At 43.1% G+C, this 113230-nt stretch overlaps 5 protein-coding genes across 9 annotated transcripts; 3 read left to right on the top strand and 2 right to left on the bottom strand.

Moving 5' to 3' along the window:
* Positions 1 to 1255: 1255 nt before the first annotated feature.
* Positions 1256 to 15608, top strand: LOC149311586 (tubulin alpha-1A chain-like). The gene is made up of 4 exons (XM_089526650.1): positions 1256 to 1305; positions 11393 to 11636; positions 12999 to 13147; positions 14035 to 15608. The coding sequence occupies exons 1-4, from the start codon at positions 1303 to 1305 to the stop codon at positions 15013 to 15015; spliced, it is 1377 nt and encodes a 458-aa protein (XP_089382776.1). The 5' UTR covers positions 1256 to 1302; the 3' UTR covers positions 15016 to 15608.
* A 4976-nt stretch (positions 15609 to 20584) lies between these two features.
* On the top strand, positions 20585 to 55775 carry LOC149311585 (coatomer subunit gamma-2). 2 transcript variants are annotated; one of them, XM_089527432.1, is made up of 24 exons: positions 20585 to 20819; positions 25214 to 25266; positions 30637 to 30717; positions 33915 to 33986; positions 35331 to 35410; positions 35982 to 36057; positions 37254 to 37346; positions 37775 to 37861; positions 39056 to 39213; positions 40376 to 40509; positions 41591 to 41658; positions 43093 to 43281; positions 44739 to 44834; positions 46086 to 46329; positions 46509 to 46584; positions 47952 to 48055; positions 49234 to 49359; positions 50423 to 50485; positions 50643 to 50782; positions 51988 to 52159; positions 53201 to 53298; positions 53575 to 53713; positions 54646 to 54744; positions 55312 to 55775. In XM_089527432.1, the coding sequence occupies exons 1-24, from the start codon at positions 20783 to 20785 to the stop codon at positions 55440 to 55442; spliced, it is 2616 nt and encodes an 871-aa protein (XP_089383558.1). In that variant the 5' UTR covers positions 20585 to 20782; the 3' UTR covers positions 55443 to 55775. The 2 variants fall into 2 exon arrangements, with proteins under 2 accessions (XP_089383558.1, XP_089383559.1); XM_089527433.1 differs by lacking the exons at positions 20585 to 20819; positions 25214 to 25266; positions 30637 to 30717; ... (1 more) ...; positions 35331 to 35410; positions 35982 to 36057 and adding an exon at positions 36943 to 37044.
* On the bottom strand, positions 55754 to 79259 carry LOC149311584 (mesoderm-specific transcript homolog protein-like). 4 transcript variants are annotated; one of them, XM_089527435.1, is made up of 12 exons: positions 79213 to 79259; positions 76222 to 76376; positions 73991 to 74070; positions 73819 to 73896; positions 71865 to 72001; positions 67859 to 67917; positions 67107 to 67147; positions 66364 to 66434; positions 65636 to 65737; positions 61089 to 61165; positions 60846 to 60909; positions 55754 to 59542 (listed from the first exon to the last, which is right to left on the bottom strand). In XM_089527435.1, exons 2-12 carry the CDS (start codon positions 76373 to 76375, stop codon positions 59425 to 59427), a joined length of 981 nt encoding a protein of 326 aa, XP_089383561.1. In that variant the 5' UTR covers position 76376; positions 79213 to 79259; the 3' UTR covers positions 55754 to 59424. The 4 variants fall into 4 exon arrangements, 3 of the variants coding, with proteins under 3 accessions (XP_089383561.1, XP_089383560.1, XP_089383562.1); XM_089527434.1 differs by lacking the exon at positions 79213 to 79259 and adding an exon at positions 77961 to 78905; XR_016281467.1 differs by lacking the exon at positions 79213 to 79259 and adding an exon at positions 77961 to 78905 and having other exon boundaries at positions 59524 to 59542; positions 61007 to 61165.
* A 1562-nt stretch (positions 79260 to 80821) lies between these two features.
* Positions 80822 to 98543, top strand: CEP41 (centrosomal protein 41). Its single transcript, XM_089527430.1, has 11 exons — positions 80822 to 80917; positions 84823 to 84886; positions 86933 to 86980; positions 90323 to 90384; positions 90931 to 91000; positions 92698 to 92842; positions 94278 to 94429; positions 95422 to 95489; positions 95918 to 96032; positions 97086 to 97304; positions 98337 to 98543. The coding sequence occupies exons 1-11, from the start codon at positions 80885 to 80887 to the stop codon at positions 98480 to 98482; spliced, it is 1122 nt and encodes a 373-aa protein (XP_089383556.1). The 5' UTR covers positions 80822 to 80884; the 3' UTR covers positions 98483 to 98543.
* Positions 98544 to 102349: 3806 nt separating this feature from the next.
* On the bottom strand, positions 102350 to 112730 carry LOC149311582 (carboxypeptidase A1-like). Its single transcript, XM_089527431.1, has 11 exons — positions 112666 to 112730; positions 112126 to 112207; positions 111169 to 111303; positions 109699 to 109797; positions 108550 to 108651; positions 108149 to 108250; positions 106726 to 106836; positions 106502 to 106592; positions 105032 to 105231; positions 104145 to 104229; positions 102350 to 102537 (listed from the first exon to the last, which is right to left on the bottom strand). The coding sequence occupies exons 1-11, from the start codon at positions 112728 to 112730 to the stop codon at positions 102350 to 102352; spliced, it is 1260 nt and encodes a 419-aa protein (XP_089383557.1).
* Positions 112731 to 113230: the final 500 nt, after the last annotated feature.

Genomic DNA, 113230 nt, shown 5'->3' with positions numbered 1-113230 from the left:
AATGGAGACTCACAAGTATTCAAGCCCCATAGGTTTGAATGGTGTGCACCCTCCGAAGCACACTGGGGGGCACACCAAGGGGCACACCCCATTGACGATAATGGAGGTTGCCCCTCCGTGCATATTCAAGAACGTGGATCCCAAGTCTGTGAGAAAGGAGGGGTGACTGTAGTTGCGAAACCAATGAATCAAATCTTCAATCAATTAAAAAAAAGATAGAAGATTTGATTGATTGGTTTTGCAACTACTTGCCTCACTGATCGCAAGTAGTTGTAAAATCAATTAATAGAATTTTCTATCAATGTTATTTTAAAAACCATGTGCCCATAGGTCACATCACAAGTACAAAGGCAGCACTGGGGGGGGGGATGCTGGATCTACCAAAAACTGAGGAGGGATAGTAAACATCCTTCTGCCATTGGTCCATACCCTCCAGAATGACGCGATTCAGATCCATCATTCCCACTTGTTGAACATGCGTCAGAATTGGTTCTTTTCAAAAGAACTGCCAAAGAACTAGTATCAGAAAAGAATGGGGTTTTTGCACTTGCCTCACTTCATTGCGATTGAAACCAATCACAGTAGGATCGGAACCGGTTTCAAATGGGAACGATGGCCATATAACCCAATCAGCAATTCGCTTTAAATCATAGTGGGAATGCAGCCTCAGTGTGAAGTGCTCCGAAGATGTAAAATGCCCAGTGTCGCTCCTGGAGAGGTGATGGTTTCCCTATCGCCACATTGGAGGACTGGTTAATCTGTTCCAGTTGAATCTCTGCAAGACACAGAGGCCACCACCTTTATCTTGTTTTTCCAAGAGACATTTGGAAGGAACTAGGGCTGCATCCACACTGGGGAGATAACCCGGTTTGGCACTGCTTTAACTGCCTTAACTCAAGGCTATGGAATTCCAGGAGTTGGAGTTTGTTGTGGGCCCAGAGCGGAGCTCTGGGCCCACAACAAACTCCAACTCCCAGAATTCCATAGCCTTGAGTTAAGGCAATTAAAGTGATGCCAAACCAGGTTATTTCCAATGTGGATGCAACCTACGTATGATTTCTCTTTCAGCTTTCCTTTCACACCAAACCTCCAAATCAACGGAGCTTTTCCGCAGATAAAAGTTCTTGGGCAGAATTCCAAAGACTTTCCTAGCATTTTGGGGGGAGAAAAAGTGCTTCTGTTGCTTTAAATGAACCCAGGGCTTCATCTTCAGGTGGAGTCAGTTCTTGCTGGGTTATAAATTTGCTGGGAGGAGGGAAAGCAGCTGTTTTGCTGGAATCTTAACAAGCCCACAGGATCAGGATGGTAAGGCTGCAACATTGTACTTTCTCTGAGGCAAATTTTAATACTAACTTGTCAGTGTGTGGCATTGATTTCCTCTGGGTGTTGGGGGAGCAACTGGTTGGTAACTTTTTGGAGCTGATCAACTTTGTCTAGAAAAGTTATTGATGAGTGTGGCTGAGTTCTTTGGACTGGTGTTTGCTCCTTATAAGGTAAAAGCAAGGCTGCAGCGTGCAAAAGGACATTTTGGAGAGGGTCTTTCTCTCCCACCCTTTTATTAATCTATTTCCCTCCTCTCCAGTGGCTTTGGCTGATCTTGCAAAGTTACAGATCTGGTTTCTGACAGCTGAAGTCTTTTTTATTTTTCCTGCTTGGATTTTCAGGGGATAAATGTTTGATAAAATCCACTTCTTTTTTCTGTTTCCCCCCATACTTTCACTCTTGTTGCTCTCCTGCCCTTTACTCTACATTATTTCACACTTGAACAGGGTTAGGTAGGAATCGACTGTACTTGTGCATACTGCCCACCCCCACTTTTCCTTCCCTATATAGGAGGAAACTGCCATATTGCCTTTGTCTACTGTAATCCCATGGGCTGATATGCTAAAAGAATTAGAAAAGCATTTCTTTTGCACAATTCTTTTCAAAAAAAAATCCAGTGTTGCAGTTTCCAGCTAGAAAGTGCTTGGCTGAATCTTTCTGGGAAACTTTCCAGTTTCCTATGTTTGCATTTATGTTAATGAACTTAATGGGTTTAATTACTTAGTGGGGGTGAAGGGAGGAAAGTAGTACTTCTCTCTAGTGCAGAGTGCTTCTTTCTCTGGTTGAGATCCACTGTCATTTTGCTCCTGAGCAGGCCCAGGAAAATTGGTGGGTCACTTTCGTTTCCTTTGTTTTTGGGTCTGAATCCCTACAAAATTTGGGATGCAAAGATCTATTGTTCTCTGTTATCAGTTAACCCCATTTAACTGTTTTGCATTTAAAATAGGAAAGTCAGCCAACATTTTGTTTCAACTCTGGCAAACCATCTTTCATGGTAGCAGAGCAGAAAGTGACTATGGATTTTTGGAGAGGTGGCAAAGTGCATGGGTGAACCAGGCGAATGTCTCAAGCTGGGAATCTTTGGCTTTTCCAAATTGGCTCTCCTCTTCAGAGGCTCCACTGCAGAAATGCTAATCATGCCGCTGTTAAGGAGCAGGTGGCACTGCACTTGGCAAACTGTTGCGCCAGTTGGGCACTGAACGACATTCTCAGTTTGCCACAAGGAATGTCCACTTCTGACTGGCTCTGGCGAAGTGAGAAAGAAGATCCACAGTTCAAGCTCCTTTCCTTCAGAGATGGGTGGAGTGGGGAAGAGAGCAGGGAAGCATGGCAGCGTGCCACAGGGAGGCGTGGAACAGCCTCCAGGTCTGAGTGTCAGGAGGCTCTGGACAATAGCACAGGGGGGATTTTGAAGCACAGGCCCTTATCATGACAGCCTTTATAGCTGCGTCTGCCAAAGAGGGACCAAAAGTGCAGACGTCTGTGTTGCTCCATTTTATAAAATCATAGTTGGAAGAGACCTCAGGAGCCACCCAGTCCAACCACATTCTGCCATGCAGGAATACACAATCAATGCACCCCCAACACATGGCCACCCAGCCTCTGCTTAAAGACCTCCAAAGAAAGAAACTCCACCACACTTTGAAGGAATGTGTTCCACTGTCAAACAGCTTTTACTGTCAAGAAGTTCTTCCTAATGTTGAGGTGGAATCTCTTTTCCTGGAGCTTGAATCCATCGTTCCGTGTTCTAGCCAATACTCATACCACTGCGGTATGCTGGCTCTTCACTGCTGTAGACAAATGCAAAAGAGAACAGGGCTCCTATGCTTTTGTTAGTGCTCTAAGCTGGGATGGTTCACAGCAATATACTTTTGCTCAGGAAAATCTAGTGCTAGGAGTGACAAATGACAAATAATTATTCCTACTAATCAAAACATCACAGGTCTCCAGCCTTGGCATAAGTTAAGCAACAAGCAAACCACTGAGGTCTCTTTCTCACCCCACCATTGTAGCACACTGGTTCTACTTGAACTACCACGGGATTATAGGATTTGTAGTTTGTTGAACCAATGTTGTGTAGTGGTTGGAATATTAGACGATAACTCTGGAGACCAAGGTTTGGATATCCACTAACACATGGGAACCCACTCTCTTAGCCTTCATCTTACAGTCACCTTAAGTCAGATACAGCATGAAGACATACAGCAACGATGAGGCACTAAAGCAATCTCACAGATAGCTCTTAGGTATTGCATGAAACTACAGATCCTAAGATTCCATGGGAAGAAGCCATGAAGGGTTAAAATGAGACCCCAGTGCTATACAGAGGTGCCCTTGGTATCTGCTGGAGTTTGGTTCCAGGGCTCCCTGTGGATACCCAAATCTATGGGTGCTCAAGTCCCATTAAACCTATTAAATCCATAGGTGCTCAAGTCCCATTAAACCTATTAAATCTATAGGTGCTCAAGTCCCGTTAAATACATTAAATGCAATGGCATAGTAAAATGCTGACCCTTATTTAAAATGGAAAATTCAAGGTTTGCTTTTTGGAATTGGTGTATTTTTTAAACATTTTCAAGCCGTGGATGGTTGAATCTGCATATAAGGCGTCCGTGGATACAGAGGGCCAACAGTAATTGTGTAATGTAAAAGAGAGCTGTTTGTTTGTTTAAAGTTTTTATACTCTGCTGTTCAGCCACAAAGGCTCTCTGTTACTATTTTACTCTCCTCTTGAACTTTATGAACCAACTCATAGATTGGCAATTTTTACTATTTGGGACTACAGTGCCCAGAACCCACTCCCCAGTTGGTTTGGCTGCTGGCAAAGCAGATGAGGAGTGTTGGGAGTTGTAGTCCAAAAACCTGAAACTTTTCCAAACTTAGTATCTGGCTGCCTCTCATGGAAGGGGAGGGACAGAGGGACGGGGCCCCAAACTGGATGACCCCAGTAATGATGCTGCATAGGCTGCTGTTGCATTCCTACTTGTGAGTCAGGGCTTACTACGTCTGTTGAAGAAGCTAGTTGTGGTTTGACAAACATAAGAGAAATCTGTGGCCTGCTGCAGCCGTCTCTCCCTAGGATGCAAAAACGTCTTTTCAGCTGCACACTTGTGTCATGGTTGTGGTATCTCAAATATGTCGGGCAATTTAATGGGGTTTCCACCTGTTCCTGAGAGGGGTCTCATCTCTCGAAGTAATTCTGGGCTCTGAACCAAGGCCTTTCAATGGTGCACTCCACCTCTCCTTCAAAGAGGAGGTGAACTGGAGCTATTGTTGAATGTGACTGTGAGTAGCATTAACTTCAGGACAGGTGAACTGAGAAGGGGGCTTTTCATTCCACAGAATGCTTGTTTGCATGGATTGCTTTGAACGCTGTAGAGCTCAGCAGCGAAATATTATGCTGCTAAGAAAAATGACACAAATGACCTTTTAAAATGCAACTATCTGTTGGGGGAGCTTTGATTGTGTCTTCCTGCATGTCAGAATGGGGTTTGAATTGATGGCCCCTGAGGTCTCTTCCAACTCCATGATTCTACACAGTTAGTATGTCTTCTCTCCATTTTATGGACTGCGCTGGATTTCAACCATGTTATCCTTCCCCACACACCAGCATTCGAAAACATTATCCTGCCATTACACTGGGCCCTCCACTTTCCCTGGGATTAGGGCAGTGCTTCTCAATTATTTTCTGTCATGCCCCCACTAGGAAGAAGAAAACATTTCGCGCCCCCTGCGCGACTGTAAATAGTATCATTTGTCTATAAAATTGTTTTAAGTACACCTCTGCATAACACTGTATCCTGAGCCTCGTGCCCCCCTTTACGGAGCCTCGCGCCCCCCCTGGGGGGCCCGCCCCACTATTTGAGAAGTACTGGATTAGGGGCACTGGATGCCCGCGAAAGTGGAAAAACCATAAATAAAGAATCACTGATTTTTTTTATACCTTAGAGAACAACTCTATGAATCTCTAGGTCCTCCAGTACAATTCTGTGGCTATTCCCTGCCAAAAGTTGACCATAGAATCATGCAGGAGGACCTACAAATGCCTGCAAAAGTGTTTTCTATAGTAATTTCTAGGTCCTCCAGTGCAACTGTATGGTCAACTTCTGGCAGAGTTGCACTGGAGGGCCTAGAGATTCCTAGAGAGAACATACAGCAGGCGCTTGATATCTGTTGACTTGCCATCTGCAGATTTAATTATCTGTGGTTAGCAAGCCCCATTGCTTTCAATGGAGGTGCATGCATGCAATTGTCATAGAATCCTAGAAACCACAAGGGCCATCCAGTCTAACCCCCTTCTGCCATGCAGGACCTCACAATCAAAGCACCCCGACAGATAGCCATCCAACCTCTATTTAAAAACACCACACTTCAAGGGAGTGTGTCCCACTGTTGAACAGGTCTTACTGTCAGGAAGTTCTTCCTAATGTTGAGGTGGAATCTATTTTCCTGGAGCTTGCATCCATTGTTTCAGGTCCTAGTCTCCGGAGCAGCAGAAAACAAGCTTGCTCAATCCTCAATATGACATCTCTTCAAGTATTTAAAGAAGGCTATCATATCACCTCTTAACCTTCTCTTCTCCAGGCTAAACATCCCCAGCTCCCTAAGTTGTTTCTCATAGGATTTCATGGTTTCCAGACCTTTCACCATTTTGGTTGTCCTTCTTTGAACACGCTTCAGTTTCTCAACATCCTAACATCATATTGTGCCTGCCATTGAAATCAATGGGGCATTTTTCTTTATCCATAAGGGGTGATGGTAGTCCGGGCCAATTGCAGCTTCCGGATTCTGTTCCCTCTTCTTCTCAGCTGCTAGCTATGTCCCTCACCGTTGTGTAATGCAGCCAAATAGCAATTATTTCCTCCTGGCTGCAACATCTCTGACATCGCAGAGGCTCAGCCAATTGCAAAGTCCTCCGTCACATCACAGCGTAGGTCTTTTTTGCAATTTTGGAGCTTATCACATAAGGCCAGTGAAGGACACTAGTGCCAGGACAATGGTGCCTTTGGTTGGGGTCTCTTGCGTGACATCATCACTCTTCCATGTTGTCACAGAGGAGACTGTATTAAAGGTGACTCTTTTTAATAAAAGCAAATCCCCCTCCAACCAGGGACGTAGCCAAGGGGGGATTCTTGGGGTCCGGACCCCCCCTTCCATTAGAAAAATGAATGGTGCGTGCTGCTGCGCCACCGCACCCAAGCCCCATTATAATGGTGGCACTTAGTCTGGACCCCCCCTTCCTAAAATCCTGGCTACGTCCCTGCTCCAAACCCCCATAAATGACTCCTTTACCGCCTCTTTTGCATGTGATTTCTGGTGTAAAAGTTCAGTGGTGCTTCTCTGCTGGTTTTGGGAGGTCAGTGGGCATGGTTTGGGTGAGGAAATGGTAGTGGTCAAGAGAGATAAAAGAAAGATCAAGAGTCTCTGTTGCTGCAGTGCTTCTGTGATGTGTGTCTTCTCCTGCATGGCAGGGGGTTGGACTGGATGGCCCTTGCGGTCTCTTCCAACTCTATGATTCTATGATTCTCACACACACTGCTTAATGTCCCTTCTCCGACAATACAAAAGCAAAGAGGGGTCCTAGAGGATCGTCTAGGATTCCTAGTAGGCCATAAGTTGAATATGAGTCAATAGTGTGATACAGCAGCTAAAAAAGCTAATAAAGTTCTAGGCTGCATTGATAGAAGTATAGTGTCTTGATGGAGGGAAGTAATAGTACCACTCTATTCTGATTTGATCAGGTCTCACCTGGAATATTGTGTCTATTTCTGGGCACCACAGTTCAGAAAGCATGTTCAGAAATTAGAGCATGTCCAAAGGAGGGTGACTAATGGTGAAAGTTTTGGAAACCATGCCCTATGAAACCTGGGCATGTTTAGCCTGGAAAAGAGAAGGTTAAGCGGTGACATGATAGCCCTGTTTAAATATTTGAAGGGATGTCATGTTGAGGAGGGAGCAAGCTTGTTTTCAGCTGCTCCAGAGACCTGGACCTGGAATGATGAATTCAAACTAAACTGAGTGAGGATTCAAACTTAATTTCATGGACTACAGCTCCCAGAGAGAGAAGAACCAGCATTGGTTCAAAGTACAGTAAAACAGATTCTAAACATTAGGAAGATCTTCCTGACAGTAACTGAGCAATGCGTGCCTGAAAGCTGCTATACTGGACTTTGGCAATTGTACTCTTTTAGCAACACCCAGCGCAGGAATCCAGATCCCACCCCTCCATGAGACCCTTCCCAAATTGGAATTTGGCTGAAAAGGTTCTCTATCCCTGAATAGTGTGTTGCACTAATAAGAAGGCCATGTTTAAAACCTGCAGTTGATTATGAAGCTCGCCTGGTACCCCACCCTGGCTAATGTCCCAATATCAATTGTCCTGCAAACCAGTCTTGGAATAGGAAATGTATTAACTGCAAAGCTATGCCTTACTCAGAGTCTGCGGACGTTCTGGGGGCGGAGGGAGAGTGTGCAGCCATAAAATCCACCCGATAGTATGGCTACTGGGATTGTTAAAACGTCTGTCTCTGTAACACAGCAAGACTGTTGAATCCTCAAAGATGGAAGAGTGCAGTTTTGCCAGCTAAAGAAGAATGGTTTTTAAATGCGAATGAGTTTGCAGAAATGGACAAATGAACTTCAGTACTTTGATTAGCGAAACAATCTCTAATAATGTGAATTTGAAGGCTTTCACGGCCGGCATCCATAGTTTTTTGTGGGTTTTTTGGGGCTATGTGACTGTGTTCTAGAGGAGTTTATTCCTTACATTTCAGAGGCATCTGTGGCTGGCATCTTCAGAGAATCTTTAATAATATTCTTACAAAATTGAAAACACCTGACAGACTTTAAGGTGTGGAGGGGGAGAGATGGAAATGAGCTGATGGCAGCTGGTTTTGTAACTGAAGTCCAAAACGCACTGCAGAATTAATCCACTTTGAGACCGCTTTAACCGCCCTGGTTCAGTGCTAGGGAATCCTAGGAGTTGTAGCTTATTGTGGCACCAGATAGAAAAAACTAAATGTCTCACAAAATTAGTTTCCAGAATTCTTTAGCTTTGAGCCTGGACAGTTAAAGTGGTTTCACTCTGGATTATATCTACAGTGTGTGTTGGGCCTTTGTGGAGATTACAAATAACAGAAATGTGAAGTTGAAGGCTTTTTTGGCCGGCATCCATAGTTTCACTGAAGATGCCAGCCCCAGGTGCTGGCAAAGCATCAGGAATAAACTCTTCTAGAACATGGCCACAGAGCCCATAAAACCCACAAAACCCACAAGAAACTATAAAGTAGAAGAAAGTTAAAAGTCAGAGTGAGAGAAGCTTAAATATCTCTTATAAATTTATAAGAGATAGAAGTCATCCTTGTATTTTCTTATCTTTTCCTTTATAGTTCTTTAACCTTTCTACTTTTCTGTAGACTTCATCACACAGGCTATAAAAGTGGGATTTTAACAGGATAAAAGCCTCTTAGTCAGTACTTATCATGAAACATCAGGTCCGTCCTGGTGTTGCCTGCATTCCATTTGTTACTGTAATGCACCTTTTCATTGATGGGCAAAACCCCGTCAGTAGGTTCTCGATCTTGCAGCTATTCCATGACTACTGTCAGAAGCATGAATGCATAGTTTCTGTCAGGGTTCTGAATATGTGAAATAATGGAGGGAGGAACATTGATGTTCACATAATAAAATACGTGCTTGGTTGCTAGTGGGGCTGGTAGGTAGATTGACAGTTGCTGCGGAGTATGGGATATTGGGTAGCTAGTTGGCATAGAGAGGATGGATGGGTGCAGCTGGCAGGATAGCTTTGGGAATGATAGGACTGGAATGTGTGTGGGGAGTGGGATGTGTCAGTGTCTGGTACTGTAGGAAGGGGGCCAATGGTGGAAACGCTTGAGTCTGAAAGAGACAGTGGTGGCGAGAAATTTTAGAAGGGGATCGAAGGCTTTCACAACTGGCATCCATAGTTTTTTTGTGGGTTTTTGGGGCTATCTGTCCATGTTCTAGAAGAGTTTATTCTTGACATTTCACCAGCATCTGTGGCTGGCATCTTCAGATAATACTGAAGTATTCTTTGAAGAAGCCCCCCCACAGATGCTGGCAAAACCTCAGGAATAAACTCTTCTAGAACATGGCCACACAGCCCGAAAAGCGCACCGAAAACTTTAGGAGGGGTATTAGCTTGTAAGGGGGACTAAGCTGTGGGAAGTGGAGGTGGGTGTTTTACATTTCTGGCATTTTAATATACAGTACTGCTTGGCTGTTGGGGGGAGGATAGTTTTGGCTTAAACGCTGGCTGCTGAATTACAGACTATGTATATTCAATAAAGTTCTTTGGTGTTTTCAAAAACCTGGACTGATTGGTGCACATTGGTTCTGAATTTACTCAAGTCTGACCACCACCTTTGTGCAATAGGGCCTTCTGCTGCAGTTCCACTTCTCAGGCATTCCTGTGATGTGAGTGGACATGGCTTTGCTCCTCTCCCCTTTCTCCTTCCCTCCCTCGCAGCGATCACAGCCGCCAACGCTTTGCTCATGACAGCTGCTCTGGGCACATTCACACAGCAGCTGACTTTGGGAAGCGGTTGGCTCTGCCGTTTGATAGTGGACATTTTCACACGGGGGGGAAAGAGTTAAGGAATTGTATTAATACCATCATTCTTGCGCAATTGGGGAAAAGATTTCCACACCATCATCCTCCTATCTTTCTTGAAATGTCGTTGAAGCATTGTGCTAGTGGAATAAGCCACTCATGCTTTAAAAGCATGAATGGCTTGGTGAATGCGATTTGTTTGCGCATTTGCAGAATGTCTGAAAAGCAAGTATGATTTTATGATGATATAAAGACATTTCACTGCTCCGTCTGGGTATCCCCAAAACGCTTCCTGTGTCACACAGGAGGGTTAAGTAAGCGGCGAGCGATTAACCATTTTTTAAACTGCTCTCAACAAAATGTCTTTTGAAGGTAATTAATTCCAGAAAAAAATAAACGTAGATAAACATTTTGTTTTTTTCAAAATAGAGGCCATTATTATTATTTATTTAAGTAATTTTTTTAAGGACAAACCTGTTGTTTAGCAAACACTAAAGGCAGTCGAAATGTGGAAAGCAAATGCACTATTTTCTGTTCTTGAATTGTTAATGAAGCGTTATACTGCGTTCAGTGTGTGAAAACTATGTTTTTGAAATCGCTTTTATATCATTCTTGTCAATTCCAGTATACTAACGCTATAATAAAAAGATGAAAATCTTCAGTGGAAGACTCTCCCTCGGAGGGTGGTGGAGTCTCCCTCCTTGGAGGTCTTTAAACAGAGGCTGGATGGCCATCTCTCAGGGGTGCTTTGAGAGTTCCTGCATGGCAGAATAGGGTTGGACTGGATGGCCCTTGTGGTCTCTTCCATTGATTATCACATGGAGGCTTACCATGGCTAAAATGTTGCTAAATCATTCCCAAAGTGCATGAGTGTGATAGCCAATTGTGCTTGCCTCCTGTGATTTAATCATCAAAGCGTTCATGGAGCAGCCATTTTTCAACAATGGGAACTTCCGTTATTGCTACTCCACCAACACGTTGATGATGGGAGAGGAGTGGGTCGCCTCAATGACGATTAAATCATGGGAGGCAAGCACAGTTGGCTGTCACACCTGTGTGCTTTGTGAACGATTTAGCCACATTTTAGCCACGGTAAGCCTCCGTGTGATAATCGCCTATGATTCTATGGCAATCGCTTGTTGTCTCGTTTCCTCTTGGAAGGTGGCATTTGGCAGTGCAGAAAACAGATCATGCAACCATGGATCACCAAAGCAGCGCCAAAGCACTATTGTGGGGGAAAGTGTGATCATTCATGATGTCAAACCAGTATGTTTCCATTCTTAAATTGGCACGATTGTGGTGGGACAGCAAACTAGTGTGAAAAGTCCTTTGTCTCTTGGTTTTCTTTTTTCTAATCTTATATTCTTCTTTTTTGTTGCAGCTGCTGCTCTTTGCATTTTTATGTGTATGGATGTGTGCATAAAACCTTAACCTTTTAAAGAAATAAAACTTCTGCCTCCTCTGTGTGTTCCTCTCCAGAGGGAGTGTCTGTCAATCCACATCGGCCAAGCTGGAGTCCAGATTGGGAATGCCTGCTGGGAGTTGTACTGCCTAGAGCATGGCATCCAAGCAGATGGAACCATCCCAGGGAACCCGGCGGCACAGAAGATCCTGCCAGAAGCTGAGCAAGTGGATTCCTCTTTTGAAACCTTCTTCTGTGAGACAGCGTCTGGGAAGCATGTTCCAAGGGCTGTGTTCATCGATCTGGAACCAACTGTTATCGGTAATGTGGGCAACAGCAATCTGTTCCAAAGGCCAAGGTGGGGTAGTGATTTGAGTGTTGGACTAGGACTCTGGGAGGCCAGGGCTCAAATACCAACTCAGGGAAACTCTCTAGATGAACATGGCCAAGTTACTCTTTTGCTGCCTTAGAGGACGGCAATGGCAAACCTCCTTTGAATGAATCTTAACAGGCAAGCCTTAGCCAACTGTTGTTGGTAATGTGAGTAACAGCAATCTGTTGCAAAAACCAGTGTGGTGTAGTGGTTGTAGTCTTGGACCAGAGATCTGGGAGACCAGGGATTTAAATCTGGGAATATCCCGCAAAAGTCAGATTTTTTTCAGATGATGTCGGGCTAATTGAGCATTAACCTGACAGTAAACTGTGCAGAAAGTGGCCGGTTTTGTCCATTTTCTGAACGGGTTAATGTCAGGTTAATGCTCAATTAGCTCGATATCATCTGAAAACAATCCCACTTTTGCGGGATATTCCTGGATTGAAATCCCATTTACCTATAGGATTTGGGCATTTTGCCTCCCGTATGATAAGGTCCATAGTAAAATAGCATTGTTTTGCTATGTAGAAAGAAAAGAAAGAAGGGAATCAGTACCTGCATCCCTCCCCAGCACACGGGGAGACATGTAAAGCTTGTACAAATTTGAAGCCATTGAAAAAAATGATTTTTCCAGTTTTTTGAGGAGAACCCCCCCAAAATCTTTTTCCTTGTAATGTGAACCATTGGTTTGTGCTCTAGTCTCTAGAGCAGCAGAAAACAAGCTTGCACCATTCTCTACATGACATCCCTTCAGATATTTAAAGACTAGAAACCATTCCCCCTCTCAGTCTTCTCCTAACCTATTATTTCTTGGGCTTGGTTTCCCAAATTTATATGTTTCATTTGGAGTGGCTAGATCCATTGTATTAGCATTGGAAAAGATATTCTAAATTGTACGAAATTTAGTATGTGGAGAGATCTTGTAGCACCTTTGAGACAACTGAAAGAAAGAAATTGGTAGCATGGGCTTTCCTAGACTTCAGTCTACTTCCTCAGATGCATTTGTATGAAATTTAAATATTAATGTATTTTGATTCTAGTCAAGATTCTTCTTTATATCTGGTTGCATGTTTTTTTCCTTACTTTATTTTCTTGTCTTTTTTCTTACTTTATTCTTACTTTGTACTGTTACATTCTGTTTTATATTTTGTTCTTATTGTCTGCTTGGAAATCATGAAATTATGTTGATTAAGTATATCGATTTTGGTTTTTTGCTTAAACGTGGATGGGTTTATGCAGTAACATACGCTAAGATAAAAAGAGAGGCTATTTTTCCTTTTTGGTTCAACTGCTCTTCTCTGTCCTTCCAGATGAGATCCGCACGGGGCCATATCATTCCCTCTTCCATCCTGAGCAGCTCATCAGTGGTAAAGAAGATGCTGCCAACAATTATGCCCGCGGCCATTATACCATTGGGAAGGAAATAATCGATACAGTCCTGGGCAGGATCCGCAAAATGGCAAGTGCAGGGCCATAGCTTAGTGTGTGGAGGGGTCTAAGCATACATGCTCCCAAGGCATGTTGTATCTTCTTCTGTGTTCTGTGGGGTCAACTGTAATTGAATATTGCAAACACAGTCACGATTGAAGTCCCTGTATAGGTATTTAACAACAAATTGCATATTTGGACACATAGGCACTGTCCCAAAGGTTCTGTGCATTCAATAAAGTTCCAGAGCAGGACTTGATTGCAAGACTCTTCCGCCTGTACTTTTCAGTTTCTTGGAACATGCCTGTGTCTTCCATCCAAAAAAAGATAATTCTGTAAATTCATTTCTCAAAGATGCAATGGGAAGAGTCTGTACATATTGAGCTCTTCCATGATTCGTTTTCAGCAAGCAATACCAATCTGAAGATTTATTTATCTCTAAATCCTGATTATTATCCATCCTGTTTATCCAATCTCTTAGTTTGTTTTTAACTCCCACCGTAATAAAAAATATCTGGTAGGAGGGTTTTAGACTAGGTTGGCAACTCTTGGAAATTTTGCATTGTGGAACTCACTTCTTGGATTCTCCCAGCCATCAAACTGTAACTTTTCTAAATTCTGTGCAGAAATTTGTGCATGCATGTGTACATGATCAAAATACTGATGTTTACACAAACAGTCCCAAGGATAGTTTCGGAAAGACTAACACTAATTCAGGAATGGGAACCATGTTGACCTCCAGGTGATGATGGACTGCATTTCCCAGAATTCCTCACCATTGACTATGCTGGCATAAGGCTGCTGGTGGTTGTGGTCCAACAGCCTCTGGAGAGCCACACAATTTCCACCCCTGTAGTAACCCAATTGTTGGAATGACAGTAGTCAGTACCAATAACCCAACTTCTCTTCCCAACACAGGCTGACCAGTGCTGTGGCCTCCAAGGTTTCTTGGTCTTCCACAGCTTTGGTGGAGGTACAGGGTCAGGTTTCACCTCTCTTCTGATGGAGCGGCTCTCAGTAGAATACAGCAAGAAGTCAAAACTGGAGTTCTCGGTGTACCCAGCCCCACAGGTCTCCACTGCCGTGGTGGAGCCCTACAACTCCATCCTGACCACCCACACCACACTAGAGCATTCGGACTGCTCCTTCATGGTGGATAATGAGGCCATCTATGACATCTGCAACCGCAACCTTGACATTGAGCGTCCCACCTACACCAACCTCAACCGGTTGATTGGGCAAATAGTATCCTCTGTAACAGCTTCTCTGAGGTTTAAAGGTGCCTTGAATGTTGACCTGATAGAATTCCAGACCAACCTGGTGCCATATCCCCGCATCCATTTCCCCTTGACCACCTACGCTCCCATCATCTCCGCCGAGAAGGCCTACCACGAGCAGCTCTCCGTGCCGGAAATCACCAATGCTTGCTTTGAGTTTTCCAACCAGATGGTCAAATGCGACCCTCGCCGTGGGAAATACATGGCCTGCTGCCTCCTCTACCGGGGCGATGTGGTACCTAAGGACGTCAATGCGGCCATTGCTGCCATCAAGACCAGGAGGTCCATCCAGTTTGTGGACTGGTGCCCAACTGGGTTCAAGGTGGGCATCAACTACCAGCCCCCCACAGTGGTGCCTGGAGGAGATGTAGCAAAGGTACAGAGAGCTGTCTGCATGCTGAGCAACACCACGGCAATTGCTGAAGCCTGGGCACGTCTGGACCACAAATTTGACCTGATGTATGCCAAGCGGGCCTTTGTGCATTGGTACGTCGGGGAGGGCATGGAGGAAGGGGAATTCTCTGAAGCGCGGGAGGATCTGGCTGCCCTAGAGAAGGATTATGAAGAGGTTGGGAGAGATTCTGCCGATGGAGAGGAAGAAGATGCTGAGGAGGAATATTAGAACAAATGAGTGTCTGTGTGCCAGAGTCTGCATGTAACCAGGCTTAAGGTGGGGAGGTAAACCTTACCAGTCTATCAAAAAAGAAAGTATTACTTGTTTAGCATTAATCTGATTCCAGTTTTTTTAAAAAATCTTGTATTGTACTAGGCTTCTATAATGTATGGACTGTTAACACACTGTACTTTCATTAGAATGCACTCCCTGTAGCTTCCTTTTAATCTTTCTTACAATGAAGTATTATTGTTGCATAAGGAAATACAACTAAAAGAGTTGACTAATAAAAAACCATTGAAACAAGGCAAAAATATATGTTCAAAAAAGTGCGTATTCATCATGTCAATTGTGTCAACAGAGATGAAAACATTACTCATCAATAGCATCCCTCTCTAAGGAGAAATGGGCTCTGCAAGAAAGCATAGAGTTGATACTGTTAGTAATACCATTTATAAATGGGATCCAAAACATTGTGAAATCCAGATCCCTCATTTGTATGTCTTTGTTTGCTGACCCTGTGTGATATTTTTCCATTAAAAGAAGTATCCAAAGTCTCTTCCTTGAATTTTCTGTAGACAAATCAACTGTGTTTTTCCAGTTACTTGTAATTTCCATTCTGTCCGTAAGACGAAAAAACAGCAATCAGATATTTGTGTTTTAAACATTTATACTTACCTAAGAATAGGGAGTAAACCTATACTGTAGTTGGAGAGGTAATTATAATTTGATTGGTGATATAATTTATCTCATCACATATTTTGTTCCAGTATTTAAATCCACATCGGCAATCCCATGGAAAACATCCAGATTACCACATTTCCTCCAGTATCTATCATTGACTTGTTTTTAAACTAAGGCATTAAAATGTTGACTACTTCAAGGATTCCCTTATTTGTGGCGCAATAGGATTTAGTACCAATTATACGCCTCTATTTCTAACCATACGCACTTTATCTAAATTTGTCTTCCTCTTTCATACCCTGAGTAGAGTATTTTCACTATCAGAGTTTGAATTTTAGAAGCAAATCTCTTCATTTCTGTCAAGTAATGAGATATAAACTCTTCAGATTTTCTTAGAGGCTTGAATATGACAGATTTAATGTCAGAGTACAATATGAAATTAAAAATTTATTGGGTCTGGATCCAGCATGAATGAGTTTCTTCTTTAATTTGGAATTCATTTTTTGTCCTATAGCTACAAATAAGTCCCTGAATGTATATACTTCAGGATGAAGGAAGTGTCATGCAGATCTGCAAAATAAAATCGGTTTGTACAAAATGAAACTGGTTTGTAAAGGGACAAAACCTGAGATTTCAGATACCTTTCTTTTTCCTTGTCTAGAGGGGCTCTAATTTAACTTTCTCCCAGTCTTTGCATGTTTTAAATATCTTTGTCAATGAAAAGGAGGTGGCACAGAAAAGGGATTAATTGTGTGTGTGTGGGAGGATGTCAGCAAAAATGATTGTGCCACGTATCCAAAGAGAAAGAAAATGTATTATGCAACAGTGAATTATTTGTTATAGAGTTCTGTGGGAAAATCTCAGAAAGGGTGGGCCTTGTATCCAGTCCTGATTAAGTTCCTTCCCCATTAAAGACAGCCAAGCATCAACATTATTATTGCGGGATTTAAATGCCTTGCAAAAGACAGTTTGGGATTCCTAATCCATCTAATACTCTGGGGCTATAACTGATTGCTTTTGAGGGTCTTAGCATGGCACATTTTGGGTATGTACATGCAAGGCAAACCAGAAGTTTCCAGGAAAAACCAGTTGGAAAGTATCATTCCTGGGTGGCCTGGAGAGAGATACTGACCAGCTTTTCAAGTCTTGCAAGAAATTTTGACCCAGATAAACAGTTGCTATTTTTCTCTTTCATACACACACCTGTATATATCTAGACCTCTAAGGTGACATAACCAGAGGCAAGCTATGCTATGCCCACCTGGCATAATCATCCAGTTTGTGTAGCAGTTATTGTGTTGGAATGGGACTCAGGAGATCTAGGTTCTAGTCTCCACTGAGTCATGCAACTTTCTGGGTTCTCTGTTTCAGGAGGACAGGTGCCCAGGTGAACATGCCTCTGGTTCCCAAGAACAAACAGTGGAGAAACCAAGCCAATCCAAGATTGCACATGGAAGGCCTGTAAAGGCAGAAGCATGGCTGAGGCAGTCTGGGAGCTTTATCACACTGTCGAGATCCCATGGGAAAACGGGAGTTTAATGGGAGCTAAATGAGATTCATATTTAAACAAAACTTGCAAATTTGGGTAGTTTATCACACAAAAGGACTCCCCAAAGGAAATAATGCGAAGTTAATCCGAAACCAAAGCGGAGAAAAATGGCAGCTTTTTTACTTTCGAGTTGTTCCAAAAGTAAAAAGCTGCCAGTTTTCTCTGCTTTGCATTCGGATTAACTTCGTGTTATTTCACTTTAACTGTGACGTTGTCTGATAAACTTTGGGCATTTTCGAGTTTTCTTTGCTTTAAATCTTGCTTAACTCCCATTTTCCTGTGGATCTCACTAGTGTGATAAACTTCTAGGTTCTGAAAACAACAATAATAAATTTTATTTATTATAAAATAATAAACATCGGATCGAGGCAGGATTACAACAAACAATTCAACAATACAAAATGCAGATAGAATGTTATCTAAAATACAAACAATAAAATGGTCAGCAATACTGCTGCCAATCATTAAAATATCCAAAATAAGAACCATGGCTCCTCTTCTTCATCCTGGAGAGAAGTGACCAGTGGGGTCCCACAGGGCTCTGTCCTGGGTCCAGGGCTATTCAACATCTTTATCAATGACCTGAATGACAGAATTGGGGGTATACTTATCAAATTTGCAGATGACACCAAATTAGGAGGAATAGCTAATACTCCAGAGGACAGGATCAAAATTCAAAATGACCTGAATAGACTGGAAAGCTGGGCCAAAGCTAACAAAATGAAATTCAACACAGAGGGACCCCTGGCTGAATGAAACTACATGCGAAAGGGATCTAGGAGTCCTAGTAGACCACAAGTTGAACATGAGTCAACAGTGTGATGCGGCAGCTAACAAGGCCAATGTGACACCTACTGAGTTCCAGCTGGACTCAACAAAGGGTTGAATTATTATAGAAATGAATGGGTTTTACTTCCAGACATGCTTCCAGACATTCTGTTTTTCTCATTAGAGGGGAAATCCACAAGTAGAAATCACCTGGATTTGGACCGAGCAAAATAACACAAGCATGAATGTGTGTTCGCATTCTGCAGAACTCTTCATTGAGCTGAATGTGAGGCTTGTTGGGGAGAGAGCTGGCATGGTTTCAAAAGCCTGCAATTCTTCTAAGCGTCTTAAAGCAGAATTCCAAAGGAGTTGTGCAGACTTAAAATAGATTAACTGCTGTTGGGGTGCTAAACAGATTTCAGCTTGCATGGAAGGAAGGCTTTGGGAACAAAGAAGCAAGGGCTGATATGTCAACCACCATCCCCATCATCCACAGTGCTGAGCCATTTATATCTATAAAAGCATCTGAGAAAACAAGGTTTGGTGCTCTCTCAGCAGAAGCAAAACAGTCTTTGAGGCTGTAAAAGGATAAACATTTCCTTCAGGTGGAAATCTGTTATTTCCTCAGGATGCAAACTAACTAACTTGCACCCCCAAGGTACAAACATTACAAGGCTAAAGACCTTGTAGAACTACAAATCCCAGTATATCATGGAGCTACAGCACTTAAAATGGTGTCAAACTGCATTGTTTCTTCATATTGTTTCTCCATTATTATTATTTATCTGTGAGCCGCTTTGAGTCTCTTCTGAGACAAAAGTGGCATAAAAATGAAATAAGCAAGTAAATAATTTCTACTGTGCAGGTGCATCCTGGGATATTTTAAAAGTAGTGGGAAAAGTAGGACAAGTGAGAATTAATCCAAATAGGGACAGTTGGAGCAGGGATGTAGCCAGGATTTTAGGAAGGGGGGGGGGGGTCCAGACTAAGTGTCACCATTATAATGGGGCTTGGGTGCGGCGGTGCAGCAGCACACACCATTCATTTTTCTAATGGAAGGGGGGTCCGGACCCCAAGACCCCCCCCCCTTGGCTACGTCCCTGGTTGGAGGGTATGCTATTGTTATGTTTGCAAAGATGGAGATTACATTCAGGTGGCACACAGATGGAGCCTCTTGCTATCAGATGGACAGAACAATCCGCCTTTACCTGAGTGTCTTTTATCCAAAATGCTTGGGACCCCAAGTGTTTTGGATTTGGGAATATTTGCATATACAGTTGGCCCTCCGAATTAACGGCTATGACTTTGCGGATGTTGTTATGAGCAGGTTCAACATCCTTTTTGAATTGTGGAACCCAGAACTGGACACAGGATTATTCCAGGTGGGGCCTGAGAAGAGCAGAATATAGTGGCACTATTACTTCCCTTGATCTAGACACTATACTTCTCTTGATGCAGCCTAGAATCGCATTGGCTTTTTTAGCTGCTGCATTGCACTGTTGACGCATGTTCAATGTGTGGTCTACTTGGACTCCTAGATCTCTTTCCCACTTATAAGTCTCTCATTCAGCCATGAGTCTCCCATGATCCTATATCTGTGAATTTCATTTTTCTGCCCTAAGAGAACCTTACATTTCTCCGTGTTGAATTTCATTTTGTTAGCTTTGGCCCAGCTTTCTAATCTATTAAGGTCATTCTGAATTTTGATCCTGTCCTCTGGGGTATTTGCTACTCCTCTTAATTTGGTGCCATCTGCAAATTTGGTCCCCTCCAACATTCTGCATCAGCTAAAAACTGGGACATCAGAGTGTGGAAGAACCCACAAGTTTAGGAGAAGCTGCAGCAGTTTGCTTTTGCCTGATCCGACAGAGAAGGGCAGGACTCCCCTCCTCTTCTCCTCAGCAACTTATTTCTGTTCAGAGAAGGAAGTTCCAGATTAGTTTGCATGGGATACATGTAGATAAATGTCTTTCTTGTCCATTTTTTGTTGTCATTGGCTGCAGGAACATTTCAGGTTGACAGCGCTTTAACTGCCGTGGCGCCATGATACAGAATCCAGGGCTCTCTGTCAGAGAAGGAGAAATGCCAAACAAAACTACAAATCCCAGAATTCCATAGCATGGAGCCACGGCAGTTAAAGCGGTGTCAACCTGGGTTACTTCTGCTGTGCGGACGATGCAGCCATTGCGATTTTAAAAGAAAATAATAATAGAGAGGGGAGGCTGGAGAATTGCTGTCCCTTCAAATGCAAATGGACTACAACTCCCATGATCCCTCACCATTGGCCATGCTGGGTGGGGATGATGGGAGTTACAACCCAATACAGTACATGGGTAGAGAGGCCAACATTTTGAGGAATTTGATTTGAGTTGAAGAAGGGGCTGGACTCAAAGGCTCATGATCCCCTTCCAACTCTTAAGAAGTTAATTTTTTGGGGGGAGGCGACATTTTCTTCCTCCAATAACGAGCGCGGTCCCTTTAAATAGCAAGACGGCCTTTACTTCCGGGTGGGCGTGGTAACAAGGAAAGGGGTGTGGCTATGTAAATACGGTTCTAGGCGTTCTTCCTCCTTTTCAACTCCTGGGAGGAAAATAGACCTCAGCCGCTAAAGTGGAAGAAGTGGGCGTGGCCCAGCGATTGAGTGGCGGCCCTGCCCACCAATGGCGGCGCGCACAATGTAGGCCTCAGCGCTCCGAGGGCGGGACTTCCTTCCCGGAGGCTGAGCGTGGAGGCTGAAATCTGCGGCCAGAAGCCGAGCCGGTCGCCGTCGCCGCCATGATTAAGAAGTTTGATAAGAAGGACGAGGAGTCCGGTAAGAACACGCCGGCTCCGGGGTTTGAGGTGGCGACTAGGCCGCGAAGCCTCGGGAAGTAGGCCCCGTTGCTAGGCAGACTTGGGAGCCCCTTGACTATGGAGTGGGTAGCCCCGTAGGGAACCCCTGAGGCAGTTGGCTCCGCCCACAAAGGGGCGTGGCTTTGGCTGAGGCGAGGCGTTCTTCCTCGAAGAGGGACTACAATTCCCATAATCCCCACAAGTGTGCATTATGGGGGTTGTAGTCCGACACAAATGGGAGGCCCTCGCCTGAGGGAAGAAGGGGGTTTTCTTAATGTTATTTAGTTGTTATGTCAACCTTCTCCCAGAAAGAATCTCTTGAAAATTAAAAATAAAATTAAAAATCCTCACATAAAACAATATAAAATCATGTAAAAGGCATACAGAGTTTTAAAAAGATAAGATTAAAACATCTGTGGAGAAAGATTGGGAAGAATTGATAAAAAGCTGTGTAAAAATAAATGCAAACAATAGTAAATCAACAGTTTAACGATAAGTAAGCAATAATAACTGAAAAGACTTACATCTTTCTCAGTTTCAGGGAAGTCAATGAGATTAAACTAGTTTACACTAAATGGGGAAATAGATATAAGTCCTTTTGGAAGACATGGTTGAAGGCAGAAGAAAGAAGAATAAAGACTAACATAAATATTTCAGTTTCTTGGTTACTAAATGGAGTTTTCTCCCCGTTGGTCAGGATTAAGGCTGCTGTCACACTGCAGAATTAATGCAGTTTGACACCGCTTCAGTGGCTATGGCTCAATGCTATAGACTTCTGGGATTTGTAGTTTGTGGTGGCACCTGAGCTTTCTGACTCACAGCTCACAAAACTACAAACCCCAGTATTCCATAACATTGAGCCATGGCAATTAAAGTGGCATCAAACTGGGCTTTTCTGTGGTGCAGATGCAGCCTAAGTGTGGTTTGACAATCGACTCAGAAGGAACTTCTTGAAAGCAAGGTCCAAAACACACTGCAGAAATAACCCAGTTTGAGACCGCTTTAACTGCCCTTGCTCAGTGCTAGGGAATACTGGCAAGTGTAGTTTTGTGGGTACATTTAGCCTTCTCCGTCAGAGAACTCTGGTACCACAATAAACTACAGTTCCCATGACTCCCTAGCTGTAACCCAGGGCAGTTGAAGCGATCTCAAGATGGATTATTTCTGCTGCGTGTTTTGGACCTAAAAGTCTTGGCAATGGAGCCCATGACCTAGAGAGGTCTGTGGGTTCTCCCTCTTAGACAGTCTCAAAAAGAGGCTGAACAGCTCTCTCGGGATGCTTTCATTCAGTGACCCCCCCCCCCCCAAACTCTGCCTTTTAAGGGCTTTTGGACTTCAGCTATCAAATGGCCAACATGGCTGGGGCTTCTGGGAGCTGAAGTCCAAAACCCCTTAAAGGGCACAGTTTGGGGATCACTGCCAGGAGATCCTGCCCTGAGCAGAGAGTTGGGCTCTATGGCCCATGAGGCCCCTTCCAACTCTATGGTTCTTTGATTCCACATGTTTATGGCCCCTGTCAGTGGTTAAACGCCGGTCCTGCAGCCACAAGGTTGTGAGTTCGATCCCAGGCAGGGCTCCAGGGTCCACTCAGCCTTCCATCCTTTTGTAGGTTGGTAAAATGAGTACCCATCTTATTGGGGGAATTGGCTTCCACATTGTAAACCGCTTAGGGAGTACTTAAGTGCACTGATAAGTGGTATAGAAATGTACTTGCTAGTGCTATTGCTACCAGAAATGCTCTTCGGTTGCAAGGGTGGGAGAAGACGAATCTGTGTTTGAACCTTGGTCAGGCTTCACCTTTGTTCTGCATGACAATGAACATGCACAAAACACCCCTTCAGACAGCGCAGAGCTGTGGTTTGAGTACTGGCCTAGGACTCTGGAGTTGTTGTGAAGTTGAAGGCTTTCACAGCCGGCATCCATATTTTTTGTGGCTTTTTTTAGGCTATGTGTTCTGGAAGAGTTTATTCCTGACGTTTCGCCAGCATCTGTGGCTGGCATCTTCAGAGAATGCTGGCATGGAAGAGAGTGGGGTATATATATACTGTATGACCCTTGGCTGGGATAAAGTGATTTAACGTGTTCATCGGTGTATTGGCCTGTTGTCCTTAAAAACACCAAAATCAAGACTGGGGTCCAAAACACAGTGCAAAAATAATCCAGTTTGAGATCATTTTAATTGCCTTGGTGCAGGGCTAGGGAATCCTGGCAATTGTAGTTTGTTGTGGCACCAGAGCTCTCTGACGGAGAAGACTAAATGTCTCACAAAACTAGTTCCCAGGATTCCCTAGCCCTGAGCCAGGGCAGTTAAAGCGGTCTCAAACTGGATTATTTCTGCACTGTGTTTTGGACCTCAGTCCATGCAAATGACAGGAGTTTTCCCAGCAGACAATGGATCATTAATTGAACAGACACCCTGAGGCCTTTCCATTCAACAACAGGCCAACACACATGTAGAGAGATCTTGTAGCACCTTTGAGACTAACTGATAAGTCTCAAAGGGGCTACAAGATCTCTCCACATACAGATTCTATAGACTAACACGGCTATATCTTTGAATTAGACGGACACACAGATGAACATGTATATCACTTCTTCTCAACCAACGGCCATGCAGTGCATATACCCCACACACTTTCATTCCAGCATTCTCTGAAGATGCCAGCCACAGATGCTGGAAAAACATCAGGAATAAACTCTTCCAGAACATAGCCCAGAGCCTGAAAAACCTACAAAAAACTATGGCGTTGTTGTTAACTGTCCTTGGGTCGATCACGACGCTGTGCATGGGAATCTCCAAGACCCCTATCCTCTACTGCTCTGCTCAGGTCCTGCAATTTCATACCCATGACCGTCTTAGTAGAGCCCATCCATCTAGCATGTGGCCTTCCTCTGTTTCTGCTTCCCTCCACCTTTCCCAGCATTATTGCCTTCGCCAATGAGTGGTGCCTTCTCATGATGTGGCCAAAGTATGACTGCTTCCAGGGACTCTTGCTCTCCATGACTCTTCTTGGCTTCTTGGTGGTGGTCTTGGCTTCTAGGTCTCCAGGAGTCTGGAGACCAGTGTTCAAATCCCGGCTCGGCCATGACACCCATCGGGTGACCCCTTGGGCAAGTCACACTCTCTTAGCCTCAGAGGATGGCCATGACAAACCCCCTCTGAAGAAACCTGCCTAGAAAATCCCATGATAGGTTTGTCTTAGGGTTGCCATAAGTTGGAAACTATTTGAAGGCACACAACAACAAAGGGATGGACTATGCTGTGATTCAGGGATGTTCATCCGGCATAACTGATCTTTTGGTGGAACATTTGGGGCAGCCATACTACTTAAACCTTTTAAATTTGGACCCCCCCCCCCTTTACATCTACATGTGGATGTTGGTTCCCCCACTCAATAACAGACTACAGTTGTCCCTCCATATTCACTAGGGTTAGGGGAACAAGACCCCCGTGAATATGGAAAAACCGCAAATAACAAAAACACTGTTTTTACTTGAGAGGACACCTCTCTAGGAATCTCTAGGTCCTCCAGTGCAACTCTGTGGTCAATGTCCAACATACACTGACCATAGAACGGCACTGGAGTAGCTACAAATGGTCTTTCAGTGCAACTTTTAGTTAAAGTTGACCACAGAGTTGCACTGGAGGACCTAGACAGTCCTAGAGAGAACATATTAATGAAATCTGTGAATAATCAAATCCAGAAATATCAAAGCCGCAAATATGGAGGGATGACTGTATATGAATAGAAATGTATAAATAAAAGTTAATAATAATAATAATAATAATAATAATAATGTTTATTTAGTGTGTGTATTTTCATTTGCACATTCATGTATATTCACACTCAGACATTTTATGAGGAAATAACATCATTCAAATTGGAACAGTTTTAACTCGGTGTAAATTTTACACATTAAAAAATTTGGGATGAGGAAGAAGAAGAGGGAGTAAGGCCTCCAAGTCTTGTGCCCCCCTTGAGCAACTCCTTGAGAACCATTGAACTATAATACATTTGAAAACCAGTTGTTTGTGGAAACATTACAAGCAGAAGTTGGGGAGCATCCCAGTGAAAATCTCAGAGGAAATTGGGGACACCTTGGATGATGCTGAGGTGGAAAAATGACAATCAGGAAATGGTTTGAGACCTCCATCTCCAGAAATTTCTCAACTTCAGTAATAGATTATCCTTGAAGAAGAACTTCAGTACAGAAGGCCATAACACACTGGTTCTTTTTCCTTATCATGTAAACATCTTTCGAGCATCTTGAGATGTGTCTCCAGTTTCTTTTATGGAAACATTGACAAAAAGTTCTGTTCCATCCCTGCTTAACATCTGGATAATTCATATGTTTCTTTTGCTCTGTTTTCAGGTAGTGGTTCCAACCCCTTCCAACATTTGGAAAAGAGTGCTATTCTTCAGGAGGTAAGTTTGGATCTTTCTTTACATCACTTCTTCAGTAGTGACTGAAGCTCTCTTTTTGAAATAGTCTTTGAAATGTCCAGGCAAGGAGTGAGCAATGATGGCAAGGGCTTTGACTATCATGCAGATAGTTAAACAGAGAAGGCTAAAGGCTGATAAAACTACAGTTTCCAGTATTTCCTAGCATTGAGCCAGGGCAGTTAAAGTGGTCTCAAACTGGATTATTTCTGCAGTGTGTTTTGGACCTGTCTTTCACAAATTGATTTGGAGATAATTGCCAAGCCATCCCCAATGGATTGCTAGCACTTCGCTGCCAAAAACCTGTAAGCATATGTTTAAAAGGCTAGTGGTAAAAACCTGTGTTGAAAAGGCTAGAAGTCACAATTTTGCCATCTCTCCCAAATACATTCACTCCTGGTCTTCCTTCCTTCCTTCCTTGCAGCAGCAGCTGCCCTTCACATTCCAGATTTTTGTTGAATAAAAAGGATTGGAGGGGAATATAGCAGCATCTTTAAGACTAAGTGGTTTTTATTTTTCTAACCCTTCATGGATGGCCTTCCACTGAAAGGGCAAAACAAGCTCCTTTCTGGTGTGGAAAAAGAGAGGGAGAACAATCTGCACTTGTGGTGAGGCTGGTGAGTGGATAAAGCACAAGAGCAGTAAACAGTTCATTTGAAATTGCCCCCGACATTTCCTTGCCAGTCATTTATTCCATCTACAAAGCAAACCATCCTTGTTTTTAGAAATGTAGCTGGAGAAGTAGCTCAGGAGATAGTGTTGACTGGGAAGTATGTGGAAGGAATGTATTATCAGGAAGGGGAATGGAGGCTGTTTTCCAGGAAAAGAATAGTGCTGAGAGAAGGGAAGGAAAGAGATTGCATAGAATGGGGTGGGCAAGATGCAGCCCTGTTTGTGGCTCTTGGCCCATTCCGACTCCCTAGACAACCCTTTTTGTAGCCAAATAAAGTGAATCATCTCTTGGATCTGCCAAATTCCTTGAAGGGAAGTTCAGTGATAATGAAGCAGCATTTGCTTAAGGCCTTTCCTAACCTCTGCTCTCTGAGTTGCTGGAGGAGGGTGGGGGGAGGTCATGGATGCAGGGGATGCATGGGCTGGGGAGGAAGGGGATAACATCGCCTTGAGCGGAGCTCCCATTGAGTTTGTGTGGGGCAGGGGGAGGTATGGCAGTGGGAAAAGGGACTTGCGTTCCAGGGGAAGGCGAGATCGATGCGTCATATCTATCTCTCCTTCCGGTCCCCTTCCCAACCTAAGGGACCTGAGGGTCGCTCCAACCGTGCCACAAACCCTGTCGCTGCTCCTGTGCAACGCCAGATCGATTAACAACAAGTCCCACATCCTCCACGATCTGCTGGAGGACCAAGGTTGCGATCTGGCTTGCATTACTGAGACCTGGCTTGGGCCTGAAGGGGATGCTGTGTGGGCTCAGGCCCTGCCTGCCGGGTTCTCGGTGAAGGACCAGCCCAGGTTAGGTGGGCGGGGTGTGTGTGTGGCCTTGATACATAGGAACACCGTGTCCCTCACCAGGAACCACATTCGTCAGACGTCCTACATCGAGTGTATCTACCTGACTCTAAAAGCGAAGGACAGTCTAGGGATTCTGTTGGTGTATCGGCCACCCCGTGCGCTAACGGACTCCCTTAACGAGCTGACACAGCTGGTCGCTGAACTGATGCTGGAGACGCCCAGGCTACTTGTCCTGGGCGACTTCAACATCTCCCTCACGGCCAGCTATGTTCCACCCGGTGCAGCTCACGAATTCATGGATACCATGGTGGCCATGGGCCTGTCCCAGCTGATCTTGGGTCCCACGCATTGTGCGGGTAATACTCTTGATCTGGTCTTCTGTTCGGATGCGGAAAATCCGTGGGCGGAAATAACTAATATTTCCCCCCTGCCATGGATGGATCATTTCCTGGTTGAGGCAAAAATCAAGGTCTCTACCCAGATCCCTTCCGGGGGTGGTGGACCTATTAGGATGGTCCACCCTCGAAGGCTGATGGAACCCAAAAGGTTCCAAGAAGCCCTAGAGGGATACATGGTTGGAAGTGACGGCGACTCTGTTGATGCCCTGACTGGTATCTGGAATACCGGTCTCTCGAGGGCTATACACAGTATCGCTCCCAAGCGCCCTCTCAGACCCGCTTCCAAACGTAAGCCCTGGTATACGGAAGATCTCCGGGCGAGGAAGCGGGAACTGCGACGGCTAGAGTACCGTTGGCGGAAACACCTTCGCTTAGACGACAAGTCGCGTCCAGCAGAGTTGTTCAGGGTAGTCAGGGAGCTAACTCAGTTCCCTCCTGCCCCGAACCAGATCCTTGAACCTTCTAAGGCCTGCTGTGACCAATTTAACAACTTCTTCACGGATAAAACTTCTCGGATAAGCGAAGGTCTTGACGCCGACATTCAAGCAGAACCTAGGGTAGAGGCATCCAGAGCCTCCGTGGACTTAGTTAAACTGGATCGGTTTGAGTCGGTAAGTACCGATGATGTGGACAAGATCCTCGGAAGTGTTCGGAAAACGACCTGCTCTCTCGATCCCTGTCCCTCATGGCTAGCAGCCCAGGGGGGACCAGCAGTGACTTTACTGTTACGCCGGATTATTAACACATCCTTGAGGGAAGGGCAATTTCCATCTGATCTCAAATTGGCCACTGTAAAACCTTTATTAAAAAAGCCCTCCCTCGACCCCCTGGTACATAATAATTATCGGCCAGTCTCGCTGCTGCCATTTTTGGGGAAGGTGATCGAGAGGGCGGTTGCAATCCAGCTTCAGGCGGTCTTGGATGAAACGGATTATCTGGACCCATTTCAAACTGGCTTTCGGGCGGGTTACGGGGTTGAGACAGCCATGGTCGCCTTGGTCGATGATCTCCGTCTGGTGCTCAACAATGGCTCCTTTTCATCCTGGAGAGAAGTGACCAGTGGGGTCCCACAGGGCTCTGTCCTGGGCCCAGTGATATTCAACATCTTTATCAATGACCTGGATGACAGAATTGGGAGCATACTTATCAAATTTGCAGATGACACCAAATTAGGGGGAATAGCTAATACCCCAGAGGACAGGATCAAGATTCAAAATGACCTGAATAGACTAGAAAGCTGGGCCAAAGCTAACAAAATGAAATTCAACACAGAGAAATGTAAGGTATTGCACTTAGGGCGGAAAAATAAAATGCACAGATATAGGATGGGTGACACCTGGCTGAATGAAACTACGCGTGAAAGGGATCTAGGAGTCCAAGTAGACCACAAGTTGAACATGAGTGAACAGTGTGATGCGGCAGCTAAAAAGGCCAATGCTATTTTAGGCTGCATCAATAGAAGTATAGTGTCTAGATCAAGAGAAGTAATAGTGCCACTGTATTCTGCTCTGGTCAGGCCCCACCTAGAATATTGTGTCCAGTTCTGGGCACCACAATTCAGAAAGGACATTGAGAAACTGGAGCGTGTCCAAAGGAGGGCGACAAAAATGGTGAAGGGTCTGGAAACCATGCCCTATGAGGAAGGACTTAGGGAGCTGGGGATGTTTAGCCTGGAGAAAAGAAGGTTAAGAGGTGATATGATAGCCCTGTTTAAATATTTGAAAGGATGTCATATTGAAGAGGGAGCAAGCTTGTTCTCTGCTGCTCCAGAGAACAGGACCCGGAACAATGGATGCAAGCTACAGGAAAAGAGATTCCACCTGAACATTAGGAGGAACTTCCTGACAGTAAGGGCTGTTCGACAGTGGAATGCACTCCCTCGGAGGGTGATAGAGTCTCCTTCCTTGGAGGTCTTTAAACAGAGGCTGGATGGCCATCTGTCAGGGATGTTTTGATCTGGATTTCCTGCATGGCAGGGGGTTGGACTGGATGGCCCTAGTGGTCTCTTCCACCTCTATGATTCTATGATTCTATGACAGGGGAAGCGTGTCCCTGTTGGTGCTCTTGGACATCTCAGCGGCTTTCGATACCATAGACCATGGTATCCTTCTGGGGCGCCTGGCAGAGGTGGGAATCGGGGGCACTGCGCTCCAGTGGTTCCGGTCCTACCTCTCTGGGAGGTCCCAGATGGTGCAGCTGGGAGACGTGTGCTCCGACGAGAGGGCCCTTAAAACTGGGGTCCCTCAAGGAGCCATTCTGTCTCCCATGCTATTTAACATTTACATGAAACCGCTGGGAGAGATCATCCGGAGACATGGGGCGCGGGGTTATCAGTACGCTGATGATACCCAAATAATTTTCTCTATGTCTCCGACTGATGCACTGACCGAGGATGGCGTCTCTCCTCTCGTGGCCTGTCTGGAGTCAGTAATGGGCTGGATGAGGGAAAACCGACTCAAGCTGAATCCAGAGAAAACGGAGGTACTTGTGATAGGTTCCCCTGGTCCAGGAATGGCGGTGGTTCCACCTGTCCTGAACGGGGTCACGCTCCCTGTGAAGGACTCCGTGCGCAGTCTGGGGGTGCTTCTTGACTCGTCCCTTCACCTGACTGCTCAGGTGAATGTGACGGTCAAGAGCACCTGTCATCAGCTTCGGCTTATTCGCCAGCTGCGTCCATACCTGGCCCAGAGGGACCTTGAAACTGTGGTACATGCTCTGGTAACCTCGAGACTGGATTTCTGCAATGCACTCTACATGGGGCAACCCTTATACCAAACCCGGAAGCTACAAATGGTACAAAATATGGCAGCCAGGCTGGTCACTGGTATTTCCAGGGCCAGCCACATTACACCGGTGTTAAAAGATCTGCATTGGCTGCCGATTCGCTTCCGGGCGCAATATAAGGTGTTGGTAATGACCTATAAAGCCCTAAATGGCTTGGGCCCAGGATACCTGAAGGACCGCCTCTCCCCATACATTCCGTCCCGCACCCTCAGAACATCTGGGCAGCAACTACTTAGGGTTCCCGGGGCTAGGCTCGTCTCCACTACTAGGAAGACATTTTCCATCGCCGCCCCGGCCCTCTGGAATACGCTGCCCATAGAGCTCCGCTCAGCCACCTCCCTGGCCCAATTTAAAAGGGATTTGAAGACCTTCCTTTTTGGTATTGCATTCCCCGATTAAGATGTCCTATGGACCTCCTTCCTCTTCACTGGCAAGAGGACTGGCTAACTCGGGGCTTTCTTCTGTTTTTTTGTTTTTTATTGTAAAGGTATTGATGTTTTTAATGTATTGTTTTTAAAATGTTGTAAACCGCCCTGATCTGTGGAAGGGCGGTATATAAATAAAAATTTTATTTTATTTTATTTTATTTCCTCCAAAAATCTGTTCCACCTTTTTTCATGCAGCCTGTTGTAAGGAAACCTCACTGCTTTGACATCTTTGCTTGCACTGCTCTGTTTTCTACATTACTTCTGCTCTTTCCCCACAGGCTCGTATCTTTAACGAGACCCCCATCAATCCGAGAAGATGTCTGCATATACTCACCAAGATACTTTACTTGCTGAACCAGGTAAATGCACTGGCTTTTGTGCAATTCAGTTCAAACCTCTGGCTCTTGATAAAAACCAGGCTTCAAGCGATAGTAGCAGGTTCTGTCTCAGAACTATCCCGGTCTTGTAGAAATTGGGTGTGTTCCAACTTTAAAAGAAAAAGCCATTGAGAAGGGGGATACAGGCTAAACCCTTCCCTCTTCAGTTTTTCATCCACCAATTTTTCTCCTCCTTTTCTCTTAGTTTGCTTGGGGGCCGGGGAGGCTTCTGGTTTCATAACCCTGGCTTGCAGCAAAAAGGCCTGGAAAAGGAAGCTGCAGGGAAGTTGGATTTGCTGTTTCAGGAAAAATGCAAAAATATAGGATGGGTGAAAGCTGTATATGTGAAATGGATCTAGGGGCTTGGTAGATCACAAGCTAAGTGTGCATCAACAGTGTGATGCAATAGCCAAAAAAGCCGATGCAGCTTGGGCTGTGTCAGCAGGAGTAGAACGTCCAGATTAGGGGATGTAGTTGTGCCACGCTGCTTTGGTCGGACTTCACCTGGAATACTGACTCTACATTTCAAGAAGGATATGGACACGTTTGTACATGTCCAGAGAAGCATTATCAAGATGGTCAAAGGTTTAGAAACCAAGTCTTATGAAGAATGGCTGAAGGAGCTGGATAGGTTTAGCTTAAAGAAGAGAAGACGAAGATGTGACACATCTTTAAATATATGAAGGGATGTCATGTAAAGACGGAGCGAACTTATTTTCTGCTGCCCCATTGACCTGAACATGAACCAGTGGATTCAAATGACAAGAGAGAGAGAGAGAGAGAGAGATTCAATTTGAACCTTAAGAGTAACTTCTTGACTATAAGAGTTCTTCCACTGTGGAATAGACTGCCTTAGAGGATAATAGGCTCTCCTTCTTTGCGGGTCTTTAAACAGAGGCTTGCCTTGAAACCAAGCCTTGTGAGACCCAGCTTAGGGAGCTGGGGATGTTGAGCTTGGAGAAAAAAGAGATGAGAAGCAACATGTTAGGAATCTTTACATTCCTAAAGGGATGTAATGTAGAAGATGGAGCAAGCCTGTTTTCTGCTGCTTGAGAGATTAGAGTCCCAAAATGGATTCAAATTACAAGATAGGCAATTCCGCCTGAACACTAGGAAGAACTTTTTAACTGGAAGAGCTGTTTGATAGTGATACAAATTGCCTTGAAGGGTGGTGGATTCTCCTTTAAAGGTCTTTAAACAGAGATTGAATGGGTATCTTTCAAGAGTACTGTTGTACTCTTGTATTCCTGCAGACGGGGGTTGGACCCTTGTGATCCCTTCCAACTCTAAGATCCTGTGATTGTTTTATCCTGTGAATGGGGAGAACATTTTACATTTTGGACCCCACCCCTTCCTCCCATGTGATTAACTGCACTGCTTGCGCTGTGAACGAATTGACTAGAGCATTTTATTATTGCTGTTATCTCTTGATCAGCCTTTTCCCAACCTGACGACTTCCAGCTATTGTGGCTGGGGGATTGTGGGTGTACATCTAGAAGATGGTGGGTTGTGGAAGGCTGGTTTAACCAGTGAGTGTACAGACATGTCAAACTTGCTCACATGTTGTGGATAAGGAAACAAAGTGGGAATGAAAACTAAATGGCTTTGTTCCTTTCTGCCTGTTTTTCATCTGTCTGCTGTGCTGCAAGTATTTGATTCCTACTCTTCAAAGTCTTACAGAACTGATTTATTGTGTATAGCCTGTAGAATTAGTTGACCAGAGAGTCTTAAATTAAACACATCTATGACTAGTTTCCAGTTCTGGAGTTATAAATACAGTTGCCCCTCCACATTTACAGGAGTTAGGGGTGAATGTGGAAAAACTGCAAATAAAAAACACTTCTTTTTACCTGAGAGAACCCCTTTCTAGGAATCTCCAGGTCCTCCAGTGCAACTCTATGGTCAACATCTGCTAGGCGCTGATCATAGAATCATGCTGGAGGACCTACAAATGCCTAGAGAAGTGTTTTCTCTAGGAATTTCTAGGTTCTCCAGCACAACTCTATGGTCAGCTTCTGGCAAATTTGCGCTGGAGGACCTAGTAATTCCTAGAGAGAACCTATTAATCAAATCTGCAAATAACCAAAGCTGCAAAAGTCAAAGCTGCAAATGTGGAGGGCTGACTGTATTATCTTCAAGTGTGGAAGTTGCAAGTAACTATTGGAGGGGGCAGATGAAAGATGCAAATGTAAGCCATTGTGGGGCATTGATCTGTATGGTTCAAGGTAGCATTGGATTTGGATCGGTACACACCAGGGATGTAATGCAGGGCTGGACAGTTGTGTAGGGGCAGGGAGTCAGTTTTCTTTTCTTCACCCTCTCATGGGCTGCATTGGAAATGATGCTGTTGTGTACCAGAAATGGTGTTACAGTACTATGGAAGTGATATCAAGTCGTTTCTGGTCACCATTATCTGCCCAAAAAAGGCATTTGTAAGAGATGGATAGGGAGTTCAGGTAGGTGGAAAAGCCAGACTGACATATCCAACAGTAGTTTTCTTACATTTTGGACTGTTAGGTGAGGGGTGTGTGTGTATATATACAAGTTTTTTTTTAAACTGAGATATTTTCAGGGGACTGTTGGAGGGTTTTGTGGGCTGCGAAAGTGGGGCTCAAAGCCAAAGCCTACCTGTGGGCCATGCTTTCCCCACCCCTGAGGTAATAAGACATTTATGTGTAATTGGGAACTTTCAAAGTAGAAGTGGAATGGACTGCCTTTAAGGTGATGAACTCTTCCTCTTTGGAGGTCTTTAAACAGAGGTTGGGGGGCCACCTTTGGGGATTGCATTAGTTTTGTTTTCCTGCATGACAAGGACTTGGACCAAGTGGCCCCTGTGGTCCTTTCCAGCTCTATGGCTCTGTGATTCAAAAGTGTCATTTGGGTGACTTGATAGGTAATTCATTGGATACAATGCAAGATATAGGTACTGTTGTTGGACATCTTCATTCTTGCTCCCCTAATAATGTTTCAGATGAGTTTTGATTTGTACATTCATTGAGCTTACTAGCTCCCATTCTAAGGTTTGGGAAGCCCTTGACAGTTGACACTTCTGACACACAGGCATTTTGTAGACTTCAAGTCACATGAAAAGAAAGATATTTGAACCTGAAACTAGAACTTTCCTGAATATGGTTGACTTCTTTGATGTCCAGCATTTGTTTGTTTCTCCTCTCCTTTAGGGTGAACATTTTGGGACAACGGAAGCCACAGAAGCCTTCTTTGCCATGACAAGATTATTTCAGTCGAATGACGTAAGTAGCTCATGTTCCAAGATGACTGTTTTCCTATCTGGATTTCTGGTTGCATGAGGAGCACTAGAGTGCCTTATTTTATAAAAATAATTGTATTTGTGAGATACAAGGCATTTTTGCCATACAATACATCTGAATTTAACGGTATTGGGGGGGGGGGGGGGGCTATGATCGGCAGTGAAATTTGTTTCTTTTCCTTTTCTCTTCCTTTAATTAAGAAAGCTGGCTGCATCTCCAGTAGAGTTATGTTTGTGCTGTTGTGCTTTTCCTAGCATAGGCGGCAAAAACCTTGCTATCCAGATGTTATTGGAGTTCAATTTCCAACCTCAGTCAACATAGCCAGACATGAGGAATTATGGGAGTTGCAATCCCACAATATCTGGAGGGCCTTGCATTTTGTGCTAGTCCATATTTCATGCCCTTGTCCTGGCTTGGAAAAGTTAATTATTTTGGCCTGTAGTTCCCAGAATACCTCTGTCTGCATGTCCAGTGACTGAGCTGACTGTGGGGATCCTGGAAGTTGCGGTCCAAAAGAAAGAAATCATTCCAGGTTCTGGAAGCATGCAGCTAATGTTGATGTTTCCTCTGAGAGCACATGACAAAGTCAACTGGCTTAATTTTTAGTACTTGTGTGTGTGTGTATGTGCGTGCGTGTGGGACCAGGTTATAAAAGAAAGAGCAAGACTGAGCAAGGAGGAAAGAGTTGGCTTTGCCAGTTCCTTTCTCTGAAATGTAGCCCACAGCGCATGGCAGTGTCCCATCCCAAGTAGTAACCAGGGCGGACCCTGCCTAACTTCCAAGATTAGATGGGATCTGGTGCCTTTGGGCAATTCTAGGGAACATCCGAAGGAGTACAGTGTCATGATCAAGGGAAGTGGCAGTGCCACTCTATACTGCTTTGGTCATACCTCACCTGGAATCCTGTGTCCAGTTCTGGATACCACAGTTGAAGAGGGATATTGACAAGCTGGGACATGTCCAGAGGAAGGCAGCCAAAATGGTAAAAGGTCTGGAAGCCATGCCCTGCATGGAACGGCTTAGGAGCTGGGTATGTTTAGCATGGAGAAGAGAAGGCTTGTGTACATCCTACTGAAAAGTCAACATTGCTACTCTTATCTTGGTGCTCTTTTGTTAAGGTTTCCATTTAAGGGATGGAAGAGTGGAATACACATGTTTGGAATAATTCCCTCCAGACATGACCACCTCCTCTTGTAACTTGCTTGTAGCCTTGACTATAACTTCAGATTAGTTGGCTCTCACCCTCTGATGTACCCTTGGTAGTAGTTGGCATTTTCACAGTCAATGTCTTGGGATTACATCAGTTTCATCTTGCTCTTTCTGCAGCAAACCTTAAGGAGAATGTGTTACCTGACTATCAAAGAAATGGCCAACATTTCAGAGGATGTTATCATCGTCACCAGCAGGTATTCCAGTGTTCACTGATCTGTGAGTGGTGTCTTCCAGCACTGTCTCCTGCCATTCACTTAGGCTTCAAAGGTTTTGCTTTAGTCAAGAGTCTTCCACATCTTGCAGTTCTTTCATTGTGTGAAATGTGTTCTATATCAAAGCACGAATGGTGCAGAGGCAAGCCTGTGTGTGCCATCAAATGCAGCTGGTTCCAGGGCACATTTTTATCTAATGTTATTGGTTATGTTATTTTAATTTTTTAAAAATTAGATTATTAAAGCATGATTGTTTTATCAGTCATGCTTTATTTGACTGACCACTCTTACAAGTACATGTGGTGGGAATATACATTAGTATAAGTTGAGCATGTTTCCAAAAACAAATTTTCCAGAAATTGGTTTATAAAATATACATTCATGCATTGCTGAAGCAGAATGTTACATGTAATTTCTTTAGATTATATTCCTGTTCAAGTGGAATTTTAATTGAGCATCAGTGTGGTTGGATCCTGTGTGCTGTTTATCTTGATTCATTTATTTAATGCAGAGACTTAATGTATTAATGGAGGGTCTGCCTTATTTTTTCCAGCCTGACCAAAGATATGACGGGGAAAGAAGATGTGTACCGAGGCCCTGCCATTAGAGCACTTTGTAGGATCACAGATGTAAGTACAGAATTGTCTCTTGGCGAAAGGGCTAAAAATAAAAGCCATGCTTAGAGAAGTTTGTCTAAGGAACAGGTCTTGCTCTTCCAGTTTTAACATCAGGTGTACCATAATCCATCTGGGCATCCAGAAATATTTCTCTTTTTCCCTGTCCTCCTAAGTCATTTTTCCCATGGCTTTAATGAGGTCAGCACATATTCCTGAAGTGTGTGTGTGTGGGAGTCAGGAATGGGTTTTCTGTAATACTGCTGAGGTTAAAGAATTGGAAAATGGAAGAAGACTCTCTGAGGTACTACGGATAATATTCATGAGATCAAGAAAAGGCAAGAGTGAAGAAAGGGCCCCTATGGACCTCTTCTGGGCTATTGTATGAAAACAGGAGAGTGCATGTTACACTTCAGTTACTTTAAAAGGTTACCAGTCTGTTAGGGTAGAATAATTGATACTATGATGGTGTAGAGAGCCAGTGTGGTATAGTGGTTTGAGCATTGGACTACAAATCTGGGAGACCAGGATTTGAATCCCTACTTGGACAGGGTAATCCATTAGATGACTGGAGGCCAGTCACACTCTCTCAGCCTCAGAGGAAGGTATTGACAAGCTTCCTCTGGATAGATCTTGCCAAGAAAACCTTGTGATAGGTTCACTTTAGGGTTACCATAAGTCAGAAGGAGGTGACTTGAAGACACATAACAAGAGCCAGTGTGGTATAGTGGTCTGAGTGTTAGATTAGGACTGTGAGTATCGGGGTTTGAATCTCCACTCAGCCATGGAAACCCATTGGGTGACTGTGAGCATCTTTCAGCCTCAGAGAAGGCAAGGGCAAGCCTGTGAACAAATTTTGCCAAGAAAACTCTGTGATATGTCCTAACATGAAGGCATGTAACAATATCAAATGACGGTGGTGACAGGAAGCGATGCAGAACCAAAAACTTAGCCTAGTGAACTCTGAAGTTGTTGACAGGCACTGAGGATATGCTTCTTTCTGTGAGTATGAGGACTAAAAACTTATTTTCATAATGAGCAGTGAACTCCTTAGGAGTCTGTGTGCAGCTATTGAATTCTGTCTGAACTTTGCAAAAGACATGCAAGAGGAATGGAGAAGATAGAAGCTCTGTAGTTCTTTATTTTTCATATTTCTGGCAACTAAGCTGTCTTAGCAGAGTGTCACCCTTGTTTTCCCTTTGGCTTTGTAGGGAACAATGCTTCAGGCAATTGAAAGGTACATGAAGCAAGCCATTGTCGACAAAGTCCCCAGTGTGTCCAGTTCAGCGCTGGTGTCTTCCTTGGTAAGCAATGAAGTATCACAGCTGCCATCTGAGTGGATAAATTTTGCTCAGAGAGACTGAGCACAGAGTATGAGTAACTGAACAAGATCTCAAGTCATGTTGATTTCTGTGTGGCTGCTTCTCTGACTGTGTTTTTTCCTATCTACCAGTCTGTAATATATTTAGTTGTCTCTGTCAGAGTTCTGGTAGACTGTCAGTAATAACAGTAACAGCAGCAGCACTCTTGTGTTCATCTCCTTTTTCTGGAGTTGCAAAAAGGGAGAGTACACTCACTATCTCTAAGGATTCCTTGCATTAAAAATGCTATGAAATGAATGTGGTCACCATAAGTTGAAGATGCGTGTACACACAAACACACACACACTGAGATCATATGAAATTTGCCGGGGCTTCAACCAGTAGTACTGATTCTGTTCAATGATTTCCAGCACATGATGAAGATCAATTATGATGTGGTCAAGCGGTGGATCAATGAAGCCCAGGAAGCTGCTTCCAGTGACAACATCATGGTGCAGGTATATAGGAATGGAGACATTTGGGTGGATTTGGGTCTGTATACTCTATATAATAATAATTAATTCTGCATAGTACATGTTACAGATTATATGATCTATAATTCATAATCTTGTATACTTTTTTTTAGTCCCTTCCCCTCTTCCACAAACAGCCACACAGAGAGTTTACATTCCATTTAAATTAACAGACATTATTGGAGATATGGATTCTTTATTCTCTATGATTCTTTATTGCTATGTCCAATATACTTAAGTCTTCTTTCCCTAAGGAAATCAATTAATATATATTCTTTTATATATTTAAACAAATAAAACTTATTACAATTTGATTTCTTTTTTCCATCCTAAAGCAATCACTGCTTTGGTGGCTTTCTAAACTTGTTTCCATTTATATGTTGTTGTTGTTTTGTTTGTTTATCTGTACCTTAACTTCTATTTAAAACTCTTGAATAAATGGGCATTTCTCTGGAGTGTTTCCTCGTGGATTTTGGTTGTCTTTTCCATGGGCACATAGAGGAACACCAAACACTAGTCCCAGCTCAGTAGTTGCTCGTGCTTTTGTAATAAAGATCCTGCAACCTTGAGAAATCAGAGCAAATGGAACATAGTTTTCCTATTCTGGGTCACTTCCAGAGTCAGTCACTCCAATCAAAAAAGTACACCAGTAGAGAACAGGATCATCTTAGCAGAGCAGATCAAGAGAAGTAATACTATTTTTTACTCTTCCCAGCTTTAGTTGAGGGGAAGTAATAGTACTGCTTTGCTCTGCTTTAGTGAGACTTCATCTGGAGTCCTATGTCCAGTTCTGGGCAACAGTGTTTAAGAAGGATAATGCCAAGCTGGAGCCAGAGGAGAATGGTCAAGTCTGGAAATGCAGCCCTATGCAGAGCTGCAGAGGGAGTTGGGTATGCTTAGCCTGGGAACGAAAACATTGACAGGCGGTTCTTCCAACTCTGTGTTTGTGCCACTGCTCTCAATTCTTAAAACCCTCTTGGTTCAAAACCCCATTCGGCCATAGAAACCCACTAGGTCATCTTGGACAAGTCCCACTCTCAGCCTCAGAAAAAGGCAAAAGCAACCCCCTCTGGACAAACCTTCCCAAGAAAACCCTGTGATAGGGTTGCCATATGATTTGAATGCACACAAGAATAACAAAATATTTGGTTTCTCTCCCCTTCACCCCTCCCTTGCCAGTACCATGCCTTAGGAGTGCTTTATCATCTTAGGAAGAATGACCGCCTTGCAGTTTCTAAGATGCTGAATAAATTCACTAAATCTGGACTGAAGTCCCAGTTTGCTTACTGCATGCTGATTCGGATAGCCAGCCGCCTCTTGAAGGAGTCTGAGGAGGGGTAAGGAAAGACTACAGAAAAATAGTATTGCTGTATTTCTAGGGGATAGCTTGTTTCCTGTTATGCATAAGAAATCCCAAAAGAGATGAGGGTGGACCATGAGGTTTGAGTGGCAGATGGCTCCCACATCAGTGGACTGGTGGGAGTGCAGACCCAGAACATTTGGAGGGTTATATGATCCTCAATCATGTTTTAAACCAGGATTGGGCTGCATGCTCCCTTCTCAATTATTTTCACCACTTACATTTTTCCCGCCTCCATGCCACAAAATAGATCCAGATCCAGATATAGATAATAGATTTGCCAAAAAACCTTGCACCCCCAATCTGGCGGGTCTTCAGGGGGGGTAGCTTTAGCTTTAAACTGGTCAAGGGTAGGAATAAGCCTGATAGAAAGCCTCCCTCAAATCAAAACTAAAATTGGGCATCTGGTCTCTTTCAGTTTTGTTGTTGTTGAAATGCTTTTTGCTATTTCTGGGCCTGATGCAGCCCACAGCAGACACTCAAGGTGTAAATTTAGCACTGCGCCTGCCAGAGTTGCCCCCTCATGAAACCACAGGTGATTGGTGGTGGCTTTCTTAATACAGTTGGCTCTCTGTATCCACAGATTCTGCATTCACAGGTTCAACCATCCATGGCTTGATTTTTTTTAAATCCCCAAAAGCAAACTTTGATTTATTAGGGACACCATTTTACTACCCCAAATGGGACTTGGGCATCCTTGGATTGTGGTGTGCACAGAAGGGTTCTGGGACCAAACCCCAGAGGATGCTAAGGGCCCACTGTGTGTGGTTAGCAAAGGATAATAATTAAGGAATATGAAGGGGGGTGGGGGTGAACACGGTGGGTGAGTTTTGGAAAAAGGAATTTCCAATGCAGCCTTTTTTAGATGTTGGGAATGCAGCCTGTTTTAGATGTTGCCTTTATGGCTGTGTGAGGAAATTGGGAAAGTGCAAGCTTGGACCACATGAAGCCTCTCAAGCCTCCATTTTGCAGCCCCCATAGCCCCCCAGCAAGCCCCTGTTTCCCCAAGAGATGTGAGCAAGCCGTGGGATTGTGGCCTAGCCAGGGCTATCATGTCTTTAGGGAGTTTTAAATGCCATTTCTGAGCACAGTGGTTGTCCACTTTGACATGTGATAAACTTTTAATTTTTTCCTTGCAGGCATGACAACCCTCTGTTTGACTTCATCGAAAGCTGCTTGCGGAACAAACATGAGATGGTTATTTATGAGGCTGCCTCTGCCATTATCCACCTCCCAAACTGCACTGCCAGGGAACTGGCACCAGCAGTCTCAGGTGAGGACCTGCCTTCATCTTAGAAGCAGGCAAAAGGGGTGTGGTTGCTAGTTGGCACAGAAAGTAAGCTGCAACAGAAAAGCTTCCTTTCTTTTGCTGGTGTCATTGAAATGGAAAGTGGTGAAAGATTCAGGAGAGGTGAAAGGAAGCACACAGCACATAGTTAAACCATGGAATTCACTGCTACAAGTTATAGTAGTGGCATGCATAGCTTTAAAAAGGGATTCAAGGTGGATGGGTTGCTACTCAGTCAGATAGTGGACAGTGTGTGGTGCAACAGGTAAAAGAGTTTAGGCAGTTGTGGGCTGCATCAATAGGAGGGTAGTGTCCAGTAGTGCCACTCTGTTCTGTTTTGGCCAGGCCTCACCTGAAATACTGTATCCAGTTCTGGGCACCACAGTTCAAGAAGAATATTGACAAGCTGAAACATGTCCAGAGAAGCCCTATGAGAAGTGACTTAGGGAACTGGGTGTGTTTAGCCTGGAGAAGAGAAGGTTAAGAGGTGATATGATAGCCCTGTTTAAATATTTGAAGGGATGTCATACGTAAGACAGAGCAAGATTGTTTTCTGCAGAAAGAGAATAAGACCTGGACCAGTGGGTTCAAACTACAGGAAAAGAAATTCCATCTCAGCATTAGGACGTCTTGAGAATAAGAGCTGTTGGACAGTAGAATAAGCTCTCTCGGAGTGTGGTGGAGTCTCCTTCTTTGGAGGTCTTTAAACAGAGGCTGGAAGGCCATCTTAGAATCACAAAATCATCTTGGGGGTGATTGTATTTTCCTGCATGGCAGAATGAAGTTGGACATGATGGCCCTTGAGGCCTTTTCCAATAGTAATAGCATTTAGCATTTACATTTCTATACTGCTTATCAGTGAACTCAGCACTCCCTAAGCGGTTTACAATCTGTAAGCCAGTTGCCCTCAACAAGCTGGGTACTCATTTTACTGACCTATGAAAGGATGGAAGCAATGCAGAGGCTTACTCAACCAGCTAATTGCCTGTCTCCTCTCTTGTCACATGATAGCCCCCCTGCTCCACTCCCTCTATGGTACACCCAACAGACTATCTTTTTGTTTCAGTGCTTCAACTCTTCTGTAGCTCACCCAAGCCTGTGCTGAGATACGCTGCAGTCAGAACCCTTAATAAGGTGAGGATTTCTGAGGAACTTCACATCTTTGGGGTGAGGAAGGGGAGATGGATGGAGTCCAAAATGTTTAACTTAACAGCACTTCCCTGCACTGCTGTGCCTCTTCCTCACATTTGGGTCTATCTCTTGTAGTGGTTGCTGCTATTCCAGTCCTGCTACTGAGTAACCTTAGCCTAGAAGTGGGTATCATGTGGCCAGTGTGCTGCCTGCAGAACCCCACAGATATTTTCCCCCACTGCCTACCCACATGGATCCCTGTTTACCAACACCTCAACCTGTATTGTATAGTTGGACTAACAGTACCTGAAGTGCCCTCCGTTCTGGTAGTCAAGGTCTGCTGTCCCAGCCCAGGATTTCCTCTGCCCCATCCCGGATTCGCGCCTTTTCACTTGCTGCCCCTCACTCCTGGAACCTTCTTCCCTCACAAGCAAGAGCCATCACTTCTTTAACTAGCTTCAAAACGGAGTTGAAAACCATCCTGTTCAGAGAAGCCTTCCCAGGCATTGCATAATTGTCGCTTACCATCTGATGTTCTTTTAGTGCCTGTTTATCAAACCATTTCCTGTATTGCTATGTATTGTATTTGTATTATCCTACTTGAGAGTATATATTTTCCCTGGATGAAGATTAACCTTCCATTTTGAAGCCAAGCCCTCCCTCCAGTCCATCTGCCTTGGTCCAGGCCTCGGAGGTAGAGAGGAACTGCTGGACCTCTTACCCTTTCCTCCACCACTCCCTTCTCCTTCTGTGTCATGTCTTTTTAGATTGTAAGCCCGAGGTCAGGGAACTGTCTAACTAAAAAGATTGCATGTACAACGCTGTGTAAATTTACAGCGCTTCATAAATAAAGGATAATAATAATAATAATAATAATAATAATAATAATAATGAAGCACCAATTCCCCACTTCTGGAGTTTAATTTTTCACTTACTCACTTCCAAGGGAGGAGGAACTCAGGGCAGGCACTTGTCCATAATCTGAAAGAGGCAAGATCTAACAGTCCAGTCTTCTGCGGCTGGTTTAGGCAGCAGCATGAGCATGGTAGGAAATGCTTGACCCAAATGTGATGTCAGTGAATGACTCTCATGTTAACAGGGCAGTGAAATCCAGTCGGCAGCGAAATCGGGGGCAGCAAAATCCGGGCCTTAGTCTAGATATTAAAGGAGCTGTCCACAGTGTCAAATTATTTTGGGAGTAGGCCTAGTGCTTTGGATGGCTCCTTTAAAGTTCAGAGTTAATCTCAGAGTAGATTAACTAGCCCACTCCCATGGGGATCAGAGCTGCCCCCATCCCAACATTGAGCAGACCCAAGGCAAGCAGAAATGGATCACTTGCACAATCTCTGGGTCAACTGAGCAGCGTGGGTGCCCTGATAGGACTCTTTCATTCTGTAAATATTATTCTCAGATGCCAATTTATGGTTGATCTTCCAGGTGGCGATGAAGCATCCCTCAGCTGTCACTGCCTGCAATTTGGACCTAGAAAACCTCATCACGGATTCGAACCGCAGCATTGCCACCCTGGCCATCACCACCCTCCTGAAGACAGGGAGTGAAAGCAGCGTGGACAGGCTCATGAAACAGATCTCTTCCTTTGTATCTGAGATATCAGATGAATTTAAGGTGAGTCCGAGGGGTGAGCGGGAGGAGCAGTTGTGCAGCATGGCAAGGCTGAAAGGGAGGAGCACTCATCTCAGGATGGCCAACCTTTCTCTACTGGAAATGAACATAATCACAGGTGAAAACCAGCATCTCTTTTCTCAGCAGTGAAAGGCTGAACATCCTGAGATAGATTGCTCCTCCCTCTCAGGATATTAATCTATCTCCCTTCTGGAAACAAAGGTATCACAGACAAGAAGGAAGGTTTCTCAATTCCTGACAGAAATTCCAGGCAATAGAGTTCTGGCAGAATAATCTTTGAAGACAGGCATGCCATAGTCAACAAACGTCTGTTCTTTTACAACAAGGGTAGGCAACTGTAGGAGGCTTAGAGGGCCACAAGATGATGATGATGATGATGATGATGATGATGATGATGATGATGATGATGATGATTCTTACCTGCCTCTTCCCATGGATCGAGGCAGGGAACAACAACACATTAACAAATGCATGACATCAGTAAAAATGCATCAGTTAAAACACACATCAATTTAAAAGGACAAATAAGACACATACATATTAAAACAACCCACATTTAAAATCCAAAATTTAAAAATCATCTGGATAGGCCTGCTGGAAGAGACTTAGTATTTAAACATACTGTTTTAAACACGGACAGCTTATTCAGCTCTCAAACCTCTCCTGACAGGTTGTTCCACAATCTAAGGGCGACTGAAGAAATGGTCCTCAAGCAAACAGTTGCTGCCTAGTCCTGGCTGACAGGAGTAAATGAGGGCAGAGGACCTCATTGTACGGGGGAAATTATACAGGAGGAGGCGATCCTGTAGGTAACCTGGACCAAACAATGTGTGAATGTAAAGATAATAACCAACTCTTTGTACCTTGCCCAGAAACTAGGCCCCACAAGGGATTTTGGAGGGGTGCAGCCCCCATGCAAAATAAAATAAAATTAGTTTTTCCTCAAAATGCTCTCAAACACCCAGTAGAGGTTTGGGATCCCCCGCTAGGCCATTTAAGTCCCAGGATAGGCCTGTTTTGTTTTTTAAATTACAGGAAATTAATGGAAATCACTTCTTGTTCACTTCTTGTTTTAAGGGTCTAACATGATGCAGGAAGTCCAAAAACACAGTGAAAATGCTCTCATTTTCAGGGCATTTGGGACAATTTTTGGCCAGTAAAATCAGCCCTGGGAAGCACGTGTGGCTCCCAGACTGCGGTTTGCTTTTTCTTGTTCTACAGAGATTCCTGGGGCACCAAGATGGAGGTGAACCTTCCCACTGGATCCATAGAGGGTTCCATGCATCCTTGTGGCTCACCGTTGACTCTGCTACCTCAGCCTGTTGCTCTCTTGGCTCCCTCTCACTCCTCCGGCACTAGCCTCTACCATCCTACCACTTTCCTGGGAAATCTTTCCAGCTTCCAAATAATAATGATAAAAATTTTGGTGCCTCTTGCAGGTAGTGGTCGTTCAAGCCATCAGTGCCCTGTGCCAGAAGTACCCACGGAAACACAGCGTGATGATGACCTTCCTTTCCAACATGCTCCGAGATGATGTAGGTTACTCTGTCTTTCCATGACACTGTTTAAAATTTAAAGAACTCTTTTTCCTTTTGGTGAGACGGCCAGATACCTTCAGCCATGGGAGGTGCAGCTGCCCCCCCTTCTGCTCTGCTGCCAGTGAACAGGGCGCCGTCATTTTGTACATACTCTGTATGTACTAGGGTTGTGGGCGACTAAAAGACCCCCCAGGCAACCCTAGTATGTACAGAGTACGTACGAAATGGTCTGTCTATACAGGGCCTAAATTAGTCTTCCTGAACTTGGTATCTTCTATTTGTGGTGGACTTCCAATCCCAGGATCCCACAGTCAGCTCCAGCTAATAAAAACCACCATGGAGCTTTGAAACAAACAATCACATACCATTAGATATGCTTGTTCTTCTGCTGCCAGAGCAAAAGAAGCCTCTTTTTTTGCACCAAACAGCAGTCTTTATTTATCATTTGAACTTATGAGATGCTTGGCAAGGACTTCATTAGAATCACAGAGTTGCAAGAGACCACAAGGGCCATCCAGTCCAACCCCTTGCCATGCAGGAACTCACAATCAAAGCACCCCGGACAGATGGCTATCCAGCCTCTGCTTAAAAACCTCCAAAGAAGCAGACTTAACTATACTCAGAGGTAGCATCTCCCACTGTCAAACAGCTCTTAATGTCATGAGGTTCTTCCTAATGTTTAGATGGAATCTCTTTTCCTGTGGCTTGCATCAATTGTACCGTGTCCTAGTCTCCAGAGCAGCAGAAAACAAGCTTGCTCCATTGTCAGCATGACACCTCTTCAAATACTTAAACAGGGCTATCATATCACCTCTTAGCCTTCTCTTCTCCAGGCTAAACATATCTAGCTCCCTAAGTCTCTCCTCATAGGGCAAGAATTCTAGAACCTTCACCATTTTGGTCACCCTCCTCTGGACACGCTTCAGTTTGTCAATGTCCTCTTTGAATTGCGGTGCCCAGAACTGGACACAGGATTCCAGATGTAACTTGATATGATTTTTAAGAATCCCTTTGAAGTGGAGGCATACTTCTTCCAAGGGTTATATTGTCCATGGCTACCATGAATGTTCCCTAGGATCACATTAACCTCCTCATGCATCAAAGAGGGTGTGCTTTTGGTTCTGTGCAATTAAAAATTGTAACTAAGTGGGATGGTGTATTTGCTGTCAGCTGAATGTGTAGTCCTGGCTTGTATTCAGAGTGCAGCCCTTGGCCTGTGCTGCTCATTTTCTCCCTCTCCTGCCACAGGGTGGCTTCGAGTATAAGCGAGCCATTGTCGACTGCATCATCAGTATCATTGAGGAGAACCCCGAGAGCAAAGAGTCGGGCTTGGCTCACCTCTGCGAGTTCATTGAGGACTGTGAACACACGGTGCTGGCCACCAAGATTCTCCATCTCCTCGGCAAGGAAGGGCCACGGACTCCCTCCCCTTCCAAGTACATCCGCTTCATTTTTAACAGGGTGGTGCTGGAAAATGAGGCTGTCCGAGCTGGTGAGTTGGCATGGTTGTACTCCTGGTGTTTCTAAAATCATAGAGTGAAGAGGGACTGGTGGGGCCCCTTCCATCTGTGATCAAATCCTCAACCACCAAAGAGTTTCAGGTTTGGTCTTGGGCTACCTTGAAAACACATTTGTGTGCCTCTGGCTACAGATTCTCATCTTCTTCTACAGCGGCCGTCAGTGCCCTGGCAAAGTTTGGGGCCCAGAATGAGAACCTGCTTCCCAGCGTCCTTGTACTTTTGCAGAGGTGAGTTTTGTAGGAGGTGAGACATTTCAAACCTGATAAATGTTTCAGAATTTACACTTTTCTCTCCTTTAGTGGTGGATTCTTCAGGAATGGCAAGAAACCCTCTGTCACAATGTATTGGAAAATTTGCTTTCCATGGCATTTATTAGGGTTGGGGAGTTGGGCTTTTGGAAGCATACATTCAGTGTTGGAAGAAAGGTGATTCCCCCCCCCCCCCTTTGTCTATTAATTTGTAAAGAGGATTAAAACCCAGCAGTCAGAAAGGTAGAAATAGCAAGCATATGCATATGAACTATCTTGGGATAAAGGTAGTCATTTATAAAAAGAGAAAGCGAGGAAAACATGGTTAGCAAGACTAAAAAGAGGAAAATGTTTCCGGAGGTACTGTTGGCTTTATAGAGAGTCAGTGTAGAGCAGTGGTTGGAGTGTTGGTTAGGACTCCAGGAGACCAGGCTTTGAATCCCTGCTTGGCCATGGAAACCCACTGGGTGACCTCAAACAATTTGCACTGCCTGGCCTCAGAGAAAGCAAAGGCAAACCTCCTCTGAATTGCTCTTGCTAAGAAAACCCTTTGAGAGAGTTGTGAGCTTTGAGTGTTGGACTAGGGTTCCATGAGATCAAGAATCAAATCCTCACTCATCCCCAGAAACCCCCTGGGTGACCCTGAGTAAGTCAGACTCTCATCCTTGAAGAAAGGCAATGATAAACCTCCTCTGAACAAGCCTTGCCAAGAAAACCCTTTGATAGGTTTACCTAAGGGTCACCACAAGTCAGAAATGACTTGAAGGCACACAACAATTGTTGGCTTTATTTTTGCATATTCCTGCCCCTTTTCCTTCAACCATGGCCATTTAATATTGCCCCCCCCCCCCCGCCTTTTAAGATACCAGGTAATAAAAACACCACTCCTGTACTTGTACAGAGTGCCTTTCCCTACTCCCTAAACAAAGGTAATCTTTCCTTCATGGCCTTTGAACTTAAAAAGTAAAGTGTTCTTGTGAATTCGAAGGCTTTCATGGCTGGCATGCATAGTTTTTTGGGGGGTTTTCGGGCTATGTGGCCATGTTCTAGAAGAGTTTCTTCTCTGAAGATGCCAGCCACAGATGCTGGTGAAATGTCAGGAAGAAACTCTTGTAGAACATGGCCAGATAGCCTGAAAAACCCACAAAAAACTTCTTTATAAACTGACCTGACACTAAACAACACTGCTCTGAAGCTACAGTTCCAAAGTGGTGTTTGGAAATGCCCAGAGCTTAGTTTATGGGTTGTACTGCTGGGAGCAGTGAGGTAAACACAATCCTGAGATATGACACGATCCTGAATGGAGCCACCATATCCTGGTTTGCTTCTCTTTTGGCTACCTGCAGGTGCATGATGGACAGTGACGATGAGGTCCGAGACAGAGCCACCTTCTACCTGAATGTGTTGCAGCAGAGGCAGCTGGCACTGAATGCAGCATACATCTTCAATGGTTGGTGCTAGCTAGGGCCACCCAGGTCTATAAATTCATTTGCTTTATCCAAATGTTGCAGGTCTAGAGATGTGAAAGGCCGGGGGTGGGGAGTGTTGGCATGGAAAAGGCTGTTCTTTCACTCCCCCCCTTGAAACTTTTTCCCCCAAGAAAAATGGGAGGGGGGAATAAATATTAATCTTTTAGGATGATGAATAAAATGTTTTAACCTAAGCTTTTTACAAATCTACTGCCTCCATTTCTCAAAACTGCCTGTAGTATCAAATCAAATCTTGGATTTTCCTTCTTTTTTCTTTTTATGGGAAGGAGAGTGTTCTGCCGGCTTAAAACTGAAGATCTAGGGGAAACAAAGTCATTTTTTATTTTCTGAACTGTACTTTTATTGTATCAAACATGATATCTTTTGGTCAAAACAATTATATAGCAAGAATTGTATGTATTTTAAAGTGACTTTGAATCTGCAAAGGGTGCTAATGTAGTTTTCCATTGTTTTCAAAAATGTCTGATTTTCTTCTAGGAAGGAAAAACAGTTCCCCTCCCCATGGCTTCAAAATTTTCAGAAATGTTACATCTCTAGATAAGATGTTATTGTATTATAATTTGTTGAACTGTACTGATGAACTGTTTCATCTTAGAGCTGCAGATGGCGGATTAGCAATGAAAAATACAAAAATAAAACAGAACATATCAGTGGTTTTTAGAAATCTTTTGGAGAGAGGTCCAAGACCCCTTTGAGAATTGGGAGAGAGCTGTGGAAAGCCTCCCCATAATGCGGTGATAATTATATTCATACATTACCTGGCAGTGAATAGTAATATCCTGTGCTACTGAACACTTGTTTGCTGTGAAGCAAGACCTTAACAATGTAATCTGACACAAAAAGAGATTGTGGGCTTTTTTTTGCCCAGACAATTTTCAAAGTTACTGGAAAGAAATGGGAAAGAAAAAAGTATATATATATATTGTCCAATTCACAAATCTCGTGAAGCCCACCCACAGATCCCTTGTTATGTGCTGCTCCACAGCATCATTACCATTTCATGTGTGATCATCTCACTGTACTGATAGTTTTTTGTGGGTTTTTTGGGCTATGAGGCCGTGTTCTAGAAGAGTTTATTCCTTATGTTTCACCAGCAGCTGTGACTGGCATCTGTACTGAATTTCTCTTTCTTTTACAGGTCTGACAGTCTCCATCCCAGGGATGGAAAAGGCCTTGCACCAGTACACACTGGAGCCTTCGGACAAACCTTTCGACATGAGGTCTGTGCCACTTGCCACTGCTCCCATTTTTGAGCAGAAATCAGGTGAGGGCCAAGTCTTTCTTGAGTCACATTTATTGCCAGGCTTAGAGGTGAGGGACAACTGCAGGAGATGGTAAGCCATAAATCAGTGTCAGCTTGAAAACACATAACAACAACATAATTGTAATCTTCCTATTGGATAAGTTTCAGCTTCTGATAAATCTGTTCCTGGGTATTTTATTCTGCTGGCTTCCTCCATCAGATGAGGTCAGGTCACTGATAAATCTAAGCAAATTGACAAACTGTTTGGATTGCTTAGACCAGGCATGGGGAACCTTTGGCCATCCATCTGCTCCCCAGCCAGGATGCTCAGTAGTAAAGGATTAGGGAAGAGATAGCTAATAACCTTTGACTGCAGTTTCCCTAGCCTTGATTTAGACCAGTGCTTCCCAATCTTTGGTCCTCCCAACTGTTTTGGACTTCATCTCCCAGAAACCCCAACCAGCTTGGCTAACAGTCAGGAATTCTGGGAGCTGAAGTGAAAAACATCTAGAAGACCAAAGTTTGGGAATAATTGATTTAGACTGAGCTGCTGCATGAGAACAGAGGAGCATGTGTTGAAAGATGACCAGTGTTGGAAGAAAGAAAAGGTCACCAAGGCTGCAGACACACTGTAGAATTAATGCTGTTTGATACCGCTTTAACCGCCATGGCTCCATCCTACAGACCTGGGATTTGTAGTTTGTTATGGCACCAGAGGTCTCTGACAGAGAAGGCTAAATATCTCACAAAACTACAAATTACAGAATTCCATAGCATGGAGCCATGGTAGTTTAACTGGTGTCAAACTGCATTAATTCTGCAGTGTAGATGTAGCCCAAGTACATCTGTAGTGCCAACTCCAGGTTTTTAGGAACCCTCAGCTAAAGCACTCCCACTGAGCCCTATGAAGACACCAACCCCTCTCCGAGTATTCCAGCATTTTTCGCCTTTGGCTGTTGGGACTTGTAGTCCAACACCATCTGGAAGGCCATTTGTCATCTGATTTCAAGATTGTCTTGTATCTCCAGGTTGGGAGTGTTAGTGCTTGGGAGTGTTAATGAATATTTGTATTTTCTCATTTCAGAGATTGCCCTGGTGGCCAGCAAGCCAGAAAAAGTAGCTCCTTCGAGGCACGATATCTTCCAAGGTAAAAAAAAAGTATCTCCTGCATCCTTAAAACTTGGAGAATTGCATAAAGTTTTGTCATGATAGTATTCATTCCCCAGAGATGTTGCAGGATGGAGACGGGAGACAGCCATTCCCCATTCACCCTGCTAACTCTAGTCCCATTTCTTCCTCTTCAGAACAACTGGCAGCCATTCCAGAGTTCAAGAATTTAGGTCCACTCTTCAAGTCATCTGACCCGGTCCAGCTCACAGAGGCAGAGACTGAATATTTTATCCGATGTATCAAGCATGTCTTCTCAAATCATATTGTCTTCCAGGTGAAATAGCCATATGGGGTTGCTACCAAAGTGTGCTATAAGAAGAAGTGGGCCAGAATAAACTAGGCTAGTTTTACACATTTTCAGGATTGTGCAGTGGCAGTGAGGAAAGCTAGCCAAAATCTGCGAATTCTTTTTATGTACCACTTGGCTTCAATTTATGGCATCCCAACAAAGGAGAGACCTCCATGAGCCTTGCTATTCAACATCCTTGCTTTTGGCTTGGAAACTCAGAGCCATGGCTTCCTTAATTGAGTTTATCATCTTGTAATGTAGTCTACCTCTTTTGGTATTGCCTTCCATTTTACTTGGCATTATCATCTTTTCCAGTGAGTTATGCTATCTCATGGTGTGTCCAAAGAATGATAACCTCAGATTAGGCATTTTGGTTTCTAGTGGGAATTCTGACTTGATTTGCTCTCAGACTCATTTATTAGTCCTTAGACAGTATATAGTACATGTAGAGCTCTTCTCTAGCCCCACATTTCAGATAAGTTAATTCTCTTTCTCTCAGCTTTCTTCACTGTCTAAGCTTTCATAACCATTTTATAGCAGTATTTTGTTATCTGGTTGACTGTAAGAGAAAATAAGGGTGATAATGATTGTACTGGTTGAGTCTCCCTTATTCAAAATGTACATACGTCATGAGATATCTTGGAAATGGGACCCTAAGTCTAAGTACAACATTATTATAGAATCATAGAGTTGGAAGAGACCGCAAGGGCCATCCAGTCCAACCCCCTGCCATGCAGGAAATCCAAATCAAAGCATCCCTGACAGATGGCCATCCAGCCTCTGTTTAAAGACCTCCAAGGAAGGAGACTCTATCACCCTCCGAGGGAGTGCATTCCACTGTCAAACAGCCCTTACATTTATTTGTTTCATATGCACATAGCCTGAAGGTAGTTTTATACAATATTTTAAAATAACAAATAACAAAGTTTGGGTACACTGAACCATCAGAAAACAAAAGTGTCACTGTCACAGCCAGCTATAAAAAAAGATTTGATTTTTGGAATATTTTGGATTTTTGAATTTCAGATAAGGGAGACTCCACCTGTACAGGCAGGGATGTATGTTCTAATGCTTGATATTTTTGTAACAATGTAATCTGCCTGACTTGGACCTGACGAAAGGAGGATATAGCAATCCAAACCAGCAAAGAAACTACTGAGGATCGTTGTTTTTTCTCTTCTTTTTAAAAGTTTGACTGCACAAATACTCTCAACGATCAATTATTGGAAAAGGTGACAGTGCAAATGGAGCCATCAGAAGCCTTTGACGTGCTCCGCTGCATCCCAGCCCCAAGCCTCCCCTACAACCAGCCGGGGATATGCTACACACTTATCCGTCTGCCCCTGGATGACCCCACTGCAGGTACCTATGGGAAAAGAGGGTCCTTTCCTACTCCACAGCAGTTCACATGGGTACCCAGGACTCCATTTGGGGAGTCATGGAGGGGGTTGTTTGTGTGTTTCTAATCAAGATCTTGATTTGACCCTGGCAGAGTTTAAACGTACACAAGTATACTTTTACAGAAATCCATGTCTAAGAGGGAAACAATTTCATTTGCTAAAAATGCAAGCTTCCACCTCCCTATAATGCAATCTTTCCATGTGATGTGATTCCTAAACTCTGGCCTTCCAGATGTTTTGTACTTTGGCTCCCAGAATCCCAGACCATTGGTCAAGAAAGCTGGGGCTTCTGGGAACTGAAATCCAAAACACCCGGAGGACCAGAGTTTGGGAATCATTGTTGAGTGACCCTGGGCTGTTTTAGGCTTAGGAGAGACCTTTACTTCGTGGTCAAATGAAAGTCAACTAATAATGTAATTGTCAAATTCTGGTTTATTTCCTGGCTGCTCTTGGGCCACCCTATGATTGGAGACATTTTAGCCCCCCACCCCCCACCCCAAAAAAGTATATTATGTTTTTAAAAATCCCAGGAGGTTGGATGGATGGCCCTTGGGGTCTCTTCCAACTCTGTGGTTCTGTGATTCTTAAATTCAGCAGCTTGGATAAATCCTTTAATTGTGGATTCTGACTTATAGCGACCCTAAGGCAAGCCTATCATGGGGTTTTCTTGGCAAGATTTTAGAGGTGGTTTGCCAATGCCTTCCCCTGGGGCTGAGAGAATGTGACTTGCCCAAGGTTTCACAGCCAAGATGGGAGTTGTAGTCCAACATTCAAAACCACTATGCCATGGTGGCTATCTCGCCTAAAACGTGGAATGGGCTTGCTGTTCCCTGACATGAGATCCACCAGGCATGACTGATGCTTGCCACTCAGAGGCACTACCATCTTCCTTTCTGATTCGGTTATTATGTGAGAATTGGGTGGAGGGAGGTTTGGCTTGGCCTGGCCCCAGGCCTTCCTCTGAACACATGCCCCTTTTGCACCTTCCTTCTCTCACCTGTAGTCGCCTGCACCTTCAGTTGCACAATGAAGTTCACTGTCCGAGACTGTGACCCCAACACTGGAGTGCCAGATGAAGATGGCTATGATGATGAATACGTGGTAAGCCTCACACTCCCTGGTGCTGCCCATGCTGGAGGGTTGTATTGGATGGCCCTCAAGGTCTCTTCCAGCTCTGTGATTGTGTGGATCCATGCAATGACTGAAAAAAGACACACAGGCCTAAGGTGGACTTATATGTGCCTATGTCATTAACTGAATGCAAGTTGCCATGTGTCCTCTGCCCATGAGGGCATGGGGTACCTTCCTTTGCAATCTATCTGTCAATGTAAAAAGGGGATTCTACATTGTAAGTGCTAAAATTCCTTTCCTTGCCAGTTGGAAGATCTAGAGCTCACCCTTTCTGACCACATTCAGAAAGTCTTGAAACCGAACTTTGCAGCAGCCTGGGAGGAAGTGGGGGATGACTACGAGAAAGAGGAGACCTTTGCGCTCAGCACCATTAAAACCCTGGACGGTGAGACAATGGCATTGTTTCTTTTTAACTTGTGACCTATTCCAAGGAAAAATAGGAGACTTGCAGGCAGAAGACCTTTTTCATTCTGGCAGGTTTTTGAAAAATATATTTTTTTAGTAGGAACAGACCTTGTATAATGCGGTGGCCTTTCATTGGTGGTGGTTTTTAAAACAGTTTATATTTTAACTGTTTTTTTTGTTTTCTGGTAGTTTAACCTTTAACTATGTCCATTTTAACTGTTGAATAGTGGACCCTTGGTATCTGCTGGGATTTGGTTCCAGGACACCCCTTGGATCTCAAAATCCGTGGATGTTCAAGTCCCATTAAATGCAATGGATAATAAAATGGTGTACCTTATATAAAATTGCAAAATCAAGGTTTGCTTTTCAGAATTTATGTAATTTTTGAATATTTTAAAGCCATGGATGCTTGAATCCATGGATAGAGAAAATCCATGGATATGGAGGGCTGACTGCAAGTTATTTTTGAGTTCCAAGCTGGGGGGAATATTTTACACCTTCTTCATTCTTAATGCAATGTTTTAAAATGAATCAATGTGTGTTTTAATAGTATAATTACTTTGATTTGCATTTTAATATGTACTTCATAACCATCATCATGATTGTATGTTAAAACTAATTTCTAAAAATGGGTCAGGCTGCCAAGTGTGTCCTAGAGGTGAGATTTTTTAGATTCTGTTTTAAGGGCTGATGCAAAGTACCAAACATACAAGTGCACACAAGACTGTGCTTTAGTTTAAATGGGAAGAAGAGAACCACAGCTCTCCTGCTGCCAGTAGTAACCCAGTTCCTCCCTTCCTGAGGCGACTGTCTCCTGTCTCACAAACCCTGCGATAACCCTTTGGATCTGACTGCACCCGAGAGACAAGGCAGGGCTAACCCAGCTCTTTTTGAAACCCTCTCTGAATGCAGAAGCTGTCAACAACATTGTGAAGTTCCTTGGCATGCAGCCCTGCGAGAGATCAGATAAAGTGCCAGAGAATAAGAATTCCCACACGCTCTACCTTGCTGGTAAGAATCTGTCAGGGAGGCTGTTTCATGACATCTCAGTTTCCGCTGGCTGGAATTGTGCGTAGCAAAAGGCTCACAAGAACAGAGTTCTCCTTTTTCCAGGAGGGAACTGTAGTATCCATTTACTTCCAGTGACAGATATCCCAAAGCATAGAGCTTAAGGTCTCTTTTTACAATCATCCAGCTACATCGTCTGTGTCTAAGGGATTGCATCTCTCCAAATGTTGTTCCTAAAGCCCTTGAGTGATGAAAGGACAGACATCCTTAATGGTTAGGACTAATTTAGTTGACAAAGGGCCAAAACACACTGCAGAAGTAATCCAGTTTGAGACCACTTTAACTGCTCTGGCTCATTGCTAGGGAATTCTGGGAACTGTAGTGTTTGAGAGATATTTAACTTTCTCTGTCAGAAAGCTCTAGTGCCCCAGCAAAACTACAATTCCCAGAATTTCTTATCACTAAACCAGGCAGTAAAGCAGTCTCAAATTGGATTATTTCTGTAGTGTGTCCCAAAGTTCTCTAAAACAATTCTGAGCTGCTGTGGTCACTTCTCTTGTTTCTGTCCAGGTGTGTACAGAGGCGGCTTAGACGTCCTGGTGAGAGCAAGGCTGGCCCTGGCGGATGGCGTGACTATGCAGGTGACAGTCCGCAGTATCGTGGAAACACCTGTGGATGTCATCTTGGCTTCTGTTGGCTAAAAGCCACAACAGTGCAAACTAGAACCCACTCGGAAGGCACTCCAGGGATCTACAGTTCTGCATGTTTTGGTATTTCCCCCCCAGCTCTTGACCCGTGGTCTTTGTGTGGGGCAACAGGGAGTAACCCCTGCCTCGTCTCTTCTGTGCCATCAGAGCCGGGACTATAATCACCACCATCCCAGCTCTTCTTCATCATTCCTGTATAAATTATTGTCTCTGTGCTGCTGTTAGAACCAGGGCAGTGGGTAGAAGAATTCTTTTTTTAAAAAGAGCCAAACTTTTCACAAATGGATTTTTATTAGCAGAAAATAAAATGGGATAGTCTACCACTGATGTCTGTGTCTCAAGTGTGGTCTGATTTCTGTTAACACTTTCTGTTGTGGCTGCCTGAACAACACTGCTCTATTTCACACTGCCCTTTCTCCTGTGACAAGGTTGCAGGTTGGCTTCTCATAACAGCAAAGGAGGGTGGGCAACACCATAACACTACAAGAACAGCTACGCTTTCTTGAGGGCTGCTTTGGACACCAGTGTTACAAGGAAGATTTGGGAAATGAGGAAAAAACAATGTAATATTTCATCTTCCCTTGTGTGCTTAAAGCAGCAGTTTAGCCTCAGATCAGCCTTGTGAAGGAAAGCAAGTTGGAATGCAGAGTGTAACTATAGCAAACACTATAATTCCACAAAATCAGGGGTTCCCAGCCTGTGGTACCCAGACCCCAAGGGATGTGTGGCAAAGAGTGGTTTGTGTCCTTGGGAAATGATAGTAAGTGGCTGTGTTGCATAGATAGTCTTCTCATTATTTAATCAAAAGGACAGAATTTTACTATTTACAATAGTTACTTGCTCAGTTTAGACTGGCCTTTTATGCTCTACAGAGTTAAAAGCATGTGCTTTATGAAGTTCAATTTGTTTACCTGCATTATTGTATGTGGTTCTGTCCGCAATTTAAACATTAGACTTTTTAATCTTCAAACATGTTATTAATTTTCTAGGGAGTGCAAACATTAAGCATGTGGGGCATAGAAAAGGTTGGGAATCACTGTCCAAAATGTTATGGGGTTTCCCCCTCCTCACCTCCTCACTAGGCATCATTTGCAGCTTACCACCCACTTGATACTGAGATGCCGCTTTGCACTGCCCAGGTGAATAGCAACTCTCTTGAAGGATGCATTGATGAATCATCCTATTTAGGCAGGAGGTAGTTGTCTGACTTGTTCTGGAGGTCCCACAGGTTGTGCACTACCAGACCTCCTTCCATATGTCTCTAGTCCCTTTCCTTGCAGCATAGGGTTTGAAAAAACGAGGGGTCCTGAGAGTTTGACTGGATTTGAAGAGCTATTGCTACCACTTTTAGGGTTACAACAACTTTGTCAAGCTGAACCTTAGAAAAGGGTGGGAGCAAAGGATGCCTCACTAAGTCCCAAATTTCTGCAGGCTTGCCTGCCCCCTTTTATTCTTATGCCAAGTAGACTGCTCACAGCCCTGTTTAATTTCTTCTGTATCAGGTCTTAAAATAGGTAGAGATGACAAGTTAAGTGGGCTAAATTTGCCAGAGTTTCTCTTTTTCTATAAACATGTGTCTTTCCTGCTTGAAAAATCTGCATAGCCAATGCACTTGGAAGATGAGATTTCTTTCTTTTAAAGAAAACACAAAACACGCATCCAGGGTCCCCAATTCATTGCCACCTTTTATGGATGATAGTAAATTGTACTAACAGGGCAGGAAAAAATGTCCTTCAGCACCAACTTTGATCCCAAGTTTATTGCTTGCTATCTGCACAGTGTGGGCCAGGATGAGGAAAGTACAGTTTGCATGAGGCTCTCCAAGACCCCAGATCTATTTACTTATTTTTAAATTGACCCCTCTCTGGGTCATTTTAACTATAGGAGAGAGCCTTACCCCCCAAAAAAGAAGTGACAAGAGACTATGACTTCCAGGGCACTTCCTATTGGGGGGAAAAGGTTTTCTCTTCTATCTAAAAAAAGCCCATAATGGGCCAAAAGGTGATGAATTGTGGTGCTCTTAACATCCTGAAAGGCCAATGCAAGTCCCTAACCTTGCTGTTCTCTAAGCAAACTTGCCAGCTGAAACGCGCCCCCGCCCCTCAGTCCTCCTGCAAATCAGCCCCAAAGCATTCACATACAAGAAAGTCTGCCTTTAAAACTGACCATCCTCATTTGTTTCATTGGTTCGCTGCTGTCCTTCATGCAAAGTGTTTGCCATCTGCTGAAGCCTGAACACAGAGCACAAATTCCATTTTTGTTCTCAGACTGATAACCAAGAACAGGGTGAGATGTGATAGCTGACAGAACATCTTTGTGTTGTCTCTTAAGACAAGATGTGCCTCACGTTGGAATCTGTTGTGTCTGCTTGAGTTAGTGAAGGTATTAAACCAAGACTTCTCTACTGTACACCAAGTCTCTCCACCTGGCAGCCTACCAGTTTCCTGAAATGGCTCATGCAGAAACAGACATAAGCACAGAAAAGGTAGAGCTGAAAGCCTTCAGCTGTAGAGACCTGGTTTCTTTCTCAGTTTCCTTCTAAGGGAAGGTTAAGATAGACTGTCAGGGAGGAAATCCATCCTAGGGTTCCTTTACCCATCTTCACACTTAAACTAAGGACAGAGTGAGGCACATTTGCTAAGGCATGTCCTGTCTCCTTTCCTATATTCCTCCTTTCTGGTAGGGAGGAATATCCAGCCAATTTAAACTAGCAGTTCTGTTGGGAAACTACTAAATTACTATGCTAGGAGCTTACAGAGAACATGGTTGGGTTACAAAGACCTAGAACAGACCCTTCACATCACCTTCTACCGAATCCTTTAGCAGGAGAAGGTGGGGTGGAAGGAAACTGGATCTCTCTATATATGTGCAAGCATGCCTCTCGATGGTTCTGCTTTTTGCTTTAAAGGGGTATTTTTTCACAGTGAGCCCTGGTTTTCTCAGTGGCCAGACAGTACTTCTGAGATGTTTCCCCTCCAAGGGGGAAAACAACACCGAGGTACACCGACCCCTGAAAAAATATCAGCCCAAAGCTGGCTTTAAGGTCTGCCTGCTTAGACTTCCATCCCTCTTAGGAAGAAATCTGAAGGGGGTCTCCTCTCCCACCCAGGACTATGGGAAAACTTGGTTTCTCTTCATTCTTTGGATGGAAGCCTCTGGGTGTCCAGTTAAGGCAGCAGTGGGAATGATGAAGCCCTCCAGTTGTTGTTGGGCTGCAACTTCCAGAAGCCCTAGGAAGCACAGCCAATGGTAGGGAATGCTGGGAGTTGCAATGCAACAGTTGGAAGCCTTCATGATTCCCATCCTTGCAGTTAAGTATCATTTGAGGATATACAGACTTTCTCTCCTGTGCATTGGTATGCAGCAGCCCTAGTGCATTTTGAGTAAAGCTCTGCACTCAAGGGGCTTTCCCCCCCCTATCCGAACCTCAGCTCCACTACAGCCTGCCACCACATCAGTCAGGCAAGTCCTTAAAAATCTGCAAGGCCACGTCATGCCCTGCAGGGACCAAATGGGAGAAGTGACTAGCACCAAGGATACATGCCCACAGCATGCCCGCTGTTCCTTCAAAGGGACAGGGAGAGAAAAAACAGAATAACCCATGCAAGGAAGATTTCTCCCTGGCAGATTATAATAGATATCTCTTCCCTTCCTCTCCTTTAAGGGCAGGACAAATTAAAGGCAAATCAGAGCCCAAGTTAGCCCCAGCCCTATCCTCATTTTGAGCAATGGTGCAAAGGAGCAGTGGCTGACCTTGCTGACAAGCCACTTCCTCTTCTCTTCCCAACAAAGAACTGCTTACTAATATTCCATAGGTTTGCTAACCAAAGGAGAAGCTGCAGTCATTTCTCGCACGCTGCATGGAGCAGTTTTTCCCAGCAATTCCAAGTCCACAGTCTAGCCCTATTCAATGTAAAAAACCAAAGAAAAATGTCTCTGAGATGGAGTTCTTATTTGCCCCCATCCTGATGCTGGCTCAGAAAGAGTTGATGAAGTTCAAGTAAGCATTCAAGAAACCCAGAGGATCCTCCAGCTGGGGATAGTGGCTGATGTGGTCATCCAGAACAGACACCGTTGACATTGGAAGCACTTCCCTATTGAAAGAGAAGGGACACGTCTCAGAACTCCTCACAACTCTCACAGGGATAAAGGAATTCAGAGACATAGCTGTGTTGGATACGCATGTATGGATATCACTCCATACCATCTTAACTGAGATCAAAAACTACACCAGAAACATTTTAACAAAATGAGGCCTGTGACTAACATTATCTTTTCTTTCTTTCTTCTCCTATATGATTTTTAACACCTGTGCCTGATGAAGAAGCCTGTGGCGCTTTGAAAGCTTGCAACATACATTTTGTGCATTTTGGTTGGTCCCATAAAGGTATCACTGTTTTGTGGGGCTTGGAAAACATGGTACATATGTTGTGTTAGTCTGGATTATCAGTATGCAGAGGGATCTTGTAGCACTTGAGACTAACTAAACAAAATAATTTGTAGCATAAGCTTTCATAGTTTTGGTCTACTTCTTCAGACGCAAGAACAACCTCTAGCCCATATATTTGGTAGCCAGAACTACCATTCTTGTTTAAAACAACCCTCTCTTTAAAAAACAGGAATAGCAAAGGGTACAGCCTTTCCTGGACCGAACTCAGGTTGAACATTGCCTGTGAGAAAGTTTCTGTCTGGAAAAGCAACAGATAAGCCAAAAGAAAATTCTGGCACTCCAGCTTCTCATAAGCAGAGAGCATTTTTTAGACAGGAGGAAAATACATTTTGCCCTCTGTTTGAATTTACAGTAGATGCTATTTCTCTATCTGAATCATCTCATGAAGAACAAACTTCTGAAACTGTCTTATTATAATATATTACAATATAATATAATGTAATATATTTTCTTATAAAAGGAGGAGGTCATGTATGACAGGCTGGCAAGAACTTGTGCATTTTAGCACTATGAAAAGTTTCAGCCACGCTGGCTGGGACATTCTAGGTCTAGGAGTTGCAATACAAGAATATTTCCAAACTCCTCTCCTAGTTAAATGCGTCTGGATCAGGCCTGGGGTGTTCCTAGCAAAAAAGCATCAGGGTAAAAACAGAGTTAAAATGTTATTTTCCTTCAATGAAATGTTAGCACAGAGTGACAAGGCTATGTTTTTTTCTAGCAGACAGGAATTAAAGAGTCACTGTATTTATCCTTAGCATTCAATGAAGTGAAAAGGCAAGATGTGTCTGATGAACTGTTAAAGGGAAGGAGGGGGAAACTACATCAGGAATATTTACATGATGCTCAAATAGTTGTCTTGCTTCAGATGAGTAAAGAACAAGATAAAGTAGCATTTGTTTGTGATGACCTGAGATGTTAGGGTGACCTGATGGCCACCACAGGCTTACTTGTAGAGCTGCAGAAACTCTGGATACGGATTCACAGGGTCCAGTGGCCCATAGATCAGATGCACTGTAAGGGAGGAGGAAGAACAGTTATAAATGCTTTTGTAAAATGCAGAATCCTTTCTCCTTTCCAAACCACTGGTTCCAAAGTTATCCCCACACACCACAACTGCAAGGCTGTATGGTCTTCCATACAATCAAGGCTCCCTCATAGTCCAACTGACAAGGGAGCCATCTCCAACTCACAGGGAACAGATGTGGATTGCAGAGCTCCAACCCAGCGGTCTCTGTGCTTCATCCGTTGGTTGATGTACTGTAAAATACTGAGGAAGCAAGTCCAGCCATTAAAACACATTTAGAGTCCAAGACAGATGCCTCAGTCAGCCTAGGATTCTCATCTTTCACAAGAATCTAAAATGAAGAATGCCTTATGTGTGCTTCAGGTTCATCCAAGTTCTCAAAGTCCTTTTTTCCTTGAGGTTGTGGCCATACAGAGCATCAATACTGTCCTATTCCAGACAACCGGGGGCGGGGGGGATTGCCAAGTTGTGAAGACCAGTCCTCTCTTGCTCTCCTTCAGTTTTCTACACCATTTTGTGTAGCAGAAGTGAGGCTGCATCCATTCCAGGCACCATTTTGGCAAATTTTTGGACATCGCCCCCCCCCCCGAAGTTTTGGGGCTGGGAGGAACTAGGAATGAAAGAGGTAAACACCCACATTTGTGGCCAGTCCTGGGGGGAAATATTACTGGGAAACTGATGCAAATTCTTTTAAAAAAACTGGTGGCCTGTGGGTCACAGGCTGTCACACAACTTTCTCTACCAATTTTTTCACACTAGAACTCCCATCATCTGACCACTGGCCATGCTGGCTGTGCTGATGGGAGCTACAGACTCTTACATCTAGGGAGCACCAGGCTGTTATATAACCTAAGCCATGTCAATGTGTGCTCTGCACATGTTAGTTGTACATTTGGGGAAATTTTTCACATGGAAAATAAATTACCAGCAGCTCAGAGATGACAACTGTATGACTCCCCAGATATTGTTGGACTGTCACTCCCTGCATCCCTAGTCACTAGAGCCTATGGTAAAGAAATTTGGGAGCTAGAGGTTGCACAACTAAACATTAGTTTAGCTACTAAACATTAGGAGAAGTAGACCCTCCATTTAAAAGGCATTAAGCAACTCTGGAGAAGAGTTCTATGGATGCCATGGAGTGCTAAAAAGACAAATGAGTCCTAGAGCAAATCAAGCCTGAACTCTTCCTAGAAGCCAAAATGACTAAACTCTGGCTGTCGTACTTTGGCCAAATCATGAAAAGAATCAAAAACATCTTGTCAAGAAATCTCCATGATAGGTTTGCTTTCAAATCAACTTAAGATGGAAACTACTTGAAAGTGAGCAACAACAATGTGATCAGGCCAAAATAGCAGTGTATCTTGTGGCACTGTAAAAGTTAACTAGTTTTATCTGGCATAAACTTTTGTGAACTGCAGTGAACACCACTGGATTCATGCCTGGCAGTAGCTCTCCAGGGGTCCTTCTTAGCTCTGTTTTAAAGAGGCTGGGGATCAAACCTGGGACCAACATATACCGATTATGTGGTCAGCTTCTGAGCTGTATTAACTGCCGAAGAATTTAAAAAATCATCTACACCCTGGAAAGTGAACAGCAAACCCCTATTATGCAAAGCTTTGGGGTCAGGTAAGTGGGAAAAATCAGAGTCCTATGGAAGAGGAGAAAGAGCTGTAGTTCATCTTGAAGGCTCCCTGTATTTGGGGGTGGTATTTGGTAGATTTTTTTCAATGCTCTCCCAGGGCTGCCTTTTCACCGGATCCTTTCACTGAATGCACCACTCCAGGTTATTCCAGGTAATGGTAGCAGAAACCAGCAGAGCTGCTTACTGGCAGCCTGAAACACAAAGGAAGAGTCTGATTGCAGAAACAGGATAGCTCAGGTGTGCCAGATTTTTTCCACTGCTCTGAAAGGAGGACCCAGTCTAGAGAAATCCAGCTCAGAAGCTATCAGAGTCTTAACACCTTCTGTGAAGGAGGAACATGACATTCCCCCCCAAGACAGGTGTCATGTTTACTTCGACATATCCTCTCCAAGAGAAACAGCACAAAACCTCTCAATACCCCTTACACATAACGGATCAAAAGCCTAAAGCACATACCAGGGGAAGACTCTAGGTCCTGCCACCATCACAGGCTCACTTGGCAAGGACACGAGAGACAGGTCCTTCTTGGTGGCTGCTCCCAACTTCTGGAACCCCTTTCTGCAAGTGACTAGCTTGCCCCTTCCCTGCTTTCCTTTTGTTGTTTCAACAGGATTTATATATGCTATCATGTCACAGAGACTTTTTTAAAAAATAGAGTGTGTGTTTTATTTATTTCTTAGCTTTTGTATGTTTTTAAATGATGCTATAGTATTTAAAATTGTGACATTTTAATTGTTTTAAAAATTGCACTTGCACTATGGATTTTGATTGGTTCCTTACTGTAAGTCATGTTGGGTCCCACTCTAGGAGAAAGATGGCATATGAATAAAATAAATAAATAAAAAGAAAATATTAGCAGCAAAAATAAACTACAAGCCTATCCCTATTATTATTATTATTATTATTATTATTATTATTATTATTATTATTATTATTATTCTCTCCTCTCCCCATTGATGAAGGCAGGGAACAACAACGGACCAACAAATACACAACATCCAGTAAAACTGTCTAATTAAAAATAATAATTGTAAGCCGCTCTGATAGCCTTTAGGGCTGAAGGGCGGGGTATAAGTACTCTAATAAATGAATAAATAAAAACACACATCAAATTAAAAGAATAAACAAGACACATACATATTAAAACAGTCCGTAATTTAAAATATACAGCTTAAAAATCATCCGGTTACGCCTGTCAGAAGAGACTGGTCTTTAATGGTCTTTTAAATTTAGACAGCGTATTCAGCTGTTGAATCTCTCCCGGCAGGTCATTCCATAGTTGAGGGGTGGCAGATAAAAATGTCCCTTGGCTGACAGTTGCCAACCTAGACCTGAGTGTATGGGGCGGATTATACCGGAGGTAGGTAACCTGAACTCAAACCATGTAGGGCTTTAAAGGTAATAACTTTGCTTAGGTTCAAGCGAGGAGACACACACCCAGGACTGTACTGCAAGCTGAGTAACAAGATTTACTCAAAATACAAGGTGAAGAAACATGGAACTCACTATCACATGAAGCAATAATAATTAAACCAGTTAAGATAGTTTTTGTGGTTTTTTTCAGGCTATGTGGCCATGTTCTAGAAGAGTTTCTTCCTGATGTTTCGCCAGCATCTGTGGCTGGTGAAACATCAGGAAGAAATTCTTCTAGAACATGGCCACATAGCCTGAAAACCCACAAAAAATTATGGATGCCAGCCATGAAAGCCTTTGACTTCAAACCAGTTAGAGTTTGTAAAGTAGGTGTGTGTACATATGAAGACAAACCAGTAATTAAAAACTGGTCTTGAAATCTATATTCCTGCAACACTTAGACTTTTTAAAAATATATTCAATATTCTGTTCATCAAATGTTTAAACACTCTTTGTAAAAATGTTTGCTAAGTCAGCCCAGCTGGCCAGACTTGTCTTAAATATTTAAGGGACCACAAGTACTTTGCCGTATAGACAGTTAAACAGGTTGCAGTGGCTTCATGATGCCTGACTGAGCGAAAGTTACTTTCTGAACGGCAGCTTCCTGGATATGCTAGTCAGCCATGTTGGCTGAAGAATTCTGTAAACTACAGTCCAAAATAAAAAACTTTTCCAAATCTTCCTCTTAGCATGTTTTCCCCAAAGAAGCCTGAAAAAGTTGGAACTGCCACTGCTACCCGTTTAAAGGTTATTTTAAAAGTAGCCAACTTTTGTATCACACAGAATCCTCATGTTTGCAAAATCAACTTTAGATGGTCACTGAGGTACACAAGGCAATCATAGCAGTCTGGCCATGCCCATGGGATTATAAAACCATGGAACTCATGTATGTGGAGTTCTGAGTTCACACTTTACCCGATTGCTCTTTTCTTTAGATGTGAATGGCTTGTTTCCTGACTTGAAACTCAGTACTTCAAGAACTCACCTTTTTACAGAGGCGGATTAAATGGATTAAACAGATCTACCTACTGAGTGGTGTTGCATGTTGTTAATTGCCCTTGAGTTGGCCCAGATGCATGGCAACCCTGTGGATGAGACATCTCCAGGACCCCCTATCCTCCATTGCTCTGTATGGGTCCTTCACATTCATGCCCGTGATTTATCTGATTGAGTCTAACCATTTGGCATGCAGGCTTCCTCTCTTTCTACTGCCCTCTACCTTTCCTAGCATAATTGTCTTTTTTAGTAAGTCATGCTGTGACCAAAGTACGACAGCCTCAGGTTCATCATCCTGGCTTCCAGGGAGAGTTCAGGCTTCAAGATCCCATTTGTTTGCCTTTTTGGTCGTCCACTGAGTGGTCCTTTATTTAAAAAAAAACCGCTTCTGCACCATGGACCAAGGCAGATCCATGGAACATGATGATTACTCCCTCCTTTTAAGTTGCCAGCTGTTAAATTAGTCAGATTAGTTTAGGTCTGAATGCGGCATACTGTTTTTCTTTTGTAATGTGTATTCCCTTCTATATAGGTCTATGGTTTTAAAATTGTGTGTGTGTGTGTGTGTGTATTAGAGAAACAAGTTCCTAGCTTCACAGCAATTCAGATCTCAAAGCACCTGTATGTCTGTTAATTTTACATCGGTGATCTGGTGGCCATACCTGTCAATCACAAGATTGCCATCATTTGTTCGAACTGCCGTCCATATGTCCCAAAATTCAGCATCTGAAGGCTGAGTGTATGGACCGAAGACTGCAGCAAGCCTGGGAAGTTTCCAAAAAAGAGAGGACAAGATCACCAAAGGAGGGCATCTATTCAGCTCCCATGAGGCTAGCTGCAAATATATACAGCCAAATTGGAAGGCATCCATTTTCCCCCTTGCTTTGTAGAGGTCTGCAATAACATATTTTAAAGCCGAGATTGACAAAGTGTGGCTCAAAAGTCAGATGCAACCCCTCAGGTTCAAAAAATATTTTTATTGTTGCTCCAGAATGCCCCCAAATGCACCTGAGGAGGGATGGAGGGGGATTTCCACCATTTTTGGAAGCCCCCAGTGGTTAAAAACTATTTTTGCAAATGTCTTTCCAATATACTGTTTGCCCCTATATCCTTCAAAATGTCCACTGGGGTATGGGTGTATTTCCACCACATTCTGTGTTCCAGCCCCTCCCCCTTATTTAGGCCCAGGACAGGCCCTGTTTGTAACCCAAAACATGGTGAAAATGCCCCCATAACACTAGAGGCATGAGGAAGGAGGGTTCTGCAACAGCAGGTGAGACACTCAGAGGTCTCCTAGGGGGCTAATGTGGCCCCCTAGCCTTCCACAGTTGTCCCTCCCTGATTTTAAGCATGCCATTCAGGAACGTAGGAGTGCAAAATGCCAACTCACCCTCTGGTAAAGAAGAAATAGTTTGATAGCCGGGTAATGATTGGTGAAAGCAGGCCACCATCTTTGAGAATCTTCAAAACAAGAAAAAAAGGGTAATGACAAATCAGTTCTGTAGCTGAGTCTGCAGACACAGTACAGACAGAGCTTGATCTATTTTTCTATTTACCAACAAAAAGGTAAGAATATATATTCACAACTCTGTTAGGACAGTTTTGTTCTCATGATTGATGTTGGCTGCTTTCAAGTCATTTCCGACTTATGGCAACCCCATCACAGGGTTTTTTTGTTTTGTTTTTTGGGGAAGATTTGTTCAGAGGGAGAATGCCTTTGCCCCTCTCTGAGGCTGAGAGTGTGTAACTTGCCCATGGTGAACAAGTGCATTTCCATGGCCAAGCAGTGACTCACACACTGGTTTCCAAAGTCACAGTCCATCACTCAAACCACTACACCACTCTGGCTCTCTCAATGTAATATAGTCAGTCCTCTGTTTGCATAGATTCTTTATCCACAGATTCAACCATCCACGACTTGAAAATATATATATAAAAAAATAAATTCCAAAAAGCAAACTTCAATTTTGCCATTTTATATAAAGAACACAATTTCACTATGCCAGTGCACTTAACAGGATTTGTGCACCCAGGGATTTTGGTACCCAGGGTTCTTGGAACTAAAACCCAGGGGATGCCAAGGGCCCACTGTATGTTCTTTTGATAAGTGAGCAAAAGAATAAGGTCACTCACCTTCTGAATGAACAGTGGATGGTGAGTTTCTGGGAAAATACCTGGAAATGATTTTCAAATGAAACATAAAGACAGGGAATTTAACTGGGAGTTTCACTGCAACAGTTTACCATACCATGTAAACAATTTTATCTGGGAACTTTACTGTCAAGAATAAGTAGGTATCTTCAGGCTGAAAGCTAAAGAAGGACCATAGATCAGTAGTAGAGCACCTGCTCTGCAGTGAACTGGTTGTCACATCCCTGGCACCTCAAGTCTGGCATGAGTCAGATTAAAGGAGACAAAAACTGACCTAGGACCTTATGACACTAGAATAATCCTGCTCAAAAAATGGGATTTAAAGTAGATTTAAAGTAGAAAAAAGCTGCAAATGCAGGTTTTTCACACGATGTTTCTGCAAAACAGAAATAACGTGAAAATAAAGCGAATGTAAAGGGGACAAAAGTGACACCTTTTTACTTTCAGGAAGTTCTGAAAGTAAAAAGGTGTTGCTTTTGTCCCCTTTACATTCGCTTTATTTTTGCTCTTATTAAAGATAAACAACAGGGACTAGCTGCCAACTTCACACCCAACGTATAGGTTTCTCAGGCTCTCCACTACTTCAAACAGCGTCCAGAGGTGAACGAATTATTATTTGTGGATCAGTCATTATGCTGGACTGAATGGACTTTTCGTCTGAGTCAACAGGGCTCTTTTTACGTTTAGAGGAATTTAGAAAATGTGAGAATTTTTACCCAAAAAGCACTCCTTACCTCCATTTGACAGACACAGACTATTGATGAGAACACACCCTGTTTTATTGTGTTCGTACCTGAAAATGGAAAACAGCATAAGGCAAAGCTAAAATAACACAACAACACAGAACAGATGACCAAGACACCTGTGGGAAGGTCAAGCACTTCACATTTGTCTACAACTGCATGAATATCTAAAAACAGACTAAAGTCAGGCAGGGAAAAATTACAAAGTCAGGGGAAAAGACAAAGTTCTGGTACAAGTACTGCTCAATATGGAAGGGCATGTGAGAGAGGATGGGCCTTTCAACAGTTATTAGCAAGGATCATGAATTGTCTTGCCTCTATATTTAGAAGCAGGATACCACACAATACCACCTAAGAGGACAAGCAATACAGGAGGGTTACCACCACTGAATCCTTTTGGTCAACTTCCAATTCCCTTGGTTAGCCACTATTACAAACAGAATGGTGGACTACATGAACATACTACATAAGAATTACATTTTGGAATTTTAACTTATTTTTAATGTCTAATTAACAAATTGTAAACCGCTCTGATAGCCTTGGCTGAAGAGCAGAGTATAAAAAAATAAGTATTATATTATTATTATTATTATTATTATTATTAAAGTCTTATACGTGTTGGTTATATACGTTGTAACGTAAAATGTTTAAATGTCTTTACGTGTTTTAATCTATGTGCCCCACCTCAAATCTTAGGGAGAGGTGGGTAAGAAATAAAATGTATCATTATATTATTATTATTATTATTATTATATGTATTTATTGGTCTGCTTTATATTATATTGCATTTTTATATTGTATTTGGATAATTGGTTTTACAATTGCATTGCATAGTTTTATATTTCTATTACTCTTTCCATGTGTGAGGGGCGTGTGTGTATGTGTGTGCATCTTGTTGTGTGCCTTCACACTGTTTCTGACTTATGACAACCCTAAAGTGACCCTATCATGGGATTTTCTGAGACTGACTGTGTATGACCCATCCAAGGTCACCCAGTGGGTTTCCATGGCCGAGCAAGTAATCGAACCCCGGGCTCCAGAGTCATAGTCCGATGCTCAAACCATGTTGGCTTGCACGTGTGTGTGTGTGTGTGTGTGTGTTTTAGACTATATGCCTTTGGCAGGGCTGGCTGTTTTTGCTGCAAGTTTTTTTGCATTCTCTCTTCCCTCCTTCGATAGATAGATTTCCCTGCATTCCCCTTTTGCAAACATCCCATCTGCTCCTACTGAATCACAGGGCAATAACTTTGCAAATTGGTAAATAAACCATGTGATTCAGGTCACTCCTCCTTTTGGGAAGTGCACACACATACACAAAGATTTTCTCCTACCCTTGTCCATCTTCCTCCTTTCTCAACTTCCTTTTGGAAAGATGGTGAGATAAAGATTTCTTCTTTACCTGAACTATTTCTTAGCTAGATTAGGATTATTTTAACATTGTATGCTGCTTTGTTTTAACAAAAAGCGGAATAAAAGTTGTATTTATTATTTATTTATATAGCCTCTATGTATACGTAGATTAAAGCCATTAGTAAACTTTTATTTAAACAAATAGCTACTTGCGTTGTTTTTGAGTTGGTCTCATTTCTTAGAGAAGCATATTAGACACGGACACGTTTCTGCTACTCAGCTGATTTAAATCTAGACCCTAACAGGCTTGACTTTGATATTTTGATGGAGCCATATAAATAAATAAATAAATGATGATGATGTTGATGATAACAACAACAAACCTTTCATCTCACCCAGAATAGTAGATCTAATGTCCAGTTGCAATTTTCTTATCCATCTCTATGAGATGAGCTGCTTCCAGATTCTAAACCAAATGCCATTACCTGTCCTTTAAAGCCCTACATGGCTTGGGCCCAACCTATCTAAGGGATCGCCTGCTTCCATATAATCCGCCCCATACACTCAGGTCCTCTGGGAGGAATTTATTTACAGCCCTTAAAGACCAGGTTGACAGCGACCTCCCAGAGGACATTCTCTGCAGCCGCTCCCAATTTATGGAATGGCCTGCTGGACAAGATCCGTCAAATTACCAATCTAGAGAGCTTTAAAAAGGCCATCAAGATGGATCTCTTCTGGCAAGCCTTCCCGGAATAAAATGCTCAGCCACAAATAAGACTTCCCATCCAGTGAACCCTGCCCATGATGATTTTTATTTAGCTTAGTCAGTTTTAATATGTAGTTTTTAACTTTACATTGTTTAATCTTGTTTTAAGGGGGGTATTATGTATATATAGATGTATTTTAACCTGTTGTACGCCGCTTTGATTGCCTGGCAAAAAGCAGGATAGAAATAAAATTTTTATTTATTTATTATTATTATTGACAACTCTTATAATTTTTACCAGGAGCATCAGATGGAAAACCTGTTGTTCCTGTATTCATGGCTCATGGCTCACTAGAACAAATGCTATGTAGCTCAGTTTGAAAAGGGAGGACTAACATAAACCCATTTTGAACAAGGAACAATGGGGAAGTGATGCTAATCTATGTAGTTCAGATATAATGCCAATAGTTAATGTGGGTTCCCATCCCATTTTTATGGACCTGACAGATCCCAAGATGGAGCAGCTAGACCTGTTGCACCTGTTAAACAATATTTTGAAATGACTACCCGACCTTACAAGCTAACTCAGCAGCACAAGAGGCAGGAGGAGGAGAAGAAAAGGCTTGCTAAAAAGCAAGAGATAACTTTTAAACCTATAGCATGCAGGGGAACGTACTGGCAGCCCACCAAGGACACTGGTGTCCCCTGGAGACTCAGGCATTTTAAAAACCCTAGAAAAAGGAAGAATTTCACATCTCTGGAAGCTGCTGGGCTTGTCACAGTTCTCAGTTAAAACAGAGGCATAATTCTCTGTTGTTGTGTGCCTTCAAGTTGTTTGTGACTTAATACTGCAAACTGAGGATATTTTGCCTAATCTATTGATAGGGTGACTTGGAGGTCTCTCATTCATGGGGTCACTATAATTTAAGATTAACAACAACAAACTCTATTAAAGTACAAAAATTCTTTCTAAAGCGAAGTAAATTTCTCAATCCCCAAAGGGGGGAGGGAAATATATTGTTTTTATGCTTTATGTTATTTTAATGTTGTAAACCGCCCGGATTGGTTCGCCACAGGGCGGTATATAAATAAAAATTTATTATTATTATTATTATATTCCCCCTTTCTTCTTTACTTTGGAACCACTGTCTTCTCCTGTTCCTTTTTTCCATGCTGATCTAACAGGGTTCTCCTTAATGGACTAAGCAGTTAGCTTTGCTTGCAACTCCAAACACACTCTAACTCCACTCGCTCAGCTAAACTGGCCCAGAAAATGAAATACACTCATCCCTCCACACTCGCCGCTTTGACTTTTGAGGATTTGATTATTCATGGATTTTATTAATAGATTCCCTCTAGGAATATCTGGGTCTTCCAGCACCACTCTATGGTCAACATTAACCAAAGGTCGTCGCACTGAAGGACCTAGAGATTCCTAGAGAGAACACTTCACTAGGCATTTGTAGCTCTTCCGGCGCAATTCTATGGTCAACGTCTGGCAGATGCCGACCACAGAGTTGCACTGGAGAACCTAGAGATTCCTAGAGAAGTGTTCTCCCAGGTGAAAACATAGTGTTTTTGTTATTCCACATTCACGGGGGTCCTGTGTCCGTAACCCAGCGGGGTATAAATACCATAAATAAAGAATAAATAAATAAATGTGGAGGGACAAGTGTGCAGCAATACAGCAAAGCTTAACAAAAGCATCACAGCTATGCAAAATAACAAAGATGCAGCTCTAGCACAAGCAAACAGACAAACCTGCCATTCCCATGAACTTTTGCTCAAACATCAAATGCTGCATGAAACTGCCAGAGCCGTGAACACATATATCCTCACTGCACCTACCACAAACATGACAAGAACTTGGAAGAAATGTGGTTATTCAGCAAATGGTGAAGAATGTCAGTGAAAAGTCAGAGCTTTAGTACTTCCAGTAACCTGTAGAGCAGCTCCTGTGCAACGGTGTCCCCGTAGTCATGAGACAAAAGGTTGATCCGTTGATTCAGGAGACCCAGGTGATCTAACAACGCTTCCACAATGCTAGCTTGCTCAAAGATGGAATATTGATGGGGCCTCTGTGTAGAGAGGAAAGGCAAAGCACAGATGTGGCAAAAAATACACCTACCGCTTGGCCATTTAGGTCCAATTTATCCAAGTGGCAGTGTTTCACCCTGATGGTAAGACTCAGGCTGCCAGTAGGACCTTGTATGCTTCCATCTACTCCAATAATCCTAATACTACTAATAATGCATTTTATTTCTTACTTGCCTCTTCCTAAGACGCAAGGTGGGGTACAACACAGATTAAAATTAAAACATGCAAAACCATTTAAATACACACTGGACACATTAAAATAATCCAAACATAACATTTAAAATATACCAATTTAAAATTCATAGTTTAAAAACAACTGGGTAGGGCAATCCATACAGACAGAATCAGCTCTAGTGCTAGCTAATATGTCAACATATATGGAAAACAAAATGGCAGCCAACCGACTGGAAACAATAAATATACACCCCCCATCCACAAAAAAAAAGATGAAAGACTTCAGCAGTTATAAGACCATAGCATTAATTTACCATGCAAGTAACATTATGCTCAAAATTTTCCAAAACAGCCTCCAGCCATAACTGGAGAAAGGCACCCCAGATGTGCAAGCAGGTTTTATGAAAGGAAGAGGCACTCAGGACTACATTGTAAACATACGATGGTTAATGGACCACACAAAGGAATTCCAGGAAAAAACAGCATCTGCTTCATAAACTATAGCAAAGTGTTTGGACTGCACAGATCATGAAAAGCTATGGATGGCTCTTAAGGTCATGGGGATGCCACCACATCCTGATAATCATGATGAGAAATCTGTACATAGGACAAGAAGCTACTGCTACAACAGAATTTTGAGAAACTGAATGGTTCCCAGTTGGCAAAGGGGTCAGGTAAGGCTGCATTCTACCACCCTATATGTCGAACGTGTATGCAAAAATATCACAAGAGGAGTAGAAAGAGAGGAAGACTGCACACCAGGTGGATAGACTTAATCAGGGAGGCCATGGGCCTGAATTTGCAGGACCTAAGCAGAATAGGGGATCCTGGAGATATCTCATCCACAGTGTTGGCATGGGTTGGGGTCAACTCAACAACAGAGAGAAATATCTGTGGGGCCAAGGGTAATTCCATTGTTTCAGTGCCCCTCTTTTCTGTTTTATGATTCCTCCTTGCATATATTCCCCATCCTTCCACTCTTTCACTCCTGTTAGCTCAACATATGCTGAGAGGCTTGACTGAGATCCAGATGCTGTTTTAAATTAAGACAGCTTATTTAGCGGTCAAATCTCTCCTGGCAAGTCATTCCATAGTCTAGGGTGGCTGACGAAAAGTCCTCTGAGAGACAGTTGCCAACCTTGTTCCAGCCAATTGAAGTAAATGTCCCCCAAAGGACCTGAGTATATGGGGTGGATTATACAGAAGGAGATGATCCCATAGGTAAAAGATCTGAATGCATAAAAATAACAAGCCAGGAAAAAGTCTTACCCCATGTATTTTTCTACATATAATGACTTTCTGATTTACTTATTTACTTTCTTTTAGACAAACAAATACTCAAAACATGCCAAGATCCAACTGCAGTTTGAACTTGTATAGCCTGAGATAGGCAGGGTGAGCATCTTGTAGCCTTCCAGATGTTGTTGACCAGCAATGCCCATCCACCTTGGTCAACACAACCAAGGATGAGAGATGACTCAAGCTGCAACTGAACATCAGCTGGAGGCTAACAAGTCGCCCATCCCTGCTTTAACACTTGATCTGAGCTATGTTTGAAATGGGCCTTCTTTCCGTCCCCTCCTTTTTTAGGAGAACAGTAAATAATCTTCGAAGACATGCTTACAGGTTTGTCGCTGAAGCCAAATCCAACAAAATCAAGAGCAATCACTCGGTGAAAGCGCTGAGTCAGGCCCTCCCAAATCTAAGAAGGAAGAAAGGGGGGAAATACTTGTCAATTAACCGGAAAGCCTCTACAGCCCACCCTAGAAAAATAATGTATGTTTAGGTCTCCTCACCTTATACCAATCATAACTAGAGGTTGGAAAGCCATGCAACAGAACTACAACGTCTGAACTGCCAACAGCACCTGTAGAGTCTGAGAAGCAGAAGGAACAGGACAGACATTAAGGCAAACAATAAACACATCATAAAACTGCAATTTATAATTCCAGTCAGCCTTCCACGTTTGCAGATTTATTTGCCAGTTTGATTGATATGTCCTCTCTAGAAATCTCAAGGTCCTCCTGTGCAACACATGCTAGAGGATCTAGAGAGATTCCTAGAGATAATATTTCTCTAGGCATTTTTATTTCCTCCAGCATGATTCTATAGCCAACTTCCACCAGAAGATGACCACAGAGTTGCACTGGAGGACCTAGAGATTCCTAGAGAGGCGTTCTCCCAAGTTAAAAAAATAGTGGTTCTATTTGTGTTTTTTCCACTGTCAGGGGATCCTGTACCCCGAACCCCAGCGAATGTAGAGGATCCACTGTATTAACCAGTAAAATCTTCATTGTTCTCACAAATAGGGAGACAGAATTGTGAGGACTGAACAGCCAGGGGAACACAATATACAATCAGCCCTCCATATATACAGATTCTGTATTCATGGATTCAATCATCCATGGTTTGAAAATAATCTATCTATATTATAAAAGGCAAGCCTTGACTTTGCCATTTTATATAAGAGACATCATTTTATTATGCCATTGTATTTAATGGGACTTGAGCATCAAAGGATTTTGTTATCCACAAGGAGTCCTGGAATCAAACCCCAGCAGATACCAAGAAGGACCCACTGCACCTTTGTATAACATGCCCTTATGGCTACACACCATAAAAGATAAGCATAGCCACCGTACAGATTTTGTCTCCATCTTAGCAGTACATGCATCAACTAGGGAAGGATGTTAAAGAGTAACAACACTCTGTTGTGAGGGGTGAAAGGCCTGGTCCTCTGCTGCTAGAGGAATTTTGGGGTGCATCTACACTGTAGAAATAATGCAATTTGACACCATTGTTAGTACTGTCGCTCCATCTTATGGAATCCAGGGATTTTGTAGTTTTATAAGGTGTTTAGCCTTCTTTGACAAAGTGTGTTGGTGCCTCACAAAACAAATCCCAGAATTCTCTTGGACGGAGCCATGGCAGTTAAAGTGAGGTCAAACTGCATTATTTCTACAGTTTAGATGCACTCTTAGATGTCTTACAAAGGTTACAGTTCTTTCCCAATCACACCGCCACCCAAGCCAGTAATGTCTGGCCATAAAAATATGGCTATCATAGTTCTGACTTGACATGCTAAATCAGATTATGTAATGCATCTTCAGGAATCAGTTCCTCCCTTGGAGGCTTGTGGTCCAATAAAGGAGCCTCACTTCAGCGTGGTGGGATGAAGCCCCATTAGCACTGCTTAGATCTTGGACCACTGTTGACTCCTACAATGTAGGCCTCCCAGTAAACTCTATTTCATGCCTGAAACCTTGCTTTGGCTTTCCCATGGTGGGATGTGCAGTGTGTTGGCATTCCAGGCAGGGTCTTTTGGGGGCGCAGCACCTGAAGTCTGCAACACTGCTTGCTTTTAGATGGGCAGACATGTTTGGTTTCACCTGGCTCCTTGCAATATTGACTGATGATGTTGTTTGTCTGGTTTTGACTATTATTTCACCATTATTTATGATTGTGGTTTGTTTGTTTTTTAAAAATTATAGCATGCTTCAAGTGGAGCCAGCCTAGTGTAGTGTTAAGTGTTGGGCAAAAGGCTGCTGCCACAAGTGCAGAATTAATGCAGCTTGACACCACTTTAATTGCCATGGCTCCATTCTATGCAATCCTGCGATTTGTAGTTTGTTGTGGCACCAGAGTTAACTGACAGAGAAGGCTAAATATCTCACAAAACTACAAATCCCAAAATTTCACAGCATGGAACCATGGCAATTAAAGCAGTGTCAAACTGCATTAATTTTGCAGTGTGGATGCAGCCTAGGATTCCGGTAGACTCCGGTTTGAACGTCTACTTGGCCATAGAAACCCACAGGGAGACCCTAACAAAGTCACTCTCTTAGCCTCAGATGAAGAGAATGGCAAACTTCTTCTGAAGAAATCTTGCTGAAACTTAGAGTTGCACTAAGTTGGAAGCAGCCTTAAGGCACAAAATAATAAATGACGCTTCAAATGCTGAACAGAAATAATTGAACAGAAAGGCAAGGTGGACATTTCACAAAATAAATAAATGAATAAATAAAACCTCTGTAAAAGATTTTCTGGTTTATGTATGTGAAGTAACCTCCTGATGACCTCCATGAGTGCAGCGCTGGGGAGAGCTTTGGGGGCGGGATGTGGAGGTAGACAGCAATGAGTGGCACCGTCAGCAGCCCCACTTGAATCCACCACTCTCTCATTCTGGAAGATGGGGAGAAAACACGCAGAAAAGAACAGCTATGAATTCATAAACAAGCAAGCAAATAAGTAAAATGTAGTGCTAAGAATACATGGTGGTCCATATTCATCTATGCCTCATATTCAGGATTATGGCCCTACTAACATGATCATACATGGCCCTCCCAAAACCGACCTTAAACTCCAGGGAATCGCTTTGAATGATGGCAGGTTGGTGACATGGTCAAATGGAGTCAGGGGAGATGGTCATATTGTCTTGAAGCCCCCCAATAAACCGCACCATAGACCTCTGGTACTTGGTGGAGCTTATGGTCAGATTTGGAAGGTCAATTCCTTAGGTCATTCATAGCATTAAGGGAAGAAGATATCATGCTCCAGCACTGTGTCATAAAATAAACCAATGAGTTCAATGAACTCCATTCATGAACCTTAAAAAGAGTTTTATTTTTAAACCCATTTCATGCCACAACTGCATACTGTGGGGCTCCACCAATTCTTATGAAGAGCGACTTAAGGAGCTGGGGATGTTTAGCCTGGAGAAGAGAAGGTTAAAGGTGATATAGCCCTGTTTAAATATCTGAAGGGATGTCAAACTGAGGAAGGAGAAAGCTTGTTTTCTGCTGCTCCAGAGAACAGGACCCCCAATGGATGCAAGCTCCAGGAAAAGAGATTCCACCTCATCATTAGGAAGAACCTCCTGACAGCAAGGGCTGTTTGACAGTGGAACACACTCCTTCCTCAGAGAGTGGTGTAGTCTCCCTCCTTGGAGGTCTTTAAGCAGAGGCTGGATGGCCATCTGTTGGGGATGCTTTGATTGAGAGTTCCTGCATGGCAGAACAGGGTTGGACTGGATGGCCCTTGGGGTCTCTTCCAACTCTACCATTCTGTGATAATTCTCATTCCTATGTCCAGTAGACTCTGGCCAAACCAAAACTAGTCAAATCAATTAAGCTTGCAAGAAAGAGTGAAAAATTATGAGTGAGTCACAGTGCTAGAATAGCCAGGATAGGATGGTACATGACCTGGGATTAGGATAGATTATGTGGTGGGATGCAGAGCTCTCCCAAGCCCAGATTCTCCTTCAGGGCACATATTCTGTATTTATGTGGGCAGACTAAAGAAACTTTACATAAGAAGGCAAACTGGTTTGAGTGTTGGGCTACTATGGCTCTGGAGACCAGGGTCCAATTCCTTACTTGGCCATGGAAACTCGTTGGGTGATCTTGGGCAAGTCAAACGCTCTCAGCCTCAGAGGAAGGCAATGGCAAGCCTCCCCTGAAGAAATCTTGGCAAGAAAATCCCATGATAAAGTAACCATAAGTAGGAACCAAATAGAAAGCATAGAAGAACAAGAACAAAGTTCTGTGAGCAGGAACACTCTGCAAAACTCAGTCTTGCAGACTACATCTCCCAGAATCCCCCAGAGAGCATGGCCAGTCCTTGGATGTTATAATCTACAAAAGTAACTTCTTCCAAGGTCTGCCAGAGACTAAGAAACAGAAACCAATCCCAGCAAAAGGGAGATAATGCTGTAAGAGCAAGAGCCAACCTCTCAAAGGATTGCAAAAGGTTTACCCAACTCCTCACCCATATTGCAGCAATGCTTGTATTGGGCATTGCCTAATGATTTCCTCACTGTTGGCGAATGATGAGCTCTCTCTCCCCTTCTCCTGCCAGACCCTCATTCACTCTCCAGCTTGAATCAGGGCACTTTATGAATTAGCTATTGTTTATTTTAATATACTGAGTTCTTCAATACACTGAATTGTTTCAATACACTGCAAACAGCTCCATTCTATTTTCAAGGTGCCCTTTCTGTATGGTTTTAACTGTCTTGTTCTTTGAAGCCGTGAACGGTTTTGGGTCCCAGTTTTGAGGAAAAGTGGGGTACAAACGAATAATCATAAAATAATAATAATAATATTATGAACTCTTCTATGATTCTATGAATTAGACTGAATGGTTTCAGCATGCTTCGGAGAGTCTAAATAGGCATTTTCCATATTGTTTTTAATGGTATTGTTGCTGTTTCAATCCTCGGTTTTGAGGAAAGCGGGATACAAATAAACACAATAACAAAAATGATAATAAAGACAGCCTTGCAAAGATATGAAGAAACCCAGCTTTGTTCGTCCTCTTCTCCCTCCCAAACCGACAACAAAAAAGAGGGACACCCCACATTCACTCCCCAAGTTTATGTTTAATGGCATTTTATGAGCAATATCCTGTTCATTTTAACAGACAGTGTTTTAATATAATGTCTTGAAGATACTGAATTGTTTTAATGAAGGGCAAAGAGTTTAATTCTGTCTTCCATGCGCTCTTTCTGTGTGGCTTTTAACTAGTATTGTTCTTTCAAGCTGGGAGCTGTTTTGATTCCCCAAATTGTTTTTTGATCATGTTTTATGAGCAACATACTGTTTACTTTCACACAGCGTTTCAATGCACTGCAGAAAGAGACTGAATGGCTTGAATACACTCCAAAGAGGGTTTAATTCTGTCTTCCATGCGCGCTTTCTGTGTGGCTTTTAATTGTATGGTTTATTGCGTGGCTCTTGAGCTGCTTAGAGCCACAAATTAGAATGTGAATGGCGTTTTGTACGTAATGCTTGGTTCTGAGTCCCAATTTTGAGGGAAACGAATAGAGTAACAATCATTCTTCTTAGAAATCATAATAGGAACAGTAAAAAGCCCCATAGTTGTCCCTAGCCTTGCAAGAGCATAGCATCCGCCCTCTTTCCCCTCACAGAAAAAGGGGCGCCCCTCACTTGAGGCCCCAAACCTTCTCCCTGAGAATAAACGGGGGAGGGGTTCCAAGTGCGCATGCGCACTGACTCACCTGGGCTCCAAGCGAGGGGCTGCGAGGAGGCGCGTCCCATGCTTCCCCAGGAGGAATGCGCATGCGCGAACTGAGTGCGGTCGAACTGCCCCGCCCCCTGCCGCCTCAGCCAATGTCCGGCGATTGAGGCCTTTTCCGCTTGAATGGAACTCGTGCCTCCGGCGCCACCTGGCGACGGGAGGTGGAAGTGCGGCACCACACATTAGACTGTATATTTATTTGCATTGCTGTTGAGATGATGATGATGATGATGATGATGATGATGATGATGATGATGATGATGATGATGATGATGATGATGATGATGATGATGATGATGATGATGATAGGGTGCATCTAAATTGCAGAAATAATGCAGCTTCTTGGCACTTTTTTTTTAAAAAAGGTTTTTTTATATGATTTGCACAGATGTTAATATACAATAAAGCCACTTTCATCACTAGATTATTATTATTGTTGTAGAATCAGTATGTAGAGAGATCTTGTAACACCTTTATTATTATTATTATTATTATTATTATTAAGCTTTATTTATACAGCGCTGTACATATAATCAATTAAAACAGATAAAATAAACCTGCCTGTGGCATACATTCTGCGAATTAAAATAGAATACACATTAGAAGAAAGGAGTTGGCAGCACAAGCTTTCCTAGACTAAAGTCTACTTCCTCAGATGCATTTACTGGAGTAGAAACCAGGGTCATATATATACCCTATATATACCCTATATATATATATATATACACCTCCCTGGCTTCCACGCCTCCAAATGCATCTGAGGAAGTAGACTTTAGTCTAGGAAAGCTGGTGCTGCCAACTTCTTTCTTGCAGTTCGTCTCAAAGGTGCTACAAGATCTCTTGACATATAATTACAGAGGGCTCTTGTTATCCGCTGGGTTTTGGTTGGCAGCCCCTCTATGGATACCAAAATCCTGGGATATTCAAGTCCCTTTATATACAATGGGGCATCATCATTATTAATATTGCAGTGGGCCTTTGGTATCTGCTGGGGCTTGGTTCCAGGATCCCTGGGAATGGGATACCAACATCTGTGGATACTCAAATCCACTCAAACTCAAAGCAAAATGGTGCCCCTTTTATAAAATGGCAAGATCAAGGTTTGCTGTTAGGAATTTATACATTCCACCTCATAGACAAACAATAAACCCACAAACTGAATTAAGAGTGACATCAAGTGCAGATTTCAATTTACAGAGAAGGGACTTCCTTTTTTCCTTCTTCTTTTAAAAAAGTCTTAAATGTATTTATTTTCAGACAAAAGGGGGACTATTTTTTTCTCTCTGACGGCGCAGGGATACCTGGTCTCACCGCAGCGGCACAGCGACACATGACGTCACAAGGCAGCCCAAGCACCCACCGCGCTTGAATCCAACTCGAGAGGCGTCCCGCGTCGCCCCGGGTAACCATTGACAGTTTCTAGATCACAAAAGCGGAGGGAAGCGAGTGCGCAGGCGCGGCCGGCGAAGGTTTCTCCTCCCAGGGATTTTTTGAGAGGGAGAGAGCGCGCGCGGGCGCTGATTGGGCCAGAGGCGCTCAGAGGCCGGCCAATGGGTGCGCCCCGCTGAGCGCCGGGGAAGCGCTGATTGGTGAAGGCGCGCGAGGGGGCTGGAGGAGGCGGCGGAGGCGGGCGAGGGTGACAGTTGGGCAGGATGTCGGCGAGGAGGCGCCTCGGGGAGCCTGAGGTGAGGGCCCCTGCGCGTGTGGGCGGGGGACCCCGCGGCCTTTGGGGAGCCCTTTTCTGCCTCCTCAGCCTAAAATGGCGGCTCTGGGCTGCTCCCCTCCAGGGCTCCCTCAGTAGAAGGAAACTGGGGCCAAATGTGTATTCAGGCGGGGTTTTAAAGAGTTAAATACATACATATATACAGTATATGTATTTATATATATATATATATATATATATATATATGTGGAATTAGAACACCTGTATATATATTGATATACACACACACACTGTATAGTGATATATCTCTAATTATTATTATAGTAAATAGAGGATCCTCTGTTGGAATTTGTGTCCAAATATGTATTCAGCTGGGTTTTATTTAACAATTTAAATACATATGTGTGTCTGTGTGTGTGTGTGTGTATGTGTATATATATATATATATATATATAAAATCATCAATAGATATGGTAATTATTATTACTATTATTATAGTAGTTAGTGGCTCCTCCATTGGAATTGGAGTTCAAAAATGTATTTAGGTATTTTACGTAATATATCTATATATAAGGAATTAAAACATCAATATATTTGAACAGGGAGAAACGTAATGTAGAATCCTAGGGAGCTGACGGCCTCTCGATGAGTTGGACTGCAGCTCCCATTGTACGCCATGATAGGAATTGCAATCCCACTCCTCCGGAGGCCCCTGGGTTAAAGGGGGCTGATGCTGACAGATCACTTGGAGACTCACAGCTTTCTACAAGGGACGGCAATAGCAGAATTTGTGGAATTCCTCAGTGGCTGACTTGGTGCCTTTTGAGTCTTGGTTTCTTAAGGTCAAAAGCGTGTCCTTACAGCTTCACAGGATTTCAGCCAAAACTCTTGCCTCTATGTTTCAGGATGAAAGCATATCGTGGAGAAGAATAGTCTTGTGACTTTGCAAACCGTTTAATGAGCCTAGACCACAGTTTTGACATTGCTCTTTAGAGCCTGCCTCAGGCAAAACTCAGATGGTGTCCAAAATTTTGGCCTGTCCTTGACTAACTGGTTTGCATTAGGAACCCATATTCAGAACCAGGGGCTTGCACAAAACGTCTCACCATGCACAAGTTGAAATGCGTATTAACTTTGCCTGTGTTGCTTTGCATCATGTAGTCAAATTGCCCATGTAACTGAAGTACTTGATATCCAGGGCTCCATTTAGTGATGCATGTAGTGGATTCATTTGCAAAGCTTCTCAAAGTGGTTTGGCAATCATCTGCTCAATATGAAGCAAGCGTCAGTCTTGCTTTTCAGGGGCCAAGGCCTCATGGCTGCAGCCATAGCAATGGGAAGGGGGTGGCCTTTGTAAAATTAATACCCCAGTTCCCTAATTCTTCAGGTTATTAGGAAGAGCTGTAAACTCTTTTACTAAAGGAAATATACGGGGGATTGGGAGAGGGGCATTTGTAAAGCTATTCTCCCTTTCTGATGGATGAGAGTAAAAGCATTGGCCAAACTGCTGAGCAAGAGAACTACCGATGTCCTACTTTAAGCCCCCCCCCCATGTTACCTTTGCTGATTATTGCAGAAGAATGGGGACAAGACTGTTGTATGTTCATCTCTTCTCAGTTACAGTAGTTATTTCATTTCTTTCAGCCACAACTGTCTTGTTTTTCTTGGCAGCGTTTCTTTTCAGGCTGGGTATTATTGGCATGAGCACCACTCTCTCCCGGCTTGAGAGAAGCCAGTGGCCATGAAGCATTTTGCAGTAAAACTAATGTATGTAGCAGGGACACACATGCATTGATACCTGTGTTTCTTGTATTTAGACTTAAATGACACTTCTGGCCCTCCCATTCCACCACAATCAAACCACAGTTTCTAGCTGTTAAGCCTGATTGTGATATCAATTGATCAACTCGTGTTTTGTCTCCAAAAAAAAGAACTGTAACATTGCTAAAATTGTGCCTGTCTCATCCAATCTATTCTAGCTGTTTAGATCAAATGTGGGTTGGAGCCACACAAGCAGGATCCTTGTCTCAGTGAGAGTGGCCACCGTGATTTTGCTTTGTTAAAAAGATGCATCTTAGATAAGGGATGAACATTGTGTGTCCCTCCAGATGTTGTTGGACCAGACAGTGGCTTTCTCTTCCTGGCAGGACACCTCTTAAAACTATTTATCCATTCACTGCATATTGCTGGGAGAGACAGGCAGCTGAGCTTTGAGTTCTTTCTATAAGCCCAGGATTTGTTGGATGTCAGCAACACCTGGAGGACTGTGCTTTGCCCATGTCTGATCTGTAAGAAGCATTGCCTGGCACAGGAATGCAGTGGATTTGGCCTGAGGGTTGTAGCATTAGAGTAGCTTTTCCCTTCTCCTTGAACCAAGTCTAGGCCAAGGGAAAGGAGAGAACAGATGGTAAGTATTAGTAGGTCCTCACACTAATGCTGAGGCTGGGGGTTGTGTGTTGGTGACTAAATAAATAAATTGTGTGTTGTGATAAAATGGGTCTGTGAAGATCTTGCTTTGTCGACATTAGTATATTGAGTGTAAGAGTCATGCTTCTCTGTCTTTGTTGCTTCTACACTTTTGTATTTAACAGTTGTATGCAACAATTGTTTATTTGATTTATATCCTGCCTTTCTCATGACATTCTTGCAAACAAGCTTGTAAAATGTGGGTTAGACAAGGCAACTATTACATGGATTTGTAATTGGTTGACTAGGTGAACCCAAATGGTGCTGAGCAATGGCTCCTTTTCATCCTGGAGAGACGTGACCAGTGGGGTCCCACAGGGCTCTGTCCTGGGCCCCGTGTTATTCAACATCTTTATCAATGACTTGGATGACAGAATTGGGGGCATAGTGATCAAATTTGCAGATGACACCAAATTAGGAGGAACAGCTAATACTCCAGAGGACAGGATCAAAATTCAGAATGACCTGAACAGATTAGAAAGCTGGGCCAAAGCTAACAAAATGAAATTCAACACAGAGAAATGTAACGTACTGCACTTAGGGTGGAAAACTGAAATGCATAGATATAGGATTATGGGGGACACCTGGCTTAAGGATACTTATATGTGTGAAAGGGATCTAGGAGTCCAAGGAGACCACAAGTTGAACATGAGTCAACAGTGCGATGCAGCAGCTAAAAAGGCCAATGTGATTCTAGGCTGCATCAATAGAAGTATAGTGTCTAGATCAAGAGAAGTAATAGTGCCACTTTATTCTGCTTTGGTCAGGCCCCACCTGGAATATTGTGTCCAGTTCTGGGCACCACAATTCAGAAAGGACATTGAGAAACTGGAGGTGTCCAAAGGAGGGCAACTAAAATGGTGAAGGGTTTGGAAACCATAAAGCCCTATGAGGAACGACTCAGGGAGCTGGGGATGTTTAGCCTGGAGAAAAGAAGGTTAAGAGGTGATATGATAGCCCTGTTTAAATATTTGAAGGGATGTCATATTGAGGAGGGAGCAAGCTTGTTTTCTGCTGCTCCAGAGACTAGGACCCGGAGCAATGGATGCAAGATGAAGGAAAAGAGATTCCACTTCAACATTAGGAGGAACTTCCTAACAGTAAGGACTGTTCGACAGTGGAACACAGTCCTTCCTCGGAGTGTAGTGGAGTCTCCTTCTTTGGAGGTCTTTAAGCAGAGGCTGGATGGCTGGATGCTTTGATTGTGAGTTCCTGCATGGCAGAATGGGGTTGGACTGGATGGCCCTTGAGGTCTCTTCCAACTCTATGATTCTATGATTGTGCAATGCCTTAAATCCCATTTTGGGAGAAAGGCGGGATATAAATCAAATAAATAAATACATGATTTTGTTTGGAATGCTGGTGTTCCACTTATTTGCAATGTAGACTGAAGGAGATCTCTCTCTCTCTCTCTCTCTCTCTCTCTCTCTCTCTCTCTTTCTCTCTCTCTTTTAAAAATAGTTTTTGACCAAAAGGATCCCTCAGAATCCTAAATACCAGCATGTAAAAACTCGCCTTGACACAGGTAAGTGGACATCTATTTCTCTGTGCTGGGAAAAGACTATTTGGTTCTAAAGGTTTGACTCTTGGCACACAGATTGTTTATTAAAACATTTATATGCCCATTCCTATAGCAACATATCTCAGGGTTGAGCATAGACAACAAAGTGATTTAGAGCAATTTCTTAAATAGTTGAAATAATTTAAAACATCATGTGCTCTATCAGAACCTAGAAGGCCATGAGCCCTAAGTCTCACTACCTTCAGATAGTGGATTTTCTATAGGCAGAAGTTTGTGCCACGACCCAGAGCTGGGATTGTCTGTAATGTCAAACCATGAGGTGACAATGGGCATTGGTGACTTAGTCCCCATTGTGAAGTAAACCACAGGCCACTAGTGTGACATATGAAAATGGTGGCTAGAAAAGGTGTGGAAATATGTATAGTCACTTTTTTGTTGACCTGTGATGAGTAAGAGCTGCCAGTGACCAGAAATGAAAGCATTTGCCAATGTTCATTATTTCTTTTACTTAACAGATGATTAATGTTTTTGTGTTTGGGCTCATGGGTTGGTTAACTTCTGCAAGTGTGTCTGCAAGCCTGGAAAGGTTTGTCCCAGCCATTTGTTCTAGGAATAGGGGAGGGAGAGGAATGAGGGCTTTGCCCTACCCCAAGTAAGAATTCTGCCCCTGCAGATAAAATGCCCCCAAATTTCTAGCACTGCAGAGAGTGAAACATTGGAAATCATTCACTCCTAGAGCTCTTCTGTTTGCTGTGGGTCACATTCCCTTGGTTCCTTTGCCTGCCCTTTTCCTTTGGATGCCTAAACCTTTATTGCTAAATGCTCAACTTGGAAGCTTATAGAGTTATTTTGAACTTGTTGGATCTGTTGTAATAAAGAATTGTTGTGTGTATTAGGCATGGAGGTTGACCACATCATGCATCAGGCTGGCATGCTTGACTATATAAACAGAATATAGAGCCTGAAAAAAGTTACTTTTTGGGACTACAGCTCCCTCCCTCAGTGTGGCCATTGATTTTTCCCAGATCTATAACACGTGAAGCTGCCTTGTATTGAGTCAAACAAGCATTTTGCCCAGCCCAATAGTTTCTGTTTTGACTAGCTGCAGTTTTCAAAACATTCAGCCAAATAATGCCCTTTCTTAGTTCTTTTCATCAAGGCCTTCTAAGTGAAGATTTGCGCCTCAGCTTTCATGTTGGAAACCATCTCTTCCTTATGAGTGGATGTTTTTTCCTCTTCATTGCAAAGAGAAGAAATAAGGAGAGTACTGTATACCCATCTTCTAATGTATACCCAGTTTCGATGAGTGTCCTAGTTATTCTTAACACTTCAGCCATCATCTTCAAGGAGCTGAAACTTGATTTCTGCCTATTCCTTTCATGTATGTTCTTGCAACATGGATATTCCCATCTGCTGGGATATGATCAGAGAGATCTGAGTTCAGATCCCTACTCAGCCTTTAAATTCACAGAATGGCCTTGACCCTGTCATCATCTATCAGTTGTACCTACTTTAAAAGGTTGTTTTCAGGGTAACATCAGACAGGGGAAAACATTTCTGCTACCTGGAGGTGAAGAAAGTGGGATAAAAATGAAACAAATGAAATATCCACAGATTCAACACTCCACAGCTTGAAAATATTCAAAAAAATACATAAATTCCAAAAAGCAAACCTTGATTATGCCATTTTATATAAGGGACACCATTTTTCTATCCCATTGTATATAATGGGTCTTGAGCATCCGTTGATTTTGTTATCCACAGAGAGTCCAGGAACCAAACTCCAGTGGATACCAAGGGCCCACTGTATTTTGAACTTCTTGGAATTAGCATTGAGTATTTTGGACTAATACTATGATTCCCCCTCCCCCAGCTAATCTACTTTAGTAATTATGAATTTAGGATTAACTTTGAATAAACTGCTGGACATGGGATCTTGGCAAGCATTAAGATTTCTTCCTTCTGTCCTTAATGGAATTGATGAGGAATGAATTAATTGTCCTTCTTCCATAGAGAATGGTGCATTCCTACATTTGTTCTCTTTTGTAGGTAGCAGTATGACCAAGTACACTGAAAAACTGGAAGAGATCAAGAGAAGTGAGTAATATTGCAACAGTAACTTGCATATCCATTCACATTGCTGAGATCAAGATGGTGATGGTGAGGGGATACAACTTTGAAGGTCTATTATGTGATCAGAGATTGCACTCCACTGAAAATTGTGATGGTCAGAATATAAGTACATTGTATTTACCGCATATACATGACTATAAGTTGACCTCATGTATAAGTTGAAGACAGGTTTGGGGGGTGAAATTATGGATTTTGATATGACCTGCGGATAAGTTGAGGGTAAAACTTTGGAGTATGCAACAAAGGATCTAAATAATGAAGCAAAGGAAAACAGTGCCAAAGAACCTAAAAAAATTCAGCAGTTATAACTGTTTGTGGTCACAGTAAAGCAGGGGTAGGCAACCTGCGGCCCGCGGGCCGAATGTGGCCCGGCGAGGCCTTGGGACCGGCCCCAGCCCGGTCCTGCCACCGGGGCCTTTGGCCTCTCGTGCGCAGGGGCAAGGGGGCAATTGTCTATAGACGCCTCAGAAACATGCATTTATATTAACATTTTTTTTACAAATCAGCAAATTTTTTTGTGTGTCCTCCACTTTTTTAAAAAAAAAGTGTCCACCATTTGAAAATGTTGTCCTACATTTGTCCCGGTTTACTTATTTATTTAATTTTTTAAAAATTATTTAATTATTTATTTTTTGGCTTCGGCCCCCCAGTTGTCTGAGGGACAGCAACCCGGCCCCCAGCTCAAAAAGGTTGCCTACCCCTGCAGTAAAGGCTGGATGGATGAGACAGTAGAGGGGGGATAAGTGCTTCTAGGACAGATTTTGCTCTTGCCTTTCATTTGGGGTTGGTTCCTTTTTTTTTGATAAGAGTTAAAGTACAGTACTTACACTGACCTGTAGATAAATCGACTCAAGTTTTTGGTCAATTTTTTGACTAAAAATTCTAGATTTATACATGAGTATATACAGTATATTACATTGTAATACAGCTTATAATAATAAATACATTGTTTTTGCACTCCCTGGTACAAGATGCCCTCGGGAATCCACCAAAAGTAAAACTGCTGTTCTTTTCTCCCTCTCCCATGCTTCTGAGCACTCACAAACCACTTAAAAGCATCTCAGTCTTATTTCATTTCTCCTTGTATGTTTCATGTTAATTTTCACAATATCTTAGGCAACAACAAGGACTAGCAACTTGCTAGAACAAATACGAGATTCTTAGCTTGATTAAACCTGGTTCATATAAACAGATCTGATAAGACTCTTCCTCCTAAATCATCTACAGTTCAGATAGCAAGACAGATTTCATACCTAAGTACAAAAGAGATTCAGATAGTTTCCAAAAAAGAAAAAGAGAAAAAAAAGAGTTTGTTTGTTCCCCCCGCCATATTTTCCTTTTGAAAACATGGTCATTTCTTTGGTGAACTAGAAAGAAAGTACACTGTTTCACAACATCCTTTTGTTAACAGATTGCTTTTGAATACTGAAATCTTAGCTGTGGTCTCGTTTTGTCTCTTATGAAAACCTTGTTGTGTTTCTGTCCTTTTTGGTCTGAATTCTCTGCTGTGCAAAATTAGTATCTCTTTTGTATGAAAACCTTCTTCTGCTTAAATCCCATTCCAAGAAACTCAGCTGCAGAAATGCTCTCACTGGACCTGTGGTGAATAGCACCTTGTGTGGTTCAGGTAATTTGCTAACAGTCTTGATTTCTCATGGATAGATGACACCAATTGGACACAGCCTCAAATGCCTAGGACAGTGTTGCTTCTGTCTGTCCTGTAATTTGAGAGAAGCAGCTATAAACTTAGAATCAAAACTGAGGGGCCAGCAAATACAGTCCTCATTTGCCAACCCATCAGGAGCAGATGAGAAACCAACCCCCTAGATTTCTTCTTTTCAGGAAGCTTTATGTTGCTTGCTGAAGAGCTGTAGACAACTTTGTAGACGTAGTGTAGTTCTCACTGAAAAATTTCTTCAGGATGTCTGAAACCTCCAATGGGCCTTCCGAATTATCTCCAGGTACATTGTGATGAATTATTCTGTTACTGTGCTTACAGTTTTTTTGATAGAATGGGCAGGGGGACTGATGGCGGTGTGGGGACAGACCCCATGGATATAGCTTGGTTGGTGAGAAGTGGAAAAGCAAAACAAAAACCTGCTCAGGAGAGGCCATAAAGTTTGCCCACTTCCGTGTAGAACATCTAACATGGCTTCAGAATGAGGTAGACCCAAGTGAAGGCAGTCTCTATATCAGGTGGCAGATATAATAGTCATTTATTTTTATTTATTATTGTGCTTTATTTTAGTTTATGTCAGTAATATCAGCAACAGACCAAGCCTGACATGGAAATGAATTAATAATTCCTTGTTTTGATTCCAGGGAGTTCTCTAGTTTATAGTAACGGTAGCTTTAAGAAAGGGCCAGTATTGCTCAGTTTTGCAGAGGATTGTATGGGTAGAAAATGAAAATCAACAAGGGTTAGTAACTTCCTTTCCTAATTGAAGTTTTCAGGCACTATCTGCTTCACATACTTTGTGCTTTGGTATGGTAATTTTTTTAAGCATTTGGGTTGCATGGGCTGATGAGGCAGCAGAAGGTCTGATGGGTAAAAGGCCATTTCTTTCGGTAGGGGGTGGATTCCGGCAACCTTTAGGTCAACTTCTGGCTATGCAAAGGAAGCAACTGAGCGTTGGTCTTGGATGTGGATGGTTCATGAGTAGCTAATAAAGTTTAATTGCATTGGGTGACCTGGATTCATTTCTCTGCTCAGATATCGTCTTGTTTAAAATTATGTTCAGTGAATTTAATTAGTTTATTTCTGCCTATTCATTCCCTTTTTGTAAAAGGAGAGTAGGAGATAAAATGTTGGGTACACACTCTACTGAATGAATTGCAAAAGATTATTGTTCTTAGATTGGTTGGTGGGTAACACACAGAGTCTGAATCTACCTGACTTTATGCAGCTATCTAGCCACAAGTGGCTGCTATGATCTTAGTGGTTGTGAACACTCTTTGCTGGTCAAGGGTCATCTTGAAGACTGCTTAAATGATCTGCTCAAAGGGTGCTGCCGTGATTGCACTCTGGAGCTGAATGAGGATCCATCAATTAATTTCACTAAGGCTGTCTGGAAGCCAGCAGATTGGTAGTGACATTAATCCCTCCCTAAGACAGTGATTGAGTGCATCAAACTTGTGCCCTTCTAGGAAGAATCTTAGTGTTGGTGAAGTCTCTGGATGGTTTAGTTAATCTAAATTGGATTTCCACAACATCTTGTTAGCATTCTTGTATGTTTTTATGAACTGAATTCTGTAGAAAGAACGTAACAGATCTCTCACAGGTGACATCTCTTTGCTGTCTTCCAGATTACAGATACAAGAAAGATGAGCTCTTCAAGAGAGTGAAAGTTACCACTTTTGCCCAGCTGGTATGTAACACTTCTTGAACGTGGTTTTCACAAATCTCTTTTAAAGTTTGTTTGCTTTTTCCATGAAATTATTCTATGAAGTTATTATAAGTATGGCTTGTGTGGTATTTTAAAGACTTTATGAAGGACCAGTGGGCAGACCTTGCCTTCTGGGTGCTTTGCATGTAGTAGATGAGGTGCCCAATATCTCTTTGAATTTTCAAGGCAGGAAAAATAGGAGATATGGTCTTTCAGATAGTCTGGACCGAAGCACGTAGGTCTTTAAAGACCAAAACCAGCACTTTGAATTCTGCCCAGAAATGGACTAGTGGCAGGTGAAGTTGTTTCAGCAGAGGGGTCCCATGATTCCTGTAGTAAGTAATCATAAAGATGTCTTAGAATATGTGCAGAATGCCTTTGACTCAATAAAGTGATTCCAGTCTATTTCCCTGCCTCCCCTCCAATGAAGCAGTGAATATTCCATTTTTAGACTGGCTTGATGATGCTTTCTCGGTCCTAGCCAATTGGGAGTTTATTGATTGTGTCCTGCCTTCCCTCCTCCTGCAGGTGATCCAGGTTGCTTCTCAATCTGATGAAAACTCAGAAGTGCCACATGAAGAGACACAAAAGCTAGACGGTAACACCTTAGACTAAGTGGACAATGTTTTAATTTAGACTTCCCCCAACCAGGTGTTGGCTTCTGATACACTGAACTAGGATTCCCCAGTGGCCATGGTGCAGGGGATGATGGGAGCTATAGTCCAACACATCTACAGAGTACTACATTAGAGAAGGCCATTTAAAAGTTATTGACATGGCAGTTACTATTGCAAGGAAAGGAGTCTGGGTATGAGGTATTCTTGTTTGTTAGTTAGTTTGTTTAAATATTTGTATCCCACCCTCTGTTATGAGATCAATGAGCAGCAAGCAATTAAATCATATAAGCAATTCAAAAGAATTCCAGACAAAAACAATAAAACAGTTATAAATAGGGTTAAAAGCATATTAAACAGATCGCCAAGTCAAAACAGCAGAAAAGGCTAAAACAATTTAAACGATGTATATGCATGCTTATGTTAGGCCCCAAAGGCTTTAATTTTTTAAAAAATGTTTTAATGTGGTGCCTAAAAGAAACCAATGTTATTACCAACCAGGACTCAGATGGGGGACATTTCATAAATTGAGCATGGCAGCAGAAAAGTCCCTTTTCCATGGCCTTGCATGGTGTATCGCTCCCACTAATGGGGCATAGAAGGCCACCTTACCAGCAGGTCTCAGTTCTCGAATGCATACACACACACAGAGAGTCATCCCTCCATATTTGCGGATTTGATATTTGCGGATTTGATTATTCACGGATTTCATTAATATGATCTCTCTAGGACTGTCTAGGTCCTCCAGTGCAACTCTGTGGTCAACTTTAACTAAAAGTTGTACTGAAAGACCATTTGTAGCTTCTCCAGTGCCATTCTATGGTCAGTGTATGTTGGACATTGACCACAGAGTTGCACTGGAGGACCTAGAGATTCCTAGAGAGTGTCCTCTCAGGTAAAAACAGTGTTTTTTTTATTTGCAGTTTTTCCATATTCACGGGGGTCTTGTTCTCCTAACCCTAGCGAATATGGAGGGACAACTCTCTCTCTCTCTCTCTCTCTCTCTCTCTCTCTCTCTCTCTCTCTCTCTCTGTGTGTGTGTGTGTGTGTGTGTGTGTGTGTATGGAGAGGAATACCTTCAGCTAGCCAGCCAGAAATCCATCTAGTTGAATATTTGCTAGATAAACTATTTTTTCTGCTTCTTCTGTCTTATCTGAGACCTTATTAACTGGAAATTCCAAGAAGCAAGCGCAGGAATATCAGCAGGCTTGACATATTTGCATGTAAGCTATTGCGGATCCCCGATAGGCAGCTATGTATTACTTTCTGTCTTATTTGAAAATCATCCTGGGTGTATGTTTGATAAACACACTCTTTTAGCAATATTGATCAAATATCTAAGATACTACAAAACTGTACACCAGAGGTGGTAATGATGGTAACTGTGTCTTGTCATCAGTGAGCACTTTCCAGTAGATCAGAAGCATTTCCCAATAGGTGCCCATGCAGCAAAGTATCTGGCTTTGGGATTGGGATTTGGGCAAGTGACACATGAAATGTTTCAGAAAAGTCTTGAACATCTGGTTTCCAAGTGTAGTCTTGAAAAATAAATATTCCTTATCATATGTTACTAGAGGAGTAGAATGTTGCCAATGTCTCTCGAGAGCACAGCATCCATGGAACCCCAGAGGCTACTATAATTCTCTGTGTTGTTCTTACACCTTGTTGTTCACCCTTTCAGAAGGTGATGCTGCTCCTATAGAAAATAATGTTGAAACTCAAGCAGTGACTAATGGCAAAATCAGCCCTGGTGAGAAACCAGCTAGTCCCATCCTGTTCATCAACAACACCGGTGCTGGGGAATCATTTCGCTCCACCTTACAGAGGTATCAAGTGCGATTTGTCTGTGCTACTTCTTTCCTTCTGCCTGCTGTGATTATTCTCCTTGCTTCCTTGCAAAGATGAGGGTACAAAAGTATACAATCGTACAGTTTGATACAGGAGAATCCAATAAAAGTAATAATTGAGACACTAAAGGTAATACATGGGATCTCAAATAAAAGGTTGGATTGCCTGAAATATTTCAACAACAACAACAAAAACATTCGGACTGAAGCATGTTTTACATCAAAGATGGGCACGTATTGGAGATTTGGGGGGCTTTGGGAATGTTGGGGAGTCACACCACATCACACACCCCAACTGATTTTTTACTTATTTATTTTTGCTCTCCAGCTCAATCTTGAGGCAAAAAAAGTGTGATAGGATTGTTCCCAGAGGACACTTGGAGCATTTGGGATTTGTTTTTTAATTGAGGGAGCTCTGGGGTCCATACATTAATCCCTGGGCCATGACTCACATTTTCTCTCCCCCTGTTTTACAGGTTTATCAGATGCTAGGCTTGTTTGGCTCAGCCCAGACCTTCTTGAGAAGGGGGTTGGAGGACAAAGAGGCAGCAACCACAGATGCCCTGCTCCTTGTCCTGACTGGGCATCCCAACCTTTTCCTGTCAATAACTATAAGACACCATGTCCAAAGAAAATCTCCAGAGAGTGTGTTTCTTAATAGTAGTTGCTAAATTGAGAAGTTAGACTTACCGTGAATGTTCATTCTGGGATGGCAGGTTGAGCAATCCACACCCTCCCAAGTTGAAGAGGAAATTACAAGGAAAGGAATAGGTCATAGGGGTATACATTAGAGGAAAGAGGTCAGGGCTAGATAATGAAACTGACGGAGAAGGGGAGCCGTGGCAGTTAAACTGAAGAAAAAAGAACATTGGGCTCCTCTCTTTTGGTTGGCGTGTAGGGATAAACCCATAAGTGGTGGATTGCTCCACCTGCCATCTCGAGAGTAACTGAGAAGTGCAGGGAGAGAGAATATTCTTTTAATCTCTTGCAAATGTCTAGCTGACCACTGTGGACCTTAGCACTTTGATCTGATCCAGGACAATTATTACACTTAGCCTTATATTCCACCCTTCCAAGACAGAGTTCAAATTTGCATACATAATTCATCCTCAGCCCTGCTTTATTCTCAGAAGAATCTTTTGAAGTAGGTTAGAACATTTTCTGATTTTTTTGATTGAAGATTTTCTGAATAATATTGGCTGTGGGATTATGGGAGATGTAGACTAAGACACATGGAGGATGCCGGGCCTTGCGTTAGCTGGATTGTGTTCTGTTTTGATCTGCTATGGACTGAGCAATGTTATGTTTGCTGACTGGTTGAGTTGGCTTTGACTTGACACTGGTTACCAGGGAAACATATTAGCCTGAATGAGCCAGTCTGGCAGTGTTCCTGAGGCTCTTTTCCCCCTTGCAGTGTGATCAGTGGCGTAGGCGAGCTGGACCTGGGAAAAGATGCCCAGAAGAAAATGGATGCGTGTGGGAAAGATGGGCCTTACCCTGACTGCCCCTTCCTGCTGCTGGATGTGCGAGAGCGGGATGCCTATGACCAGTGTCACATAGTGGGAGGTGAGGTCAACAGGGTGTTTTTTTCAGCATGTCTGATAGGAAAGCAGTGGCTTCTTTTTGTAAGGCAACTCATTGCCCCCTCCATTTGTGTCCTTGCTCATTATAGACTAGAAAGTGACCCACCCACCTTGCCATTCCTCTCACTTCATGTGTGGTCGGAAACAGCTCTTTTCTTTCAGCCACTTATCTACAGTCTGGCACATGCATTGTAGCTTAAGCTTTCATGGGCATATCCTACTTTATCAGATCTCTGAGGTATTTGTCTAAATAGGCAACATATTTCCTTGCTGAGATGGCAAGTTGATTTGTAGCATGGGAGATCGTGTTAATTTTCTTTCAACAAACTACCACAATTTCCCTCTGTAGAACTTGCTACATATAGGCCAAAGAAATCTAGGCAAGTAGGCATATAAGCAAACTGAGGCTTGTGGGCCCTGAATCCTGCTATTGCACCCCTCAAGCCACCTGCCACCCCCCCAATTTTAATGGTACAATTTCAGACTTTTTTTAACTGTACAGAAAGACTCCAAAATGGTCAAACACACCCTCTGTCTCAGACAGAAAGACCCCACACTTCCAAGTACTTCTATTCTCAAAATGACAATAGGAAGTGATGCAGTGTCACAGTTGTCCTTTTGAGAAATAGTCTGACGAGGATAAAGGTATTGGGGAGCCTTGTCAGGGAGTGTAGCTTGGTGGGGTTGAATGGGAAACTTGTCCCCTGGTCCCGGCACAGTTGCCCACTGCTGCTTCCAGTCAGTTCTGTATGACGGATGATTCTTCCATATCCTTTGGGTCCAGAAACAACCACATCAGGAAGGGTTGGGAAGGATGCATTGCCCATATGCCCAAGGAGCTGTAGGGCAACAACCTAATCTTGTCATCCTTCTTCCTCTGATGGAAGAGGGCATCCTGAAATTGATAGTTTGCCTGTCAGCTCAATCTTTCTCTCTTCCTTTAGCATTAACACTTCTGTTCTCTTGCTTTGACAGCTTACTCCTATCCCATTGCCACACTATCCAGAACCATGAATCCCTACACAAACAACATTTTGGAATATGTATCCTTTGATGTAAAAGAATGAAGTGCCAGATTTATGTCAATCCTTGATCAACTTTGCCAGTTTGAAAGAAGTGACCCTTACAGTTCCTTTGCAGATGGAATTGGATGTAGTATCAATTCCTTTTCCTTTTCCCATTCTGTAGTGATATTACTTGTCTGTACATAAGCTCCTCATCCCATAAAAGGGGGGGAAATCCAGACATAAATGATATTTCTTATTTCAAAATACCAAAAGTGCTGCTTTGTTTACCTTTGTTTACCTTACTTCTGAAATGAGGAACTAGTTCTTGATATCTTCTGTTGCTGTTGATAGAAGCAATCCAGGGTTGTGTCTATCCAATCTTATTTTTACTCCAGTTCTCATCTTGCTTCACTCCCACTTTGTGTGATTATAATGGCATTGCCCTTAACATCTACACCAACCAGAAAAATGCCCACGGGAAGATCATTATCCTCTACGACGATGATGAGAGAATGGCCAGCCAAGCAGCCACCACCATGTGTGAAAGAGGCTTCGAAAACTTATTTATGCTCTCTGGAGGTAAAAGGAGGGATGGAATTGTCCTTGAAATTTTCTGCTAAAATATTCAGAACTATCCTCCTGTTTTGATCACACCACAAGGTGACCATTAGAGAACCTAAGATGTAAAGAAAAGAGCCCTTGTCTCTGCCCTGTACTATTTTATTATTATTTGGTATTTATACCCCGCCCTTCAGCCCTAAAGGCTATCAGAGCAGCTTACAATTATTATTTTTAATTAGACAGTTCCCTGCCCTCAGGCTCACAATCTCTTTTAATTTAACTGTTTTCTTAGGCTGCATCTGCACTGCAGAAATAATCCTTTTTGACACTATTTTAACTGCCGTCACTCAGTGCTGTGGAATTTTGGAAATTGCAATTTATTGTGGCAGCAAAGCTCTCTGATAGAAAAGTGTCTCACTAAACTACAGTTCCAAGAATTCCATAGCATTAAGCCAAGGCAGTTAAGGTGGTGTCAAACAGGATTATTTCTGCAGTACAGATGCAGTTCTGAACCACTTTAAACAGTATAATTGTATTTCAAATTGTTTTTAGTATTTTTAATAGTTTAATTCTATGTTAATGCTGATCCTGCTTATTTGTAAGTATCCTTTAATTTGCAAGTTTCCTTGAGGCCCAGTTTTGGGGAACGGTGGGGATATAAATAAAGGTGGTGGTGGTGGTAGTAGTAGTAACAGCAGAAAAAGTGAGCCTGGAATTACCCATGCAGATGTTGATTATAGCTTTATCCTAGCCTGATGCTTCTGTAATGGAAGCCTTTATATCAGGTGGGATTTTCAGATATTGTTGAACTGCAACTTTCTTCAGCCCCAAACAGCACAACCAATGAATGATGATGGGAGTTGCAGTCCAGCAAAATCTGGAGGGCCAATGTTGCCCATCCCTGTTCTATACCCTTGCCGCTTAGCCATTTGAGTATAATAATCTGTTGTATTTCTGAGTTGGGTCCCTGTGGGTTACCCTGGGCTTCAAAGGAGTTTTACTTACATTGCTAGGAGCCCTCCTGCCAACATCTTGTCTTACCATCCCGTTCTCTCCTTTCTTCTCTCCCAGGTCTCAGAGTTGTTGCTCAAAAGATCCCTGAAGGTTTGGTGACAGGCTCCTTTCCTGCATCTTGCTTGGTAGCCACCCAGTCTGGAAGTGCTCGGAAAAAAACCACCCCAAGGCAGCCCCCACCCCCACCAGCTGAGAATAAATGGAGATTTACAGCAGAGGATGTACAGAAGATACAGCACTATCTAGAAGAGGAGAAGCTTCCAACAGACACTACCAGTAAGCCTTCAGTCTGAGCAATTTGCCTCTTGAGGCTATAATCCCACAGCATCCCTACACTATTGACGGATGGGAAGAGGATTGTTTCTACCTATGTCTGTGATGGGCAAGGGTTTGGCTCTAGGATCTCCCCTTGGATACCAAAATCCATGGATGCTCAAGTCCGATTAAATACAATGACATAGTGAAATGGTGTTCCCTGTATAAAATGGCAAAATAAAGCTTTGCTTTGTGGATCTTACTTTAAAAAAAATATTTTCAAGCCATGGATGATTGAATCCGGATAAAGAATCTGTGGATACAAAGGGCCATCTATATAGTCTTTGGCAACTGAAAAAAGCAGAATCGTAGAATCAGATATCGAAGAGAAGCTGAAACATTTTATTCTTGATATGTATTTTTAAATTCTCTTTGTTAATCACATCAATATAAATACAAATTTTGTATACATACAGTTTATTATATATACATTTCACACACACACACACACACACACACACACACATATATATGAGAATATGAATATCACACACACACACACACTTCCTAACCATCCCTATAAGCCCCAAATGACCAGTCTAAGTCCTGAGGTTGCTTATAGGCCAAACATTTACATTGAGAGGAGAGACAAAAGGATCAAGGGGAGAAGAAGAAATGTTAGCTGAGTCTAGATGAGGATAAATACCAGTTGCAGTGAAGCATGCCCAGTTCATTACTGGAGTCTGACCCGAGTTGTTCTTTGGGAAGTCATCTTGCCTTGCTGACACATTTCTTCTTCTCTCCTAGATCCTTTTGTCTCCCCCCTCAGTGTAAATGTTTGGCCTGTAAGCAACCTCAGGACTTAGACTGGTCATTTGGATGGTTAGGAAGTGTGTGTAACTCTGTGTGTGTGTGTGTGTGTGTGTGTGTATTAGAAGTGTATGTATAAATTGTATTTATACAAAATGTATGTGTTTATATTGAAGTGATTAACAAAGAGAATTTAAAAATACACCTTGCCTTGCTGACACTTCTGTGGTTCTTCTCTTGCAGGCCGTCTCACCCGCGGCACTTCGGCTCGAGATGCCAAGGCCATGGCTGTACGGAGCAGCCAGAACCTGCCCGCCCCCAACTCGACTGTGGCCCTCACCGCCCGCTCCCTCAGCAGCAGCAGCCTGCAGAGCAAGCCTTGGAGATAGCCGGTGCCCTTTTCAATTGAATAAAAGAGAACCCCATTCCTGGGGTCCTTTGATCACTACAGTCCTTCTTTCGCTTTTAGGAAGGTGGTATGCAGAGGACAATGAGGTTGAGTGGGGAGAAAGTGTGGGCAAGGCTTGGCTTGCAGGAAGGGAAATGCTATTGGCAGGTAATTCTGGGTATAGGAGGGAAGTTGGTGGGGTGTAATGGGGGAGGGGGGGCTAGCCTTTGTAGACATCCTAACTGAGACTCATGTCAGTGTTCTACAATACTGTTTCCTCAGATCATTGGGACATGAAGACTGGAAAGATCAAAAATATACTTCTGTGCAACGGAGAAAGAATACAAAGCTTTCTCTCCCCAATTTTTGACAACTTGAACCATTCACTAGCTGCCTGTTTCCCCACTGTGAGCCTTTCAAAATATGTACATTTGTGGAAAGCGTGAAGGGGAGAGTTTCATTCCCTAAGAAACCTAATCATGAAAGATTCAGAGTATAAGTAGAATTTTGCAAATGATAACAAGAACCAGAGTTGCTGGTCAGTCCACCATCAAGTTTCAATTTCTTTTCAAGAAGATGTCTGCTTTTTTTTGGGGGGGGGGGTTATGGTGGAGAGCAGCCCTTTCTCTCCATTTTATAGTTCACTCTGTGTTGTTGGGGTTTCAGGATGGTGCCTAACATCACTCTGGAACAGGGTATGCCTTTCTTTCCCCATGGGGTACTTATGTGGCTGCTGCCAGCTGGAAAGGAGCCTGTAGTCAGGAGCAGCAGCATGCTTGGAAGGGTGAAGAAGCTGCTTAGCCCTTTTGATTTTTCCTATACAAAGTCCCTCCCCCCAGCTACCCCCTAATCTTTAGGGGGAAGCTATGGAGTGAGAGAGGCAATCTGCAAAGAGTAAATTTTGATAGTAACAAAAAGGGAAAAGAGATTGGAGACCTCATCCTCACCTGCCAGCATTATTGAAGCTAACAGGCTTCTGCATTTCATTTTTAGTTACTAAGAAATGGGAAGAGAGAGAGAGAGAAGTTAGAAGACTTGTGTGTATCGCCCTGTTTGCCCCTGAGAGTTTTTCCTTATGGATCTTAACCCTACAAATTGGTTCCACGCCACCTCTGTCTCAGTTTTCATTGAGAGTTGGCTGTGCAGGAAAACATGCTAGCCTTTCCTCTGTGTTCTGCAGTGGCATTTGAGTTCATAGTTCCTCCCTCACTCCCCTTTATGGTGAATCTCACTAATGGCAGAGCATCCCCTGTGTTTTCCAAACAGCGTTCTCTTGAGTTGCCAGTTTCAGCATCAAGCAGAAACAGGTGTAATTCTCTTTTGGCAAATAATTCTATCTAAATGGGCCAGTATTGCATGGATTGTGGATTTCTCCTCTGTAGAGGTCATGGATGAGCAGTGTATTGCTGCCGCTCTGATCCTGCTTAGTGTTGACAGAGCTTACAGCCCACTCCTCTTAAGCCTCCTTGTATTCTCCACACATACCTTTTTATAAAGACACAATGCTGTCCCCAGGGGATGGGCTGCCCTGCCTCTTTTCCATGCTGTAAACCAGTTGAGGATCTCCATAAATGGGGTCCCAGTAAGAAGGGGCTGTCCCCAGTACATACAGCATTCAATTGTTTACAGAGTGGCAGTTCCAGTATAGTGTTTGGCTGCTGATGCCCACAGAAAAACCCATATAGAACTGAGCATGTGCATTCAGTCTTGAGGAAACAGCTGAGGTGAGGACAGGATTCTAGACTTCTGCTTAACTGACCTTTCCCCCAGAGAAAAATCTGCATGGCTCTTCATCACAGTGTGCTGTTTTCCAAGTGGAAGCTTTAAACATAGATCATTCCATGAGAATTTTCAATGTTCCATTAGATGTTTTAGGGCCACAGTCTTCCCTGGAATCCTTGTCCATAAACTATCTCTTTGTCTTATTCTCTTCAAGAATAACAACTGACCACATGATGGAATGGATGCGTGTGTAGACCCTTGCATTTCCCCTCCTCACCTTTTCACATTTCACAGTGATTACCTGAGAGTTTCAAATGAACTGTATTTGAATGCAATGTATTTATTATGAATGACAAGACTGGCTGGTTGATGTCTTCCGTGGGTTGATGTGTTGCTTCCACCTAGTCTGCAATGATTACCTCCTCGTTTTTAATAGTTTTTATTTATGTGGTCTTTTCCTCTCAAGCTAGGTTCTAGCTGTTGCAGTTTTGGTTCCCATTGTAACACAGTCTGGTTTATTTTAAGTGTGCATATTTTAGAGTAAATTAATATATTGCAAAGCAACACTATCTAGTAGGGTCTGTGTACAGTAAAACTGTCCAGAATCCTGGAAATGGTTGTTCAGAAAGTGGGTTAGGCATTTTTAATGGAAAAGTCTTCATTCCTTCTCAAAAATACAAGTTCCAGGGCTCCTGTGGGGAAATCCAGGAGAGCAAATTTGTCTTCAACCAATTTTGTGTTGATAATGTGATACTGTGTTTTTTCCCTTAAATCTAAATATTTTATTTGCAAGTGTTTCAAGAGTGTTCAGCAAGCATACAGCAATATCCTTAGAACCACCATTGCTGAATCCACTTGTAAATATCAGGCACTTGAGTGTCTTTCTTTTCAGTGTGAACCTGCTTCATGAGGCAATGGATTCTTCCTTTTACATGAAATGGCCAAGAGTAACCTCTTGTTTATTTCAAATATGTAGCTCTTTGACTACATCATAAAGCATCTTAGCCTGGACTACTTCCTGAGCACTATCTTGTACAGCAGACAGACATTCCAGCAGTTCCTCCCTTTGAAGAACAGCCTCTCTTAATCCTTGGCATTGAAAGAAGAACTCAAATCTTCTTAATGGCTTTGTGGATTTTGTATGTTTTGTTTGTTAGTAACTGTGTCCAATGGTTTGGCTGGTGCTGTCCTTTGGACCGAGGTGGGTTAAAGTGTTGTTTATAGTTTGGCTTTTTAAAATAATTTCTGAACTCAATAAAAAGAGAACCATCTGCTGTATCATGGAGACCTTTATTATGGGAATTGGATCACTGTAGGGTATGAACTGCTAAGGGGAATGGGTGTTTTTCTGTGTGTGCTTTAGGTTTGGAGTGAGTTTTAAATGCCTCTTGAGACATGAGATGCTTTTGTGTTCAGCCTCAAAATGGAAAGGGCACGTTCTTGGAAAGACTTCCATCTTTTCACAGACTGATAATGAAATCTTATATGTTCTGGGTGGCTGCAAATAGGAGGCCATTGTTATGTGGATTTTCTCCACAGGGGACACAGATGATCCTGTGTGAGGAGCCCAGAGACACTAATCGAGACATTTAAAAAATCCTTCATAAACAATCCCACTTTGCTGACTATTCCAGTGTTAGCTCTTACAGAACAGTCAAAAAATGACTCTTTCTTTGTTCTCCTGTTGCTTGAATTTTTACTGAAGGCCAGGACTCTTTTAGTGTATCACACATCTGTAAGTTCCCCTGTGAAAGTACTGTAGTTGGATATTTTACGTTTGATGCAGAACATCAGTATTCATTTGAAGGTTGCAGAAGCAAAGTTATGCCAGTAGTAATCATTATGCATGCAGGTGCACACTGAAGCACTGCCTAGGGGCTTGAGGTCGTTGCACATCCACTTGTAGAATATTGCAATTTAATGTGGCATCACACAACCACTATGTAACACTGAGCGTGAAGTTGCTCCCTGTGTCTTTGCCAAAGTGTAATGTCACTGTGCAAAATCTACAGGGATTTATTTGCAGGAATAAGACCACAAGAGAGTAACTTGACCTTACACATTGAAAGGATTTATTATTGCTGAGGAAGATTGTGTACTTTGGAGAAATGGGCTGCCTCTAGAAGACAGGGGCCTTTGCTGAGGTTTAATAGGGATGATCCCGTGTGTGTTCCATGATGACCATGAGGGCCAACCAGGTCTCTTCAGCAGTAGGAATGATTTGGCTGGCAGGGAGCAGGAATCCGTAGCGGCCTGTATCTCTCAGCTCAAAAGTATAAGAGTACTTAATGCCTTGCTCGTAGGTCCAGTCGATAGTTCCTCCACTTGCTTGATCTAAATCAAGGAAATGGGGACACAATAAAAACAACCATTCAGAACATCTCTGTTGAGTGACTGTTGCTGCTTTTGCTGCGAAGGAAAGATTGCACAGACAGGTGCAAGTTTTTTGAATTTTGTTGCCACTGCATGTAAGAAAAATGGGCTGAATCAGTCATCGTCTTTACTAGGTGGTTTGCTGAAAAGCAGTTTGGGGTTAAGGCAGGGATGGACATGGTGCAAATCACAGACTCCATGTGGCCCCTGGATCCAATTTTTGTGGCCCCTGAAGTCCTGTCCCCCTGAGTCTAGGGGTTGCTGGTTCAGGATCATCCCAGGCTCTTAGGTTTCTGAGACAAATCCTAGGGATAGGTGCACACAGTTTGTCATTTAACAAAGGTATAGAAACAAAGAGAGTGAGAACATGTTTTCCTGTTTGGAAATTAAGAAGGAAATCTTAGCTAAATTTGCTGTTCCTAGATCAAGGTGAAATTGGGGGATTATTCTTTCTCATTACAAAAGGTAGGTGCAGAGCAGATGGTGAGCCCTGGCACCATACCAACTAGGAGGGAAGGAGGAAGCTAGCCATGTAAATATACAGAGCCCCTGGACAATCTTTGCAAATCGCAGCAACAAAACAATCCTTAGAAATTGTAGCAGGCTGATACTCTACTAGCTGAGCTAGAGATTTGCACCCAGATCTTCTCATCCAGACCTGAGACCACCAAACTGGAGAATGTGATGCTTCTGGTCTTTTTGAATACCTGGGTAGGAAAATGGTGGTAGTGGCAACTCTTTGGCACTTCCCTTCAAAGGAACACCAAGAAGAACTGGGCTTTGAAGGTTTGGATAAGGCATTTGTGTATGTTTCTCAGCTTTTCTGGATTAAAATTGGGCAAATTTACCATATTAAAGTTAAAGGCTGTAATCACGACTAATGTAGTAGCCATTCCTTTGCTACACCCTAACGTCCTTTTCGATGTGCGCATTTTCTTAGCTCTGCCTTCCTGCACCTGATCTCCCTCCCCCACACATTACACGGCCAACATGTAGCATAATTCCCATCCATCCAGCCCTTGGGGTGAGCATGGGTATGCCTGCCACAATTTTGTAAGTTCTTTGGCATCATTTTCATTGGCTTTGTCCTTTACATCCTTTGTCGCATGCCCCTAAGTTTTACCCTAGACTTATCCATGGGTCATACTAAAATCCATAATTTTGGCCTCCAAACCAGCCCTCAACTTACACTCAAGATCGGCATATACGCAAGTATATAAGTTCTAGAAATACTAGTCCTGAGATGCCCCCTAATTCATCCACAAACAACTCATAGATTGGTGGCTTAGTTGATGTTTGAGCTGAAATAAGCAACACACATTCTGCAAGTGCCTGGGCATCTATGTCAAAGTTTTCTGCATAATCCCAATATTCAGCTAGAGCCATGGGCATACCATGGAGCATTTTGGCTGAATTTACACTGGAGCATGACCAGCTTTACAGTCTCAGTAGCAAAATATCTAGCAGACCCAGCAAACTCTTGGCAAGGAGATGAGATCAGTTCAAAATACTTGACTGCCCTCCTGTGGCCTGGAAGACCATGTTTGATTTTAAAGGAATAAACTTACAGATGGTGGTGATGATGCTACCATACTTGTACTTGGTCCCATGCAGGGAAGCAAGTGCATCGACTGCCTTCTTAGCAAGAGCATCCTAGAAGGGAACAAGGAAGGAGGGACAGGCAAAACAAAAATGAAAAATTCAGTCACAAGGAAGAGAGTCAGCCCTCCATATTTGTGGCTTTGACATTTGCGGATTTGTTTGTTCACTGATTTGATTGATATGTTCCTTCTAGGAGTTTCTAGGTCCTCCAACTCAACTCTACGAGCAACACCTGCAGAAATCACACTAGAGGACCTAGAGATTCCTAGAGACAACACATTTAAGCATTTGTAGTTCCTCCAGTGCAATTCTAGCAGATGTTGAGCAATGAGTTGCACTGGAGGACCTACAAATGCCTTGAGAGGTGTTCTCTCTGGTGAAAAATAGTGTTCTTTGAAGATGGCAGCCACAGATGCAGGCGAAAAGTCAGGAACAAACTCTTCTAGAACCTGCCCACAGAGTCTGAAAAACTCACACAAAAATTATTTAAAATATTGTGTTTTTTTCATTTGTGGTTTTTCCACTTTCACAAAACTTGAGGGAAAAACCAAGATCAATTATCCCAGGTTAAGTGGATTTTTTATCAGCCCACCCAAAATCTTAATTGGATGCATTTTAAATGCATGTGGACAACAAAGATTCAACCCAGATTCTACCTGGATTATTTTCACCATCTGAATAACCCCTAGAACAAAGTGAGGGACGTCTTCTGGGAAAGCGTGTTTTAAGGTCTGTTTAGAGTGTGGGAAAGTTACTTCTTTGGACTACCAGCACTCAGAAACCAGTTTCTGCTGGGGGATTCTGGGAGTCATCGTGCAAAAAAGGTGACATTTCTTGTGTAGCAAAGACTTACGAGTTCTGGCTGATCAGCTGCAGCATTTCTCTTGTATCCAAAAGGATAAAGGAGGAGTTGGGAGTAACTATGGATGGAGATGAAGGCTTTGATGTTGCCATGGCTTTTCACAAAGTCAACGATGGCTTTAACCTCCGGCTCAGAGTTGGCATACGGTCCGCGGTACGTTTCAGAGCAAGGGCTGCTGCTGGAGCCAGCCACTGTCAAGGACAAGAGTATCATTGTGTTTGCTAATGGTGACAATAGTCTTAATCTGAGATCAATCAATCAATCAATCAAATCATTTATTGTGCTAGCCAACTGTCATGACAGAAAGCTTTGTAAAATAGACACCCCATTTAAAATAAAAAGTACAAGAGTATAAAAGTGCAAAAGACATTAACATGTAGGTACAGTTATTGCTGATGTAAGATTAAAAAAAACCCTTTCCAGTTATTAGTAAACATACATTGCTGTCATAAAAATCAGATTAATACTTTGAGTCTCCATGGCAATTTATGGCAATTTTATTTAACACTCTTCCTAATCTGATTTGCAGCCAAGCAAAAAAGGCCACTTTGTGTTCAGCCCCCAACATCTTCGTGTGCGATTGGAAAAACCGGATATGAAGAAGTGCCACCAGTCACTCTATCGTATTCAGGACTGCAGTTTGCTAGATCTGTGTTCAGGTTCCCATTCATTCACTCACACTGGGGCCAATTGGTCTGCCTCTCTGGGCCAAACTAGATGATGGACTTGGCTTGAGGAGTTCGCTCCTCAAGTAGTGGACAGCCCTATTCAGACACTCCTTTTTTTAGCGCAATTATCCAAATAATCTTGCTAGTGCATTCCAGTTTTGTTGTTCACATTATTATTATTATTATTATTATTATTATTATTATTATTATCGGAAGCACCTCCCTGCAAGTTCTGTTGCTCACACGTGTCGGCACTCAAACAAAGATGGAGTTGATGATGCGAATGTATTCAAAGCACTTTCAAGGCATGTAGAATTTTATCCTGGTTTATCCCGGGTCTGTTTGCATCGGTTATTCACACAGCCGATGGTGCAAATCTTTTAGGAAAACTTGGAACAAAACCCGAAATCAATTATTCTGGGTTAAGTGGGGGGTTTGGCAACCTCCCCCCCCCAAAAAAAAACCCTTTAATCGAATGCATTCAAAATGCATGTGAACAACGAGATTCAACCCACATTCCACTGGGATTATTTTCACTGTCTGAATAATCCCAAAAATATCTGTTTGTCCTAGCATGGGATTTTCCTCACCTACATATATTGCACTTTGTGTGATTTGTTCTGGAATTGTTCATGGAAAGCTAAACACTGTTTGCAATTCTGTTGAAGCTCTCTGAGGAAATCTTGTCATAGGATGGAAATGAGGTTATAGCAAGGAAGGCACATTCTCCTACATGTCAAGATGGAGATACAGAAGTATTTTGGTTGTATTATGTACAAGGAAATGATTTTACCTCCAAAACCTGCATCCCAGTTCCGGTTGGGGTCTACGCCAACGCAGGAGGACCCACTGTTGATCGACCTGGTCTTCCGCCACATGCGGTTCTGTAACAGCCAGAAATGTTAAACTGCAGAGCCATTTCTGAGGATAAAGGCAGGGCACATTTTAAATCTCTCCATCCCATTCCCAGCCCAGAAGCTGAAAGAATGAAACGGGGGAGCGGAGGACACACAATACCTTGCTGTGAGTGAAGGCAAACCCATCTGGGTTGGTGATGATTTCTAAGAAGATATCAAAGTTGTCAAGGATGGAAGTCAGGGAAGGGTCTTTTCCGTACGAGTCGAGAATCTACGCAAGATAAATGGAAAAGGGTCCAGCCAAGTATAATAGAGGTTGGGTGGACCATATTAGCCCCTGCAGAGGGCTACATACACAGGGTTGCCATGTTGCAGCCCCTCATATCTGGGAATTCAATTTACATATCATGAAAATTATATCCATCATATTACTAATTTGCATATTGATATTATTAATTTGCATTCTGCTTTCAACATGTTAATCATTGCACTTTTTCTACCATTATGTTTCAACCTTAGTACCTGTACCAAGAGAGCCAGCATGGCATAGTGGTTTGAGTATTGGACTATGACTCCGGAGACCAGGGTTCGATTCCCAGCTCAGCCATGAAACCCACTGGGATACCTTGGGCAAGTCTCACACTCTCAGCCTCAGAGGAATGCAACGGCAAACTTCCTCTGAGCAAATCTTGAATGAGAAGTGTTGAGGTTCTAAGGATGCTGAATTCTGCCATTTTGCATGTCTACATTTGCACACATTCCATATTTTTAAAATTGGGATATTTGCAGCTGTGGGTATATTTTCGTTGTGTGCCTTTAAGTCATTTCCAGCTTATAGTGACCCTACCTAAGGCAAACCTGTCATAGAGTTTTCTTGGCAACATTTGTTCAGAGGAAGTTTGCCATTGCCTTCCCCTAAGGTTGAGAAAGTGTGACTTGCCCAAGGTCCCCCAGTGGGTTTCATGGCCGAGCCAGGAATTGAGCCCTAGGCTCCGGAGTCATAGCATCCCTAAAAAGGGCTGTTTTCTTTTTGGTATCAGAATCAGGGATGATCCTACTCAGAGCCTGGAAAAGATTGTGGTTTGTTGGACTATACTTTCCAGAGCCCTACAGCCAACAAGGAGAGCAGCCATAGCTATAGAGGATTTGGGGAGCTGCAGTCCCCCAAAAGCAACTTTTCCAAGGAGTTTATCACATGAAGGAGATTGGGAGTTTATCCTGTGAATATCCCGGAAAAATTGTGTAATTACGTGTACCGATTTCACATGACGTCACACAAAACCCGCCATTAATGTGGTCACAAAGAAGTATTAATCCACACCTTTTTACTTTTGGGATTTCAGCACCAGTGCATTTCTGATATCACTTTATTTGCGCAATTGCATGTGATAATCATTTGCATAGTTATTCACCATTTCTGCTTCATTTGTGGATTGCTTTAAATGAGCTTTAATCTCTCTTTAATGCCAAAATCAGCCCCAGTGTGATAAACTCCCAAGCTATGGTTGTATCCTCTGAGCCCTTTACTTCGCTTCTCCCTATGTATGAAATGCATGCTATTGAGATGGATTTGCAGCTGGTACCTTCTTTGCAAAGTAGACCCCGCTGGCCTGAGTGACCCATTCGCGAGAGTGAATGCCGGTGTCGATCCAAATGGCTGGCCGGTTGGTTCCCCCGGTGCTGAACTGTAGGAGGAACAAAGAAAAGAACCCTTTAATTCCTACGTCTCATGATGTCCCATTAATCTATGCAATCTTCAGACTCCAGAATCCCCTATTATTTCAAGTGAGGAGTGAGGAATTGTTGACCCTCCGGATCTTTTGGACAACCACATCCAGAAATCTCACCCAGCATGGCCAATGGGACAAAGGACTTTTCAAGAGGGCCAAAAGTTCCCCATCCCTGATCTAAAGAAGGGAAAGTCCTAATGTAGAGAGTTGTTCCAATAATGTTGGTATCAAGGATCTGTGTGTGAGACTCTTACCTTCAAAATGTTGATTGGGCGGCCCTCAAAACTTTTGCCAATCTGGATTTTACTGACCACTCTGGGATTTTCACTCACTAGAAGGTCCATGAAATCGTAGATCTAATGGGCACAGAGGAGAGAAGAGTAAAGTCAAGCTGCGTTTGTCTCTGGACTTTATCACACGGAGGAAAATTGGAAGTTGAAATGGGGTTTATCCTGTGAAAATCGCGCAACCATTCCAAAAAGCAAGCCTTGATTTTGCCATTTTATATAAGGCACACCATTTTACTATGCCATTGTATTTAACAAGACTTGGGCAACCACAGATTTTGGTACCCAGGAGAGGGTCCTGAAACCAAATGCCAGTGGATACTAAGGGCCCACTGTAGTAGTAGTAGTAGTAACAACAACAACAACAACCCATTGTATATAATGGGACTTGAGCATCCATGAATTTTGGTATCCATGGAAGGTCCTGGAACCAAACCCCAGTGGATAGCAAGGGCCCACTGTATTACTCAACCGAACGCTGGAGTGAACCCATTTTCCACTGATTTATTGTGCTTAACCTAGAGACCGTTGCTCATCGTGTGACCTAGAGAAGAGAGACACTGCACATCTGTAGTAACTGCCATGTCTTCTTCTGAGTAGTTGTGTGCTTTCAAGTCATTTCTGACTTATGGTGACCCTAGGGCAAACCTATCACAGGGTTATCTTAGCAAGATTTGTTCAGATTATTTGCCATTACCTTCCTCTGGGGCTGAGAGAGTGTGACTTGCCCAATGTCACCCAGTGGGTTTCCATGGCCAAGTGTGGATTCAAACTCTGGTCTCCAGAGTCCTAGTCCAGTGCATAAACCACTGCACCATACTTGCTCTCCTTCTTCTTCTGAGATATTTGCACATAGTTCTGGGGTGTTTGTGGGGGGGGGTATTTTTGCATGTTTTGATGCACTGGGGAGGATGGTTCTGTGTGATTTTAGGGCAAAGATTGTGCAAAAACCATGAAGATTTTTTTTTTTTAAAAAAATTGAGGGTTGGAGGGCTTTGAGAGGAAAGGTTGGGACCCCCACAAAAGTGGGATCTGCAATTGCCCAGCCCTGGTGCAAGCCACCTTTTGTCCTCTTGCATTTGTCACAGTCCAAATGGAGTCAAAATCTGCACTTACCTCGTCTATATTGTGGTACGAAGCATAGTTAAAGGTCTCGACTGATCGGGGCATAAAGTGTCGACGTGACATGTAGAGCTTTTCTTCATCGACCAGTGACTTTAAAGGATGGAGGGAAAGTCAACAAGGAAGAAACATCAATGTCAAAACAGCAATGCAACAAAAAGACAAAAAGCTGAAGGTTTCTTGTTATTTTCCCCTTCATTCGATTCTGGAATGAAGGAGAAAATCATTCTGGAATGTTGCATAAGCATGCAAAAACTGTGCATGTGGGGTACCTTTCTTATTGCATGTACCCCTCACTTTCCACTAGTTGTACTTGGTGCCCCCCATGTCAGTGGGCCTATTATTATTATTGTTATTATTATTATTATTATTATTATTATTATTTGTATGGATTTTTTTAAAAAATAAAGACATAATAATAATAATAATAATAATAATAATAATAATAAATTTATTTATTCATTCATTTATTCCATTCCAGGTTTCTTCTGTTCCAGATTTTAAAGACATTTGGAATCTTGAGATTTAAAATTTGTTGTGGCACCAGAGCACTCCATCAGAGAAGGCTAACATCTCGTGAAATTACAAATCCCGTAGCACTGAGCCACAACAGTTTAAAGCAGTGTCAAACTGGATTATTTCTGCAGTGTGGATGCAGCCAAAGAGACTTTGAGACCGGGCTCTGATCTGCACTGCCGAAATGATCTAGATTGACACTACTTTAACTGCCACGGCTCTACCTTATGGAAGCCTGGGACTTACAGTGTGTTGTGGCTCCAGATAGAGAAGGCTAAATATCTCCCAAAATTATAGATCTCACAGTTCCATTGCATTGAGCCATGGCAGTTAAAGCAGTGTCAAATTGTATTAATTTTGCAGTGCGGATGCAGCCATAGAGTGATACGGTCTTTCAGACACCACAGTCCTTATAATTTAGGGATCCAAGACAGACTGTATGGCTGTCACAGCTTTCTAATGCTCCCAGTCTCTAGGACTGGCAACTGCAAACTCCACAGTGCCATGATTCCAATTTAGGGCTTCTCTGCATTAGCTTTATACACCAAATTCCCCCTGGGCTTGGTGCATGATGTTTACACCATGCAGCCAGAAAACCCAGAATTGGGTCCAGACTGTTTACACAATGCCTGGACCCAGTTTGGGGTTTGCACCCTTTGCCATCCATGAATAAAAACTTACCTTTTACTCCAGGTTTTCTAGAGAATCTGGAGCAAAACACAGCAATGACAGGCAGCTGTGGTCCCTGTGAGCCAGCCTGTTGGGTGCCTTGTTGGATTGGATGGCCCCTGGGGTCATCTCTTCCAAATCTATAATTCTAGACAAGTCCTTGTATATGAAATGGGGTGGGGTTCCCCCCCCCCCCATGACATCTTTCTAGGGTCACATCACACAACCCATCCCAGACTGTATGCCCATCTTACTTGTCCGCCTAAGGAGTGTACTGACCTGAAGATCTTCAATCATGATGGAGTATTGGATGCCATTGGACTCCAGGAAGACTTTGACCCCTTGGAGGCTGGAGAAAGGGACGCGGACATCGATGGGGATCTCAGGATGAGAGGGATCTCGCCAGAAGTCCAGCTGGGCAGGGAAAGGTAGAGAAACACTTGAGTTTATTCCAAGGGGTGGGAGCTACTTGCATGCCAAGGGCTGAATTCCATTTTGGAGAAGTCCTTGATGGTGACATTCCAGTGGTGGGCCTTGAAAAACCAGTGCATTTTAGCTTAAAGCACTTCCTTTCACTATGTAAGAAAAGTCATGGTCTCCAAGGCTGTGAAAGCTCCAAATGGTGGCCCATAGGGAAGGGGATGGGGGCATCTGGGGAAGATAATAGAGCCTGGCGTGGACCAACGATGACACCAGACCAGGTTTCTCTACTCCTGGTTTATGTGCATCAAGGGTGGCAATTGTGTCTCCTTCTAGATTTTGATGAACTATGACTCCCATCATTCTTCACTATTGGTGGGGCACTGCTGGGATCTGCAGTCTAACAGCATCTAGAAGGCCATAAGATTCCCATACTGATATACATAACTATTGGTCCTTCCTTGGCATGTGACATAAAGCAAGATGCATGAGAGCAGAAGCTAATATGTGAGTAGGGCTGTGGTTCCCAACCTATGGACCTCCCTTTGTTTGGAGCTCAGATCCCAGAAGCCACAGCCAACTTGGCTAACAGGAATTATGGGATCTGAAGTCCAAAATATTTGGAAGACCAAAGGTTGGGAACCACTGAGCTGCTGGAGGGTTTTATGACATAGCCAAGGAAAGGAACCCTCAGGAAAAAGCTTTCTCCATCCCTTGGTTGTCAACATTTTTGTGTCATCAACATTTTTAGCCCTTGAGGCCATAAACCACTGAGAGGGACCAGATGTTGGACCCCTTTTTGTTCCTCAGAGTTACCTGAAGATTCTCAAGTGCTTCCAACTCCTTCACTTTCTCCATTTGGAACTCATCAGCAGCAAAGATCCTTAGGACCTGGTGACTACAGAGAGAAATTACGGTGAGGTCTGTCAACATCATCTTTATCTTAACTTGGCTCATTTAATAGTTGTCTTTCATGAATGATTGGGGATTTCAACCCAGGTTTCCAGAGTTGCAGTCCAATGCTCAAACCAGAACACCATGCTGGTTCTCCTCAGTTTCAGCAGGAACAGATGCATACGCATTGACCACATGCACAATAGCACTAGAACTGCAAGTCCACTTCAACAACCTTGAACTCAGTGCATCAGACAAAAATGTCTTTCTGCTTCTCCAGGGGAAGATTTGCACAGATTCCCCCTAACAGGAATTCATCCAGAAATTAGGGCACACACACAACACACAAGACAACATGCTCCCTTGACTGTGCATTTGATTGTACATGGCGTTATGCACTTGATCATGCATTTGCATTTGGCTCAGACCGTTCTTATGCTAAGCCTGTGTGCCTCTACCTACCCAACAAAGGTCTCGGTGCTCAAGGCAACCGCCAGGAGAGAAGCAAACACCAAGAGGCCCCTCATCTTCACCAACGCAGAAGTCTGACTAGGGACTGGGAATCTGCCTGGGTTGCCTTATATACACCATCTGACGTGGCAGCAACTTGACCATGACTGGGAAGGGAGAGATCTCACCAGCCGTGGTCTTTCCCACGGCTCCATCGGAAAAGAGCTGGCATTTCCTGCACCTTCTGTTGTGATTGATGTGGGGAATGGGCCACCTGCCTCAAGGTGGGAGAGAAACCCAAAGGCTGGTGCCCTACACCTGCATAAGTTCCCTTCTACCTGCATTTTGCAGGGAGGGGGTTGCTCTGTAGCAGAACTGTTCAGTTCATGGTTGCATAAGCAGACGTCCACAAGGGCAATTGTTTCACAGGGAACAGATTCAGGGGTAGCCTTGTTGACCATATAGCAAAGTACAATAACATCCCAAATCCGCAAAACAGTCCATGAGATAAAATTTGTATCCCATTTGCAATTCAAAAGATACTTCTGAGATCCCAGATGTCTTCACCCTTTGTGAG

The sequence above is a fragment of the Sceloporus occidentalis genome, unplaced genomic scaffold, assembly GCF_023333645.1.
Source record: "Sceloporus occidentalis isolate IW3139 unplaced genomic scaffold, rSceOcc1.0.p SCAF_5, whole genome shotgun sequence".
NCBI classification, from domain to species: Eukaryota; Metazoa; Chordata; class Lepidosauria; order Squamata; family Phrynosomatidae; genus Sceloporus; species Sceloporus occidentalis.
The sequence above is the reverse complement of the archived record's forward strand: the minus strand, read 5'-3'. Positions and strand labels throughout refer to the sequence as shown.

Excerpts from the sequence above, each read along its gene's own strand:
- LOC149311586 (XM_089526650.1), top strand. Across the intron at positions 11,637-12,998 it reads TCTGGAACCAACTGTTATCG|ATGAGATCCGCACGGGGCCA; the intron begins GTAATGTGGGCA and ends CTGTCCTTCCAG. Across the intron at positions 13,148-14,034 it reads TGGGCAGGATCCGCAAAATG|GCTGACCAGTGCTGTGGCCT; the intron begins GCAAGTGCAGGG and ends TTCCCAACACAG.
- LOC149311585 (XM_089527432.1), top strand. The coding sequence starts at position 20,783 with ATGATTAAGAAGTTTGATAAGAAGGACGAGGAGTCCG. Across the intron at positions 25,267-30,636 it reads AGAGTGCTATTCTTCAGGAG|GCTCGTATCTTTAACGAGAC; the intron begins GTAAGTTTGGAT and ends CTTTCCCCACAG. Across the intron at positions 53,714-54,645 it reads CACCATTAAAACCCTGGACG|AAGCTGTCAACAACATTGTG; the intron begins GTGAGACAATGG and ends CTCTGAATGCAG.
- LOC149311584 (XM_089527434.1), bottom strand. The coding sequence starts at position 78,058 with ATGAGGGTCTGGCAGGAGAAGGGGAGAGAGAGCTCATCATTCGCCAAC. Across the intron at positions 73,897-73,990 it reads CTAGTTATGATTGGTATAAG|ATTTGGGAGGGCCTGACTCA; the intron begins GTGAGGAGACCT and ends CTTCCTTCTTAG. Across the intron at positions 65,738-66,363 it reads TATTTCTTCTTTACCAGAGG|GCTTGCTGCAGTCTTCGGTC; the intron begins GTGAGTTGGCAT and ends GAAACTTCCCAG.
- CEP41 (XM_089527430.1), top strand. The coding sequence starts at position 80,885 with ATGTCGGCGAGGAGGCGCCTCGGGGAGCCTGAG. Across the intron at positions 86,981-90,322 it reads ACTGGAAGAGATCAAGAGAA|ATTACAGATACAAGAAAGAT; the intron begins GTGAGTAATATT and ends GCTGTCTTCCAG. Across the intron at positions 92,843-94,277 it reads TTTCGCTCCACCTTACAGAG|TGTGATCAGTGGCGTAGGCG; the intron begins GTATCAAGTGCG and ends TCCCCCTTGCAG.
- LOC149311582 (XM_089527431.1), bottom strand. The coding sequence starts at position 112,730 with ATGAGGGGCCTCTTGGTGTTTGCTTCTCTCCTGGCGGTTGCCTTGAGC. Across the intron at positions 111,304-112,125 it reads AAGCACTTGAGAATCTTCAG|CTGGACTTCTGGCGAGATCC; the intron begins GTAACTCTGAGG and ends TTCCCTGCCCAG. Across the intron at positions 102,538-104,144 it reads TAGCATCATCACCACCATCT|ATCAAGCAAGTGGAGGAACT; the intron begins GTAAGTTTATTC and ends TCCTTGATTTAG.